The sequence below is a fragment of the Hyaena hyaena genome, unplaced genomic scaffold (assembly GCF_003009895.1).
Source record: "Hyaena hyaena isolate Hyena2069 unplaced genomic scaffold, ASM300989v1 scaffold_77, whole genome shotgun sequence".
In the NCBI taxonomy this organism is placed as follows: Eukaryota; Metazoa; Chordata; class Mammalia; order Carnivora; family Hyaenidae; genus Hyaena; species Hyaena hyaena.
In genome coordinates, this window is record NW_024080708.1 from 506,231 (window position 1) to 628,126 (window position 121,896).

The 121,896-nt window shown below is 38.6% G+C and overlaps 1 protein-coding gene across 2 annotated transcripts; it reads left to right on the forward strand.

Annotated features, from left to right (window-relative positions):
• The first annotated feature begins 13,080 nt into the window (after positions 1–13,080).
• On the forward strand, positions 13,081–121,106 carry AMMECR1 (AMMECR nuclear protein 1). 2 transcript variants are annotated; one of them, XM_039233495.1, is made up of 6 exons: positions 13,081–13,933; positions 66,178–66,288; positions 101,437–101,551; positions 115,581–115,671; positions 117,088–117,184; positions 119,527–121,106. In XM_039233495.1, exons 1-6 carry the CDS (start codon positions 13,179–13,181, stop codon positions 119,639–119,641), a joined length of 1,284 nt encoding a protein of 427 aa, XP_039089426.1. In that variant the 5' UTR covers positions 13,081–13,178; the 3' UTR covers positions 119,642–121,106. The 2 variants fall into 2 exon arrangements, with proteins under 2 accessions (XP_039089426.1, XP_039089428.1); XM_039233497.1 differs by lacking the exons at positions 115,581–115,671; positions 117,088–117,184; positions 119,527–121,106 and adding an exon at positions 103,204–103,511.
• The last annotated feature ends 790 nt before the right edge of the window (positions 121,107–121,896 follow it).

The window sequence follows — 121,896 nt, forward strand, 5'->3', positions numbered from 1 at the left end:
CATTCACCAAAATTGACCATATACTGAATCATAAAACAGAGGTTTAAAATAATAGAAATGACATTTTATGATCACAGTGCAATTAAGCCATAAATCAACAACAAAATGACAACTAGAAAAAAAACGTTTGAAAATTTAAAAACATACTTTTTATCTTTTTAATGTTTATTTGTTTTGAAAGAGAGAGAGCCAGGGAGGGGCTGAGAAAGAGAGAGAGAGAGAGAGAGAGAGAGAGAGAGAATCCCAAGCAGGCTTCATGATGTCACCGCAGAGCCCTATGCAGGACTCATTCCCATGAACCATGAGATCATGACCTGAGCTGAAATCAAGAATCAGACACTTAACCAACTGAGCCACCCAGGTGCCTCTAAAAACATACTTTTAAATAAACTATGGGTCAAAGAAGAAATCATATTGGAAATTGTAAAATATTTTGAACTGACCCAAAATGAAAATATTATCTATCAAAACTTGTGGGATGCAACTAAAGTACTACTTAGAGGAAAAGCTATAGCCTGAAATACATTTGAAAAGTAATAAAGGTTGAAAATGAAAGACCTAGGCATGTCTCTTAAGGAGCTAGAAAAATAACAACAAAATAAACCCAAAGAAAATACAAGAAAAAGAAACATATGGTGAAGTTGATCCTGGATTAAAGGTCAGCAGAGCAGATGTTGAAGGCAATAAAAATGAGAGAATTGTGGAAGCTAGTGAAAGTATGGTAAGAAATTACTGGTAATGGGAATCAAGCTGAGCAGAAAAGGAGGTGAGTGAAGGTGGAGAGAGGAGGAAATGTAAGGAAGATTGGAGAACAGATATGGATCCAGGGACATGAGGTCACAAAGCCATGAAATCCTAAAGCAATTCAGGGGGAATAAGGAAGTGACAGGTGATTGCATAGGAGTTTTTGATTAACATGGACATTTAAAGTTAAAGATTTTATATGTAAAACATTTCTAAATGAAGAAAATATTCAGCCTGTGGCCATGTAAGTGGGGTCACTGAAATGAAGTAGAGTACTCTTAATTATCCATTTATGAGTCTTTCTCTTACTCTCCCTGGTTTGTAAGACCTTACAGGACAGGAAACCACTTTACTCGTCTACATCCCTATTACAGGGTCTGGACCAAAGGGGATGTTCAACCAATGCTTGTCTACACTAATGCATATAGACACTATGCTAAACATTTTACCCACATTCTTTCATTTTATCCTTAGGACAATTCTATGCGGTATGTACTAATATACAATTTAAGATATAGGGAAAGTAAAGTTAAGTAACTTGCTCAAAGTTGTACAATGAATGAACAGGTACTGTGTTAAAGGCCTGGGAGTAGATGTTTACTATGGCCCTGGACAAGTTATGCCCAAAGCAATCACTAGGCCCTTTTGTTTGTGTTTTGGAGAGCAAAATCTTGCTGAAGAAATAAAAACATCACTGCATGAAAATTTTCACTGAAACCCCATAGCTGGTGTATAAAATACATATTCTCCTCTTTGCCTCTCAAATGTCGACTTCTCTCACCCCATCATTCTTCAACCACCACCAATACCCGGCATTCTATTGCCTATTTTCTCCCTGTGCTTACCATTTCTGCCCAGCTCAGTCTTCTCTCTTCTCTGCCTGATCCTATCTTCTCAATATCCCTACTTATGAGACTGGAAAAAAATAATAATTGATGCTTTGAGATTTCAGTACTCAGTATTTGTACTTTTCAAGATAGAAGTATATCTGGGTTAATTCATCATCCAAGAATTGCTTATAGGTATACTTCAATGAAAATGTTGTGATGATGTCCATCAAAGAAATATTGCTACTAATGATAAGAATAACAAGTACTTATAATAGCTCTACAAGCTATCCATAATTTTTTAAGCCCCCCTTTGACCCAACATTCCTCCCTCTCATTTTTCTGATTGTCTTTGGAGCCAAATGTTTCAATCGGGTTGTCTGTATACACTATCTGCAGTTCCTCACCTCCGTATTCACCTTTTGACCTACTTTACTCTGGCTTCTGGCCCCTCCACTCCAATGAAACTACTCCTGTTATTGTAACAGGTTACCTCCATATAGCGAAATCCAAGAGACACTTCTCTATCCTCGTCTTACTTGAAACTCCTGCAGTATTTGCCACTGAACAATTCCCTGAATCTTAAATGTTCTTTTTTAATTTTTAAATATTTATTTATTTATTTTTGAGAGAGAGAGAGAGAGAGAGAGCTCGTGCAGGGGAGGGGCAGAGAGAGAGGGAGACAGAATCCAAAGCAGGCTCCAGGCTCTGAGCTGTCGCACAGAGCCTGACGCGGGGCTCGAACTCACCAACTGTGAGGTCATGACCTCAGCGGAAGTTGGATGCTTAACCAACTGAGCCACCCAGGCACCTTCCCACCAACCCCCCCGCCCCCAGCATCTTAAAACATTTTCTTCTGTGGATATTGTAACATGACACTGCTGGTTTTCCTCCCTACCTCACTGACTGCTCTTGTTTAGTCTCCTTTACAGATTTCTCCTAATATTGTGATACTTCAGAACTTGACCCTTTTTCTTTATATCCCTTCTCTAAGTCATCTCATCCAGACAGGATGTCTAATACCATCTATATGCTGATAACTCTCAAATTTGTTTCACTAGTCAATATACTCATCTGATCTCATGACATGTAGATTTGACAATCTACTTGCCATCTCCCCTTCGGATACCTTAAACTTCTTATGCCACAGACTCTTGTTCCCTCCTCCAAACCAGCTTCTGTCCCTATCCATCCCCTCCATCTCAGTATGTCACCACCACTTATTTAGCTACTTGAACAAGAAATTGAAGCATCATCTGTAATTTCTTTCTTTACCTCACCTCAGTAAAATATCTATATTAGCCTTATTGACTCTACCTCTAAAATTTATGTAGAATACCCCCCTTCATTCCATCTTAAGTGCTACCACCTATGTCCAGTGGGGCCTAACCTGGATTATGACATTTCTTGACTGATCTCCTTACCTTCTCTCTGTTTTCCTCTAATACATTCTCCACACAGAAGCAAAACTGATCTTGTTGAATCTTTCAGTGGCTTTTCATTTGGCTCTTTGCATAAAAGCCAAATTCTTTACTATGGATATGCACGATCTACTCTTGCACCTAAATAAGTAAAAAGAAGACTAAACAACACTATACACTAACTAAACCTAACATACATCTATAGAACATTCCACTCAATAATAGCAGAATACATAATCTGCTCAAGTGCATATGAAACATTCTCCAAGATAGACTATATTCTAGGCCATAAAACCTCAAACGTTGAAAATGATCTAAATCATACAAAGTATATTCTCTGGCCCAAAAGAATAAAATTAGAAATAAATAAAGAGATTTGGGGAGTTCACAAATATGTGGAAATAACGCACTCCCAAATAACAAATGGGGCAAAGAAAAAAAACCCACAAGGGAAATTAGAAAATATTTTGAGATTAAAGAAAGCAAAATCACAACATACCAAAATTTATGTGATACAGCTAAAGCAGTGGTTAGAGGGAAATTTATAGCTGCAAAACCTTTATTTAAAAAGAGGAGGGGCGGGGCGCCTGGGTGGCTTAGTCGGTTAAGCGTCCGACTTTCGCTTAGGTCATGATCTCGCGGTTTGTGGGTTCGAGCCCCTCGTTGGGCTCTGTGCTGACTGCCAGCTCAGAGCCTGGAGCCTATTTCGGTCTGTGACTCCCTCTCTCTCTGACCCTCCCCTGCTCACGCTGTCTCTCTCTCTCTCTCTCCTAGAAATAAAGAAAACATTAAAAAAAATAATAAAAAGAGGAGGGGCTCCTGGCTCAGTCAGTTAAGCATCTGACTCTTGATTTCAGTGCAGGTCATGATCTCATGATTTATGGGTTCAAGCCCTGCATGGGGCTCTGCACTGGCAGTGTGGAGCCTGCTTGGGATTCTCTCTCTCTCTCTCTCTCTCTCTCTCTCCCCCTTCTCTGCTCGTGGTCTCTCTCTCCTCTCTCTCTCTCAAAAAATAAATAAATAAATAAACATAAAAAGAAGAAATATCTCAATCAATAATCTAGCTTTCAGCCTTAAGAAATTAGAACAGAAAGACATTCAAACACGAAAAAAAAGACAGTAGGATAAAAAATAGAAACAATGGATCTACAATACAATGAGAAAACAATTAGCAAAATGCTGTTAGGAAGTCCTTAACTAGCAATTCAATGTAAATGGATTAAATTATTCAATCAAAGACATAGAATTGCCAAATGTATTGAAAAAATCCAATAATATGCTACCTACAAGAAACTCATTTTGGCTTTAAAGACACACATTAACTGAGAGCAAACGAATAGAAAAAGTCATTTCAAGCAAATGGTAACCAAAAAAAGCAGAGGTAGCTATATTTAAATCAGACAAAGTAGACTTTATTTTTTAAAAAAGATTTTGTTTTCAAGTAATCTCTACACCCAATGTGGGGCTTGAACCTACAACACAAGATAAAGAGTTGCAAGCTCTAGTGACTGAGCCAGCCAAGAACCCTCAAAGTAAAAATAGACTTTAAACTAAAAATGGTAATAAAAAACAAAGGTCATTACATAGTGATAAAGGGGTCAGTTCGTTTAGAAGATACAATTGTCAGTATTTATGCACCCAAAGTTAAGCACCTAAATATATAAAGCAAAAACTAACAGAGCTAAAAGGAGAAATAAACAGTAATACAATAATATTTGGGAACTTTAACACACTTCTCTCCACTATGGATAGATCATCTAGACAGAGAATCAATAAGAAAACAGTGTATTTGAACAACACTTTACACCAAGTGGAACTGATGGACATATACAGAACATTCTATCCAACAATAGTAAAATACAAATTTTTCTCAAGAGCACATGGAATATTTTCTAAGAAACTAGATTGGAAGAACAAATTAAACCAAGAAAACATAGGAAAGAAAGTAATAAAGATTAGAACAGAGACAAATGAAATAGAGAATTAAAAAAATGGAAAAAATTAACAAAATTTGGTTCTTCGAAAAGACCAGCAAAATTGACAAGACTTCTATTATACCGACCAAGAAAGAAAGAAGATTCAAACTACTAAAATCAGAAAGAGGAGACATCAATACAGACCTTACAGAAATAAAAAAGATTATAATAGAATATTATGAACAATTTTATCTCAAAAATTAGCCTAGAAAAATTTTTAGAAACTACTGAAACTGACTCCAAAAGAAATTGAAAATCTTGATAGACGTATAGGAAGTTATAAGACTGAGTCATTAAAACAAAACAAAACAAATCCCAAAAAAGAAAACCCCAGACCAGATGGCTGGTCCAGATGGGCAGAGAGAGAAGAGAGAATCCCAAGCAGACTCCATGCTGTCAGTGCAGAGCTCAACGTGCGGCTTGATCTCACAAACTGTGAGATTATGACCTGAGACAAAATTAAGAGTTGGACACTTAACTAACTGAGCCACCTAGGTGCCCTGAACTCAACTGCATTTTTCAAGAAGAATTAACACCAATTCCTCTCGAACTCACATAAAAACTAGAAGAAACCTCCTGGCTTATTCTATGAGGGCAATTTTATCCTGATACCAAAGCCAGGAAAAGATGTCACAGTAAAGTTCAGACCAATATTTCTAATGAATATAGATGTAAAAATCCTCAACAAAACACTAGCAAATTGACCCAGCAACATAAAAATGGGTTATACACTGTGACCAAACAGGATTAATCTCAGTATTTGGAGGTTGGTTTAATATTCAAAAACCAATTAATGTAATACACCATATCAACAGAATAAAGGAGAAAAACCACATGATCCTTTCATTAGAAAATCATTAGGTCAAATCCAACCTTTCAGGATAAAAAGACATTCAACAAACTAGAAATATAAAGGAACTTCCTCAATCTTACAAAGGGTAGCATTAAAAATCCACAGTTAACATCATACTTAATGGTAAAAGACTGAAAGCTTTCCTCCTAAGATCAGAAATAGGACAGGGATGTTTGCTCTCACCAATTCTTCTTGACATTCTACTGGAGGTTCTGGCCAAAGCAATTAGGTAAGTAAAAGGAAAAAAAGATATTCAGATTAGAAAGGAAGAAGTAAAATATCTGTTTGCAGAAGATATGATCTTGTATATAGAAAATCCTAAGGAATCCAATTAAAAAAACTGTTAGAACTAATAAACTAGTTCAGCTAGGTTGTAGGATACAAGATCAATATATAAAAACCAGTTGTGTTTCTATACAACAAATAATCCAAAACTGAAATTAACAAAACAATATGATATACAATAATATCAAAAAGAGTAAAATACTTACGAATGAATTTAACAAAAAAGTGCAAAATTGTATCCTGAAAACAATAAAATATTGTTGAAAGAAATTAAAGAAGACCTTAATAAATGGAAGAAAATCCTATGTTCATAACCTGGAAGCCTTAAAATTGTTAAAGTGTTGATATTTCTCAAGTTTACCTACATGTAATGCAACCTTTATCAAAATCCCAGCTGGCACCATTTCAGAAATTGACAAGATGATCCTGAAATTAATATGGAAAGGGTCCCTGAACACCCAATACAATTTTGAAAGAGAAGAACAAATTTAGATAGATCATACCTCCAACTTTCAAAATTTGTTACAAAGTTACAGTAATCAAGACAGTGTGGTTTTGGCACAAGGATAGACATAGATCAGTGGAATAGAATTGAGGGTCCAGAAATAAATCTTTTTATTATATTTTAATTTATTTTTGACAAGGATGACAAGACCTTCAACAGTGTAGGTCAACAGGGAAGAAGTCTTTTAAACAAATATTTCTTGGATGACTGGATATCTACATGTGAGAGCATGAATCTGGACCCCTTTCTCATAATATATACAAAAGCTAACTGAAAATAGATCAAGGACCAACATATATGAGCTAAAATTGTGAAATCTTAAAAGGTAACAGGTGAAAATATTCCATGTGGCAATGCTTTTTTAGATATAATATCAAAAGTATAAGAACAAAATGATAAATGGATTACATCAAAATTAAAAACTTGGCTTCAAAGGACAACATTAATAAAGTAAAAAGACAAGCCACAAAATGAAGAAAATATTTGAAAATGATAGGCCCAATAAGGGATTGGCATCCAAAATATAAAAAGAATTCTTACAACTCAATAATATAATGAATAATTTAACTTAAAAATGGGCAAAGGAGGGGCATCCAGCTGGCTCAGCCTCTAGATCATGTGCCTTGGAATCTCAGGGCCGTGTGTTCAGGTCCCATGTTGGGCGTGGAGCCTACTTTAAAAAATGGGCAAAATATTTTAATAAATATTTCTCCAAAAAAGATACAAAATTGGGTGCTAAACACACAAAAAGATGTTTGACATTGTTAGCCATTAGAGAAATGCATATCAAGACTACATTGAGATACCACTTCACACCCACTAGGATGGCTATAATAATACATTTAAAAAAACCAAAACTAGTATTGACAAGAATGTGAACAAATTGGAAGCTTCATACACTGAAGGTGGATTTTTAAATGGTACAGTCAGTTTGGAAACAGTCTGGCAGTTCCTCAAAATGTTAACTATGGAGTCACCATAACCCAGCCCTCCCACCACTAGGCATATATACGCAAGAGAAATGAAAACACACATCCACACAAAAACTCATACACGAGTGTTCATTGCAGCATTATTCATGATAGTCAAAAAGTATAAACAACTAAAATGTCAATTGATGAATGAATAAACAAAATGTAGTATATCCATTTCATGGAATATTATTCAGCCATAAGGAAGAATGAAGTACTGGGGCACCTGTGTGGCTCAGTCAGTTAAGCGTCTGACTCTTGATGTTGGCTCAGGTAATGATCTCATGGTCGTGAGATCAAGTCTCGTGACGGGCACGGAGCCTGCTTAGGAGTCTCTCTCCCTCTCCCCTTCCCTCACTCACGCTCTCTCTCTAAAAAAATAAATAAAGAACAAAGTACTGATATATGTTGTGACAAGGAGGAAACTTGAAAACGTTATGCTAAGTAAACTTAGGACAGCCACAAAAGGACAAATATTGTCTGACTCCATTTTTATGAAATGCTTAGAATAGGCCAATCTGTGAAAACAGAAAGTGGACTATTGGGTTCTCAGGGCTCATGGGAGTGGGAGGAAATGGGAAGTGACTACTAATGGGTATGTAGTTTTTTGGGGGATGATGACATTATTCCAGTAGGTAAGAAGTGATGGCTGAATATCTGCCACAATCATTGTGCATTGCCCATGCTGAGAGAATAAACTGTAAATTATGAACATTTCAGTCATGGATAGAGTGGGGTGCAATGAGGTACACTTCAACCAGGATCTAGTCAAGGTTATGGGGCTCAGATTTCCCCCTCCTTACTACCATGAGTGAGCCTTAACTTTAAATCAAATATTTGCACAGAAGGGACTTTTAATTTAGAACAAATTTAAAAATATATATATATATATGTTTATTTTGGAGAACGAGAGAGACAGAGCACTAAGGGCAGAGAGAGAGGGAGACATGGAATCAGAAGCAGGCTCTGGGCTCCGCGCTGTCAGCAGAGAGCCCGAAGCAGGGCTCAAACTCACTAAGCGTGAGACATCACCTGAGCTGGAGTCAGATACTTAACTGATTGAGCCACCCAGGTGCCCCCAAATATATGTTTATATTTTAATTGACAACATTACTCCTTACCCATCCATAACTCTGCTCCCAGGCAACTGGAATAAGGTGTTCCAGAACATGATGAGTGCAGTTATAGCAAAGTAACTATATGTTTATGATTGAATTTAGAGGTGGGGCACAGTTGTGGTATATACATTTTCATACCCCATTATATGCCTAAAGAAGAGTAGATAATTGGGGCGCCTGGATGGCTCAGTAGTTTAAGCGTCCAACTTTGACCTAGGTCATGGTCTCGCTGTTTCCGAGTTCGAGCCTCACATTGGACTCTGTGCTGACAGCTCAGAGCCTAGAGCCTGCTTCAGATTCTGTGTTTCCTTCTCTCTCTACCCCTTCCCCATTCTCTCTACCCCTTCCCCATTCTCTCTCTCAAAAATAAACATTAAAAAAAAGAAGAGTAGATGAAGTCTTTAAGGAGGAGAGAAAAGAGAGTCACACAAAGATTGTCCAAACTATGGTCAACACCTTCATGTTTTAGTTGCACATGACTCCTCTCACTGCCCAAATATTACTCTTTTTGATTACATCCTCCCTAAAAAGCTTCCCTCTTGAATCTACAACTAGCTAGTATTGTTGTATCATTGAATCCTTCCATATCAGTGTAGATACTAGCATATCTAAATCTCATTAAGGAGTTTAAATAACTTTGTCTCAAGGAAATATTTAGCAAAACAACATTCAACAAGGTTGCACTCCAGTTAAGATAGAAGATACAAATGAAACAACTAGAAACTAGTCCGAAGTAGATCCTAGTCCTTTCGGTCATTAAGGTGTTCATTGGATAAAGAAAGGATCTGGGAGGGAAGATGGGTTTTGTCATGAAGAAAACAAAATGGGATTTATCTACTTGAATTGAAAAGCAGGTAAAGAATCCCAGTATTTATTCACATATTCACTCAACTATAAAAGGGAACTAATCACCACCTCCACCACCACAACCATGTGTTACATGTGTACAAGGTTAGATCAAAGTGGTAGCTAATAATATTACATTCTGCAGTTGTTCAAGGATGACAGTTGAGAAAGTTTGATGACAGAGGATAAAAATAACACTTGTTTGGGCATAAATGGAAGGTTTTTTTTTTTTTCATTGAACCATGGGAACATTCTTTGTTCCACCCACATCTCCAGAAATCTAAGAAAATAACTTTGTGACACTAACCAGTATTTACTATCTCATCAAATTATAATGACTGCCTATTTTCTGAAATAAAATATGACTGTATTGGTAAACATATGGATACATTGAGGTAATGATAACATAATCAGTAATTATTGGGTTAAATTCAATTTTGAGTTTTCCCACATAGCAAATAATGTGCATAACCTTTGTTCAAGCAGTTTTTCACCCTCGTATAATAAAACATTTGACAAGAGTTAGCTAATAGCAATTTAGAGGCAAATGTAGGGGCAGAAATGCTTATAGTTTGAATGTGCTTTGTTGACAAAGAGATGATGGCCTATTTATTTATTTTTTTATTTAAAAGAAACATGAAATCTTTACCTCCAGCTCGACAGGTTGTAACAAAAAGCAGAAGGCACCTTAACGTTTCTTTTGGAGGGTATTATCACTTTGCTCCAGTATCAGTGGTGGGTAGAAACACATGTGCTCTATCACACTTTGACCTTTACACTTGAAGTCAAGAGAATCCTGAGCAAGGTCAGTTTTTCCATCTAGTGTGCACTTTGCTTAGATGTAGAAAAAACCAAACGAACAAGAAAGCAACCAAAAAACCATTTTCACAGAATTTGATCTGTAGATTTCATTTATGGTTGAATGAAATATCTTTGTTTCTATGCTGGTGACTTTGCAAGAAAACAAGGCCAGGAGAGGCATTTCCTCAAAGGCTAAAAGGAGGCATTACCACCACCACCACTACTTGCCAGGGGATTTGCAAAGCATGTTGAGGCTCAAGGTTAGCATGGGAGCTGAGCCAGGCTGACGAGAAGTTAACACAGAGAAAGGTTAGAGTGGTCCCCCGCTCCCCCCCCCACCTTACGACAAAGTACTTCAGATAGTAACTCCCAGTGGTCAGATAATGGTGTATTTTCTCCAACGATCAGGTTTGGGATTGTCTATTTTCTTTATGCTTGTGAAGTTTGAAATTGGCATTTCAAATCCTTGGGGGGAAAGCTATTTTTGTAATTCAGCTGGGATGTTCTTGTCTTAGGGTTTCCCATTGCATCAGTCCCTTAGCCTGGTACTATAGCCATGAGAGTGCTGTGTCTTTTAGATAAAATGCAGAAATAAGGACATGATTATGGTGCTTATTAAAGATTCCTTGCTATTTTTCACAAGAGTAGGGGCGTTAGACTCTTGTCTACTGGCCAGATTCTAAATTGGGAGATTACATTCTGCTTTCCTAAATCCCCCTAGCAGAAGCAGCCATCCATGGTATCCTACTTTGCCTCCTTTGCTAAACTGTTGTGTGATCTCATTGAATGGTGTTGGTTTTCTACTCTAGAAGTGGTCACTTCTTAGTGGAGTGCTGAGGAAATCAGTACATATTGTCTGATATTGTATTTGACCCAGTTGCAGACAAGTTAAAAAGCAGGCTCTGAGAGTTAAAGATAAAGTACAAAACAAAACACCTTAACAGTGTAGCAGTGGTTGTGGAGCATTTTTTAAAAAAACAATCTGCTTTCTCTTCTACAACATAGACCAAAAAAAAAAAAAATCAATCCTTTTTTTTTTTTTTTTTTTAACTCCACTAGTAGTGGACAAAGAATTGTCATTTGCCTCAAACAGGAAGATCATTCTAACAGTGATGATGAGGTTTGAGAGGATGAGCTCACATACCACAAACCAGTTAACCCATCTCTTTTGTCCTTGGGCTGCTTTTAACCATTCTAGACAGCTGATCTATCTCATAAAGTCTCTTTTTAAGGAGGTTTTTCATCTTTCCTTGGTGATATATTTTAGTGTTCCTGAACACTATGAATAAGACAATGAAGTTCTCATTTTTGTTTAAACTCCATTCCACCCACTGTCATTTAATGTCACCATCTTTTATCCATTGCTAACCCTGCTATTGTGTCATGGTTTTGAGACGCACTATAGCACAATGGCATGGTTTTTGAAATCAGACATTTAAATCCTTGCTCTATCACTTTCTAGGTGTGTGATGTTGAGTGATTTACTTCAAGGTTCAATTTCCTCATCGCTAAATGAGCAATCTCAGGGGGTTACAGTGAAGATCAAATGAGAGGATATATTATTTTGAAGGGTTATGGGGTAAGGTGAGGTATAGTACTTGGCACCCAAAATATAGTGCTCAATAAAGAGTAGTTATTTATTGGATTGTGTGCACAGATTTGACTTAATTCATAAACTCTTTGAGAGTGGGAAGCCTACTTCCTGGTTTTCTACATAGTACAGTGTTGTGCACGTAGTATGGTGCAGGGGATCAGTATTTATTGCATGAATGAACTCTTTTTTTCCTGTGTGGAATAAACAGCCCTGAGCTATTTGCAAGATCCCATTTATCTCAAAGGTGACAAGATAAATCAATACTCTGATATCTCCAAATCTACTGACACCTGACTTTGTCTAGATGCTTTGGCATGTTGTAGACACAACGCAAATAACTTACACTTTCTGTTTCTATCAGGCTAATTTCTATGAATTTTAACATTTCAGTTGTCTTAGGTGCCCAGAATGGGACTGATTCAATCATACGCCTGCTCATTCATCCAAGCATTCTTTGAGAATTTTTTTAATGAATACTAAGAACCATCTAATTATATACCTGAACAAAACCTTCCAACTTGTGACTAAGTACACTACCTGCCCTATTTACCTGTGAGATCTGTGCTAACTACAGATATATTTCTAATTGCTTTGCACCCAAGCCGAAAAACTAAAACCCCACAAAACAAGCACCCACCGCCGCAAGTTTCTGAGCACAATCAACATCCTTAAACAACGGAGGCATTGGTTAGGACTTTATTTTTTGCTTTTAAACATTTGCACGGCGCTAGGAGGGAAAGTTGGGGGAACAAGGGAGGGGTACATAGATTCGACTAGGCTTGAATACCTGTCAATAAGGAGTATTGCTCTTCGCCATAATCTTGGAAAACCCCTGGTGCGTGCTTAGATGGACATTAAAGCGACTGCAGTGTGGCCATTTCCCTGATGGCTTTGTACATACTTTATAGGGGCGGTCTCAGGTGTGGAGCTCCAAGCACCTGCTTGCTCAACTCCCGAAGTTCAGAAACCAGCGTATTTGAGGCCGGTGGCTCAGGTTTCAAGTAACTCGGCTCAAGTGTCCCTAACACTATGTGCAGTGCGGGTCATCGAGCTGTGTTTTGGAACTTGGATATTTAACTTCGGACTTTCTTCTTCCTTCCCCCTCCGCCCTCCCGCCCACTAGTTTTCCTTTCCCTTCTTCCTCTCATGGAGTGCCCACCTCCTTCCTTTGCTTCCACTCTCTGCTTTCTCGTTCTCGTTTCCTTCTCCTTTCTCTCTCCTGGGCTTCCCGTCTTTCATGCATCCTCTGAGGGCCACCAGTGCTTCAGGCTGTGCGGCTCAGAGAAGGCGCGAGTCCTCGCGGGACAGGCGCGAGGTGCAGAGCAGCGAAAGCGCGGGGCGCGCACAGGGGCGCGCGCCGGGCAGCCGCGTGGCCGGGCGGCCGGCTGGGAAGCGGCGCGCGCGCGCCCCGCGAGCCCCTGGCGCGCCCCCGGCGGCCGGGGCCGCAGCGTGCTCGCCCCCGCCGCCAGCTCGCCTCACTTATGGGTCGGAAGCGCTGCGTGGGGGAGACTGTTCCAAGATGGCGGCGGGTTGCTGCGGGGTGAAGAAGCAGAAACTGTCCAGTTCGCCCCCCTCTGGCTCGGGTGGCGGTGGTGGCGCCTCCTCCTCCTCCCACTGCAGCGGAGAGAGCCAGTGCCGAGCTGGGGAGCTGGGACTAGGAGGCGCCGGCACGCGGCTCAACGGGCTGGGAGGTCTAGCCGGAGGAGGTAGCGGCGGCGGCTGTAACCTCTCTCCCCCCCAGGGCTGCGGCGGCGGCGGCGGGGGGATTTCCCTGTCGCCACCTCCGAGCTGCGGAGTGGGGACCCTACTTTCTACCCCGGCCGCCGCCACCTCTTCCTCGCCCTCCTTGTCGTCCGCCGCTTCGTCCTCATCGCCCGGCTCCCGGAAGATGGTGGTGTCAGCGGAGATGTGCTGCTTTTGCTTCGATGTGCTCTACTGTCACCTGTACGGATACCAGCAGCCCCGGACCCCCCGGTTCACCAACGAGCCCTAGTGAGTACCGTGCCCTCGGTCTCCCTTCTCTTGCGCTCGGGATGGGGCTCAGAGTTGAAGCAAAGTATGAGTCCGCCTGCCCGCCGGCGGTGGCCCCTGCCCCTCTCTTTGCCCGGTCCCCGGAGCCACTCGACCTAAGTAAGGCAAGGCATCCCGCACTTTCTGCCCTCCAAGGCAAGCACCCCTCACTTGGAGCAGGGTGCTGCAACAAGAGATGGCTTACTGGTTCCCAAAGGTGTTCGCTTTCTCTTTTCGATAACTTCGAGGAGTTTTGACCCTTTCCTGCTCTCCTTCGCCACCCCGCGTCCCCACTGCCCTGGTTTTGGAGATCTGGATTACTCAAGGTGTTGACCTCTCCTCACTTTGGTTTCCATTTACCCCACGTGAAAGCCCCGCCAGTATTCCCGCCCCGTGTAGCTTGCACAAGGAGAGTTACTATCCCATTGCAGGGTGAAAGCAACTATCCAACTTCTGTTCTGCTAGTGATGGAACTTAGCTCCTGAGCTTATGAGGTTACCCGTCTTTTCCTTCGGGTTTCCTTGTGTCCTGGGGACGGAGGAGGTTTTTTTTTTGAAAAACATATTTTCCCTTCCTACCTATTTTTATCCGAACATACCCATTAAAATGTGTTTCTAGTGAAGCGCACCGCCAGCTCTCTCACATTTTAAAAGTGAGACTTTTTTTTTTTTTTTGTCAATTCCACCGTCTGGGTAATAGCTCATTCAAAGAGAACTATACAGTCACTGTCAGTTTGTACATTAAGCGTGCATTCGCTTTTGTTAATTTCACTTGTAAGAAATCTAAGTTAGCTTCCACGACTTGAGAGAGAGTTAAACAATCCCAACAGTAAGTGTGTAGGAATTTTTATGCTTTCTTTTGGCTTGTGTACTTTCAGTTATTTTACCCTTCAAGTGTGTGGTTGAAATTGTTTAAAATAGCACTGTTACAGCTAAAAGCAGGTTAATTCTAATCCCCATCCATTTGGATGTGTGGGAGATGGGGCATATGGTTTTTTTTTTAATGTGTAAACTGAGTGTAAACTGACTTTTTGAGTTAAATGCTAGACAGAATGTAAAGCCCGAGAAAGAGCAGAATGACAAAGAGGGCAATTGTTTTTATTATGAGTTCTTAGCATCATCAACAACAAAAATAATAGAGAAAAATTTCTGTGAAACTTCTACTGAAAACCATCAACCCTTTTCCTAGCTAAGACAAATGCCCTTTGTCCCCATATCATAAATACCTGAATTGATGTTCTTTTCAAACTGCTTCTTTTCATTTTGTGAGATTAGGGGATTAGACTACTACTGGATGAGTATAAACACTTCTGCCTAGACTAAAAATATTAAATTAATATGTAAAGTGCAAATTGCAATAAAGTGTCCTGGAAATTGTAATTTTGTATCATTTGTTTTCTTTGGCTTAATACTTTAAATGTATTTAAATTTGTATTTTTTGCCACTGCTCTGTGGTCTGTGCATTTTCATTCAGACTTGGTTCATCTTTGGGCATTTATTCATAAAAAGCATGAAAGAGCAATCCCGACTGACACTTAGCCCAATAAATTAAATGTTTTGAAATTTTCATAGTTTTAATTCTAGGAGTGTAAATCCGAAACCCACACCTTTACTTAGCTAATTTGTTTTTTGGTTAAGAAGTCAGATTCATTTTAATGAAACTGCCATGTAAAAAAAAAATCTATGAAATATTTATTAGCTTGAGTCACTTATTTGTGACTTTTCTGCCTTCTCTTGGATGTCTATGATGTATTAAAGCCAGTCGTGGGATGATACATAGGTTGGCTCTGAAAAGTCATAGGGCTGCAAAAATTCACTCCTGTTTAGTTACATGAGTTTGGCAAAGGCTGTTTTACTATTCACGCTCCATTGCTCCAAAGCATAGGAGAACACACTTTCAGGACGTGCTATTTTCACACATTTTCAAGTGAGTTTGGGTTAACTGAATGACTATCACGAGAAGTTTAAAAGGAAAGTGAGCTTGACCAGTTCACATGGAAAATGCTTTTGACACTGTCATTTTAACAGCGGCCACTTTGCACATGTTTTTAAGATATTGCTTGTCTTCGAATACCCCATCCCCTGGATTTCTTTTTCATGGAATTAAACATATAAGGCACACTTCTGACACTGCAGATATGTTGGAACAGTGGTGAAAGAATCATAACCATTACCATCTAGCAGGCCTTGAATGTGTCATGTGTTCAACAAAACAACTAATTTAGAAGAGACACTGATCACGACCAAGGGGAGAACAAACGTTTACTTAAGGGGAAAGAGGACTGCGTCTTATTTTCATTTATCTTAAAGTCAGTTTTGAGGTGTACTGTGGAAAATTCAAGAAAATTTCCTAAAAGCAGTGTTTGATTGTGGGGGTGAAATAACTAATCACTTGACAGCGCCTTCATAACCACCACATATTTTCTGTTTTACATGTAACATTTAATAGCATCGTGTACTTACCAGTGGCTTTGTGCTGGGAGGGGGGGCATAAGCTGTAAATAGACATACTGCTTCCCCCCACCCCTCCGCCGAGTTATTAGGATCATGTCATGAGCAGCAGTGTTTGAGGTCTTGTGTCTGTCCACCAGAAGACATGCTTTCAACAACTCACATTCTCATGTGTAAAAGCACACCGCTTTTACCCCTTCCCAGGGCCTTTCTGTTACAATGTCTGTTACAGTGTCTGAAATCTGCCTTTTATAGGTATAGAAGTTCTAGATTAAGTTACCCTTCCATTCTGAAAGATTATTAGAAATTTCTTCTATGTGTTTCAGGCTTGGGGAAAGGATGTTAATATATGAACAAGCTGTGTGGATAAAAATTCTTCACTGTTGGCTGCTGTTTCTTGGAGTACCTACTCACTGCACAGAGGTGGCACTAGCTCCAGCTTGGGAGGGTAGAGAAAACTTGCTTAATGGAAGACAGATAACATTCATGTTAAAAGTTAGGGATGCATTGCTAAATCCTTGGTCTCCATTGTACAGGTCCATTTGCCGACAGAAACAAGGTTTAAGACATGATTTTAAACGGGACTTTAGTTGCATTGTACTATTGAAAATACAAGCTCTTGGATTCATTCATATGTGGGAACCCAGACAGGCATGTTCTAGGAAACCATTTCCTACAATAAAGGGGTCCACTGTGCCAGGTGTTGAGCCGCTTAGACTCAGAGCAGCGGTTCTCAACTTTGGCCGCACATTGGAATCCCTAGGGAATTATTGAACCTATTGATACCTGCCCCCCAACCCCAGAGATTCGGATTGAGTTGGTCCTAGATGGGGCCTGGACATCAGGATTATTAAAAGCTCCTCAGGTGATTTTACTGTGCAGCTGAGGCAGAGAACCACCCGTTTTACAATAGTCAGCTGGCCCTTTCTCCCGAAATTCAGATGAACTTGGTCTGGGGCGGTGCCTGGGAACCCGTATTTTATAAGCAGCCCGGGATATTTTTGGTAAACAACTGGTTTCAAAAACACTTGCAGTGTGGCCTGCTGAAGACTTGACCTGGGAGCTTGTATGAAGTGGAGGCTCCCAGGTCGCATCTCAGACTTGCTGGATTCGAATCTACATTTGAACAAGCTCCCCAGGTGATTCGTCTGCACGTTAAAGTTTGAAGGGGAGTGGTTCTCCAGCTTTAAAACACATCAGAATCTCCTGTAGTGCTTGTTAAAACACAAATTGCTGGGCCCCATTCCCAGAGTTTCTGATTCAGTCTGCCTGGGGTGGGGCCTTGAATTTGCATCTCTAACCAGCTCCCGGGTGAAGCCACTCCTACGGTTCCCAGGACCACACAGTTGAGACCCACTGGGTTATAGAGTGGTGGGGACCTAGGAAAGTTGTGGAGCAACTATAAAGGGAAGGGCAGTTTTCACTGCCAGTTTCCAGTGTAGCACTTCCTGCTTCCATGTCACCATCCTTTGTCACGTTTTTTCTAACTTAGCACCAGGGAGATTGAACGCTGCCAAGATCATAGTTAGAGTCCCAGGTTCTTGGGACGGTTTCAGTCTGCAGTAGGGGGGAGAGGTGACTCTTAGAAACTGGTGGTATGATTTTTGGCCTTCCCCCCTGCCCCCCCAGAAATGTTAAACGTGACAGGCACATTTTAGGGGTTAAAAACAGCACAAATATGATACCTTAAAGTGAGTTGTATTGATTCTGATAAGTAAAGACCCCTTTTGTTGCCATAAAAAATGCTTTGATGATTAGTTCACTAAATAACACGTTGTGATAAGATTTTAAAAGCTTTTCCTTACACGTATCCTTGCCAGATTGGATTTTAAGAATTTCCCTCATTAACAAAGAAATATAAAAAGATCCTGCCAAGGCACTGGGGTTGTTCAGTCTTACATCTTGAATGCTGTGTTGCATGTCACGTCCCATGAACTATTTGTTTTAATCTCCTTACCACCTTTGAAGTTAATGCAGTGCTACATTGTGTATAGACCATGGCTCATAAAAGATACTTTATTATTAACATAAATACTATGGTTTTCCATTGCAATGAATGAAATATTTTTAAAAAATCCACCCCTGGATGTGCAGTTCCTGAGAGACTCTGATCAGGTGTTTGAACAGTTAACTCTTTCTTGTCTTGTCACAGTAGTCAAATTGCCATTTTCCAGCATACTTGGGAGGAATTGGGTGGTTTTAGAAAGGCGAAGTAGGTACTGTGTTTCACCAGAATAGTAACAGTCCTGTGACATGTTAATTAAAAAGGTGGTTGGACAATGCAGCTCAGGTCAAAATGATATTAACATAGTATTTTAAACACAAGCTATTATATTTCTATTGTATCTTTTTTTTAATGAAGACTGACCAGAAGAGCCAGAAGGTTTATCTGTCTATTGCAGATGATGCTACTGGACCAGTACAGATTTCCCTACCCATGTTGGCATAGTGGTTGGCATAATTTTTCTTCAAAAAAAAAAAAAAACAACCCACATCTTGCCTGGAAAATTGTTAACCACTTTTGAAGGTATTATACAGGTTGTTCTTCAACAATGTTGATTTCCATTGGAAGGCGATCTAGTGTCATGTCTTACAGAAAAGAAAGCAGGCACGCCCCCAGTTTGTCATTTATTCTGTAAAAAACAGCCAGTGACTGAAATGGAAGGATGTAGAAATATATGTTACAAAATTATTTTTTATATCCATGCATAAAGGTGTATGTAGGACAAGGTATATTTAGTTAAAAAGAAAAACTCAAAGCTTATTTTACCTTCTCCCCCATATGGCCAAAGGGAGTGATCATCTAGCTCATAACTTTGCTTGCTTAGGAATTGTGTTTGCACTGCATTCAGGTCCCATTTAGTGGGTGGCAACCAAGTATGGATCTTTGCTGGGCTATCTCAGTCCAATAGGAAGAAAGACCACTACTGAGAAAGTGACAAATGCTCCATTAGCCCATGTGCATGAGTTGTTGCTTTTTTCCCTAAGTATGTGTTTCTCAGAGACACACTAATGTTCACATTGCTGTCTTTAAAAGTATGCACTTTTTGAAATTGTATTTGTGTCGAAACACTGCACCTTATTATTGTAAAGGATTATAATTTTGAAGTCAGTTGGGCTTCCCATTTAGAGACCATCCTACTTTTTGAGAATGTGTATGTGTGAAACACTAAAACTTGTGCAATGAGATTAGTCAAAGTTCCCTGTTTCAATAGGCGTTATTCTCTTCTCTTGATGTCACACATGCTTGCCTGTTTTAAAGCTGCACAATGACCAGGGCTTTTTACATTTAAATTTTTTTCAATAGTCTTTTTTTTTTTTCTTTTCGAACTTGTGTAATAATGTCTCTTTTTGATACTGTTCTGAATCAATTAAGCTAAGTAAGTGAGGACCAGCAGTAAAAGCCAGGGGCTGCCAAGAATGGACTCTCAATGCGTAAGCTGTCTTTCCACAATCAGTAATTGGGCAGTTGCTCACAGGACACTGGAGACAGTGTGGGAAGCCAGCGGTTATGTAGGTGGGAAGAGTAGATTCCCCAACAGTAAACTTAGAGGTGAGCTTCTGTAGTTACAGTGCTGCTAAGAGCAAAAATGAGCCACAAGCTTACATAGTAGAAATAAAAGAGCCCAAAGGAAGAAGCATGGTGTAATAGCGTAGTTGGTTGGGTGGAGCATAGTTTATGTTTGGTCCAACGATAAGTGGCATCTTTTCTATCTAGTGTGGGTGTATTTTCTGCAGCTCTTAATGTACCCTACTTGCAAACTTGCTCAACCTTAAGAATGTTAGTTTTGAAAAGCTGCGTGGAAATTTTATGTCACTGGGAAAATTAGGAAAAAAAAAATCCTGTTATTTCTTTTAGCATATACATTAGGCTGAGTTCCATGGTTGGAAAGCAAAGAAACAGTTCTATCCTCACAGAGCTTACAGTCTTGTTCTAGGTATGGTACAGACATCAAAGTCACTTCAGATGCTGACACTGCAATATATACATGATTGTATATGAATTTTAAGAAATGGAAAACACTGTATGTAAGGATGGTGATGTCATGGAATAAAGGAGTAATTACGAAGAAGGCTTTGGGGAGAGGATGACTCCTGAGCCAAGTTGTGAAATGGCAAAGGTACAGAGATCACTGGGGAAGAGTCTGGTATGACCAGAAGATCTTGAAGTCTTACTGGCGGTTCTTAAACTCATTGGTCACCACCACACCTCTTGCCACAATACATGGGGATTCCCAACAGCTGTCTTCAGCTGGCAGCTTGCACCCTCAGCACTCCCCTTGCTCCACTCTCAAAGATCAGAAAACTTCAAGGAAACTCCAGGTAGGCTTTTGTCCTGGGAACCCTCTGGGAAGGCTGGATAAGCGATTACTGGATCTGGTTGTAGTTTCTCGTGTTAGGAAGAGAGCAGTACTGACAGAAGAGCCCTCCAGGAATGTAAGATGAATTGGAAGGAGAAGAGTCTCATGATAGGGGAGACTAGCTAGGCTAGGTTCTGAGGGTACTAGGAAAACTGGCATTGGAAAAGTGGGGAAGCCACCCCAGGGGCAGAGTTCCTGTATATAGGAATGCTGCAAAAGCAAGGCATGGAAGAAGGTATCAGCATATGCAGGGACTCGCACTCCAGGGCCAGGTTTTGTGTGGGAGTGGAAAGACTGCAGCTCACCTGTTTTTTGGCTGCCATCCTTGCCTCTTCTTTCTTGGCTCTGTGCCTAGCTATTCTTGTGCTCAGGAAAAGTTTGTTCAACAGCTTAGTTGGAATGGCTATGAAATTTGATCACAAGTGTAAGAACCTCCCCTCCCCCCTTCATCTATTCCCAGTTGTATCTAAATTTGAGAGAAAGGAGAGGAAGACACGTTGGTTTATAGAATTTGGATCAAGCGTAAAGATCCCGGAGATAGCTTTTGGGTGAGGACCTGAAATTAAGTGACTGCATGTAAGTAAAGGGGCATTTCAGAAAAAAATTCTACCAAATTCCCATTGCTGGGGGAAGTAAAACAGGGAGAGGCTTTGGACATAATTCAGAGTTGACAAGCCTGAGGAAGCAGGAAGATGGTGGTCCCATTAAAAACATGGAGCTGAAGGTATGGGAAAAAACAAATAGTTGGTCAGGTGAAATCAGATTTCTCATTACGTGTTTTTTGAGTGTTGACAGTTATCAAATGTCATTTCTTTTTCAATGAACAAAACCACAGAGCAGCAACAGAGCTATTGAGGGTTTGGTTAGTCTTTTGGATCCCTCCCCTGCCCCAGTTGTGACTTTGAATTCTCAGATGGGTAGAGGTCAGGGATACTTTTCAGCTTTGTGTTCCTAGTAAAAATACCTGACAGAATGTTGGGTTTCCTTAATGTAGCTTTATATATTATATGTATTATATATTATCTATTTGTAGAGCAGTCAGCGATTCTTATATTTCCTTATGTGACTATCATAGCACAGCATTAAGCAAAAGTAGAGCCTCATGGAGGATCATCTCAAGAATTTGTAGTTTCAGACCTTGGATTAAAGGAAATTTCTGAAGGACTAGAAGTACTGCCTAGTACTAGATTCTAGGTCCTGTGTCCTCAGGCTTAGCAAGTAAGAAATCAAGCTGGATCAAATTTGCAGCTTTGCTCACAGTGAATTATATATGCTATCAGTGGATAGGACCAGTCATATTGCTTCACTATCATTGTGATCATCAGAGGATGGGCAAATGTGAAAAGCTCTGCTTGAGTACAGGCCTACTAATATTAGTTTTTTTTAAAAAATAAGGTCTGTGATAGTCTTGATGATTCTTGCCTTTCCCCTATCTGTTTCGTTTTACAGATAATCCACACTGTGACCCAAAGCCACATGCAATGCTGGGAGAGCACAGTTGACTGTATTATGCAATATCCTGCCAGAAGATGCTGACCAGCTCTCTAGTAATGGAAAGTAGTGAGATTGACTTAACAGCCTATGTAGCTTGCCTGGCCATTCTGTATATTTTCTGTAAGCATATGACACACAATTCTAGTAACGTACCTAGTGTTGAGATTTTGGATTGCAGCAAGGTGTCAACACCAAATTTTCTGCTTTGCTTCAGGCATTAGTGTATCTCTGAGTCATTCTCATTGAATGGAATCTATGAAAAATTGGTTTTTGTGCTTTCAGCCTCTAGGCCCCACAGCACCTTAACTGCCTCAAAGAGATGCTTGTGTGTTAGTCACACTAGTGTGCTTCTCTGCAACATTATCATGGCTTATGTAGCCTAACAACCATACAGGCATAGGTGGTTTGGGGTGCAAGTAAGTCATATAGCTGGTAAAACTTGGGCCTCAGTACAAACCTCATTGTAGTAAGAGAAATACCTTTTGTATGCTGGTTTTGAACAACAGTGAGGTAAGTGTTTAGATGATCTGTGCTTTTTTATATCCTTTTCAAATCATTATTTGGTAAGTGGAAGCTGGTATTGGTGATTCTGTCACTAAAGGAGAATCTCATGAAATCTTCTGGCCTTTTTCCATGTTAGAGTATTGCTCTCAATACATTCTATGAAGTTTCCCATGATTAAAACAAATTGACAACTCTCCGCGCTTTCTTGGTACTCCAAACCCAAAACTTGCCATCAGCATCGCGTACTTGATTTCGTAGAGTAGCTCTTTGATGTTAGGACTAGGTGCCAGGTAGTCATTGGGTAAAGTTTTTTGCATCTACCCCACACTCTTGTTAGTTCAAAAAACCCTCACAAGAACAAATGGGAATGCTACCGTTTCTTTCTGACACTAATAAGGCGATGATGTGTGGTTTGTGGTGCATTTTACCCCACAGACTCCTGGTTAAACCATTGCCCTGTTTGGCAAGTCATTTTGCAGAAGTCTACTCGTTCACCCTGCGAAAGCATTAGGTCTGTGGAGAAAGAGTCACATAGGGCCCGAGGCAGGAATGGAGGGTACATGGGAGCCAGGAAGGGAGAAAAATGTGGTTATTGTCAAGTCAGGTAAAGCCTGGATTCAGGGAAGAAAAAGAAGACTGAGTGCCTGGTTTGGAGTAGGGCTGCTCTGAGAGGCATATTTTGCAATATTACAAACCCGTGTGTACCTCCTTTAGAAACAGTGGCCATGAGAAAAAAAAATCCTATGAGAAACAGATGCACAGCATAAAGTGTAGTAATGCTAGAAGACTTGCATATGCACCCTCTAAGTACTTCCAAGAGAAGGTGTTGAAATGAGAATGAGGCCTCTGGGCAAGTTAGGAGGCCTTGAGACAGAAAGTTTAAGTATAACCCAAACAGATAAAATGTAGCCACTCTCTGATCATCATTGTTTCTTTTTTTCTTGGCTTGTCTGGGAACATAGTTCTAAATCCTCAGGTGTTCAGATGTATCTTATATTTAGGTCTGTGTATTTCAGTGGTAAGAGATGTATGAAGTTTCATTTATATAGCTTGCGTACAGTTATTCTCCATAACCAAGATTATGGAGCAGATAATATTAAAGGATAGACCCAGCTATAATTTCTGATTGCAGAACACAGTCATGCATAGGAAGGTATTCTGTTGACCAGACTCCTGTCTTCTGTACCTTTTCTCCAGTGTCTCTCAACAGGACATACTATGGTCCATCTAATTTGCCAGCTACATTCTCACAGATAACTGGAGGGTCAGCTATTTTTAGTTAATCAGTTTCTCTTTAGTCATATAGATGTATGCTGCTTTTAGAAAATTAATGTCTATTAATTCGTGGTTAAAAAAACGCATAACTGAGACCAACCCTCTTTCCAGATTTTTAAGTGTACAGTATAATACTGGTAACTATAAGAGCCATGTTTAGCTTATTTTTTTTTAAATGTTTTTTATTTATTTCTAGGAGAGAGAGAGAGAGAGAGAGAGACAGCGTGAGCAGGGGAGGGTCAGAGAGGGAGTCACAGACTGAAACAGGCTCCAGGCTCTGAGCTGGCAGTCAGCACAGAGCCCGACGCGGGGCTCGAACCCACGAACCGCGAGATCATGACCTAAGCGAAAGTCGGACGCTTAACCGACTAAGCCACCCAGGCGCCCCAATTTTTTTTTAAAGATAAGGTTTTTAAGGTTTATTTATTTGCTGCGAGAGAGAGAGCGAGAAAGAGCATGCATGCACAAGCTGGGGAGGGGCAGGGAGAAGGAGAGAGAGGGAGAAGGAGAGAGAAACCCAGGCAGGCTCCATGCTCAGCTTAGTGTAGAGCAGGACACAGGGCTCAATCTTAACCACCAACCAGGGGATCATGACCTGAGCTGATATCAAGAATCTGACGCTTACCTGACTGAACCACCCAGGCACCCCTAGCTTATGTTTTAAAGATTACATGGTAGTGGCTCTACCTAAAGCCACTAATGTTTCATAAGAATTTGGGGAATCTCTTAAAACCTAATCTTGCAAACACGTATTAGAGATGTACAGAGCTTATTGATGGGGGGAGCCTAATTGAGGCTTTGAAGTATTTATTTTTCCAAACTTACTGTACAATATGAGCAAACTAGATTAAAGGCATTAGAGTCAGAAATAACCATTAAAAATGTTTCAATGGCAATGAGAAAGAATGAAATCTGGCCATGTGTAGCAACATGGATGCAACTTGAGGGTGTTATGCTGAGCGAATAAGTCAGGCAAAGAAGGACAGATACCATATGTTTGCACGATTAGGAGGAATGTAATGGAGGACCTTGTGGGAGAAGAAGGGGAAAAATAGTTGGGGAGAGGGAGGGAGGCAAACCATGAGAGACTCTTGAATGCTGAGAACAAACTGAGGGCTGATGGGGGTGGGGGAGATGGGAAGGGGGGTAATGGGCATGGAGGAGGGCACTTGTTGGGATGAGCACTGGGTGTTATATGGAAACCAACTTGACAATAAACTAGGAAAAAAATAAAATTCCCCAAATTATGTTTCAAAAAATGAAGCACAAAAAGTAAAAAAAAAGTTTCAAACTAGTAGCATGTCAGTATTTGATGTGGCATTTATCATTTACTTTATTAGTATACCTAATACCATCTATCTGTATTTGAATAGAGCTTGATTTTCTAGCTCTCTTTTTAAGTTATTTTCATCCTCTGTTCTTTATGGCTTTCTAATGAATTTGCTAATGATAATATAAGGAAACAACTTTGAAACATCTTTGACAGGTAGGAACTTTGCCATTGCTTACTAACTCTTAATGGTGGAAGGACCAAGGGCCAAGGCATTACATGGAGAACATTAGTTTTGATGGCTGAACCTGATATTTCTGAGGAAATGTATTTTCTAGAGAGATGGAAAATTGGAAAACATGTTGCCTAATGGGATACCATAAGTAAGGCCTTTTAAGTCCATATGTGTATATATAAACCACTTTCGTTAAGCACTTCTTGAAATTGCTCCTTTTTTGCCTTAATGAAAAGCTCAGATATAAAGGCAGTAGTGGAGTACTCACTTTGGGAGCACGTATACTAAGTATGGTAGTGGAATCTGAAACAATAGATATGGTCAAGTCATGGGTCTTGAAAGTTGTTTATTTGCCTCATTGTCTACACAACCAATGTGAGATTCTTTAGCAAAGGTACAGACATTTTTTAGTATTATCCTTGAATTGTGATGCATTAATTTGGATTGTGGAGCAGTTTCTTACTTCTTCCATTTAGAGATGGCTTTGCAGCTTTAGAGAAGAAAGTAGAATTTCCACTATGATTATCCCTTTGTTTACAGACCTTTTAAAATGAATAAATATTTAAGCTTTAAGATTTATTTTCCAGCATTATCTTAAGACAGTGTATTTTATATCAAAACCTGTCATTCACAGCTGGTACTGCTCTTCATATTGTAAATTCTCATATTTCAGTTCAACAAGTCATATAGTGCTTATGGGTGGAACACCATGGGTGTAGGGGAGAGGTCTGTAAAATAGGAATAAGCCATGCTTCCTGCCCTTGAAAAGCTTGCAGTCATGTTGAGGAGATTCATGAAACAGATAATGAGGTCACTTGATTTAACAGCTGAATAAATGATGGAGACAATGAGGTCTGTAAGAGTTTAGACAAAGACTAATGTGGGCTGGGATTATACAGGAGGGCTTCATGGACAAAGTAGGATTCAGGCTGGGTAGGCCTTTCACAGATGGATAAAAAATTCTAGACAGGGAGACAACTTAAAGACACAGGTCAGAATGAGCATTATACAGTAGTCAGTGGGTACTAATCAAAGGTATATTGAAGTGGGGGAGATCGTAGCAAGAAAAGGGACTCATCAGGAGATTGCTGTAATTCAAGCATTGGGAAATGAAGGTCTGCCAGTTGACAATTTTAAACTATTAATGGCCTGTGAATTGCCTCTTTCTTGGTAAAGTTTCCCTTTTGTCCAGTTAATTATGCCTCAGCAGCTCCTTTAATGTCATGAATGTCATCTAGCTTGGACAAGAGACTTGGAAATAACACAAGCAGGAGTCTGCTGTGTAGACAAAGTGCTTTCATTTATCAATAGACATTCAGCATAAGTCAGTTAGATTAACATTGGTTACATCACCCTTTGCCTAAGTGCCTTCTACACTCAGTGTTCTTTTTTTTTCTAACCTTCGGTGTCTCAAACGTGAAGTTGAGAAAGTTGAGTACCAACAAAGATTATGTGATTTAAAAAATAAGCTGCCCTAATGATTATAGAAAGAATTAAATGGCTTTAAACCACTTTTTTTCCCCTTAAACGAATGAAGAAATTTTACTTGATTGTTACAGTTGTAACTCACATAAGGTAGGTACTTGAAAACTGTAATTATAGGAGAATTGTGTGCTAATTCTTGAATGATGTTATCAATTTAGCTTCAACATAGTCTAATGGGTATGTTCCTTATGGTTACTAACATGCCCTATTCAAGAATGCTACAACTCTAAAACACAAACCAGATAAACAAAATCTATAAAAGTTTTGTAGTGTTACTCAGCAACAAAATTCTAAAATGGTTTCCCGAATTACAGTGAAACAGCATATTTTTATACTGAACAATATTTACCCGTTGAAGAAGAAAGAACAGATTCTTAGTCTTTTTGTTGATGATTTGTCTTTAAATTATGTAAGTTTAGGATCTAAACCTTCTTTTTCAGTGATCACTGTAAAATTTCATTTCCTTTCATTTTATTTTAGTAACTCTCTTCTTTTTTTCCCTCCTGACTATGTTTCAGAATAGAAGAAAATTATTTCCTAACTGTTAGACTGATCTCTGACAGGATCTAGCCACATAACCATGAACGTTGTGCCAACGTACTCAGGAAGGAAAAAACAACACTGGCACAGTGCTTATTAGCAATGTTCTCTGCCTAGTCAGTTCAGGGTTTTTTGTTTTGTTTTGTTTTTTAATATATAAGTAATCAAGCTCTCCCTCCTGTTGTAGCCTTGAAGTATGAATAATCCGTAATTTGAATTACATATTACTACAGTGAGGTAAAGGCATGCCAGATGTTAAAAGAGTGGTAGTGAAATATTTTTCCGTCCAAGCTTTTGAAGCAGACATTGAGTTTGACCTAGGGATGCCATCGTAGACCTCTGCCACATAATGGGGTAGGAGGTCAAATGGAATCCAGTGGTTCTTAGGACGGACCACACGGAGGTCCGTGATTACTCTCAATATGCTTAAAATCTTTATTAATAAAGGTGAGCATTATCATCAGGGGAGGGAGAGGTGATTTTGTTTATACAGGGTTGCACCAGTTAGGTGCCAGCTTCACTTTTCACAGGCTTCAAACAATAGGCATGTTAAATGGGCAGTGGCCTCCATAGTGTGGAGCACAATCAAGGAACAAAAAAAGGCAGTGGTTTTCCGTTTTGGCTATGGCAAGAGAACAAGCAAATCCTATTTTAAAGTGAAAAAATGGGTGTGGGTTCAAAGGGTCCTTGTTCTTGTCTCCATTGGCTGCTCTTAGAACCTTTGCTGTGTTTATTTCAGTTCAGTCTAGAGAAATTCAAGTCAGTTTTTACAGAAGAGGAGCATTTCAGTCTTGAAGCATTATTTCATTTCTGTGAAGAGTATAATTATTCACCATCCCATAATAACCATTTGTTAACCCTTTGCTAACTTATTTGAGTATTTTTGACACCTTATCTCTGCCACCCCAGAACTGAAGTATAAATCTAGGAATATCCTTCTCTTCCTCTTCCTCAACGTAATTTATCTTTGGAGCTTTGTCACTTTTGAAAGCATCAGTCTTGAATATCTGAAGACTTTGTAGCAGCTGCATTAAATAATTTTTGCCACTTAAATTCTCACAGTGTTTATCACTTTGCATTATCTAGAAAGCTTACCGGTTCTGCTAGTCTTCCAATTTGGGGAAGTGATGGAGTGATGAGGAATAAGAGGTTGTAAATTCATGACTTCCAAGTTTTTTCAAATAGTGGATTTGAATATCTAAAGGAGTGTGTTTAACTGGACTGATTTTGAATTTGGGGCATCTCTAGAACTCAAAGATTTCTGGTAGTTTCTCTAGGAGTGTTTTAAAGCAGAGAATAAGAGATGTTACATTGGGTTCCTTCCTATATCTTACCTGAATGTGAGGATCTTTGTGTCTGTGTGCATAACTGACACCAAAAGATCTTTGTGGATTTATTTGATATTGTTTACTATTTGGAGACTGACCTGGCTATATGTAGTTATACCCAGGAGGGATGTGTGTTTATGATTCTTAAAGGTATAGCATTAAGCACCTGCTTATTTTTTACTCTATGATTCCATTCATATCAAACGTTGGCTATTTGGTACTATTTATTTTCTGGTATTTTTATTTGGTACAATTTTCTGGTGTTTAGTTTTAAATTATAGGTTCCCATATGTTTAGATAAATGCTTCTTTCCTAATATTTCTGCAGTCAGGAACTTTTCATCTAATGCCTAAGAATGGATTTTAGGGGGTCAGCAAATCACAGTGAATATCCTACATTTGGTGGAGAAAAAAGGAATACCCTTGTTTTTATGGAAATTCTTGATGTGTCTGTTCTCGCATTAGTATAATTTAGATGAAGGAAAACAGATTTGAAGAAGCCTGACCCAAGGGATTTTAAGTTATCCTGAAAGCACAAATAATATTTGAGCATGTAATTTCCATCATAAAATGTTTTATGGCAAACTTGTTTATGGCATAGTTCTGAGTCAAAGCTGAATTCAACACATTAGTCTTAAACTTATCCAAAATTAATATCTTCTGGCTAAGAACCAACACTGCTTCATGACTCTTAAACCATTTCCTTACATTAATCACCAACTGTAGAAATGTGCTTTATTTGGGGGGGCATTTAAAAAAAGAAAATGAAAAATTTTTTTTCACTTCCTGAGTTACTGCATAGTTTACAATGCAAACAAAACATCCAAATGTAGTTGGACAGCAGGATAGTTACTAGCTTAGCAACTTATTCACCCATTTTAGCCTTAAAGTATACAAGATACAGATTATTTCAATTACAGTCCCAGCAAAATAAAGAATTATTTAATCAAGGACTTTAATGGTTGCTCATAAATTCCTGAAATAGCAGATTTTAAATTCATGAATTCTAAAGCTACATGGTAGTAAAAACTTACCATGTTATATACCTTCCTTGTATGCTGATGCTGTTTTAAAAAAATATGTATGCAATAGGACGGAAACTGAATGATAGCATCCTAAGTGTCACTGAGACTACTGTTGATTTGTCTGAGTGATGTGCTCTGTATTAAGGATCTGCTCAATTTAAATTAGTTTTCTTAGAAAAGATTTAATGGCTTTGTAATCACTCTTATAGTGTTTCAAACATTAGTGAGTGATTCTCAACACTTTTCTTCCTGCAACATGACTCTGTGCCCTGCAACATAATTCCCAAACCCAGAATTTTGTGTACAATTCCAGATGGTACTTTAAGAGGGGCAGGTCACTTTGAAAGTATTATGTATTTGTTCTCATTCTTCTCCCCACTTCTCAAACATACACACACAAAAGTATGAGCAGGTTGTTTTAATATCATACTTGCAACTAATTTATTCAGGACCCCCAGAAATACCCAAATAAAGAACCACTTATCATATATTTGACTTGAAATCTAATTTAGTATTAGGATAATGCTACCATCGAGGTCAAACTTTTTCATAACTTAGAGTTTGGTTGGCAACATTATAATGAATCATCAATTGTGTGTGGGTAAAATAGTAAATGTTCTGTTAAAATGAGTATTAAAATGTTTATGATTCTTTATAGAGTTCAAGACTTAGCGCTTTATAATCTACCGCATTTCATCTCAGGAATACATTGAGACCTTTTCTTAGTAATGTTTCATGTATTATGACTCTAGGCATTGAACTAGATTCTATGATTTCAGTCTCACCATGACTCAGATAAGTCACTGTCTCTCATGTTCTTTTATTCAAAATTAATGTATGTGAATCGTCAAAAAGAAGTAACATTTAAAAAACACTGAAAATGCAGGGCACCTGGGTGGCTTAGTTGGTTAAGCGTCCGACCTTCGCTTAGGTCATGATCTCGCGGTTCATGGGTTTGAGCCCCGCGTCAGGCTCTGTTCTGACTGCCAGCTCAGAGCCTGGAGCCTGTTTCGGAATCTGTGACTCCCTCTCTCTCTGACCCTCCCCTGCTCACACTGTCTCTCTCTCTCTCTCCTAGAAATAAATAAAACATTAAAAAAAAAACACTGAAAATGCAGCCAAATGTTGATAACAATAAATGCCTTTTTATCACATCTCTTATCAAAAAACACATTTATTTCCTGCTAGTCACCAAAGGTAAAATGGAATGTAAATCTAGGTTGATCACATTTTCTCTCTTCTAATTTTATAGATGTTCATGAATACTTCAACCTAGCAATTTTTGTGTAGATATCACCAAGGACCCCACCTATTTTTCTGGGTACTTTTAATAGCTGAAGGTTACAGTCTTTTTAGAAGACACCAGTCTCAGAATGATTTTCAAACTCAAGAGAGGATTTTCAGAATATAGGAGTAAGGATCTCAGAAAATGGACTCTGGCAGAAATTTTCAAAACCAACTTTTTCAGAATTCTTGAAATTAACGAAAGACTTCCAACAACCTGAGGAGCATTTACTCATTAAAAACAGCTGATTTCCATAAGAACCGTGAGCTTTGTTGTGTTTTAATTTACCCTAATCCTGTTTCCCTTTGCCCAGTTGCACTGGGAAACCAGCAGCCTTGCAACCACAGTAGCTGTGAAAGCCAGTGGCCACTGGAGGGGTCAAGCTCCCCAAATTTTGGTATCACCAAGAATTATCACTATTTGACCTCCCTAGCAGCTCCTGGAAAGGCTCCATTTACAAGGCTTGTCATTATTTGACCTGACTCATCCTTGCTCAGTGGAAAAGCATTATCTTCAAGGCACTTGTTGAAAACAGGCAAGGGCAATTGTTTAACCTCGCATCTGCCTGAGCTAGTGATACCAGGGGAGGACAAAGAAGAGGCTGGCCCAAAAACTTAAAAGGAGGATCTGGTCATGAGATAGGGGGCTTTAGCAAGCTCCTGGATATTCCTGAGTATCTAGAAGGCCACACACATGGGTAGGGCTGTGTATATGCCCAGAAAAAACTTGAGGAGGCCCTATTTGCTCACCTCTGGTTGACCTTGAGAAACTACGGAACCAGCAAATGAAGGCTAAAATAGTTGTGAACTGCTGGAACATTGAAGGCATGCCCCAACACACACACACACACACACACACACGGGGTCACTTGACCTAGGATGAAAGATCTACTGGTTCAAGACATTTTAGAAAATCTCTTTCCAATCATTAGCTGACCCCTAAGCTAACTGAGCAGAGACTTCAAGTGGCCATACATGACAGGGAACACAGATTTGACAGACTTAGTCCAGGAAAGTCACTAAACAAACAACAAGAACAAACCTTGGGAAAGGATCTGATTTCCAAACTTGCTATGTTACGTTATTTAAAATGTCCTCTTTTCAACAAAAAAAATAAAATACAATCAAAGACATAGGAAAGTATGACAGATACAGGGAGCTGAGCAGTCAATAGAAACTGTCCCTGAGGAAACCCAGATGTTGTGCTTATTAGTCAAAACTTTAAATGAGCTATTATAAATCTATTAAAAGGAAATCATGTCTCAAGAATTAAAAGAAAGTATGTGAATGTCTCATCAAGTAAAGAATATCAATAAAGAGATAGAAATTATTTTAGAAAGAACCAAATGGAAAATTTGGAGTTGAAAATTTCAGTAACTGAAGTGAAAAATTTACTAAAGTGGTTCAACAGCAGATGTGAATGGCAGAGTTAAGAATCAGCAAACTTGAAGATAGATTAATTGAGATTATACCCTCCGAGGACCAAGAAGAATGAAGAAAAATGAGCAGAACCTAAGAGACCTATAGAACACCAGCAACTATACCAATGTACATAATAGTGGGAGTCCCAGAAGGAGAAGGTGAGACAGCAGAAAGAGTATTTGAAGGAATAATGGCTGAAAATGTCCCAAATTTGTTAAAAAAAAAAAAAATGATCTGTACCATCCAAGGAACTCAGCTCAAAGTAGGATAAACTCAGAAAGATTCATACCTAGACATATGATAGTCAAGTTGTTGAAAGACAAAAACAAAGAGAATCTTGAATGCAGCAGGGAGAAGGGACTCACCATAGACAGGTAATTCTCAATAAGATTAACAGCTGATTTCTCATCAGAAAGCATGGAGGCCAGAAGGGCAGTGGGATAAAATATTCAAAGTGCTGAAATAAATGGATCGTCAACTAAGAATCCTATATCTAGCAAGACTGTCCTTCAGAAATGAAGGAAAAATTAGGACATTTCCAGATAAATGAAAACTGAGAGAATTTATTGCTATAGATCTGCTCTACAAGGAATACTGAAGAGAGTCCTTCAGGCTGAAATGAAAGGAGACTAGATAGTAACTTGAATGTACACAAAGAAATAAAGAGCACTAGTAAAGGTGATTACATACATAAATATAAAAGATGGCGTAAAGGTCTACTTGTTTGTAACTTTTCTTCTCTCTGATTTAAAAACCAGCTGAGGGGTGCCTGAGTAGCTCAGTCAGTTAAACACCGAACTCTTGATTTCGACTCAGGTCATGATCTCATAGTTATGAGATAGAGCCCTGTATCAGGCTCCACGTCAGGCATGGATCCTACTTAAGATTCTCTCTTTCCCTCTCCCTCTGCCCCTTCCCTGCTCGAACTCTCGTTCTCTCTCTCTCTCTCTCTCTCTCTCTCACACACACACACACACATACATACATACATACATAAAAATAAACAGCTGAGTGAAGTAATAATTATAAAACTGTTGATTGCCATATCATGTACAAAGAGGGAGTTTTAATGATGATAGTAGCTTTAAAGAAGCAGGGTAGAGGACAGAGCTACAATGGAAGAGAGATTTTGTACACTGTTGACATAGGTCTCTATTAATCTGAACTAGATTTTTTTAAGTGAGATGTTAATTATAACCCCCAAGGCAACCATTGAGAAAATGGCTCAAACTAGAGTAAAGAATTGGTAGTTAGCTTTAGAAATCTCATTGTGTTGGCATGCAGGTTAGATTCTGAGAGTGAGATTATAGATTACTTATTTTCAAAGTGAAATTTTATTTGAAAGCTTTTCATATGCTGTAAACAGGTTGAAGTGTATTGCCTACAAAGCACATTTTGGGCTCTTTCCAGGTAAACCTTAATAAAATACTAAGAAAATTTCATACTTAACCAATTCTCAGAACAATCTCATGAACTAAGTTTGTTCTTACCCAGTTTTTAAGATGGGAAAAGTATAGCAAAGAGAATTTAAGCCTTGCCTGTTTCTTCTTAGTAGGATTTCTAACATTGTGCAAGTTGTAATACTCAAGCATTGGTTTCATAACTTAGCCCTCCCCTCTCCTAAAAGTGGTTAATGGCACATATTTATCCTTTGATATAAAATGATTATGATTCAGGGGCACCTGGGTGGCTCAGTCAGGCATTTGGCTTCAGCTCCGGTTGTGATCTCATGGTTTGTGAGGTTGAGCCTGCTGTTGGGCTCTCAGCTCTCAGTACAAAGGCCATGTCAGATCCTCTGTCCCCCTGTCTCTCTGTCCCTCCTGTGCTCACGTTCCCTTTCTCTCTTACTCTATCAAAAATAAAAATAAACATTTAAAATTAATATTTTTAAGGGGGACCTGGGTGGCTCAGTCTGTTACATGTCTGACTCTTCATTTTGGCTCATGTCATGATCTTGTGCTTTGGTTCTTCAAGCCCTGAATTAGGCTCTGTGCTGACTGCATGGAGCCTGCTTGGGGTTCTCTGTCTCCCTCTCTCTGCTCCTCTCCCTCTTGCACTGTCTCTGTCTCTCTCAAAATAAATAAATAAATAAATGTAAAAAAATTAATATGTTTAAGAATTTTATGACACCTCTCAAGGAACTGAAGGCAGGTTAAAAATCTCTCCCTGAGCTTTTGTAGGTAGAACTAATTCAAAGAGACTGTCAGTCTAATGTGTAGCATCTGTCACAAAATTATATATCTATTACCAAGAAAGTTGTTTTTAGGGGCGCCTGGGTGGCTAAGTCATTTAAGTGGCTGGTTTCGGCTCATGTCGTGATCTCATGGTTCATGAGATCGAGCCCTGTATCCGGCTCTTTGCTGACAGCTCAGAGCCTAGAGCCTGCTTCAGATTCTGTGTCTCCCTTTCTCTCTGCCCCTCCCCCACTCACACTGTCTCTCTGAAAAATAAATGAACATTAAAAATTTTTAAAGAAAGTGCTTTTTAGCTCAGGTGGACACCTTAAGACACTGTGGGAAAAGATTTTTTCTTTTCTGAAATAAGTATGGCACATCAATTAAAAAAATGTTGAATTGTTTTTACAGAAATTTTTGAATGTTAGAAATGAATCTTCTGTCAGTGTGCAGATTAAATGCATCCTTGAAGAAGTTAATGCAAATAAGTATTTTTAAAGAATTTACTCTGACCAAGGCATTGCAGGTGATTAAAAGATAGATAAGATGTGTTTCTTGCCCTTAACAAGGCTTATTATTAAGGACAAGTGTGAAGTGTTGTAATATTTAATTAATTTTTATTAATTCTGACTTTAAAAACAATAAAGAAGAATTGTAGAGTTGTAGTATAACCTAACCTTTTGGAATGTACGTAACCTAAATAATGAAGCACAGAATGGACTAACAGTTCTAGATCATAAATTCCATTACAACCTACATTATAATACTGGTGATTTGTTCTTATGGGGAGAAAAATCAGCTGTAACTTTGACTTGCTTTTAGTTCTGTTTGTTTGAGGAAGAAGTAATGTGGCAAACACAATGATTAAAAGCCCCGAACAGTTTTGAATGGATCTGGAAGCAGCTGCAAGTAGCAGGAAACAAGAAGTGCACTGCTTCTGGGGGCTGGCTGTCAGGAGCTGGGGTGTCCAGCAGCCAAAGTGGGATTCTTTGTAAGCAGGAAGCTGTTGAACTGGTGTTCTCAGAAGGGACTACCATCTTCTTCTCTCCCCCCACCCCACCCCAAGGGATCTTAGTCTCCTTATTTAGCATGTGTTTACCAAGCTTAAAGAGAGTAGCTTAGCAATTTTGTAGTAAGTTTCGGCTTAGCAGCAAGCTGTACTTGGTTGAGGAAGGGAGAAAGGATGCAGTTCCAGTATATAGGTAAAGAAGGTGCTGGTGTTACCTCCACGAGGCCAAAGCAACACCCTCAAGCCATGCAAATGATTAGTTTATGATAACACAATCCCTGTCTATAATATACTTGTAACAGTCTTTTATTTGCCCTCACAACAAATCCACTGTGCTATTTAAGCAAATTAGTTCAGTTATAAATTAAATGATTTTTTAAGTTATTTAATTTTTAAATTGGCAAGTCTTAATGAACTGTCCAAAGATGATTGACCTAGTCATTAGTTACTTTGGGAATAATGAGAGAGATACAGCTTCCCTGTCCTTATGAAGTTTATACTCTAGTAAAAGAGCAAAGTTATCCACTGAGAAAACTGTAATACAAATAAATAAACACCTTATAGAAGGACAAAGAGAACCTACAGAGGTTAGAGAGTGAGAAGCGTGGATGGAAGAGTTTGGCTAAGATGACTGAAGAGTCATCTGGTTCACAGACATACAGAGGTAAAAAGAAAAAGGAAATTTACAGACCACCTATATTCCCATGAAATGTCTTGCCTTTAATAGAATAAGCCTGCATCTTTTTTAGCATGGCTGTCTGGGGATAGGCAGTCTTCATCTTGGAGTGGCTCATGCTAATGAGAAGTTAATTTTCTAAACATCATGCCAGGGCAGGGGCATAATCAATGGTGAAGTATCCTTCTGGGTCTGGGGTTTTAAGAGTAGGTCAAAAGGGACAAGTAATAGGTCAGATTAACTCAAAGACCATCTGTGTCCCTAGATATGTCAGACATTATACCAGGTACAGCTAATGGTATGGTCCCTTGCTCTCGAGTAGCTAGCTCTCTGTCTGGCAGGAGAACGCAGAATGCTGGATCACTGGAAGAACCTATTCCTAAATCCCACTCCATAATCCCTTGGCCTTCTAAACTGGGTGGAGGGGAATAAATATATCAGATAGAAGGGATACTTTATTTTTTATTTTTTTTTTTTTTACAAATAGTTTATTGTCAAATTAGTTTCTACATAACACTCAGTGCTCATCCCCAAAGTGCCCTCCTTCATGCCCATCCCCCCCTCCCCCCCACATCCATCAGTCCTCAGTTTTTGTCAGCATTCAAGAGTCTCTCATGGTTTGCCTCTCTCCCTTTCCCCCACCATTTCCGCCCTTCTTCTCCCCCTTGGTCCTCCGTCAAGTTCCTCCTAATCCTCCTATACGTGCAAACATATGGTATTTGTCCTTCTCTGCCTGACTTATTTCGCTCAGCATAACACCCTCAAGGTCCATCCATGTTGCTACACATGGCCAGATTTCATTGTTTCTCATTGCCATGTAGTATTCCATGGTATAGATAAACCACATCTTCTTGATCCATTCATCTGTTGATGGACACTTAGGCTCTTTCCATGTTTTAGCTATTGTGGAGAGTGCTGCTATGAACATTGGGGTACATGTGCTCCTATGCCTCAGCATTTCTGTAGAAGGGATACTTTAAAACTTTCTGGTCAGAAAACTGTGCCCCCAGGATGAACCTTTTTTGAAGAAGTGGTATATACATATGGTATGAAATTCAGATATCACAAGGGGACAATGACATGGAGCTCTCCCTCCCACCGCTGTCTCCCACTTCCCAGTTCCCCACCCCTGAGGCAATCATTGCTGCCACCAGTTTCTTGTATATCTTCACAGAGATAGCCTGTGCATGGACTAGCATCCACGCATATATACATACCCTTTTGTGTTGCACAAAGGGTAGCATACTATACATACTTTTCTACATCTTTCTTGCAGTTAAGAGTCAATCTTGGACATATTTCTATTATCAGCACACCTAGAAATGCCTAGTTTTTCTATTTTTTTATTTAACTTTTTATTTTGAAATAATTGTAGACTCGCAGGCTGTTATAAAAATAGTACAGAGAGCGGCACCTGGGTGACTCAGTCCATTGAGCATCTGACTTTAGCTTAGGTCATGATCTCATGATTCATGGGTTTGAGTCCCCCGTTGGGCTCTGTGCTGACAGCTCAGAGCCTGGAGTCTGCTTTGGATTCTGTGTCTCCCTCTCTCTCTGCCCCTTCCTTGCTTATGCTCAATTGCTCTCAAAAATAAACATTTAAAAAAATAGTACAGATTCCAATGTACCTATCACCAGCTTCCCCCACTAATGATATATAACTTTAGTATATTATCAATACCAAAAAACTGATTGCCACAATATAAATAGACTACAGTGCCTCTTTTTTTTTAATGCCTGTACGATATTTCATTGTATGGATGTACCATTTAACCATTGCCTTATTGATGGATGTGTAGATTATGGCATTGCTGGTATAAAGACAGAAAACAAGAAATATTCATGTATTCAGGGCCACTGCTAGCACATACATTGCCTGTGTGTGAATTGCATGTCTCTCTCCCACATTGTATGGTAAGCTACTTTGATAGCAGAGACCTCCTATTTCCATCTTTGTATCTTCTTTCCCTTCCCCTCCTCACTCCACTATTATCCACCTGGATAGAATATTGTTTTATATAAAAGTGTTGAGCAACTTTTTGTTTAAAAATCATCTTAAGCCAAGGAAGTTAAGAGGTGATTTTTTAATCTGCCTCTTGATACTTCAAAAGGTGTCATAAAAGTTTTAAACCAAAATAATTTTGAATTAAAATACCCACACATCCCACATTTGTAGGAGAGAAAAAGAGTGTGTCATGAAGTCAGCCAACTAATAATGGGGTACTGCAATTTCAAAAACATTAAGGCGTTATAATATTGAAAGAAAGAAAATAGAGTAGCTGAACTCCTTGAGAAATTGTAAGCAGGTTATTAGGTTCTGTCTGGTTCCACTGAATATTAAAAAATAGCAATGAGAATAATCCCTGATAATGGCTTTTTAAAGAACTCATAATAGTTACAAAAGAAATATATGCTGTTGTAGATAAAAGAATTCATTTTTAAGCTCTCTTCACAAAGAACCTATTTTATATGCCTATGTTTAGTGTGTACAATTTTGAGAAGTTGCATAAACCTTATGCCGTAAAAATACCTAAATTTCATCAGGTCTTAACTTTGTATGCCATGGATTTAGAATGAAAATTGTCCGTTTTCACCACTGGCCTTTTCATTACCGTTAAGCACCAGAAAACTTTCAGGCAATGTTAGTTACATTAATATTTCATTAAAACTTCTATCATTGGATATGGGTATACATCAGCACTTCTATGAACACACAAAAAAGAATGGAAATGTATTTTTTAATGCATCTTCTATTGTGTAGACTTTATATAAACAGTGTAACTAAATAAAATTAGCAGACCAGCCATACAAACTAATTGGCATTAACCTTCAACAAGTAACAAGTTAAAGTAGAGAATGGTAGTTGCAGAATAGCTGGATTCTGAAGATTATGTCCCTGGCATAGGTAATAAATGGATTTGACATCCATTGTAGTTATGTTTTCTTACGTATAAAATTTAAGGAGGTAAGCATTGAGGGTATGCCAAATAAAACTGGGGGGGAATCTCTTCAGGTCTGAAGTTCACAGTGAATTATCAACTGAGAGATCTGTCAACTGAGAGAATTTTCAGCTGCTTTGCCAGCAGCACATAAATATTTTTTCATCACAGGGAGTGACTGTTACTGGAAGAGAATTGAAGAAAACACTTGTTTTCCTTGATTATTTGCTGTAAATAAGTTTTTTGTAACTAAATCCACAAACTACTGTGAGTTTGTTATGAGAAAGAGCATTGTTATTTACAGGCTCTATTATCCTGATGTTAACCATACTGGATTTTTACCTGTATTCCAGGAAATAAAGCAAGTTGGATTGATTCCAGTAGGTTTTAATTTTCAGCTTTAGTGCTAAAATCAGATTGTGTGCAACTCTGAATCATGGTTCTATAAATTCTTGGCTATACTAAGTAAATTACAGTATATCTTCCAGTACAATTATAAGAATGCTGTAACAGTCAGGATCCTTTTCTTGAGTGTTTTTATGATTAAAGACTAATTTCCTACTGCACATGGCTGGATAGGTTCTCATTCAGCTAGTATTGAAGATCACTGTCAGCTACCACTTGAGTGCCATCTGTGTATTTGACAATTTACTGTAGACTAATAGGAGTATAAAGAATAGCTTGGTTTGGCAAGATTTCTTACAGGGATGAATAAGATGGGCACATTTATCTTGTAAGTATGTGTGTTTATGTGCACACACATTTCATATTAATCTTGGTCTATAAACTTATAGTATACTTAGAATAATTTACCACCTTGCTTTTCCCCAGGACATACATAAGTAAACCATCTTTTCTACTTAATTAAGCAGGTGACTATTTCTGTGGCTAGGGGGTGTATTTCAATTTTTAATACAAATTTATGTAATTACATTTTACATATATATGTCATCACCCCTCATTATCCCTGCTCCTGGAAGGGACCTTAATGCAAATAGTGCAAAATAATGACTTCCTTGCCTCTTTTTCTTGACTTTTTCCTACATTCTGTAAGCTGTCTATATGTCTCTTTCCTGTTGTGCTCCATCTAGCACATTTACCGGAGTGGGCATACCCCAAGCCAGTATGTGAAAAGAGGGGAAATGGCCACATGTGGATGTTGGGGAGTTGGGTATTCATGATTAAACATGAGAACGGTGGGGGCATATTAGTCATATTAAAGTTGTTGGACTGACTTATTAGGGAAGGATTTTGAATTCACAGAAGATTTTTTTTTAAGGAGGCTCCACTCCCAACGTGGGGCTTGAACTCACGACCCTGAGATCAAGAGTCAGATGCTGTACCGACTGAGCCATTCAGGCACCCCTAATTCATAGAAGATTTTGAATTATGTTTGAAATCATAGGGATTTGATTTGGGGGGAGTGGACTATGTATTCCAATCAGTGAAGATCATAAACAGAGTTGATTGAGTAGTTTTTTATTTAAAAAATTTTTTAATGTTTTATTTATTTATTTTTACTTAATTTTTTTTACAAATAGTTTATTGTCAAATTGGTTTCCATATAACACCCAGTGCTCATCCCCACAAGTGCCCCCCTCCATGCCCATCTCCCCCCTCCCCCCAACATCCATCAGTCCTCAGTTTGTTTCTCAGCATTCAAGAGTCTCTCACGGTTTGTCTCTCTCCCTTTCCCCCACCATTTCCCCCCTTCTTCTCCCCCATGGTCCTCAGTTAAGTTCCTCCTAATCCTCCTATACGTGCAAACATGTGATATTTGTCCTTCTTTGCCTGACTTACTTCACTCTGGAAAACAGTGTGGAGGTTCCTCAGGAAAATAACACTAGAACTCCCCTATGACCCAGCAATAGCACTGCTAGGAATTTACCCAAGGGATACAGAAATGCTGATGCATAGGAGCACATGTACCCCAATGTTCATAGCAGCACTCTCAACAATAGCTAAAACATGGAAAGAGCCTAAGTGTCCATCAGCGGACCAATGGATCAAGATGTTTTATTTATTTCTGAGAGAGAGAGAGAGGCAGTGTGAGCAGGGGAGGGTCAGAGAGAAAGGGGGACAAAGAATCCTAAGCAGGCTTCAGGCTCCGAGCTAGCTGTCACCACAGAGCCCGAAGTGGGGCTCGAACCCACGACTGTGACATCATGACCTGAGCTGAAGTCGGACGCTTAACCGACTGAGCCACCCAGGCGCCCCTTGATTGAGTAGTTTCGTTCTGGGAGCTGTCAGGAAATGAGGATATTTGAGAATTCTTGAATCATGGGTAGGTGGGTGGGGGGAAGCTTGGAATTAAAGCATCTGTTCATTCATTTTGACTTGACTTTTTGACCTATGGGGAAATACAGGCATAGGAGTTGTGTGGTTGAATCAGAGTGAGAGAGTGGTCACACTTGAAAACAGAGTCATTATTGAAGAGAATATTGGAGTAGGTTAGCTTAGAGAGGACTCTGGTTTACATAAGGATTAGCTGTAAAGTTAGGTTTGAGATGAAAGAGTAGGTACAAATAGTAGTGCAGGAAAGAAATGATATAGGTTGGTATTTTACCAATTAATGTGGGTGGTGGTCTAGAGGTTCATGTTAGGCTCACACTATTCATCCAGAAAAAGGGGCTATACCAATCTGATTCCTGAAATTCTGTTAGTGCTTGTGAGAAAAAATCAAGAACAGTGATGTTTGCTGGGCATTTCTGTGGCGGACACCCTGCTGAGTGTTTTACACCCACTCTTCTTTCCTGTTTCTCCACCAAATCAAATATTTTGTAAGGGTATACATGCAGATGGATGAGTGAGTGGACATTGTGCGAGAGAAGTCTCCACCCTGTCAGAGCCTTAGTCACCTAAAGAAGTCCAAAAGAAGTGGTGCTCATTCAGCTCCAACGAGAAGCTTTCTAGCCTTCTCCCTTCCTTTTACTCTACCTTTGATGTTATACTATCTGGTGGCTACAAGCCACAGATCTTGAGCTAAAGTAATGTCCCTAGTCATGGTCCAATACTTTCTTGTTTCCCTGAACTCCCACATTAAGTGGCCTTCTTCTATATGCCATCACTTCTCATTACTAGCAATTTTCTTATCATTTACTGTTTTATATTAAGTTCTATCTATGTGTTTCTCTCCTTCACTTACTACATTATAAGCTCCTGATGAATAGGGTTGGTCTTTTTCATTTCCGATCCCTAGTGCATAGCATTTAGTTGAGAAGGTGCTTTGTAATGGTTTGTTGCACTAAATTGACCGTAACAAGTGTAGTTTGGCTTCTTATCTTGTTTCTCCCTGTGGAATGGCCCCCACCTTCTACTGAAAAAGAATGGGGCAAGGAAAACCTCTTAGCTTTCTTTGTAGTCTTAACCCAGACAACCATGTGCCCCAAAAGCCTAGTTATGACTTGCCTCCAGATAACAGACTCTGTTCTCCAAGGGCATAGTATATCCAGCTCTAACATGTACTACACAGTGTCTGCTAGACTAGTAACTTGGAAGATCAAGACACAAGAACTGGTTGAGGGGAAGAATTCTGAGCAGCAGTATACATGCTAATTTCTTCCACAGAAGGATGGTACTCAGGAAACCAGGGAGCCCTGGGTTACCTAAGGAGGTGTAAATGGCTCCAGATTGAAATTAGATCAAGTACTGCTAATTGATGGTCATTTGTGTTCTCTCCAACTCCCAACAAAAAGGTGGCCTCCCTTTTCCAGGGTTGGAGAAAAAACCAGAATGATTTGAAATTCTTACTCAGGTAGGTCCAGAGACATAGCCATTTTGTCGAAGGGGAAGATCCTCTGATACAAGGCCTTCTCAGTCTCAGGCACATTTGATGCCTGCATGGTTAGGGTGTCCCTGCATTTTGATTTCTATTTGGGAAGAGCATTCCCAGAAGGAAAATTAACAGAACAGGAAGGGGTGGTTTATCCTTCATCATCCCCTCTCTTTTGACATCCTACTCGTAAATTCTAGTAGATAGAATTATTTTATCTTTCTTAAACTTGCTACTTTCACAAGAAGATAAATTGTTCCAACTCACCTACCTGGGACTGACTTGACAGCAGCAGGTCTCATAATTGAGAGAATCACTGGCAGTAAGATCCTTGACTTTTCTAACCAGCCCTCTTTTTATAACCAGCGGTTCTAAAATTCTGCTTGCCTATCCATTTGGATCTCAAGAAATTGCTAACTCACAAACATGATTCAGTATTGAAGGGCCTTGTATCCCTCTTTGCCACCAAAGACAATGAAATTCCAAAAAAGAACTCTTGAACTGATATTAAAATGCACTAGTAGCTCTTCTAGGATACTTGAGATAAACCTGATGATCTTTTACTAAGGTCTCCACATTTGGGCCAATGAGTTTATAAAACCAAAAGGATCTGGTACAATGGGAAGAAGGAGAAGATGACCCTTAGTAACTTCTCATACATGCTCTAAGGTCTTAGGGGTCACATGCCCATACAGCCCTCATCATTCAAGTTGAGTCATAACCAGAGACTGTATGAGGGTATTGTGAAATTCTGTGCAGTTCTTGAGCCATATGGGTGTTGGGTTCTTTTAAAAATAGACCATTTCCAGACAGTTAACTATATATTCTGGATTTCCCGGGGCAGCCCTGATCTCAGTTTGGCCCATTGCATCCGTAAGTATGGTCATATTCATTAGACTGTACCAATTTTTGGCGTGAAAAATATAGATGCCAGACATATAAGGACTTCCTTTTTGCTAAATGAGAAGAGTCCATCACAGCATAAGCTGTTTCTTTCAGCTCTATCATTTTTACTGCCATCAATTCTTACCCACTGCTAGCAGTTGCTAGTACTGTTCCCATCATGTTTCCTCCCCTTACTTGAACCCTTCAGGAGTTGATTGATTATCTCTTTCCCTTTGGACTCTCTTTGCTCTGGAGTTTTCAGCAACTGGTGTATCCTTACACTCTCATGAAGCTACTTGTATCATAGCATTTGGGTGCTACTCTTTTGGAAAATAGCACGCTTTTCATTCTTTCCAGGGGATTCTTGGAGATTGAAAAGTGTGCCTGGGAGATGCTCATCTTCACAGGCCTCCAAAACAGATTCAATAAAAAGCAGCACCACTACCATTTCTTGAATGTTTACTGTGTACTAGATCTTGGATATTTTTTTTTTAAATCTCACTTAATCCTTACAACCTGTGAGGCTGGCATTAATTCTTCCTCACAGATAAGGAAACAGGCTTAGAGAGGTTAAGTAAGCTGTCCAAGGTCTCTACTTAATAGCCTCTATTTGGAAATCCTTGCTACATTCCAGATAAAACATTAGTTGTGTGCATATCAGACTCACAATTGTGGATGACCTGGCCAAGCATTCCAACCCCATATTAGAAAAGAACCTCTACTTTCATACTTCCCACTACCAGAAAATATATTTCTGTACACTTGATAGTTGAATTTTTATACATCCTTCTTATATACCAGTGGTCCTCAAACTTGAGCATGCACAAAAATCACCTGGATGGCTTGTTAAAATGCAGATTGCTGGCCCCACTCCCAGAGTTTCTGATTCAGTAAGTCTGGGGTGGGGCCTGAGAATTTGAACCTCCATTGAGCTCCCAGGTGACCTCAATGTTGGAGGTCCATGGAGCACACTTAGAGGATCATTGTGTTAGACTTTTTTTTTAAATTAAATTATTATTTGGCACTTACTCTGTCCTAGGCACTGTGCTAAGCACTGGGGATATAACAATAAAAATGGCAGACAGGGTCTTTGTTCTCATTAGGCTTATAGTCTAGTGGGGGAAACATGACTAAACTAATTTTATTGGGGGTAAGTAAACAGGGATCAACACAGACAGTAACAGAGTTGCTATTCTCTACTTTATATAACGTAAGAGAAAGTCATTCTGAGGAAGTGCTATTTAGTCTGAGACTTAAAGGATGTGAAGAGCTCATTACGGCTTTCAGTATTGGTTTTCTCAGCTCCAACCTCTGTTGCTGGCACTGCTGATGACCACCTTGGGAGAACACCACGAATTCCAGAGTGACCTCTGGGCAGTGCATTCCTTGGGCACTTTCTGTGGCCTTGGTGAGGCTTGATTCCATACTTGCTCTATGACTGTTTCCTCCTCTCCACCTCAGACTTCCCTCACCAACACCCAATAAAGATACAGGGGTCAGGGGAATTTGAAGGGTAGGCTAATTTTGTCTTCTGGCTCCACCTAGGTCACATTCCTTGGTATCCGATGGCTTGGGAAGAATATATACCAAGGATTGGGCCTGTGAACCTACCATTCATGGTCACTGCCTTCACCTTGTAATGATTAGTGACATTTTAAGATTCTGCCTTATTTGCCAGTTGGCAGATTTGATCGGAAAGGAGTGGCAGTATAGGAATCCACACAACTCCCTAGCTACCCCAATGTTGGGTTTCTTTAAAGAGAACTCCCAGATTCTTGTGGTCTAAGAGGATGCTTTCTGTTTTCCAAAAGGCTAGCAGAGCAACACAAAACCAAACCTTGCTTCTAGTTGTTGACCAAACCTGGAAAAATTCTAGGCATTTGACCGTGACTATGCTCCAGCTCTCCTTATCTTTTGCTCTCGAGTTTTAGCGCTGAAATTGGATGATTTACTTTGTTTTGTTTTTTGTGTACGTGTGTGTGTGTGTGTGTGTGTGTGTGTTTGGTTTTGTTTTTTGCTCTGGATATGCCGTGTCAATATTTAACTAGCTTTTTAAAAAAATGTTTTTATTTATTTTTGAGGGAGGGAGGAAAGAGAAAGAGGGAGGGAGGGTGTAGGGAGGGGCAGAGAGAGAGGGAGACACAGAATCGGAAGCAGGCTCCAGGCTCTGAGCTGGCAGCACAGAGCCCAGTGTGGGGCTTGAACCCACTAACGCAAGATCATGACCTGAGCCAAAGTCAGATGCTTAACTGACAGAGCCACCCAAGTGCCCTTAACTAGCTTCTGCTTAGAACCTTCTGCCTCTGAAACCATTTCCTTGATGTCCAGTTTTGCTCTGTTTTGATTAAACATTTTCTCTGGTATTCTGTTCCTGTAGAAGTAAATGGACTCTTACCAGGTATTTCTCTGCATATTTAAAGGGAGAGCATTTCTTCTGGGGATAACAGACTTCCTTAGTCACCTCTCTATAAAATCCCTGAACCCGAGGTTGTTTATCATATGTGGGATACTGGAAATTGGCTTTTCTGGTTGCTGAGGATATCCTGAGTTTACTTAAGAAATCTTTTAAACACTCATCTGGTTCAGGGATACCCACCTGCACCTAGGGGCCAGATTTAACTATTTCTCCCCAGACTGACAATCATCCTTTCCCTGCGTATTCAGACTTTTCTGTTTATCTGGTCCCTGATGGTATAGAGTGGAACACCATTTTTTTGTTAGCCCATATATCAGCCACAAGAATGACTGAAATAACACAAAAGGAAATGGTGCATAAGCTCACTTTTATCTGAAGAGGATAAACCTTTTCTGTGGCTTTGGAGTCAGATAGCCCTGGGTGATAATGTCAGGTCTGCCCCATGCTAGCAGTGTCTTAGGCTTAAGCAAAGCAGCATTTCTGCTTGTTTTCTCATCTGTAAATGCCTTTTGAAAATAGTGTCATTGTGAAGAGTAAAATGCATGTGAAAGCACCTATTCCTATTTGGCCCCTAGTATGCTTCTCACTACATGTTGACTCTTACTTTCCTCCTAAATGTTCTTAAAGTCCTAAACCACTTGATTTAGCAAGGTACGATCTCTCATGGTGTACCTGTCAGCACCAGAATCTCACACTTCCCCAGATATGGAATCCATTCATGAGCTACCTGTGAAATTATAATACTTACTATAGCAAATTGCAGTACTAAATTATAATTCTCAAGTATCCCTGCTTCTCCTTGGTATCCAGGGAAGGGATTTAACAGTTATTGAGGGGCTGCTTAATAGAAGTCTCATTGGCCAAAATGATAACAATAATTATATCTTTACTGTTATAGTATTATCATACTTGGCAGCTTCAGAACCTTTCAAAGGTCTAGTATCCTTGGATTCCTGTGGTAGTCCACCAAGCAGACAGTGCACTCATGCCCATGTTGCATATCCTTGTATAAAGCTGAAGGGAATTGGATGAGTCCTTCAAGGCCTTTAGATTAATGGGTGCTGGAGTTGAGCCTCAGGCCTGTGTCTTCAGACATCCCATCCCTCTTTCTATGCCCTCCCCACCCTATTCCAGCACTTTTATCCTACTATACCACATTAATTGGAACTCTGAGGTCCTAGTATAGGATTTATCCAGTAACTAGAATTCTAAGAACAAAACATGTCTTAGGTTTTCCCCTGATTTTGTCCCTGAGACATTTATCTCCCTAAGATTTACCTCTAAGTGTGAGTTTTAGACTCTATGTAGAGGCCCAGGAAAGCGTTCATGCCTTTGATACAAATTCTGTGTGCCATGGTTAGATGCCCTTGACATACTTAAAACAATATTTGTTGGGCCCAAACTCGCCACAGCAGTCCCTTTTAGTGTGATCCTCATGAGATCTTTCAAATTATTTCATTCATTCACCAAACATATATTTAGCCCTTACTGTATGCCAAGGGCTAGGAATATAGCCACACAAAAGACAAACTGCCCGCTTGGAGCTTACAGTCTAGTAGTTTGACAGGAATCAAATAGTGACATGCACTGTGAAGAAAATGTAAAAGTTTTGCTCAGACCAAGACCATGAGATTGTTTGGTCAGTTACCAGTGACCCCCAGTAGACTGTCTAAAAGAATCAGTTATTTGGAACATGGCCTCAGAAAGGAATATTGCCTCTGACACCCCTTAGTAGTTTCTCTTTTTCATTCTTTGGACTAAGACCTTGCTTTTGTGTATGGTTGTGAGTAACCCTGGTGAATTGGACTATAAGCACATGGCCAAGTACTTAAAGTCAGATGGTAGAGGAAGGCCATTGAGATATAAAACACCCTTGGAGAAGCAGTCTCACAACAAACACTTTGAGAGTTGTTCATCTTTTATTTTTTAAATGTAATATTATGCCTTTATAGTATGTTACATGAAAAACATTGAAAATAGATTTTTATTTTTTTAATATATTTTTTAGTGTTTTATTTATTTCTGAGAGAGAGAGAGACAGACAGACAGACACAGACAGCGTGAGGAGGCGAGGTTCAGAGAGAGAGGGAGATACAGAATCTGAAGCAGGCTCCAGGCTCTGAGCTAGCTGTCAGCACAGAGCCTGATGCAGGGCTCGAACCCACGAACCATGAGATCATGACCTGAGCCGAAGTTGGACGCCTAACCGACTGAGCCACCCAGGCGCCCCGAAAATAGATAGATTTTTAAATGTTTTTCAATTATGCTCTGTTTAAGAAAACACAGTATAGGGTCGCCTGGGTGGCTCAGTCAATTAAGCATCTGATTTCAGCTCAGATCACGATCTCACAGTTTTAGTTTGAGCCCTGCATCAGGCTTTGTGCTGACAACTCAGAGCCCGGAGCCTGCTTTGGATTCTGGGCCTTCCTATATCTCCCCTTCCCTGTCTTGTGCTCTGTCTGTCTCTCTCTCTCTCTTTCTCAAAAATAAATAAACATTAAAAAAAAGAAAACTATACAAAAGCAGCCTCCTTAGATGCTTCTTGTTTTATGCTGTGAGACCATAGAGTAAGTTTTTTTTTTTTTTTCTTGACATAAGTGTTTCAAAAGTTTTGAAGAACAGGGAGTTTGCAAGTTGGAAGGAAGCCATTCTTACCATGAGGCAAATATACTTGAGTTTAATTTTTAAACTATAACTGCCGTTTGACCTTAAATCAAGACAGTCTGTTTCCATTGTGGTGTTTTACTGGTTTAACAATGAGAACATTTAAAGCAGCTGCCACCGATTAAAATGATTAATAAATGCTGGTTGTAAATAAATATTCGTGAAGTTTTAACTCAATGAAGTCAATTTTTTTTTTAAGTGGTACTGTCTTTTCTGGAAAGCAATTTGGTAAAATGCATCAAGAGCTTTAAAAAATGTTCATACACTTTGATCCAGTAATTATGTTCCTAAAAAACTTTATCCTTAGAAAATAAGTCTGAGATCTGGATAAACTTTAATGCACAGAGATGTTCCCCACAGTTTTAACAAGAAGGAAATGGTTGTCTAGATTATGGTACACCCATATGATGAAATATCATGGAGCCATGAAAATATTTTTGAAGAATCTTAAGCATGTAAGGTAATATTTATGTAATTCCATTGAAAAACAAACTATATGAAAATATACAGTATGACATTAGCTATGTGGACACATTCCATAGAAAATGACTATTAGAAAATATAAATTTTTATTTGGGTTCAATATTATGTGTGATTTTTATTTTCTCCTTTCTACTTTTCCGTATGTTCCAACAGTTTTTATAGTCAGCGTGCCTCACATTTATAGTAATTAAAAAATGTTATAGAAGTGTTTTGATTCTTTCAGTGGGATGCTTTTTATTAATACCCAGTCCATTTATATTATCTTGCCAAAATTTTTTTGCAGATTTTCCTCTCTACAGCACTTCTTCTTTCAGGTGTTTTGTTTTAACCTTCTGTTTCTTTTAATTTTTATGATATAAACAGTGTCGGCAATTTTATTTATGCTTGTGCGAATTTACAGGTGTTCTTTGTTAAAGCCAATAATTCAGTTCCCAATTGGAATACTATTTTTCAGGTGGTTTATATAAAATAATACACATTCATAGAATGTGATACACAGAGGTGGCCCTGGGCCCACACCACAATGCCAAGCTCCAAATCCTGACCCCACCACTTAGTAGCTACGGAACCACTGACAAGTTAATTGCCCCCTCTGATCCCCAGTTTATCTGTAAAATGGAGGCAATAATACTGTATTCCCCATAGGGTTGTGGTAGGGATTTAAAAGAGTTCTTACATGTAAACACTTGAGAAAGGCCTGCCACATAATAAATGCTCAGTAAAAGTTAGCTACTTTTTAGTTGTGTGTGTGTGTGTGTGTGTGTGTGTGTGTGTATAACCATATACATACTGTCACAGTCATTTACAAAATGCTCCTTTTTATCTGGCTTTTATTCCTTTATACAGTTGTAATTTAAAAATTTTAATCTAACTAGATAGTCAGAGTTCGTTTTCCTGTTATGCTTTGAAATTATTTTTTGTAAAGATTGTGTTTATTTCTTTTTCTTTCATAGTTTATTGTCAAGTTGGTTTCCATATAATACCCAGTGCTCATCCCCACAAGTGCCCTCCTCCATGCCCATCACCCCCATCACCCCCTTCCCCTCTCCCCCATACCCATCAGTCCTCAGTTTGTTCTCAGCATTCAAGAGTCTCTCATGGTTTGCCTCCCTCCCTCTCCCCAACTATTTTTCCCCTTCTCCTCCCCCATGGTCCTCTGTTAAGTTTCTCCTGATCCACTTCTAAGTGAAAACATATGGTATCTGTCTTTCTCTGCCTGACTTATTTCGCTCAGCATAAAACCCTCAAGGTCCATCCATGTTGCTACACATGGCTAGATTTCAGTCTTTCTCATTGCCATGTAGTATTCCATTGTATAGATAAACCACATCCTCTTGATCCATTCATCAGTTGATGGACATTTAGGCTGTTTCCATGATTTGGCTATTGTTGAGAGTGCTGCTATGAACATTGGGGTACATGTGCCCCTATGCATCAGCATTCCTGTATCCCTTGGGTAAGGGGAGTTCTATTTTAATTTTTTGAGGAACTTCCACACTGTTTTCCAGAGAGGCTGCACCAGTTTACGTTCCCACCAACAGTGTAGGAGGGTGCCCATTTTTCCACATCCTCGCCAGCATCTATAGTCTCCTGATTTATTCATTTTAGCCACTCTGACCGACGTGAGGTGGTATCTCAGTATGGTTTTGATCTGTGAAATTATTTTTAAAAGCTCCCATATTTTCAGCAACAGAAATCTTACTGATTTGTCTTCCAATCATATTTTCCTTTTCCATATTTGGAATTGATGATCATTCATGTGGACTGGATGGCATGAAGGTTGGCTTTGTTCTAGGTATAGAAGAACTTCCATGTACAGAGATAGTTGATTTATTCATTAACAGTTACTCTCATCAGTTGAATTATTTACCTTCCTTAGTAAACACCACCTTAGACAAGAAGGAGGGGATGGGCAGTTAAGTAGGAGTATACCCAAAAGTAATAAAACTACGTTTGTTTCATTGTAAACTCTGTAATCCAGATGTCTCTAATTCAAATTTATCTTCTCAGATTTGGGGAGAAAAGAGAGCTGCCTTTTAGGGAATCATGCATTGGGCTAGACACATATATTATGTAATTTTGTAGTCCCTATGAGAACTATTTTATTATAAGTAGAACAGTCATTTGGCAATATTGCTGCCATATGTTACAAAACGAGAAATGTGTTCCTATAGAAAACAACTTGGATTTAACGGATTACTTGTTCCTTGTAGCTAATTACAATAATGTTGCCATTGCTCGGTTTCATTTCTTTAAAGAAAAGGTGCTTCTGTGGTATGTTTACATTGGCAGAATAAGGAAAGATGCTCGGCAAGTTTGAAAGCATTAAGCTGGTCACTGAAGAACTCTGTTCAAATAAAAAGATTTGTCATCAATATAGCGGTAATTAGTGGAGACATGTAGAGTCAGAGATCTACATCTTTAACTGGAAATTTGGTTAGAATTTAATGTCAAGAAGGGGTGGGAGAGGTAAGCCCAAGGAGAAATTACATTTTCCCTAGTCTTTGGTTCTACAACTATATAGAAACACTGGATTGAGCATGAGGTTCCATAGGTGATTTTTACATCTGGAAGTAGAGACAGCTCGAGTTTCAAATAAAATACTTTTTATCTGTCATATTTATCAGAAAAGCAAAGGCTTGGGGTATTTTTGCTGGTTTTAAAGAAGAGGACTAGGTAGGCTTGAGGGGAAAAAATTAGCTTTCAGAGATGAGCATGTTCAGTGGCTCACCCTGGTGGCAGATCTTTCTTTCTTGTAGTGCTGTAATGAGGCTGAGCAGGTCACCATCATTTCCAGACCCTGTGCACCACCTTTGGCTAATCTGTAGTCGTCGATGTACCTAGAAGTTCAGCTGGAGGCTTTTTAAACCAGGGTATTTAAATATACAGAGGAAGTTGTTGTGCTGGTGCTTGTTGGTAGGGCTGCTTGCTGTGTTCTTTCTTATCTTCCCAGGGAGTTTGGTCCCTTTGTTTAGCTTCTGTTTCATTTGTTTACAAAGTTATAGGCTTTGAAGTAGGCAGTTCTATAGGACTACCTAAAGACAAGTGTAAAGCAAGAAGGTCAACAATTATCCTTCTCATTTCACTACCTTATTACCTCAGTTTCTCAGCCAGTGCGACTCATAAATTTTGCTTTTTTTTTATAGGCTCTGCCCTGGCTCTTGTACTGCTATCCTAGTTTTCTGTGAAAACTTCTGTTGTTCTGCGCCTCCCAGACTAGAAGCTGGCTCAATTTCCTTTCTGAACATTGAACTATCATGGTGTTGCCTGATGTGATGGTGGGAGATGTTTTAAAATAAATTTTTATATAATTTCATGGCACACACCACATGATTTTTCTGTTTGCTTCATCATAAAAGAACTTGGCATATTTGATTTCCTTGTTCTTAGGTGACTGCCCTTCTATTGATATGGCATTGTGATTGCAAGAGTTGTACTGTTAAGACTATGATAAACTTGATGTTATCTAGTACAGCAGTGAGGTAAATAGCTGTGCCATAAGATTGTTTACATCATCATAGTTGAAAAAATAGCGCTGTGAAAATAGCAATAACAAAACAAACATATCAGACATCATTCATGATTATTAATAACTTCCTCAAGATTTTTGAGGTGTTGTAAATAAGGCTGTTCAAATTGCATTTACCTTTTTTTTTCCATTTAAGCTTGTATGGAGGGAGAATAAGAGGAGCCAGCTATTTTTGGCATCGACTTAGAAATATCAGTGCAACTGTTAACTGACACTTTCGTCAAGTTCAGTTTCAACCTGACTGCTTTGATTTTTTTTTTTTTTCATTACTTCAGATTTTAGAGTTCTTGAGTTGATATTTTTTAAGATTGACATATCTAACCTTTTGGTTCTGAGCAGTGCATTGCCCCTGAAATTGGTTGAGTCACTTCATATTCTTCTAAGAGTTCACCACCTGTCAAAGCTGAAGAGATCTGTCCCTTTTACTTTCTGCTTCCCAATCCATTTTCATGTCCACTGTGGTCTTTATTTATGGGAGGCTTTTTTCCACATTTAATATGTGAAACCTATCACAGAGTTTGACCCTTAAAATGATTCAGTTTTAAAAGTCTTCTGAGGTGACCGGGTGGCTCAGTCAGTTAGTTATCGGACTTCAACTCAGGTCATGATCTCATGGTCTGTGAGTTCGAGCCCCACATTGGGCTCTCTGCTATCAGCATGGAGCCTGCTTTGGATCTTCTGTCTGTCTCTCTCTCTGCCCTTCCCCTGCTCGCATGCTCATGCGCACACACTCTCATAAATAAACATTATTAAAAGATATAAAAAATAAATAAAAGGCTTTGGGACTTCCACTTCAGTGCAAGAAGTTGTAACTGGTATAAGACTTGTTCCCTTCTGTCTCATGTACCCTGTAAATTACTAGGAACTGGACAGAAGATATTAAACAACTGTTTGCAGATGTTGGGCAACAGGTACCACAAAACTGAGAAAAAGGGAACAAATGAAATGAACCCTACAGTCACTCTGGCTTTATGCCTACAGGCAGTTTCTGGACCATAGCATTGTGAGAGGGAACCCAAGCAGAGACTGCCATGTTATTGAATTGATGAGACAGAGATAGGAACTACAAGAAATATTAAGGGAGGTTCTCCTGGCTGAAGGAAAGTGATTACGGATGGTAGTCTGGATCTCTACAGAGTAATAAAGAGTGCCAGATAAGTGCATTAAGTGTGGGGTAACTATATTCTTCATTTTAAAATTTCTTTAAAAATGGAGGCGGGCACTTGTTGGGATGAGCACTGGGTGTTATATGTAAACCAACTTGACAGTAAACTATTTAAGGAAAAAAAAAAGTTTAGTGATTGTTTAAAACAAAATTAATAATCTATTGTGGAATTTACTTATAAGGTATATAGATCTAAAAGATATAATAATAGCCCCAAGGGATGGAAGGAATGAAATGGAAGTATGCTGCTAAGGTCCTTATGTTATATGTATAGTGGTGTAATATTACTTGAAGATAGATTGTAATAAGCTAAAGATGTATCATATACAACCTGAAACAACCCCCAGAAAGGGCATAACTAATAAGCTAATAATGATGTTAAAAATGAATACAAAAATGTACTCATTTAATCCAAAACAAGACAAACAAGAGCAATGAAAATATGAGAAATGTAGAAACAAAAATATAAAGATGGTAGACATAAACACATCATATTAAAGTTACGTTAAATGTAAGTAGTTCAAATACTGTGATGAAGGGGCTACATAAAAGTAAATGCAAGACCCAACTATGTACTATCTATAAGAAACTAACTTTAAGAATAAAGACACAGGGTGCCTGGGTGGCTCAGTTGGTTGTGCGTCCAACTTCAGGTCAGGTCATGATCTCGTGGTTCACAAGTTTGAGCCCCTCGTTGGGTTCTGTGTTGACAGCTCAGAGCCTGGATCATGCGTCAGATTCTATGTCTCCCTCTCTCTCTGCCTCTACCCCACTTGTTCTCTCTCTCAGAAATAAATAAACATTAAAAAAAATAAAGACACAGGATAAAAATAAACAGATGGAGAAAAGATACACAAACACTAATCATAATAAAGTTATATGAGACAAATTAGACCTCAGGACAAGCAGTATTACCGGGGAGAAGGAGGGACATTTCATCATGGTAAAGGGGTTAGTTTATCAAGAACACAAAACAATACTAAATATGTGTGCTCCTAACAAAGCTTAGAAATACATGAAGGAAAAAAAAACAACCTGATACAACTGAAAGTATAAATAGACAAATCTACAATTAGATTTGGATATTTCAGTGCCCTTAACTTAGTAATTGATAGAATAAGTAGACCAAAAAAAAAAAAAAAAAATCAGTGAGAGTTTAGAAAATCTCACCAACACAACTATACCTAATCGACTGTACTTAATTGACATTTATGAAATACTGGAGCTAAAACTACCAGAATACATTTTCTTTTCAGATTCACCTAGTGCATTCACTAAAATAGACAACAGTCTGGGCCATAAAACAAGCTTCAGTCTATTCAGAGGAATCAAACTAATACAAAGTATACTTTCTGACCAAAATGGAATTAAATGAGAAGTCACTACCAAAAGGATACCTGGGAAATTCTTAAATATTAGGAAATTTCACAGTATACCCTAAGTAAACCATGAATCAAGGAAGAAATTATAAAATATTTTGAGCTGAATGATAATGAAAACACAACATTAAAATTTGTAGGATGTAGCTTGCACAGTGCTCATTGAGAAATATATAGCTTTAAAATAAAGAAGAGCTAAAATCAATAATCTAACAGTCCACCTTGAGAAGCAAGAAAATGAAGAGCAAATTAAACCATAAAAGGAATAAAATATTAGAAGAGTAGAAATCATTAAATAAAAAAATTAACAATAGAGAAAAATCAGTGAAACCAATAGCTAGCTCTTTGAAAAGATTGATAAAATTGATAAACTTAGAGCTAGACTGATACAGACGAAAAAAAGATAAAAATTAGCACAAATTAATATCAGGAAGGGAAGAATGGACATCACTATAGATCCTAAGGACTTGAAAAGGATAAAGGAATGTTGTGAATAAGTTTATGACAATAAAGTCTACAACTTATATGAAATGGAAGATTTCCTTAAAGGATACCATTTACCAAAATTGACTCAAAAAGAACTAGAAAATCTGAATAGCCTTATATTTATTAAAGAAATTGAGTTTGTAATAAAAAATCATCCAATAATTAGAATCTAAGCTCCAATGACTTTAGTATGAATTCTATCAGATATTTAAGGAACAAATCAAACTTGTAGAAAATAGAGGACAAAATTCTTCCCAACTCATTCTATGAAGTTGGCATCACGATGATATCAAAATCTAAGAAAGCTATTATAAGAAAAGAAAACCACAGACCAATATTCCTTATGTTTATACACACAAATATCCACCATCAAATATTAACAAATTTAAAAAATGAACCTCACAGTATACACAAAAAAATAACTCCTAATGGATCATAAACCTAAATGTAAAAGCTAAAATTATGAGACTTCTAGAAGAGAATAAGATAAAATCTCCATGACCTTTTGATAAAGATTCCTTTATCAGCCACAAAACATGAACCAATAAACAAAAATCCATTAAATTAAACTTAATCAAAATTGTGTGCTCTTCAAAAGATACCATTAAGAAAATTAAAAGGCAAACCACAGACCAGGAAAATATGTTTGTAATAGACATTTGTGATAAAGTTTGGTATCCAGAGCATACTTTTTAAAAAGCCTACAACTCCTGTTAAAAGAAGACAAACAATCCAGTTTAATTTAAAAATGAGTCAGGAGTGTCTGAGTGGCTCAGTCAGTCAAGCATCTGACTTCAGTCCAGGTCATGATCTCATGGTTCGTGAGTTCGAGCTTTGTGTCGGGCTCTGTGCTGACAGCTCAGAGCCTGGAGCCTGCTTTGGATTCTGTATCTCCCTCTCTCTCTCAAAAAATAAATAAACATTAGAAAACTTTTAATGAGTCAGTGAGTTGAACAAGCACTTCCCAAAAGAAAATATGTGAATGATTATTAAGCACTTGAAGAGGTGTTCAGTACCCTTAGTTGTCAGAGAATTGCAAATTAAAACCACAATGCAATGTCCCCTAACACATTAACTTGAATTAAAAAAAATAACAAGTGTTAATAAGGATGTGTAGCAACTGGCACACTCAGAATGCTGGTAGGAAATGTAGTAGGTATGGCCACTGGAAATTGGTACAGCCACTTGGAAAATAGTTTGGTGGTTTCTTATAAAGGTAAAGCATACACCTACTCATAGCCAACAATTCTCTTTATAGGTAGTTACCTGAGAGGAATGAAAACTTATGTTCCCACAAAAGTTTGAATGTAGATATTATCATAGAAGCTGTATATATGATTGCCCAAACTGTAAGCAATCCAAGTATCCATCAGCAGGTGATATTTAAATAAACAAGTTGTGGTATATCTACTCCATGGAATACTACTCAACAATAAAAAAGACCAAACACATGCATGAATGTCAAAAGCATTACTTTAAGTGAAAGAAGCTAGACACAAAAGACCACATATTGGATGATTCCATTTATATGAAATTCTGGAAAAGGCAAAGCTATAGGGACTGAAAGCAGGTTAGTGTTTGCCAGAGTCCAGGAGTGTGGAGAGGGAATTTATTGCAAAGAGGCACAAGGGAACTTTTTGGGGTGATGGAAATGTTCTGTAATTTAATTGTGCTTTAGGTTATGTGTATGTACACATTTGTCAAAATTCATTGACTTTTACACTTGAACTGGGTGCTTTTATAGTATAGAAGTTCTACTTTGGTGGGAAGTAGAAATAAAGGTGATTTTTAGAAAGCACTTTGGAGGTGAGGATGTCAATTCCATGTTAAAAAAAAAAAAAAAAACCCTCACCCTCTTTGGCATTTCAAAATAGAGGTTCTTGCAAGGTTGAACTGTTTTCTACAAGGTAAAAGAGGGGTGGGGGCGGGGGGCATTAAAGGCAACATAAGCAGCCCTGATACAAAATACGGTCTCAGTTGAGTGCTTGCCCCTAGATCCTGCCTTTCTTCTAACCCCTAAAATGAGAAGGGCTTGCGGAATTCTTGCTAAAATAAGCTGAGTCTGTCCAGCTCCTTTCTCTCAAAGGAGCAAGTAATCCAATTCAAAGATCTTGAAATCATAACAGTTAACCTTTCAAAACCCAGAAAACTTCATAAACAACTACATCACAGATTTATTGCAGGTCTTATGAACCTGACAGGTTACATTGGATATTAGAATGGGAAATAAGATGGAAATCTAGAATGAAGAAGCTAGATTACTTTACAGCCCTTTTTATATTAGTGTTTAAATCTTTCAGCCTATTTATTTCCTATCTATTCCTGGTAATTGAGTGGGTTATGAATATAAAACAAGATGGTAGAAAAGATAGATCATTAGCTGGGGAGTTAAGATACAGGTGAAGAACAAACAAAACAAAAGAAAACACCTTTAGTGGTTTTCATTGTTTGAAGTGTTAAGTATTCCCTAACCACCCACCATATGAGTTGTCAAATGGAACCAAACATTTGGTACCAAACACAGTTCCATAAAAGTTTTCAATCGGCATAAAAAAAGTAAAAGTTACTGTATCAAAGCATTCTAAGACCCTGAATCTAGTTTTCCTAGCTCTCTGAGTTTTGCTTATATTGAGTTTAGAATACTTAAGACTTCAGTAGAAGGTCTTTTTTTGCCTGATCTGTTTTATATTAAAATAATTCTTTTCATGGTAAAGGTGGAGTCTCAACCTTTAAAGCCCTTTGAGCAAATTGCTTCAGAACAGGATTTCTGAATGTAAATTATTTCATTTTGGAAATCTATAGCAATTTGTCATTTAAAGTTTATCTTATGAGTTTAGGAGCCTCATCCTCAAGATGCTACCTATTTTAAATTTAATACTCACTTCAGTATAAACTAAGACTAGAAAATATGTGCAAATACAGTATTTTTTCCCATGCAGGCAAGCCTTCTCATCTAATTCAGGGCTCTAAAAAATAAAATATGATAGGCTATCTCATTGTATCAAGTCTGAGACTGAAATTTTTTTAAGTTTATTGAAAATCATTGTTTTGTCTTGCTGAAAGGAAGAAATGGTTCTTTCAGGTAGGAATTCAGCAGAAACAATCTAATCCCTTGTGATTTGGATGGTTATATGTTGGTGATTATTACACTTGATTTATAAGACACACACGCACGCACACACACACACACAAACACACCATTTAACCTTCCTAGTCATTTCTAAGATTTCAGACTGTCTCTCTTCCTCTGGCATTTGCCAGTTAAATTAGCACTATAAAAATGAGAGAGGGATATAATGCTGCCACAATAGAATTTCTGGGATACCAGGCAAAGAAAAATACTGAAAGATTGGTAATTCCTGATTTCCACTTTCAGATATTTGTGGTCTTCTCTACTAACCAATGCTGTGTGTTTATGTAGGGTCTCCTTATTCTTTTGACCCCCACGGGATACAGGCTATTTACAAAAGTTGGAGGGAGAGGTGTGTTGTATAAGGCTATAATGGTGATTTGGTGTATTTTCCTTATCTGCAGTAAAAGATTGGTGTGGAGGAGAAAAGTGTAAGATGTATTGGAACCTTACCTTCTACCCACACCCTCCCTCCATTTACAGCCTCCTACTGTTCTTTCAGGGTTTCTTAATTTGAATTTCAGATTATCTGGAAGAGTTAGGCCTCATTCATCCATTAATGATTCATTCATTCATTTAAAAGCCTTATTAAGTAATATGAATTAAACAGATCAATACGTAGCTAAATAGCTGCCAACCAATGGTAAATGGAAATTTTCATTTGGCGGGAATTTTGACTTGGCAGAAATTTGTAGATATTAGAACACTTGAGTTTGATGCAGGCTGGCTAGACAGTGGGGAAAAAAGTGAAGGAAGAAGGTTGAGAGGGAGTCAGAAAGGGTGTTGGGAGACCCTCAAAGATAAAATGGTAGGTTTTGCCATGGCTTCTAATGGGAATAGTATAGAAGCTTGTGAATTGTGTCTAGTGTTTCTGGGCTGATCCAGCATTTCTAGTTTGTCCTGATATCTTCTCACCTAATCTCTCCTCTCCTGGGAGGAGGAGAATGAGATTTGTGCTTACATTTACCTCTGTTGTATTGATAAGAATGTCCTATTCTCCAGTATCTTAGAAGACATGTAGCTTTGCTATTCACAGTTCTGTTTTCCTGCACTAGTAAGAAAATTTGGCGAACTAGCCAGCCTTTACCACTAACCAGGAAGGTGACTCTACACTTACTCTCCCTGGATCGATTTTTAGTTTTCACTTGTAAAATGAAGAGGAAATGGGCAATCTCTTAAAATTTCTTTCAGCTAAGAACTGTAGACAATTATGTAAACTTTGAACTATGTGCACCTGCTCTTATTAGGGATTTACTATGGACTGAATTGTGGCCCTGCAAAATCCCTAACCTCCACTGTGATGGTGTTTGGAGATAGGGCCTATAATGAGACAATTAGGGTTAAATGAAGTCATAAGGGTGGGCCCTGGATCCAATAGGGGTAGTGTCTTTATAAGAAGAGAGGCTAATTCTCTCTCCTTCTGAATGCTCAGAGAAAAGGCCAAGTGAGTACAAAACAGTCCTCTGCAGGCCAGCAAGAGCTCTCACCAGAAACAGAACCCTACTGGAACCTCGATCTTGTACTTTCCAGTCCCTAGAACCGTGAGAAAATAAATTTCTCAAGTTTAAGCTGCCTGGTCTGTGGTAGTTTGTTACGGCAGCCCAAGTAGACTAATACAATATTTGACCACATTGAGTGCATTTTTACAAATTGAATCTGTAGTTCATGTGACTTATAAATGAGATATGTAACTTCCCTGTACTGAAACCGGAAGTGAAATGTTTTAACCTGGTGGTAGAGAGAGGACTCCACCATTTCTGTTTTTCCCTGAGCTCCTAGATTCTGGGAAATTATGGTATTGAGTTGGATGTTATGAATATTTCAGTTGGATTACTGAACTGCTTAACAGAACCTGAGCATAGTTGAGAAGTAAGCATTCTTTGATGGCAAAAGAAAAGAACCATGACGAGGTAGCTTCTCTTTTCCCATATCTATGTATAATATGAATAACTTTGTTGAATACCCGATTGTAGTCATTAGCATGAGACTGGTGGGGATTGATATCAGATTGTTAATGTTTCCACCTAAAAATCTCATTCTAGGGAAGAGCAAATTGCCAGATCAGGGACTTGCAAATATCTAAGGGTATTTTTTTCACCTGTTTCTGCCTTGGTATGGAGGAGATCTATGGTAAAACATTGTTAGGTGAATATACCTTTTTCATCATTGTACCTCTCCCGCAGAAATATGTCTAATCTGTTCTGGTCTGCCTCAGTGGTCTCAAAAGAGGGATGTGGGAAGTGGCATACACCTTGGACTGTGAAGATCCTGTTCCGATTTACCTTGCTTTTCCGTACTTTTGCTTATTCCATGCAACTACATTTCCCGGAGAGCTACTACTATTGACCTGATGGTATTATTGGCTGCCAGTTGGCAGAGAGAATTCATGTAGATTAGGTGGTTACTTCCTGTACCTGTCTGCAGACGTGGAAAAATGGACAGAGTTTACTTTCCTTCAAAAGGTTTCTCAGAATGTAGTGGTACAAAATGTTCACAAGTAGGAAAATTCCTTAAAAAAAAACATGTCTGGTTACTCTCAGATAAACATTTCCATTAATATTTCATTTCATTTTGAGCCCCTTTCTAGTTTGTAGTATTTTTTTTCAGTGTATGTAGGTGGCTTCAAACCATATGGTAAAACTATTTTCCAAAAACATTCAGTCTTTGTCTTACTCTGAACTGTTTTCCTTATTTCCTTGTCACCAAGCAGCTCCTCTCCATAGGCTCAAATCCCTTTTTCTACATTGATCTAACTCTGATTATGCTGATGTGGTACGTCCTTTTGGGAACTCATACATGTTTAAATAACACATTTAAGAATGAAATTGCCTATATCTTCCCTCTGTGCATTGGGAAAAGAAAAATTTTTGTTCCTATTTTTAGGTAATAAGGATTGAATGTTCCCATCGTCACTGCCCTGTACAAAGTCGTTATCACACACAAGATGCAATCTCTTGTGTTCAGTGATGTTTATTCTGTTTCCATCTACTTTAAAATGCTTCATTTCTCTAGTTCTTTCTCCCATTAGATGTTGTGTGTAGGCATTTTGGTTCATTTTAATTTTATGTATATGTTATTTTAAAAAATCCTCTCGTTGAAGAATAGTCAACATACAATACTGTGTTAGTTTCATATATACAACCTAGTAATTTCAGTATTTATAGACATTATGAAATGGTCACCACGAAAAGCCCAGTTACCATCTATCACCATACACAGTTATTACAATATTATTGACCATATTCCCTATGCTGTACATAAGATAGCCTTGTACCCCATAACCCCCTTCACCTGCTTCATTCATCTCCCTCCCTCCACCCCTTCTAACAGCCATCAGTTTGTCCTCTGTATCTATGGGTCTGTTTCTGTTTTGTTTTGCTTGAACATGTACATGATCTTTATAAAGTACACCGGATAAGCATTTGTAAATGAGGAATTACAGCCCATGATTTTGAAGGCATAGTTTGCTTCTGCCTACCCAAAGTCTGGTTTTTTCCATCTTCAGGCATCTGTCCTAAACACAGTGTGGTTGTAAAGTAGGAACGTCTGCCATCCTTGACACATACACTCACCCGCAATACCAGCCCCCAAAGTGGATGTTGCCTGGGGCAGGTAAGGAACAGGGGGTGTGCAGACAGCTCTGCGTCTGCTTTACCTGTTATGAGGTAAAGAGGGCTCTTGAGAACAAATAGTAAGCAGTGCCTAAAATGCATAAAATGCTAAATCTGAAAGAGACCACAGCACGTTATTGAGATTAGCAGACCACTTTCTGTGTTCCGAAAGTGCTATGCTTTATTACATCTCCATGCCCTTGCTGATGATGGAAAGAGGTACCTTTTCTCCCAGGCCACCTAGTAAAATGCAGCTTACCTTCCCGCACTCCTACCCCTTGAATTCAGTGATACCATAGTGTTATAAGAAACCGTATATAACTTTTCTACTATGTGTCTTGAATGCCCTCCAATGTAGTTCATTATATAGTGGTTAATTTGTATTTTTCTTCTGTTTACCCTTCAAATTTTGATTGTTTGCTGGAGTAGATGAGGATTATAGTAAGAGTGATGTGCATATATATATTTTAGTGGGATAAATAAGATAATTGAAGGGAAAGCACTTTTAAATATATTTTTAAGTTTATTTCTTTATTTTGAGAGAAAGAGAGTGTGTTGTGTGAGCAGGGTAGGGCCAGAGAGAGAGCGAGAGTGAGAGAGAGAGAGAGAGTGGGATTTCCATGCAAGCTCTGTGCTGTCAGCTCAGAGCCCAGGGTGGAGCTCAATCCCATGAACTGCAAGATCATGACCTGAGCCAAAATCAAGAGTAGGTTGCTTAACTGACTGAGCCACCCAGGTGCCCTGAACATAAAGCACTTTTAGATGACTTTCATTTCTCAGGTTTTTGATACGGAATGAATTCACCCACACTTTTAGGTTTCTCAAGTCACTGAGGAAGAGACTGTACCACTTAGTTCTATGTCATTGAGAAGCCATCATTGGTATTTTAAAGACATGTTGGTGTATGTGTTACAGTGTGATTCACTTGGTTCTCAATCTGCCAAGGGACGTGTTATGTAGAGATGATTTGCGTAGGTGCTGTTATGGGAGAAGATTGGTATCTTACTGTCCGTGTAATGGTTGCTGACAGTGACTCTACCAATTACAAAGTGAGAAGTAAAGAGATGAAATTCACCTGTAAAGAAAATATATGGATTTTAGGATAGTAGTATTCGTATGAGTTAAACATCCAATTCTCATCTTCCTGATAATTCTTAGTCAAGAGCAGGTAGAGAAATGGTCCCACTGGAGCATCAGTATCTTAGGTTATTAGATGTTTAGGTACATATGATGTGGAAATAGAAAACGTGGAATCTTCTGTTTGCCTTTTATCTTACTACCTTTAATGTAGGTCATCCAACACTTGAATACTAACATTGACAATAATTTGGTCTTATACTTAAGTCATTTTTTTAAATGCCTCTTGGCGTTTGGGTCTTAGAAGAAGGTAGTTCTTAGTACTGCTCCCTGCTTTGTATACATTGCTTATTTGGGAACCTGTCTGCCTTTGTGGCTACCTGTCAGAATTCATCATTATTTAAATGTTTGAGATAAGTGACTGAAGTACTTGAACAGGATCTTTTCACCCAACTGCTGATGAGAGAGTACTTTAATTTTTTAATTTTTTTTAAAGTTAATCTTTATTTTTAAGAGAAAGAGAGTGTGAGCAGGGAGGGGCAGAGAGAGGAAGACACAGAATTCAAAGCAGTCTCTAGGCTCTGAGCTGTCAGCACAGAACTCTACGTGGGGCTTGAACCCATGAACTGTGAGATCATGATCTGAGCCGAAGTCAGATGCTTAACCGACTGAGCCACCCAGGCGCCCCTAGAGAGTACTTTAAAAACAGAATGTGTTCTCTAACTCGACAGCATATTATTAGAAATATATGACATATGGTGTGTTCCCCTAAAATTTAAATTTTCAGAAAGCAGAAATATATTGTACCAATACTACTGTAAATACTCATATTAACATGAACCAACCCTCAACTATAGGGTGTTTCTCTCTTTACACAGTATGCTAAAATGTATAAATTAACTTATTTCATAAAAACTGACATACAGAGTTGCTTCTAACCAGAAAACAACTGTTTTTACACTTAACCATTAATTGAGGCTGTCACTGGTTTGTTGCAGGATCCAAATATCTACTGTATTAAACTTCATTTAAAACTACATTACTTTCTTGATGCCATTGTATTCAATGCTTGAGAGATTGTATTTGTTGGCAGTAATTTTATCTAAAAATTAATTTTTTTTTTGTTTCGGAGTATTACTTTATTAATGTTTGCTCTACCGTTTAACTCTCCAAATTCTACTAATTTTTCTAGACCAAGCTGAAGATAATCAAACTTGATGAAATTTTTTTCTGTCCCCATAGCCTAATCTATGGCATTTTGGGCATAGTTTATAATACTTATTTTCTTTTGCCTTGTGTCAGTTAGCTGTGAACATGCCTGCCTTCTGTACTGGCTCCTACAAGTATGCTTTAGGCAACTTTGTATTTCCCATAGCTCCTTTCGCAATACGTTGCCCTGATATATTCAGTATTTGTTGAAGTTTGGGTGGTTTGGTTTGGTTTCTTTAAACTAGACTTAACGAGGACCGCCTGGGTGGCTCAGTTGGTTGGGTGGCTGACTTTGGCTCAGGTCATGATCTCACTGTTCTCAAGTTGGAGCCCCACGTCGGGCTCTCTGCTGACAGTTCAGACAGCCTGGAGGATGCTTCGGATTCTGTGTGTCTCTCTCTCTCTGCCCCTTCCCCGCTCGTGATTTCTCTCTCTCTGTCTCTGTCTCTGTCTCTCTGTCTCTCAAAAATAAATTAAAAAACATTTAAAAAAATTATTAAAAAAAAATAAACTAGACTTAACGAATCAATTAGTAACTTGAGGTTTAAATGAGGACTCAAGTAGTCAGCCATGCTGGCAAAGGCTTTGTAGCCAGGATTGCCCAGGTTGATGTTCCTATTTCATTATGTATTAACTGTGGGACTGCTTCATCTATAAAATAGGAATAATGGTAATAGCATTACTCAGTGTCTTAGAGTTGTTGATGAGGAATAACACAGATAATTTGTTTAAAGCATTTATTGTGCCGCCTAACATATAGGATACACTCAATACATTCTAGCTATAATTATTGTTAAATAGGAGTCCCATTGGGTGAGACCCTGCACTTTGGGGGCCTTTCCTGGGGTCTTCATATCTCAGTCCCCTAACCCTGCATATAGTAAATATTCAATAAATAACTTGGTTGAGTTGAATTGATTGATTGACCCTATTTTTATCTTCCATTACAGCCCACTGTTTGTAACGTGGAAGATCGGTCGAGACAAAAGATTGCGTGGATGCATAGGTACTTTTTCTGCCATGAATTTGCATTCAGGACTCAGGGAGTACACACTTACCAGGTGAAGACCAATTTTTGTTACCTCTGCTTCTACATAAAAAAGAAAAAAAACAACTTATGAAACTTGAACTCGATGCTTTAACTTTTTTGCCTGTACTAAATTGTCAACATTCTTGACTCCTTTCATATCAGATTTTTTTCTTCTCTTCAACCATTTGCCTTATCTCTGGTGAAATGTTATTGCTACATATTTTCATAATATAAAATACTGTGATTACATGTGTTCTGCCATAAATGTTTTGAAGTGTTTACCTTCAAAGGCCAGCTTTATTTTGTATAACTTAAAACCAATGGCCAAATTTCAACTGGCTTATCAAAATGTATTTTTTCCACAATAACACTGTGTCTTCTCTCTTAGACTCTTTAAAAATTGTTGATGTCTATTTCAACTTATATATGTTGTTAAACCTTTATGTACTTTTGAAATGAAAGAGAGGACCTAGGAAGAAAGTGATTCCACAGCCTGGTAGCCCTAATCATTCACCTCACCCAGAATTAATTGTAGCTTCCTTATTTTTGTTTTTTCTAACACAAGGACAGGGTAATGAATGCCTCATTGCAGTTGCTAAGACTTTGTCTTTAATTTCCAAAGTCATAAAAAACTACCGAGCATGCCATCTGATATTTGGGGGTTCAAGTTTATATTTCTAACAAATTATGTTTCAAAATTATTGCAAAAGGGAAAACTCCTTAAATAATAAGCTATTAGTAAAGGAATTTCCTGTTTTTTGTTCACATTTCAGGGTGATTATCTGATAGTTTCTATAGTTATAATATTGCACATGTATTTGTCCAACAGGAAATTGGTCTCTGCTGACTATTGGTACTTAGGGTATATTGCTTAACCTCCAATAGATAATGTAGTAATTACAGTATTTTGTTCTATCTACTTCCTAGGGAGGTTAAGGAGGTGTCAGGGGAATGAAGTAATATTTAATCACTGCTTTGCTTCTGGATTAACATTGTGGGACATTCATTATTTTATTACAGAATTGCATAAATGTAGCTCATAGTACCAGTTCATAAAATGCTGGTAACTGAGTTTAGTATTCTTATATTTAAAGGTGTAGCTCACAACTATACTGATTTCTTAGCTTACAGTGGAGCCCAGAAAGAAAAGCATAGGCTTAGAGGGTCACCTTCATTTTTAGATTGACACAGGTATTAGACTTGAGTGTTTGGAGTTGATTAAAAACCTACAGGTAGCAAAGGGGTCAAACACACATTCTGGAAATGACTCGAACTTGGTGAAGATAGTGTAAATGCCAGACAAAGCAAGTTGGATATTTTTTTTTTCCTGACCAGAAATACCATGGACTCATTTTGGGACTTTAGCAAATTCTGCCAGTGACTGCTTCTTTGGGACAGGTACATACAAAATTACTCTTTTAATAGCTAATCAGAGGCACTTTATTATACCTTTCCAAAAATAAGTTGTTATTAGGAGCCCTGATTCCTTGGTTATTGCTTGAATAAAAGGATTCTATGGCCAAATTAAGTTTGGGGAACACTGGCTAAACAAATTTAAGCTGTGCTCACTGCAGGACTTCTCAGAACCTTTTGTGTTAATAGTGTTGTGGATCTCTAGGAGTGAGATCTAGAATGTTGCATTTCCCAGACTTCAACTTTTTTGACCACAGAGCCCTTTTATTCTCCCACTCCATTCATTATCTTATTGCCATAAGTAAGTATCCCAAAGAACACATTTTTAGAAATATAAGTCTGTCATAAAATTACCATTTTCTTTCTAGTTGGGGAGTCTGAGTGGAGAGTTTAGAAAGCCTTTGTACTTTCTAATGAAATTGTGGCAGAAATCCTAGTATCAAATATTATGTACTTTAGAAATCCTTAGTAGCAGTAACTGTAGTAGCAGTTTGTTTTTGTTTAAAGAAAATACAAAATTCTTTTGCCTCCATTGATAAGAAGGGATGAAAATATTCAGCTTCTCCAGACTTGTGGATCTGTCTCCTAGGGGTATTACCAGAAGAATTATAGTGTATTTTTCGGACAACAAAGTGATTCTGAGTGAATCAGTCAAATAGTTGAACCTGGAAATTTGCCTACATTTGTATATGTGGCTACCTTCATTGCAGTCTGTGGCTCTTCCTGTTTACTTTTCACCTTTTTTCTCATGTTTTTATACAACTTCCTGAAATAGCATATGGCACACTAGATGTGCGTGTTTCTGTGTGTATACACATATACATACCCAGTCTTTTCATTTTTGTCTGGCTCCATTCCTTTTGCTTACATGACCATAAGAATGAAGTTATTTGGAAGAGGGGAACAGAAGAAAACAACTCTTACAATATACAATTGCTCTTTTTTTCTAGATTCATCTTAGAGTCAAAACTGTGGGGTCATTGAGAAAAGCTACAGTATAATGTCTTTTGGTCCAATAGGGGGCACTTATCATTTCTACAAGCTGCTGTTGATGGCATTATTAATAATAGCTGCCATTTATTAAAGCTTGCTACATGTTGATACTGCACAGGGGCTTTATATGGATGCCAGTCCCAACTAATAACCATGTTTTACAAATGAGGAAACCGAGATGTACAGAATTAAGTACTTATCCACTCCCACATCTGATAAGTGGTGGAATCAGGATTCAAAATTAGGCCACTCAACTGCAAAATCCAAGCTTTTTACCATGACATTTAAGAGAAGACAAAATAAATTGTTCTGAGAAATTATGTTTTGCAGCTTTGTCATGAAAATAATGAACTTGAAGGAGAATTACTATAAAATGTATAAATCATAGATTGATAATTCTTCACTAATTCTAGATAGGAGTTAAGATTGAAATTTTGGAACAGTATTTCAAATGCCAGAAAATCCATAGATGGGATTATAAAAAGTATGTAACACAGGGTTGTATAGACTAATTGGAAGAAAACTAACTTGGATTAATACTGTAGAAAAGGACAATGCTTATTACAAAAGTATACTTCTGTATGATATAAAATTTTACTCTCTGGCCAAATGTAAATAATAGACTAGACTTTGGGAAGAATACATTTTTTAAAAATGTAACAATTGGTCTTAGAGTTTGTTCTTTGATCTTTTTTTAATTTTTTTTTTTTGTTTTTAATGTTTTACTTACTTCTGAGAGACAGCATGAGCAGGGGAGGGTCAGAGAGAGAGGGAGACACAGAATCTGAAACAGGCTCCAGGCTCTGAGCTGGCTGTCAGCACAGAGCCTGACATGGGGCTCGAACCCACGAACCGCGAGATCATGACCTAAGCGAAAGTCAGACGCTCAACCGACTAAACCACCCAGGCGCCCCGTGTGGTTCCTTAATCTCTAAAACCTAAATCTGAAAAGGGACCGGATACTTTTTAAATGAAATGCCTATCCTAGATTAAGTATTTATAAACATACAGTTTTAAAATTGAAACACCTGTCATCAAGTTTTATGTTCTCCTCATTGAAACTTTGATTTTGGACTGAACTAAAAACTAATAAATAGGTTAATTTCCTCCCAGTTGTAAAAGTGCATGATTTCTGTATAGAGAGCAAAATGACTTTGTGGAAACAAACCATTAAATAGACTATTCCTTCCTTGCCCTTGGTGACTGAGTAAAAGCAGGAAAGATTAGTGCAAATAGGAAGCAGGATGAAGAGCTCAAAATTATTGATAGAAGTTTATCCATGATGACATACTAAAGCCCACAAATTACTATATTTATTAGTGGTCAGATCTTCAAAGTAGAAATATTCCTTGTCCCAGCTGAAGAAGAACACTGTCTAGTATTTGCCAAGCTACTTGCATTTATGGCTATTACATGTTAGAAAGCAGAGGCAAATTTATTTCTTCTCTTTTAGTACTTAGAGTTCATGCTTATATATGGAAGAGAATCATGACTAATACAGATGAACACAAATGTCTCAGACAAAGAAGATTCATTAACATTTTGGCCATTAAGTTGCCCAGTAAAGGGTAGGTCTATTTTTTATGTAAATTTGAGTTGGTGGTAATTATTCTAGAACATATAGGTGATTAATAGATGTGTTCTTATTTCATAAAACAGAAATGTGGTCTACCATTCAAGCTTAAACAGTGATCTTTCTTTTTGTTTACTTTGTTGAATTTAGACCTCTTAGCAGTGAAATAATAATGCAGGTGTGTGGGCAGTATCTGGAGCTTGATTCTTAACTATGCTACTTTGTTACATTACTTAATTCTGAGAAATTAGCCATGGAGGTTTATTCTTTTCTAAGGAACATGGTGACCACATAAAAGGTGATGTGTTTTATTTAGGAGTTTGTTTTGTGTGAGTGAGGTGTGGATGCATGCATGCATGTGTTTGTGTGTGTGTGTGTGTGTGTGTGTGAGAGAGAGAGAGAGAGAGAGGAGAGAGATTGACTGCATGTTACAAACATTCATTTTTCTATTAGGATTTTTGTTATGTTAGAAATAGCTAACAGACCTACTTTATTACTTTCAAAGGTCCTGGCTAGATTGTGTTCTTCTGGGTGACTAGATTTGTTGTAAACCAAATTTGCTTTTGTATTTAGTGTTATAATCTGTCATTTTTCTAAAGCAGTATGAGTTTAAAACTACTGTAAGCAGCATAATTATATTTTTCCTCTCAGAGTGGACTATTTTGTGATCATTCTTATTCTTGATTATTTTAGGTAACTGGACTTGGCTTATGGAGAATAATTAGTTTAAACAAGCCCCCACTCATTTAAGATTAGTCCTCATGTTGGCATCACTCAGATTGATTTTTCTTATTAAAAGAAAAGCTGTACATGAGTCACTTCTAACTGCACTATTGTCATGGAAGCTTATTCTGGAGATGCTAAGGCCAGACTATTTTTGGCAAGTGTCTGTGGCAAGACTCCTGGCTAAAATATACTTTTTCGAGAAATAAATTAGATGTATCAAAAACACTATGCAAAATAATTAGCTCAATTTCCAGCCTACATTTTGGTGCCTGTTTACAAAAGGCAGGTTGGCCTGACTTCTAAAAACTTGTACCTAATTTGTTAGCTTCAGTGTATAAATTACTAAATGAGAAATTAAGTGTTTCTCAGATTTTATAAGCATTTAAGGTGTAGTTTAGAACCTATATTGTTGTATACCCTCTACTTGAAATTATTCATAAGATAACATGGCTAAATATAATCTGTGGAAATCTGGAATCCTCTTTCTAACCGCTAGTTTAATGCCCTCTATCATCATTCCATAGTTGTGCTAATGCACAGAGATGTGGCCAGCAGAATGTAGAAGAAACTAAAGAATGAGAACCATTCCCAGTATGGGTAATGGCTCCTGAATTAGAGAGAACTATCTGAATTCATAAAGCACCTACTGCCACAGAAATTGAGTGTAGTGAGTATGTCAGATTCCCAATACCTTATCACATCTTTCAGATCTTCAGTCTCCAGTTGGAACCCCAGCGTTGCTTTAAAGAGCCACAGACACAATGCCTTTGAGTAGAAAAGCAGAAAAACCATCTGTAAAAAGCTGAAGGTGTCAGAGCAGCTGAAAATAGGCTTTTGTGATGTCAGAGCTCTTGGTTCTTGGCATTTCATAAGAAAAGGGGAAACTACAAGAAATTGATCCTATTCTTACATCTATCTATAAACTTGACTGCTTTGCCCTGGGAGGCTGATATTTCCCCATTAATCATGTTTAAACAGTTCATTCTGCAAATCTGATCTAAATTTTGCCTTAGGAATTTATAATATAGTAGGAAAGATAAGATATATAAATAATTATAGTCTGAGATAGAAAGTGAAGTTTGCCAAAGAGTCAGAGGTGGCACTGGATAAACAGATACTCTGCATCTGTAATAAAAGTAGAAATGTATTTAAAGCAATTTATGAAATCGTTTTATTTGACCCATCCCTTGTCCACTTTGAGCAACAGCAAAACACTTTATACCATTTTTTGGTTTGTTTTTATCCTATATGGACAAAGAAGTCCAAATTCCAGGGATGTGTGTAAATTGTTAATATCAAAGTACCATATACAAGGTATTAAGTTATTTTGAGAGACTAATAACACATATTTTGAAGAGAAAAATGAACTTACTATGGAAAAATTTGAAACCTCAGACATAGAGCACACTGAAAAGAGTGTGTGTGTGTGTGTGTGTGTCTTTGTGTCTGTGTGTGTGTCTGTGTCCACACACTCACACACACAGTTCACCAAAGTCTAACTACAACCAGTTGGGTTATAACACTGGTGCTTGGCAAATGAAGCAAATTAAAACTTAATAGTTTAGATTCCATTTCTCTCTTGTCCCATGAAAATGAATTCATGTTTTGTTTCAGTACAGTAAATTGATATCTATCTCCTTTCCTGAGTATCATTGCTTGGGATATTCTCCATTTCTTTCAGATGAAAAACTGAAGTGGTAGAGATAAATTAGAACATAAATGTTGCAGGAAATCATTATTATATTAGATGCAGTCTGAAATCACACTGTAGGCATTTAACAATATATTTACTTTTGTCTGAACATTTACAAAATATTGAGTCTCCTTATAAGTATCCAAAGTATTTGAATCATGAGGACCTGAATGAACAAGAGAACAGATTTGTATTTTAGTGTCTTAGAAGAATAAGATGCTTACACCAATATATACTCAAGGCGATTACTCCCATCTAGAGTATCATACAGATAATAAGTTCTTACCATTTGTAGAGGACAATGTTGCTAGTAATTTGAGTACTTGAAAATAATTGAATGTTTAGAAGTTATGTGGCAAATAATATTAAATTTTTAGTTGCTATTTTATAGGCATGAGAAAGTACTTTTTCAAAGATTTCCTTAAAAGGAAAAGAAAACAAAGCCCTCGTCCATGATCTGTACCCTTCTCTCAAAGTTGAAACTACCTCAAATGTGGATATCCCAAATAGTGGCCTTTGGAAAACTTTCCTTATCATTGATAACAATTTTATGTTCTTTAAGTGCCAAACACTTGTTAGCTCTTTTATCTTGTGTTATAAATATATTTGTTATAGAAACAACTTCCAGATTTTTTTTTACATCTTCTTTCACTTTTTAAAAAATTTTTAAATGTTTATTTTTGAGAGAGAGAGACAGAGAAAGAGACAGAGAGAGAGACAGAGTGTGAGTGAGGAAGGGGCAGAGAGAGAGGGAGACACAGAATCTGAAGCAGCTCCAGGCTCTGAGCTGTCAGCACAGAGCCCAACGCGGGGCTCAATTCACGAACCGCGAGATCATGACCTGAGCCGAAGTCAGACGTTACGACTGAACCACTCAGGCGCTCCTCTTTCACTTTTTAAATAAAGAGTAAACATTTGCTATAAAAGGCTTTTCCTAAAGGGTTGCATTCTCTGAGCTGCTTCTTAGCAAAACAAATTTAAGAACTCATATTATATTAAAAAATGGGCGTGGACAAATGGAGACTTTTTAAAAAGTTCTACTGGAGCAGGAGTTTCATGCTCTAAGAATTGTTCAAGATGGAAAATAGTATTTAATCCATTCTATTGAGAATGAGTATCACATTTGCCCCTTCCATATGTTTAAAATTTTAAAGTGAAGAAAATGCCTTAGAGTCATAAAGCATAGATTGATAATTTGTCTCCTGTTCAGAAAACCCATTTTTATTAATTTTATACTATTTACTTCAAGTCCCAAAATTATCCTGTAAATACACATGTTAGAACTGTAGGTTTCATCATTCAATTTGGATCAGCAGGATAGCATTCCCATTTTGAACCCTCCTTTTTAAATTCATACATTGAAATGCCAACTTTTATGTCCTTCCTAGTAGTGAAAGAAAATATTAGAAAAAGCCACCAAAATAAATTCTACAGAAGCTTTAATTAAAGGGATTGCCCAGAACTCAACTTCCTATTGCTATACCCAGCAACTTTCAGGACTGCTTCATATGCTACACAAAGCTGATATAAAAGGTTCTAACTATTGCTATTTTAGTGAGGATAGGAGGAAAGAGAATCTCTTTTAAATTCTTCAGGCTGCTGGGTGGATGTATGGATGTATTAAATGACCATATCATGCACCTGAAGCTAGTATATGTAACTGTATGGTAACTAACTGAAATTGAAATAAAAACTTTAAAAAAATTCTCAGGCTGCTTTAAACCTAAGCCATTCTTCTAAGATGACCTTCTGTTGCTCCCTAGTGAAGGGGGGTTGATTTGCTTACCTAGGTCTGGAGAAGTCTGCTAAGCCTTTGAAACGAGTGGAGCATTTGGCTGATAAAACTTATGCCGCTAATGAGGTCGTAGGTTCAATCCCCATTTGAGCCAGTTCCCTTTGTTTAGCTGAACACACACTGCACCCAGTTACAAGGGGGCTCCGACAAGAGTATGTGGATGACTCAGTACCACACCCAAAACTTCAGCCTCATGTCAGCATATGAAACATGCTGCATTTGGAACACCCAACACTGAGCTTTCTCACAAATAGTTCATTCTAATAATAATTGCTTTGAATCTAAAAGAAAATTACGAGAATATTTTTTTAAATGTTAATATCTTTTCAAAGGCCTCTGGAAACAGCCAACGCGACATTGGGGGCCAGGCAGGGGGGGATACTCTTTGGAGTGGCAGGTGGAACTGAGAACACAGGTTGGGTTTTAGTGGGCCTGGAAATGTTCTGGACTGAAGGGGAGATTTCTGGTTGAGTCCCTGGCTTCACAGAAGGATTTGTTTATTCATTCCTCTTTTCTGAGGTTCAACTTCTAATTGAGAGCAGTGACTAGAAACGGGAATTGTTGCAAATAATAGTGGATTTCAGCTTGAAGCCATTCTTTTTTTTAAAATTACTTTGAGAGAGAGCACAAGGAGGGGAGGGGCAGAGAGAAAGAGAGACAGAATCCAAGCTGGCTCTGTGCCATCAGCGCAGAGCCCCATGTGGGGCTCGAACCCACAAACTCTGAGGTGGTCACCTGAGCCGAGACCAAGAGTCGGTTGCACAACTGACTGAGCCAACCCAGGCAGCCCAGCTTGAAGCCACTCTGAAGTCCTTCCACAGTGGAAGGAATGTGTTAATTTCACAGATGTGTAGGTGCATGTTATAAGATATAACTGCTCTTTCCAAAAGCACATGTTTTTATAAAAGGCTGCATTGTCAAGTTGTTACCCGTGGTGTACGGAAATGCTCCTGTGCCTCACGTATCAGCTCACTAAGGTGTGTGTCTGTTGTCTAAGCATATGTGCACCCCCTCTCCTGCCATTGTAGGTGCCTCTTCAGGGCTTTCATTATTGTGCGGAGCAGCACACTTAACCCCAGTCACCTTACTGGGCATGAGGACACTCATGGGCATGACTAAACTCTCCTCAGTTACTGTTAATCCTTATGCCTGAGACAAGAAGTCCCCCTATGTCTGCTCATCTTGCCCCAGAGTAAACACCAAAGTCATTCCAAACACTCTGTTTCACTTAAAGTTAGGGCTCTACAGTGCCATCATGCTGTCTGCCCCTACCTCTCCCTCCATCTTCTGCATGGCCTTCAAGGCCTTAACCTCACACTGCAGCCATGCACAATTATTCACCACTCCCCAAGTGCATGTCTTTCATGTCTCTCTGGCTTTGAATATTTTTCCCCCTCTGCCAACCACGCCTCTCTCCATTTCTAGCCAGTCACCTCCTACTCACCCATCAAGATGCAGCTTGCTCATTACTTCCTCTATGAAATTTCCTTGACACTCCCACAGCAAACTTGGCCAGTCTCTGCATTCACACGGCACTTTGCTCAGACCTCTATGATGACACCCAGCACACTGGTTTGTGATGATTAGCTTTACGTGTTTGTCTCTCCCTTTTGAAATTATCCTCAGCAGCAGTTTACCAAGCCACATCAAAGCAAATAAATAGAAAACAAGCTAATCACTGTAGCAACTTGATCCTGATTTTTACTCTCTTCTTCTGTCTGCTCCTGTTGGCTTAGGTTTGTCCCTTTTCCCTGCTGCTACTGTACCTGAGCTATTAGAAGTTTCTTATTCTGATTGGTAATGAGAGGGATCGCTTAAGGCCAGTTGGAGTTAGACTGATCCACAGGATAGGGATCCTTATCCAGAACACTTTACAAAGCAAGTTAACATAAGATTGATCTCTTGTTATGGGCACTGAGCGTGACTAAAGAAGCACAATGTGAGTTGCTGCTCACCACGGAACCACAGAGCTGGAAGGAATCCTTATAAGTCCTCTAGTCCAACCCTTATCAGATATTTTAATCTCTCTTAAAACCTCCCCAAAAAATGGGCATCCAGCTACTGTCTGAGTGTCTCTACTGAGTCGGAACTCCGTACCATTAAGTAACCATTTTCTTTTCAAACACCTCTAAACCCACTGCTATAACACTGGTTACCACATAGCTTTAGTTGAAACACCAGAAGTCAAAGATTGCCTATATTTAGCACTTTATTCTTTATCTATATTTAGCACTTTATTCTTTATAGAAAGCCACATTAACCAGCAGTGGTTAAACTTACCCTCTGCATAATATGTGAGGCTTTGGAAGTTGAGGAGTGGTAAGATACATGGCTTTACAAACTGACCCCCATCCACCCACCCATAACAATTTTATCTGGCCCCTTATTACTAAAACCTTTGAAGCTGTTGCTGCCATGGCTTCCCTCACTGCCTTTGTTAGATTTCTGGAACTGGCTGGGCCAGAGAGTCCATAGATTCTGAGATGGAACCAGTAGTAGACCTTTTAGCACCTTCAGACATTTCACAGTACCAAGTTAGAACTAGGGTTAGAACACAGGTCTTCTGACTTTGCCTGGGACTGTCACTAAAATTTTCACAACAGAAGGGCTCTGTAAAAGTATGGAATGGATTTAGATTAGTTTCCTTTTAAGAAGCATAAGCCATGTGTAGCAACATGGATGGACCTTGAGGGTGTTATGCTGAGCGAAATAAGTCAGGCAGAGAAGGACAAATATCATATGTTTGCACATATAGGAGGATTAGGAGGAACTTGACGGAGGAACAAGGGGGAGAAGAAGGGGGGAAATGGTGGGGGAAAGGGAGAGAGGCAAACCATGAGAGACTCTTGAATGCTGACAAAAACTGAGGACTGATGGATGAGGGGGGGAGGGGGGAATGGGCATAGAGGAGGACACTTATGGGGATGAGCACTGAGTGTTATGTGGAAACTAATTTGACAATAAACTATTTGTAAAAAAAAATAATAAAAAAAAAAAAAAAAAAAAGCATAAGCATAAGAAGCATTCCAGGAGGCCCTGTATTGAAACAGTAATTCCGTAAGGTAAAGTCTCAATCTCATGTTAATCTGCCTTGTGTTAAGTTTTTGGCATATTTCCACAAAATGAAGACTATCTGGAGTTAGCTATTCAACCAAAACTACAAGAGTAACAGAATCTGTTACACAGACCCAAAGCAGAACCCAAAGCACATATATGCATGCACACACATATACATATTCATATATGTATACATATAAAGTTGATCCTTCTTGTAGATTTCCCTTTTCCTCATACATGGCCTCCAATATACTACAGTTATATTTCACAATCACAATAGTCACTAATAACTTGCTTTACAATTTTTTAATGTTTTTTATTTATTTGGAGAGAGAGAACATGCAAGCAGAGGAGGGGCAGAGAGAGAGGGAGAGAAAATCTGAAGCAGGCTCTGCATCAGCTACAGAGCCCTACATGGGGCTCAAACTCACAAACATGAGATCATGACCTGAGCTGAAGTCAACAGATGCTTAACCGACTGAGGCACCCAGGCACCTCACTAATAATTTCTATTTGTGTGTTTGTGTTGGACCTGTCCGAGGTATTTTCTGTAAGTTATTTCATTTAATCTTTTCAATCATTATGTGATGTTGAAGGTATTTCACTTATATTACAGGTAGTGAAAAACAGGGCTTAGGTTAAGTACCTTGCTGAATAACAGCGAGTTCATGACCTCACCTGAATTTGCTCCTGACTGTCTAACTCTAAAGTCTGTTTTCCCAACCACTATGTGGACTGCTCTCCTCCAGTAACCTCACTCCCTCTTCTGTGAAAGCTTCTTAGAGCCAATTGCTCTACTAACTCGTATCCCTGGCCTCCACACACAGGAAAAACAAACAAACAAACATTGGGTAACTTTTCCCTTCATTTAGGGACTCAGTTACTTAACCCAGTACTCCAAAATCTCTCATACCTGCAGTCTGTAAATTCCACTCTTACTCAGCTTCTCCTGGATCCTCTTTCCTTTTAGAATCCTGCGACACACGATCTCCCTCACATGCTCCTTTTCTTCCCACTCCCGTTTGGTATTCTGAACCCCCTGAGTCCCATAGAATGGCTCATTTACTCGGGGACACCCTCCCCCCCCAGCTTTGATTGTTTTTGTGTGTGCCACACCTGCACTTAACCCCAGAAAGTTTACATAGAATACTAGTTCAGCCTTCAGGTTTCTGGTGAGGCATAACCCTCTGAAATCTAGTAGGCCTTTTGCAAGGGCTCAAGGAAAGCTTCACCACAAAGGATTAAAGGCCCTGGCCCTACCCTTCTCTATAGCGGATCAAAAGGGAGACATTTCAGGGGTAAGAAGTTAGTCTGTTCCTTAGAAATTGTCATTAAGGAAACAAATTCCAAATTTCTAGGTAATTTAGATAGAATTTATTGCTGTAGTTTTCATTTTTGCAACAGAATGTTCCTCGGGGCAACTTCCCATAAGATAAGAAACAGCTATATAAATGGAGGACAAGTATGTCCATGATGATATTGTTCTCATAAAAATGAAAACGGGATTTTAAGAAGGAACTGTTATGTATTTGGGCATGGGTTCTATTTTCCCCTTCTTTGATTTCTTAAAATCATAAGGCTTTTTAAAAATAATAATAAAAATGGTCCAGATTGTGTCTCTTTCTTACTGCATTTGTGATTTGGGGATCTGAGTATTTGAAAAGCAAGGTAGATTTTTTAATGTATTTTCTTTTTTTTTTACTGTATACAGGTGTTTAATGGGCACATTAGTCTCTTTAAAATTTTGAGGCAAGCAGTAATGAAAACTAGAACCTTGAGCATTGTGAGTTTCTTGGTTTTTTGTTTTTTGTTTTTGTTTTTGCCCTCAATCCAATTTAAATCTTCTTTATCTGAAACAAATAGTACATCATCAGAAGTCTGTTTCCAGGATAGGTATTTTAAATTTTGACAGGAAAATACCTTCCAATTTTTTAATTCACATACTGCCTGTTAATGATTATAAAATGAATAGCAATGTTGCTGGATACATTGTCCATGCCTCATGTTTCCTAATAGGATTTCAAAGAATTGTGCCAGCACAAGAAGCTGTCACCTCCGCTGCATTCAGGTCGCACATACCAGAGGCTCATCACGGCAACCATGGCAAATTAACAATGCAGCGAAAGAGAAACCAGCAAATGGCTGGAGGTGTTTGCCCAGAAATGAGCAACATTTTTTAGTCTCTGGGATGTCAGAGAGGCTAAACAGTGCCCTTAAGGGTCATTTGTAGGCTTATGTCATAGGCCAAAGAAATGAGAGGAAAGAGTGATTAGGCCTACTAGAGCAGAAACCGCCAAACATTTGACTATCTCTTGCCCAGGGAGGATCCCATTTTAAGTTCAAGACTCAGGAAACCTTTCAGAAAGAACATTTTAGATTTCCAAAGCAAAGAAGTTAGTAAAATACTCATGGCTCTATAGTTCCACAGTGCAGATTTCTTCTATTTCCCAAAGGACACACCCAGGGTTTTCCTCAGACCCCCAGAGTTACTGCTTCTTCCTTTGTGTGCTCATTACACACTGCTAGTACCTCTGTGACAGCACTTTATTTATCCTGCCTTGCAGCACACTTAATTTTGGACGTGATTTTTCTCCCTTACTTACACTGGTAGTCCCTTAAGGACCTGAGCTAAATTTTTCACATCTTTGCATCCCTTCTGTGGCTGTGGGGGATTAGGCATAGATCAAAATACGTGTTTGGGTAAGAGAGTGAGTTCCTTTAGCATGCCAAAATATTTCTTTACTAGGTGGGTAAGGTAATTAAAGTATTAGCCACAGCCTATGCAAAAGAAGTTAGAAATGAAGGATAAAGATCTCTGAAAATGGAAACCATTGGAAAATACAATTAATTTTCAAAAGCAATGTAGTTTTTTAGGAACCTAGACATAGCATAAAGTGAGACACACCTGTATTTTGTTTTCTATTTACAAATGTAGATCAAGGAACTTTTTGCTCATGATTTGCCTTATATCTGCATCTGCTGTCATTTGATAAAGGATAGGAGCACTCAATTCCTACGAGAGACTTGAGGTAGACAGAATGTTTAAGGTATTCTAGTTGTAGTTGTGAAGGTTTGCTGTTATTAAAAAGCAAAACTATGAAAAGTTTAAAATGTGCTCCCCTAGAAAAACTTATATATACTAATTCAAATGAGATGAAGAACAGAAATAGCCTAGGACCCTGTGTAATACTTGTAGTACACAGTTGCAACTTTCAAGCATCTGGTGCCAGAAGGCTGCCTACTGGAATTGTTTCGTGAAGGACACTTTATTCACAGTGGCACTAGTGTCCATGTGTTTTTTGTTTGTTTACTGCTCATAAAACAGAGATGACTATTTCTGTGAAGCTTTACAGTTCCTAGTCTTAAAAAGGTTGGGTGAGTGAGTGATGGGTTGTCAGCAACAATCTTCCTGTGATGACTGAATGCCTCGGGCAAGGGGGACCTAAGTTTCAGGTAAGCAATCCCAGCTCATGTCTCTGCGTCGTGCCACTTGTTAATATCTAGTTAATTATGCTTAATAATTCTTTTAATTAAACCACGCAGAGAGGCTGTGTTGACACAGAAATAAAACTTGAATTCAACAAACACGGCAGTACCTCCTCCACAGTGTTCCCAAGGAAGAAGCTTTGGGCTAGGGATGGTGACAACATTTGGATCCTTCTATTTAGCGAGTTTCAAAAAGTGCTTTTGAGGGATGGGGCCTCTAGCAGCTCCTGTCCTCAATTATCAACTGTGGGAATATTCGCTCCTGAATGGATCCCACCCTATTCTGAGACTTTCCTTGTCATTCCCCCTGCCATACACACTGTGCAATGAACTGTCTGCGTAATGAATAAACCGTTTGGGGATTAAATCGAATGCTCCATATAATAAAGCCCACTTGCACTGGAAAACAAGAAGCGATGTTGATAAGCATTTGATAGGAATGTGTTAATTTCAACAGAACATCTGGTATAAAAAAAGAAAGTTGCGAATGTAGGACCTTTGTGAGGGGGTTAGGGAAGGAGAAGGGATTTACTGTGCTTAACAATTGCCAGTAGTTAAGCCACTTCCAAGTTGTGATTTTGTCAGACTTGGAAATTAAGTGGGATCAAGTCGACTTGGCCCTTCAGTGGGAGAAGATCCAGATCCATCTGGAGCAAGGAGCAGTTACTGATTGAGAACTAAGGCTCTACCCAGTGTCTCCTAGCTAGTTTTCGTTAACATGCTTAATATTGCCCTTTTTATATTCCGGTTGGAAAAAAAAAAAAAAGGCTGTGTTTGTGGTCTATTGGCTGAACTTGTACAGCTGAATCTACTGTAAAAGGCCTTTTTATATTGCCATTATTTTACTACAGATTTCAGTGTTCTTGCTGTTCAACTTCTTTTCTTAATAAGGTAATTCAAACTTAGAATAGTTACTGTAGTTTCAAAGCTTGATTGAAAGATGCATTCAGTATTTTCTCTAAATAAGCAGCAATTATAACAACACAGCTGTAGTTAAAGATAGAATTTATTATAAATACTGACAGTCTTGCTTCTCAGTTACATCAGGCTGAAATAAGGTCTGTTCAGTTCAATTCTACATTTATGGTGCCCATAACTCTGAACGAGGTACTGTACCAGGTACTGCTGAAGTACAAGGATGAACAATGTGTGCTATCTCCCTTCAGTGAGCTTGTAGTCTTGTAAGAGAGACGGACAATGTGCACAAAAGAACGACAAAGCAGAGTGTAGTAAGTGCTACCTTGGACGTGTACACAACATGACTGGAAAGTGAGAGAAATCAGCTCTGGTTGGACATACTGGGGAAGGTTTTACAGAACTGACATTGAAGCTGAATCTCTGTGGACATTTAAGACTCCATTTCCACATTCAAAAGTGAGGACGTGGAGAAGGTATTCATTATGTGTCCAGAAAGTTTCTAAGCCAAATACAAGGAGATAGAACAGTGTATGTTGTTGAGAGGAGAGCTGTAACCCTGTGTGGCTGGAGCTCTCATGAGGAGAGTGGGAGATACAGTGGTAGCCTGGGGCTGGATTTTTTTTCCCCTAAAGGCAAAAGATTGGCATTGGAAGCTTTTCAGCCAAGGACTAATGTCATTCAGGGATGACTCTGGCTGCTTCTACATACAGGGTGGAATGGAAAGCATAGGGATGAGAGACAGAACAGGAGGCTCATTTTAAATATTCCACATGAGAGATGCTACAGATGTGAATTCGATTAGTAGCAGGAAGGATGTAAGGAGACATAGAACAGAGACAATGTAGTGCCAGAACAAGGGGAGACTGTATGTGGGGAGTGAGGTAAAGGGACGAGTTAAAGACAGCTTCAAAGGCTCCTTCTTCCATGATGGGGAGATGACACCATTGATAGGCAGCCCAGAAAGAGGCATACCTTTCACACCTTTGCTTGCAGAAGAGTCATTTTTAACATCAGAGTAATTGTGGCTTTCGTCTTAGGGTCACTTTTTTTCTCCATTTGAGCACTGAAGAGTTTTCTAAATTGAGAATTTATTGAAAACTGCTTCCTTTCAGCATACAGTAGTGAGAGAGGAGCCTATGATTTAATACATTATTATATGATATAGTATTACTATTTAGTATTTTATGTAAAAGTGTAATAAAGAAAATAAAGGAACAAGACCCTTGATACTGTTCTTTTTTTTTTTTTTTTGCCCATGCCACAAAGCAAAGCTTAGAAAATAAAAACTAATTTTTATAGGGCTGCCACTTGCTTGAAGGAATAACGACATTATAACATTTGTTAAAGTACAGCTGAACCTTCAGAATTCCTCCTTGTAACCAAATATACATTTTGTGGAAGAGAAATCTATAAAGAAATAAATGTTTGTAAACACTGGGCGGTTGTTATGGAATTTAAATATCTGTACTTATTACCTAAGAATGTTCGGGTTTCGAGGCTGAGTTAAAATAGATTCCAGGCTTCCTTAAAGGTAAACAGCACGTCTGTTGATTTGTCCAGGACAATGCAAACTGAATTTTTTACTATGATAAAAGTCAGCATCTTCTCTTCCATCTATTTAGCAATACTTCTGGGTAATCATTTCTCCTGTGGGGAGCTTCCCAGATGTTTTGTGAATATGATTCCAATTTAGAAGAGTTGTTTTTATAATGTAGCTGAATGATGTTCTAACTCAAACTCTTAGACTGCTGTTTTTCTAGCCAAAGGGTCCTCTGAAATGCATGTAGGAGTGCCCTATGACACTTTGGCTTTCTTGACTTGCCTAGATTCTCAAAGCTGCCTGTGGGGGCAGTTTCCTGCAGTGAAAGAATCCAGCCCCTATGGCAGTAATTTCCATTAACAAAGAAAATAACATTTCCAGGTAGCAGCCAGGGTCACTATATTGGGAGCGATGTTCATGTAGTGCAGTGAAAATGAGCAGTTAGCGCCGCAAGATGATTTCAGTTGTTCCCTAGGTACAGATGTCGACTTGTCTTTTCTGAATGGAAGAGAAGCCCTGAAATTTAGTGAAAATGACAGTGTGGTTGCTGTTATGCACATAGTTTAAAAAAATCTTGAAATAAAAAATTGCAAACTTTTAAAAATGTCAGTGTATTATAGTCCTCTAGCATGAAGTAGCGAAACTTTAGACAAGTGACCAATGTGTGTTATGACTACATTTGTTTCTTAATATTTATTTAGCAAATTCATGATCAGTGTTTAGTTTTATCCAGGTGTGGATTATGCCATTGATGATCTTCCATAGAAAAACCCTCCCAAACCAGAACAGCCTTGAGCTGCCTCACCCTGCCCAGCAGTTGGTTTGTGCCCTGTGTTTGCTGACTACCTTCAATTTTTGCTCAAGCCAAGCATAATTTAAAAAGTAAAATCTTGGGGCGCCTGGGTGGCTCAGTTGGTTAAGCGTCCGACTTCGGCTCAGGTCATGATCTCACGGTTCATGGGTTCGAGCCCCGTGTCGGGCTCTGTGCTGACAGCTAGCTCAGAGCCTGGAGCCTGTTTCATATTTTGTATCTCCCTCTCTCTCTGACCCTTCCCTGTTCATGTTGTCTCTCTCTCTCTCTCAGAAGTAAATTTAAAAAAATTAAAAAAATAAAAATCTCTCATTTAAAAACAGTCACAAGCTTATGGTGTCCAGTTGTAGATGATTTCTGGACAGTGGACCTTCTCACCCCTCTCAGTTAACACTGACGATACACTTATGACACAGGTGATCAACCCAGTAGGTGAAGAGCCCTGTGTTGTAAAAGATAGCACAGACTTTCTTGCCCCAAATGGTTTATTTTTAAGACAGATTGCAGGTTGGGGAGGGGCAGAGAGGGGGGTACAGAGGATCCAAAGCAGGCTCTGAGCTGACAGTGGGAGATCATGATCTGAGCCAAAGTTGGACTCTCAACCCACTGAGCCACCGAGGGGCCCCGCCCAAGACCAGTTTGAAGAGTTTTTTCCCTATAAAATTTACTGGCTAGCATTTTACTTTGGAACATTGACCTATGATTATTTTATTCAGCATTCTTGTGGGATCCCTATCAATTTTAGTGTCCCAAATTTTCTTAAGCAAACACATTTGGTTGTTCTGGTTATTTTCTGGAAATCTTGGAGCCTTTTTTTTTTTTTTTTTGCTCTGATTTACAGTTCTGTATATGAAAAGAGGGAGTCTTATCACCCCAAACGAAGTGAAATTAGTAGAATACCCATCCATGATGTGCTAGTTCTGTGTGTTGTGCTTAAGGGAAATCTGTCCAAATCCAGGAGTGTACAATATAATCTGAATGGTCAGACATGTCCTTGTGTGTGACAAAGTAATTGGGCCTCTAAGGCAGTGAGCCATGCTCACAGAGTAAAATGAGAGACAATATGGAGGTGTGAGGAGTAACAGTGTCTAAGGATGTTCCCTTTAGACAGTGATGCTACTTTGTTGGGCTTTCAGTTGATATTGGTTTAACTGACTGAGCCACCCAGGCGCCCTCAATTGATATTGGTTTCATAATGATTGACTATTTAGTACTTATATATTTCCAAGGAACTTTGTTGCTTTGCCTCGCATTTTGTTTGTTCTGGTGTGTCGGTCTATAACCTCAGGGATATAAGCATTTTTCCCCCTTCCATTTTACACCTAGATGTAACCCAAGGTATTAAAGCTTTGTAATTTCTTTAGTTTAGACAGGAAGTGGCTGAATTCAGTCAGGAGGCCTGGGCCATATTTCTGATTCAGTTATTAACGACACACCAGGAGACTTGTACTTCCAGATCTTTGAGCATGACTATGACTGTAGGCGAGGAACTAGCAACACCAAAGTGGACATGAAAGCTCCCTAATTCAAAATAATTGCAGGAAGTCCAGGATGATCAATAAAGAATGAATGAAATGTTTGTTTTTAAAATAGTTGTGCTTGTTCTAATGACACAGAGAACTTGAAATTTGCTAGCAGAGTACTATCAAATAGATGTCTTCAGAGAGCTGGTTTTTCATCTACACAAAAGGTTCCTAATTATGATGTTACAGCGCACAGAGATGGCTAATTCCTTAGTCCTGAAAATAGTTTCTCTTTCAGCAAGTCCTGTACTTCTCTCATAATCTTAATTACAAAGTTGATTTGTTTAGTGTAGCAGACCCTTCTTTTCCAGTCAGCCTAGGTCTGTTTGAATTAGCACAAATTTTGACTCAGTGGAGCCCAAATTAATGACGTTTTATTCTGTTACGAACAGTTTGTTTTCCATCACTGAAAATTATTTCCAGGAAAGTTAAGTCCACAGAAAATATTCTCTCAGTTTCCTTAATGTTGTTTACCAAAGTCTAAGAAGTGAGTTTTAGTTCCATGGGGGAGGGAGAAGACATGGCAGCGGCAAAGGAAAATGAGGTGCTGTCACCTGGTCTCTCAGATTTGTGGAGCGGGCTCTGGGCAGCATTCTAAACCAATATTATTCCTTGTAAAAGGCAAACCAGACCTGGGAATTTACAAGTCTAATGTGATTGAGAGAATGCGTGCTGGTGCATACTAATCCTTTAACCCCTATCAGCCTGGTAAGTTGTAGAACCGGCTTAGTTGATAAACATTCTGATAGCCCTACCAGAGAGGTCTATTGGTCTTCTCTGGAGTCAGCCCTTCTCCCACTAGATCATTCTCATGGCTCCAGAGCGTTGATTTCCATCAAGTCCCCCTTTCCCTTTGGATGCTTACTCACCTGAAATCCCATAGAGAGCCTGGAGAGTGGGCAGAGGAATCTTTCAAAAGATTTTGTGTGTGTGTGTGTGTGTGTGTGTGTGTGTGTGTGTGTGAGTGAACTGATGGCTGAGTTTCTTTAGGCCTGTGTTCTTTGAGAGACTGTTATCTTGTGCTTCTTTTCTCTGAGCCTGCCCTTGTGACTTGTGATTCATCTAGCTTATAAGATGTTCCTTTATCCAAAGGTGTGAAAGGCATAAAAACAGTCCAGGAATATGGGTTCCTATATGTTTCAAACTACAACAAAATAGTAATAATCACCCCAGAAACATAAGAGGCCATTGAGCTCCTTTGGGATGCGAGGCATCTGTGTTTTCCTTGGGGGAAAAGGCCTGTGAGATCAAAGCAAGCCTGTAACTCTGTCATGGAGGTGGATCGTTATCTGTCTGCAGAGAGTTTTAGATAGAAAAATGTTGCCAAACCTTGCTGCACTCTGGATGCAAAACAATTTAACTGAAGACTAAAAAGAGTGACTGCCTAAGTGAACAGCATTTAATAGACACGAGACAGGGGAAAACACATCTTAGTGTGGACAGTTTTTAAGTTGATAAATAAAAGGATATTTAGCATATAGGGTGATGTTTGCTATTTAATACCATACAGGCAGTATGGCCATTTTAGTGTTATTATATTACCAACACATGTTTACTAAATCTGGGACACCTTCCTATATTCTGTCTTTTACTCTTTCAGTATCTTCTCCTCAGCAGCTACTGAATGCCAGGCGCTGGGTATACAGTGGTGAGCAAAAATGAGCACAGCAGCCCCACTCATGGAGTTTATGGCCTAATGATGTTATACGTATAACACATATGTGGGTATGGAGGAGTCAGAAACTTAGTTCCTGAATTTCCACAGGGTCTTGCTAATCCTGGTAGATTTTCTACAAACAGGTTAGCATCCATAAAGTGAAAAGTCATAAGGCCTTGCGAATTTAGGTACTTTCCTGTTTTGGGGCTGTTTTTTGTTTATTTGCTTTACGTGTCTAAAATGTGACTCCATTTATGAGATTTGTACTTATCCTTAGGTGTTCTGAGTTGCTTATATAAATGCCGGTCATGTTAAGGTAGAGTAGTAAGACTTCTGTGAAGTAAGGTGTTCCACAAAACTATAATTGAGCAGTGCTGTTCCTCTGGCTGTATACCTGTGCTTGGCACATAGCAGGCTCTGAATAAATATTTGCTGAATTTATTAACTCGCATTCATAGATACTCCCTCCCAACAGTAATCACCGGGGCTGCCACTTATCCATGGCAGGTTTTGCTGTGGGGGACATAACTTTTTGTCACATGACTGTAACTTAAATTGCATGGCTTTTATCCATTGCATTTTTTCCATCCCTAAATGGTGCTGTTTCCTTTTAGTATCTATTGTGGTTTTCCTAATACGTACTGTAGAACAGGATCAGCAATTGTCATGATTTTAGCAGCATTTTGCAGAGCTTTTCCAACGTATTTTATTACCCCATGTGCTTGTCTCAGGGAAACACAATCAGACTAAGGACCTTTTTCAATGGGAGAATGAAGTAATTTTTAATGGCAGTAGAATGGAAAACTATACAAGTGAAAGTTTTCTTGGCCTTTGAAAATTGGGTTTATCAAGATAGGACCAAACAAGAGATGAAGAGCTAAAATACCCTCGTCCGTTGGATCTGGCTCACTTTAAACATATCCATTGAAAGGAATAAAGCCAAATATGTTCCAAGATTGGAAGGTAGGTTGGATTAAAATCCAAAAGCCTTACAGTACTAGAGCCACATATTCCCCTCTTGCTCAATGTGCGCATGGCATTGTGATATTTACTTGAAAATGGGCGTTGAGGTTATCTTGCCCTGACTGGCTTAAAAATTTGACTTATTTATACACACACAACCAGAACATACAGTGGCATTTACAACAGGGACAGAATCTCTAGTTGTTAGAGCTGGAGAAAAGGGCATTAAATATGCTATTTTTAAAAAATGCATAACTTTTCCGCTGAATGTTCCTTCTCTGCAGCTCAGCAACTATGGAGAACTGATGGGACTGAATAGATGAACTGCAAGAGCAGAAAGAGCAAAGAAAAAGCACATTGAGGAAAATGCAACACCTAGTGTGTGAGAACAAAGCAAGATGAGGAAGGGGGTGAGTTAGAAACACAAAGGAGGGGAATAGTGAAGAACTTATTTGAATTTTGCCACCCTCACTCCCCCATCCTTATCTGTTCAGTTTCTAGACTCTGCATGGCTTCAGCATTCTGACAAGTGCCAGGTGCCTGGCAGAGTTGGGTGATGTTGGGAAGCTCACTGCTTTATTCTAGCTGTTCCCTGATGCCTTTGGCATCATTTTCTCTTTGCTCCTTGAATGTCCGTTCTGGAATGTTATTGGATTAAGATAGAGTCGGTCAACAAATATGTGAGAGGTCAGTGGATAGGGAACGATGGAAGTCAGGAGATGAGGCGTAGAGTTACTTTCTGCTCTAGTTCCCTCAAACGTCAAATGAAGAGTGCAAACTGGATGATCTCTGAGTGCTTGTAGCTTTGACACTGGATGGCTCTATGACTGTAGGGGGCCTAGTTTTTGAAGGACATCTATTATGGTTTCTAATGTAATGTAGCATTCTCTTTGTCTACTTCATGGGGCTGTTTTGAAGGTCATATAGGTGAAGACCCTTTGGAAACTCTGAAGAATCATATAAAACGAAGATGATAGGAATGATTGAAACTCTCCCTCAAAGTTACCACAGAGTGATACAAATTAGAATAGTTGCATTTCAGTCAGTGTAAGGCAAGTGACAGAAGCCTTAACAACAGACACGTAGTTCTGCTTCATCATAGAGAAATCTGCCATTGGAAAGTACGAATCAAGGAACTGATTCTATACCCATTGCCTGTTTAAGTGCTGAGGGGGCCAAGGCCCTTGACTTTTCTTCCCAACTCCCTTTCTCCTTTTCAAGGTAACCTTTAAGACCCTAGAGAGGAACAGGCAGTACTGTTCTCTGTCACTGTCACCCGGCTACTCGCCAAAGGCTGAAATACAACCTCCAAACCAGTACTGAAGGGAATGGGTCATCTTGACCCCATAGCAGAACATAAGAACCTGGGGTTGCCTTGCACCCTGGCCTGTTACAGTGTCCGGTGGGGGCAGCAGCTCTATGCCTTTGTCTTAGTGTTATCCCTCCCCCACCCCCATTCTTTTTTTTCCATCTCCTTTTTAAGACATGTTCTTTTTCTGTCCTCCTTACCTTACTAGAGTACAAAGAGGAAAGAGCAGAGGAAAACATCTAGAAAGTGGGGGGAGGGGGAAGAAGAGAAGGAAACTAAAGATGAAAGACATCTCAGTGAGGCAGTGGGAAGGGCTGGATTCCTTCTCTCTCTCTTCCTCAACCATGACTGAGTTGATAAGTTTACCTCATACCTCCTCTTTAAGGCCGACTACACTCTTCTCCTTTGTTACTTTAAGTCCCCCATCAGTGACATCTAAGAAGATGACAGGCCCCACAAGAAGAACTCGCCTGCCCGCTCTCAGCAGGCCTGTAGCATCTAGGACTGGCAAAAGTTTTAGAGAGGACAGGTGGCCGGCGGGTAAGGCCAAACTACCCTAACATGGCACACAGGTTGCAGTGACAACATATATTTTGCAGCTTCGGGTTTAATTTATAGATCTGATTACCATGGAAAGACAGGAGCAAAGAAATTGCATGACTCTTGTGGTGAGCATGACAGAGCTTTTTCATTCAGGTTGGAAAAGCAAAGTTAAAAATCAGAAACAGGCCCATCGGCCTAGATATGTCCAAAACTAGTTCTTTGGTAACGCTATTATGACTTCCAGCAGATTAAATTTCAAATTATGGAATGGCTTCAGAGTAGGGGAAGGCTTAGTGTCTCACTAATAGGGCTTATTAAATTTAGATAAAACATGTTTTTCAATGACAGCAGCTCTGAATCACCAAGATCAAAATGGAGAAAATGAGAAGAAAAACAAGCTAATACTTTGACTAAAAAAGTACCATTTATGTTAGTTTCAGAACCTGCTCACACTTATAACCTAAAGTGTCCAGTTAAACTCCAGGGGAAGCAGCATTAATTGGGGAAAATTTCCTTAAAACTGATTAAATGTGTATGTATACATTTATGTTGATTTGCTGACATTCTAGAAGTGGTACCATGCAAAGAGAATGGGCTTTAGAAACAGGCATGCCTAAAGAGTTCAGATGTCAACTCTGTGACCTTGTTTTTATGATCTTCAACAAGTTGCTTAATCTCAGTGAACCTCAGTTTCCTCATCTACAAAATGGGGTTGTTTTGAGGACTCCAACAAGGTAATACATTAATAGTATCTGGCTTACAGTAGCTACTCAGCTGATATTGGCTCTTTTGTATTTAAGGCTGTCTTTGCTTATAGTATCATGTATCTAAGTATATTAGAACAAGTCTCCTAGAATTTGATTAGAAGCTTTAGATTCGCAGTCCCCAGAGAAGGGTGCACCTGGACCATCTACTGTGGGGTGAGAAGAAAAAAAATTAGAAATTCTATTTTTGATCTTTTTGTCTAAACTGTAAGAAAGTACTTAACCTGCACTAACATTTAATGCATAGATTGCCCCTGGTCCCCTCATTTTGTCTATACCTGAAGGTCACTGTCACACACTTTAAATGAAGAATCTTGGAATGTACGAGATCCATGATTTGATAGAAATTGATAGTGGTATACTCCTTTCATTCACCTTCAGCATATAGCAATATTTCAATTTACATGCACCTGGTTAAGTGAATTCATGGTTCTTAGTATTGTCTTTGACCGGTGGTTTCTTTGTAGGAGTCTTCTGAAGCCATAGGTTAGCTAACATTAGATAAACTAACCCATGCAGGATGGACAAGTAGCTTAAGACGATTCCTACAAGGGAACAATGGATTGGTGATAATAGTAACAATATAAGCACAAGGTAAAGACAAGAAAATGGTGGAGCTAGCTAACCCTTCTCCAAGTTACCTTATGACTTGGCTGGACAAGTCCTAAAGTAAGAATGAAGATATCCTAACAAGATGTCAGTCTCAAAATAAGAAAAAAATGATCAAGAATGTTATTTAAAATATGTATTTATTCATGCTGTCTTTAACAACAAAGCTTACTCAAGTATATATGGGACTTTGGATATATTATCTAGTGATAGTAACACATGAATATACTTTATAAATAAATAAATATATATATTGGGGGTATGTGATCAAACTTTTCTTACTGATAAGAATCAAAACATTTAAGCCAGGTGTTTAGAAAGGAAAGCACATCTCATTCTGTGCCTGCTGCTCAGAGAGTGTTTTGTTTTGTTCCTAAAAATTTTGATGTAGCATAACCAGTATGGTAGATGATAATATATTTAAATCCATTGAAGATAAATTGATCACAGTTCAGGGAACTGCATTTCTTGGTAAACTATTCCTGTATGGAAGTAAAAGACTGATCCCTGCTCTGGAGATTTTTAAAAATCTAGTTCAGGAAAACTAAAAGTCACAAAGCAATATTTGAATACATGCCTGCAGGATAATAGAAATTCTTAATGAAGAAGCATATTACTTGATGTAGCAAATTTGTTAACTAGAAAAAAAGTATGTATACACTTCATTTCTGTAAATTTACCTGTAATTCTGGGTCACTTGGTAACCAGTAAACCAGTAGCACAGAGTGTAAGACAGATCCTTCCAGAAAAGAAATGAACCTTGTCTGATCATTCCTTCCAGCATTCCTAATGCATATGATTTTGATAAATTTTTTACATATACCCATATATTGTTTTCTAATCTACTATTCTTATATACTCTTGGCTCTTCACATAATAAAAGGAGTGTAACAGGTGCTTAATAAGTATTTTGAAAATGAAAGAAAATGAAATTAAGGCTTCTCAAAAATACCATGCCTGGAAAAGTAGTCCCTATTCCTTGAGATGGCCACATTTAAATCCTAGAGAAGATAACGTTTAGATTCCCCTGTATCAAGGTTGAAGGGTCATTCTTATTCTTGGGGCTCCCTTCTTTTCACCCAAGCCATGATATGGGACAGTCCTGTGAGCATAAACTTGTGAAAGTTCTTTGACAGCCACTACTTATTGAGCACCTAGTGGATGCAAGCCACTTACGCAGGTATTGTTATTTTATTGACTTGTCACTGTAGTTCTGTGATGTAGGTACTATTATTATCACCGTTCTATAGATGAGGAAATTGAGGCTCATGCAAGTTAAGAGACTTGCCCAGGTGCCACACAGCTAGTAAGTAATGCCGCCAGAATCCACAGGCAGGTATATCTGACTCCAGGATACAAGGTCTTGACCATTCTATGAAAATAGAAATACAACATACCAAAATCTATGAAATGTAGCAAAAGAAATTCTAAAAGGGACGTTTATAGCAATACAGGCCTACCTCAACCAATAAGAGAAATCTCAACTTTACACCTAAAGTAACTAGAAAAAGAGAAACAAATGAAACCCAAAGTTAGTAGAAGGAAGGAAATAATAAAGATCAGAGCAGAAATGAATGAAATAGACACAGAAAGACAATAGAAAAGATCAGTGAAACTAAGAGCTGTTTCTTTGAAAAAACAAAATTGACAAAACTTTTAGCTAGACTCACCAAGAAAAAAGGGGGGCTCAAATAAATAAAATCAGAAATAAAGGAGAAGTTACAACTGATACAACCAGAACACAAAGGATCACAAGAGACTGCTATGAACAAGTATACACCAATAAATTAGACAATCTAGAAGACATGGATGAATTCCTAGAAATTTACAGTCTTCCAGGATAGAATCATGAATAAATAGGAGATCTGATTAGACTGATTACTAGATCACTAGAAAAAGGAGATTAAATCAGTAATCAAAAACCTGCCAACAAATAAAGTCCAGGACCAGGCAGCTTCACTGGTGAATGCTACCAAACATTAGAAGATTTAATACCTATCCTTCTCAAACTCCTCCAAAGATTGAAGAGGAGGGAATGCTTCCAAACTCATGAGGCCAGGATTACCCTGATACCACAACCAGACAAGGACACCACAAAAAAAAAAAAAAAAAAAAAAAAAGAGGCTAATATCCCTGATGAACATGACGTAAAAATCCTCAACAAAATATGAGCAAACTGAATCCAGCAGTACATTGAAAGACTCCTATACCATAACCAAATGGGATTTATTCCAATTCAACATCCGCAAATCAATCAATGTAATACACCACATTAACAAAGTGAAAGATTAAAATCATATGATCATCTAAAGAGATGGAGAAAAAGCATTTAACAAAGTTCAACATCCATTTATGATAAAACCTCTCCACAAAGTGGGTGTGGAGGAAACATACCCTCAACATAATAAAGTCCATATGTGACAAACCCTCAATTAATATAATACTCATTGGTGAAAAGCTGAAAGATTTTCCTCTAAGACCTCTAAGGCAAGGATGCCTACTCTAGCCATTTTTAGTAACACAGTATTGGAAGCCTTGGCAAAGCTATTAGGCAAAAGAAAGAAAGAAAAGGCATGCAAGTTAGACAAGAATAACTAACCAATAACATTGGTGCAGCTGCTATGGAAAACAGTATGTAAGTTTCTCAAAAAATTAAAGGTAGAACTACCATGCAATCCAGGAATTCTACCGGGTATCGGGTATCGGAGGAAAATGGAAACACTGATTCAAAGAGATACATGCAGCCCTGTGTTCATTGCAGCATTACTTACAGTAGCCAAGATATGGAAACAACCTAAGTCTACATTGATGCATGAATGAATGAAGAAGATGTAATACACGCACACACACCCACATAGGATGAATTCATTCCTCTGCCATAAAAAAGAATGAAATCTTGCCATTTGTGACAACATGAATGAAACTTAAGGGCATTATGCTACTATAGAGAGATACAAATACCATTTGATTTCATATATGTGGAATCTAAAAAACAAAACGAAAACGAACAAAACAAAACCCAGATTCATAGATGCAGAGAACAGAATGGTGGTTGCTAGAGGGGAGTTGTGAGTTGAGCAGTGGTGAAATGAGTGGAGAGGATCAAGAAGTACAAACTTCCAGTTATACAGTGAGTCATGGGATGTCATGTACAGCATGGGGAATATAGTAAATAATATTGTAGTAACTTTGTATGGTGACAGATGGTAACCAGATTTACTATGGTGATCCTTTCACAGTGCATACACATGTCAAATCACTATGTTGTATACCTGAAACTAATATATTGTATGTCAACTAAAGCTCAATTAAAAAAAGGTGAACCTGGGTCATAAATTATGTTCATTATACTCAATAGATTTTCATCAGAAAAAAAAAAAATGAAACAAAAACGGTTCCTAGTGGTTCATTTCTAAAAACAGGATAGAGTAAATCCAGAAAGTCTGCAGATAGCATTAGGTGGACATTATACTGAAGGAAATGAGGAACACCTGCCATCCACACTAAACACGTGGCCATCTGTTTCTTTTTGTATCTTGTGTTTTCCAGTTGTAGTTCTGCTCCAGTAAGTAAGACTCAACCCAGTCTCCTCACTTAAAGGTGAGGTGAGGAACTTCTGGTGAGGGAGGCCGATTCTTGACAGTATTGCTGTGGTTATCACAGCATGCAGCTCAGAGAGTATTTTTCCCTCCCGGTGGGCAGCTGTAGCTATCTCAGAGAGTAAAGGCTTTTAAGAACTTGAGATTAGAGCAATTCAAGAAGTTCACACTAATCATGGGGTGCCTGGGTGGCTTGGTTGGTTAGGCGTCTTGACTCTTGATTTCAGCTCAGGGAATGAGCTCATGATTCGTGAGTTTGAGCCCCCTGTCAGGCTCTGTGCTGACCGTGCGGAACCTGCTTGGGATTCTCTCTCTTTCTCTCTCTCTCTCTCTCTCTCTCTCTCTCTCTCTCTGTGCCCCTCCCCTGCTCGCTCTCCCTCCCCCTCTCTCTCTCTGAAAATAAATGAGTAAACTTAAAAAAAAAAAAAGTTTACACTAATCAGAGGGCAATGGATGATAACACTCTAAAGCCTAAGTGAATCCTATAGGATAGGAACCAAATAACTTATATGAAAACCTGTAGGACCCATTGCACTTTCCTTCTCTCTCCCTTCTACATTCCACTCTTCCTTGCTTTCTCTGTTTGTCTTTTTGTGTGTATGTCTCTCTCTGTTTTTTTTTTTTTTTACCTTTTTTGCCTCCCACTTCCTTTTCCTATTTCTTGTTTTCCTCTCCATCTTTACTTTTCTGTCCCTCCTTTCTTTCCCTTACTTTCGTTCCATCCCTTAGTTGTTTCCTCCATTTCCGACAAATTACCCATCATATCACATTTTGAAATATATGTTAAAATCAATACATTTTAACATTAATATGCATTGAGCCCTAAGTAGGTTGTATTTAGTAGTCTGAAGGGGAAAAGCATCCCCCAATGAAGTAACACTTTACCTGTGGCTTACAATTGAAAATTTCCTTTTGGATCACTGGCCTGTCTCACTCACCAAAAGAGGGTTCCCTTCTTCCTTATCCATAATCCTGTCCTCTTTTCCTCTTCTGCTCTTCTCTACTCTTAGGTTTGATGCATGGTCACTTTTTTGCATTCTCTTTTACATCTGTTTTTTTTTTTTTTTTTTTTTTTTTTTTTTTTTTTTTTTTTTTTTTTTTTTTTTTTTTTTTTTTTTTAATGGGAAGCTAAAATTCCTACTTAATGTGAAGGAGAGCTTATGGATAATTTTTCAGATTTGGGTTTAGGATTCTAGCATTCTAAGTTTCTGGAATTCAGACATGCCACACGTGTTCCAGGATCTCTGATGAGGAATGGCAGAATTTCCAGATGATCGAAACCTCTCATGAAAAAAACTTGTTTTTTTCTTAAATTTTAGACTAATGCATGCTTGACTTGCTTTTCTTCACCTATCCAAACAGAGATTGTTAATTTGGGTTTTAATTGTTTTTCCTTGTCCTGAAAAATGATGGCCTGTAATATGAAGCACTTCTGAGTTTGGTAACTTTCTACTGGTTAGCTGATTAAAGTCCTCAAAGCTTTAGAAAGTGAAGGAATGAAGGAATGAGTGAGTAAATGGCTAGCTAGCTAGTTTCACTTAAATCATTTCGGCTGCATGCTATATCATTTATGATGAGCCTTGTAATATCTAAGGTACTGTCTCTTTTCAGCTGTTTTCCCCCCTCATAGTTTCCAGGCACTGTCACAAACTTTGATTCTTTGATAGCTAAACTCTTAATTCCTTTTTTTAAATGTTCGTTTTCATTAAAGTGCTATTTAACATTAGATATTAACTTTGACAGATGTTAATGCTGCTGCTCAATTAGGTAAAATATATTCTTGGTAAGGTGCCAATTTGAATTGAATATATTTGAATTTGGTATGTGAATTAAACTGTTGTTTAACCTTACCCATCCATCACATGGGTGATGGAGCAGCCAGCTGGTTTTGTGTATAAGTGGGGTTTTCTTTTCGCCTAGCAATATTTAAACATGAGAAAATGGCTTCCTATTGTAGCAAAGAGAACTTCATATGAATTTACTACAAGATCTCCTTGTTTGTCAGTTTCTTAGACTGCCTAGAATTTAAATTGGCAGACACTACGCTGGTATAAAATGTTTTCCATGGACGATATTAATATTTTACATTCCTTTTTGCTCCTGCAGATTTCTAGTAGACAGGAAGTCTGACTGTATTTACCCTTTGGCTACTAATGAATGCTATTAAATTATTATTTATCTTCTTTAGGCAGAGGCAGTACAGGTATGAGATCAGAATTGCCGAGTAAGGCAAGCATTTAATTTTAAAATTACAGAAAATACTAATTCATTCACAGGTGGCAACTAAAGTATGGATACTAGAGAGTATTTTGGACTTGAGTCAGATATTTGGGGTTGTATTTCACCTGTGTCACTAGCTTGCTGGGTCGCCTCGAGCAAGTCCCTGCCCAACTCGAGACAGCATATCCCCTCCATAGTTTTAGTTGTACATTGCACGTTCTATCTGCTAAAGAGAGCAGGGCTGAGGGAGGCGAATCCTCTTGTTTATCAGCTGTCCACACCAGCCTAGCAGCTCTGACTGAGGTCAGTCTCCAGCTGCATTTTTCATCTTTTTTATAATCCCTTAAACCCTGGCTAGGCTTTCATTGCTAGTTCTTTTCCCTAGGAATTTGCATTTAGAAATACTGAGGGCTTCCTACCTTTTGGAATTTTTCTATGCTCATGAATTTAATGAAAAGTTAGAGTTCCAAAAAAAAAAAAAAGGTGCCAGAATAAAAGTCTTGTTTGAATGACTGTTTTGGTAAAATCAGACTGTTTCTATCATGACTAATGTACCTTCACTATTTCAGTTTTGAAGTTAATATATTTGAGTCCTGGTATGGTGAGGCATGACTGTGAGTTTCTCTTATTAGCCATGCTACCAGTATTCTCTCACTTACTCATTGTTCTAATCTTTTTTTTCCCCCCAGAATGATTGAGCAACAAGCTCCATATCATGGGAGTTACATTTTAGGTTCTTGAAAATTTCATTGACTTGAAATAGTTTGAATTGCATTACTAAAATTTACCTTTCGTTGGTTTTCTAGGAAATAAACAAAATGACTTGCTTCACAGTGTTGAGAAGTTAACAGTATGGCGACTTCAGGAGGTGTCTTGTTTTAAAAGCTAGAGATAGATTTTTAAAAACCTCTTCATTAAAGGAGATCTAGCACTATTACTTAAAAAGGCAGGCAGTAACAAGTGTTGGTAGGGATAGGGGGAAATTGGAACCCTCATACATTGCTGGTGGCAATGTAGAATGGTAGCACCGCTGTGGGAAACAGTTTGCTGGTTCCTTAAAAAGTTAAATGTAAGAGGGGCGCCTCGGTGGCTTAGTCTGTTAAGTGCCCAACTTTGGCTCAGGTCATGATCTCACATTCATGAGTTCAAGCCCTGCATCAGGCTCTGTGCTGACGACTCAGCCTGCTTCAGATTCTCTTTCTCCATGTCTCCCTCTCTGCCCCTCCCCTGCTTATGCATGCACTCTCTTTCTCTCTCAAAAAAAGTAAACATTTAAAAAAGTTAAACACAGAATCACCATATGACCCGAAAAACGAAAACATGTCCACACAGAAACTCATACATTCATGTTTACAGCAGCATTATTCCTAGTAGCCAAAAAGTGGAAACAGCCCAAATGCTTTTCACCAGATAAAAAGATCACAAAATGTGTTATGGCCACACAATTGAATATTTTTAGGCAATTAAAAGATGAAGTTCTGATACATGGTCTAGAGCATGGATGAAACCTCTGAAACATTATACTAAAAAACCAGACACAAAAGTCCCCATATTGTATGACTCCACTTACATGACAATCTAGAATGGGCAAATCCATAGACAGAAATTAGATTAATGCTTGCCAGGAGCTGGGGGCAGGGACGAATGGAGACTGACCGCTAACAGGTATGTAGCTTCTTTTTGGTGTGACAAAATGCCTTAAAATTAGATAGTGGCGATGGTTGAATAACTCTGTGAATAAACTAAAACTCATTTAATTGTATACAGTAATGGATAAATTTTATGGTATGTGAATTATATCTCCATAAGCTGTTATATTTCAAAAAAACATTAATGACTCTATTACTATAATTACTTGAAATTATAAAAGTATGTTTAATTTACATTTTTGCCAAGGGCTGGAAGGAAGGAGGAGTTCATATTGGATGGATACTGTGTTTCAGTTGGGCAAGATGATAAAAGTTAATAGAGATGGATGGTGATGATGGTTGTACAACACTGTGAACATACTTAATCGCGCAGAACTACACACTTAAAAATAGTTAAAACCGTCAAGTTTATGTTATGTATATTTTACCATGAGGAAAAAATCTATAATCCTAAAAAATTACATTTTCTAGCATTCTAATGTATAAGGCTTTTTCCCCTCTCTGTTTTTCTCTTTTTAATAGGAAGACAAAATACGGTTGGCCTTTTTGTTTTTATTCATGGAATTCTTCTATGTTTTAGAACTTCTGTTCAGTATGTGTGTTTGTTAGGGGAGAGGGTATTGGTTATACACACATACACGTCTTTATCTTGGTTTTGGATGAGAACCTGAAAATGTTTTTGTTTTTTAAATTTTATCTGCCAATGGGAAAGTAAAAGAGGCCAAACTGTGGAAAATGTATATTGTTAAATTATAAAATAGTGAATTGCTGTTCTCAGAGTATAAATTATCACAGATTTCCTGATTTCCTTGGCTCATCTTGGATCCTTGAATGGGAAAACACCTTTATACTTTATGTAGAACATATATTTCTATAAGCATTTTCCTTTGTATAGTAGGATAGAACGGGCACTAAAATGCAATAAGGGGCACCAGCAGGGTGGGGTGAGGAGGCGCAGTCAATTTGTTGTTTCTGACTCTTAGTTTTGGCTCAGGTCATGATCTCACGGCTCGTGGGTTCAAGACCCATATTGGACTCCATGCTGATGGTGCAGAGCCTGCTTGGGATTCTCTCTCTCCCTCTCTCTCTGCCCCTCCCCTCCTCATGGTCTATCTCACTCTCTCAAAATAAATAAGCATTAAAAAAATACAAACATAGGGGTTATATTTGTACAATACAGTAAATGAGTTTCAGAATGCAAAGGAAGGGATGGAAAAATGAAAAAAAAAAATCCAGCAATGAGGAAGTCCCTGAAAAAAGAATTAAGTTTTTTCTAAAGGCCACGGAACTTTGTTATAACCAATGCAGTTTGTAGGCTCTAAGTTCGAACTTCTAGGGATTAATCTATGAAAACATTTTCTAAGTCTGGCTGCTAATATAGGACATTTGGATTTGAAGATTTGAAGATCAATGGTACAAATGCCAGCAGTGCCATTAACATAAAGTGTAATCAGAGGTGTGTTTGTTTTTCTTGACCAGGAAGTAGTTTCTTTTAAAAGTATAAGAAACATATGGTGTCACTGTGTGTGTGCATATCTGTGTATTTTCTGTCTTTTCTTCTATTGCAGGAAGAATTATGGTCTTCCAACATCTTTGTCCTTTACAGTAGGGGTTTTTCTAGAATTTGGCACTGTAGTATATTACCCTTGATTACAGGATCCAATCAGAGTTGATGTACTCAGAAATCCATTGATGTGATTAATGGTCTCCTAATCATACTTTTATTTCCTAGATTAGCCCAATTTCCTGTAGTTTCACAATTTTTGAGTCATATCTTGAATTACCCTTTATAGGGGGCCTGAAAGCCTTGTATTTTTAGTCAGTAATTTGCATGATTATTTTAATTTTCTTTGATTTCTTTTGCTTGAAGAAAATGAAATTTTGATGTTTTTTGAACTCTGAGTGCTGTTCTATGGTAACTGGCCAACCTAGTGTGAGCTTTTTTTTTTTTTAACCATATATATTTTTTTCTACCAGCCCTAGATCTAGAAATCTTCCCCCAAATGTCCACTGGTCTGGTTTTTATTCTTCTCAAAAGTAAACTAAAATATTCTCATATTCTACAAGTAACAGGGAAGTGCAGAAAATGACTGTAAGGAAATGTAATTGATCATTCACTCTTTACAACTGGTCACAGGACTGGCTAATAAACAGTCTATTGAATGAAAAAAAAAAGACTTCTAAAATCTTTGAATATATTTGAAGATCACTGGCATTTTTGGCACCTTAAGGATATTTTTGTGTGTGTCTCTTACCTTTTTTAAATGATTGTCTGCATTTGAAATTAGGACTCTCTCATATGTAGTCATTACTTTAATATTTGCTTTGTTTTCAACAGTGCCCTTAAAGATAGCCGTTTTCCCCCAATGACAAGGGATGAGTTACCACGGCTCTTCTGCTCAGTCTCTCTGCTCACTAACTTTGAAGATGTCTGTGATTATTTGGACTGGGAGGTAAGACTGTAGAAATTTCTTAAGGAAACATGAAAGTAATTCCTGAGTAAATGTTAAAAATTAGGCCCCAAAACCAACTCTGTTGGCCCATTCTCTAGTGGGGTGGAGGTGGAGAGTCATGTGGACAAATAAACCTCACATCTGATCAATGAGATATCGGTGAAGGAGTTGTTGTTTTTTTTCTTTTTTTTTTTAAAGGCAAAGTGCCATGTGTTGTTTTAATCCCCAAACTGAAGTTGCTGTTTATTTCTATCCTATTACTCTAGCCACAGCACCTCATAAAAGCTGTTAATAAGTAGTAAGAAGGACTGATTGGAATTTAGTTTTCTTCTTTTTTCCATTCTGATATACTTTGGTTTTAACGGCCTCCAAGCAGCTAAGTGGTCACAGGATACACCTCAGAAGCAAGGAGCAAAACAGGGTAATAATACACCAGTTGGGGAAATCAATATGTGGATACAGACAAGGTTTTGGTTAACTACACTTAAATCATGTCAGTTCATTCTGGGCTACCTTAATTTATGCAGTTAAACATGCTGGGAAATAATGTTAAGGTCACATCTTGGGTATCTCTGAGCATTGTCATTATCGAAATAACCTACATCGAGCATATTTTTTATTCTTTAGTATGTGGGGTTGGCTTTTTAAGGAAGGTCAGAGGTTCTCACCACGATTTGGGAGGAGATAGCTGACTGTATGTCCATGAAATTTCACACACAAACATGGACACATTACTGAATGCCTACTGTATTCAAGGCACTGTGCTACATATACAAAAATCCTCAGATTTGGTCCTCACCACAAAGTATCTTATAGTCTAAGAGCAGAGGAAAGAAGTATACACAAAGCATAAAGAAATAAGTACTCCACGAATGAAAGAATGGGACTTCGGTGATATACTTAGCATTCTCATATACTTAGCATTCTCTCACATAAACACTCATATATGACATAGCTATATCTTTATGGTAGAACATGTTTTAATTCTATTGCCTTTTTAGAATGGCTACCCCCCCCATGGTAACTGAGGTATTTTTCCTTGTGGACAGACCACTATTTTGATAATTTATGGGATATGAATTTTATTTTTGGCTTTTCACTGATTCCTTGTGAGACTTGGGACAACTTATTCCACTGCCATTCAGTTTTCCACTTACAGAATACGCCATTTATAAAGTTCCTAATCTTCACTGGAAAAAAATCTCTATGATATAAATTGTTATACCTGAGCTGTTAAAAAACATTCTGCAGAGAGTAGAACAAGAGTTCCTTTTGAGTTTTGTAGTACATAGGGTTGTATTTTTTTTTGAAGTATTATCAGAATATGAAAACATTTGGGGATTTTTTGTAAAGGAAAAAATAAAACTAGTTGCTCGTGTTGATCGTAGCCAAGTTGGATTGTGTAAAACCTTTCACAGTATTAAAATGTCTTAATTGAATGTTTTCTATAAGTTCATTGTTCCTATTTGAATTTTTCTTTAAGAGAAGTCTACCAGTATCACAGGAGCACTCCCTAGTGTTTTATTTTTAAATAATCCCAAATTATATCCTTCACTTATTAACAAATATTAAATTTGGGTTTTTTTTTAATGTTTTAGGCTGCTGCTTCCTCTTTTCTAGCTAGAGTTTTGTTTCTGCTTTCTGAATTACAGAGTGCTGTGTGTATAGTGGTAGGGGTGGAAGCAATAACAAAGGGAGCAAGCCTGAAATCTAAGGGATGACCAAGCTACAAAACCATGCCTACTCTTACTTGCTACCACTGAGTTTGGAAGTACAGTTGTAGCATGTGGGGGTTTGCACATGTGCAGCTGTGTATGTGTGGCATGGACACGAATGTATATTGCATGAATATGCATGCATGTATTTTGGAGGGAAGGAAAAATGGGAGAGTCCAACAGTAGTTAAATAACTACGAGCAGGTTCAGAGAACACCATCTTCTTCTTTAGCCCATTTCAAGTACAGTCTACAGCTAAAGTTAACCTTCATACATTGTATATTGTATTTTTATTTTATTAAAAAAATTTTAATGTTTATTCATTTTTGAGAGACAGAGACAGAACCAGAGTGGGGGTAGGGCAGGGAGAGAGAGGAAGGCACAGAATGGGAAGCAGGCTCTGGGCTCTGAGCTGTCAGCACAGAGCCCGATGCAGGGCTCGAACCCAGGAGCTGTGAGAGCATGACCTGAGCCGAAGTCAGACGCTTAACAGACTGAGCCACCCAGGCGCCACTGTATATTGTATATTTAATGCATTCCTTAAGGCTTAAATATTGGCATCTATTTACTGATGCCTTCTGGTTAAAGTAATAACAACAAAAATACATATAGTTTTGTACTTTGAACATATAGGTATTTGAAAGTGAATTAGGGACTGTAAGAATGGCTATGCCAAGAGGAATACACTGTCATTTTCAGGTAGTTCATCATAGCTTGAAGTATTTAGCATAAGAGAAATTTGTTCCCAAAGAGTAAGCGTGAAAATTACATTTTTAAGTACGAGAATGATTTGGGCTTAAAAAAATATACCATAGTCGATAACTAAAAATGGAATGGTATTATTATGGGGATGATGTCATAAAGGTTACCCTTAATAATTCTGAAAAGGCATGGTTACTTGATTAAAAGCATTTTTAAAAAGGTATATGCCAAGCCATTTCCACTCCTAGGTATATACCGCCCCCCCCCAATGAAAACAGATGTTGAAACAAAAACGTGTACACAGATGTTTATAGCAGCACTATTCATAATAGCCAAAAGGTAGATACAACCCCAATGCATATCAACAGATAAATGGATAAACAATATGCTGTATATCCATCTAATGGAATATTAGCCATAAATAGAAATGAAGTAGTGCTACATGGAGGAACCTTGGATACGGTATGCTAAGGAAAAGAAGCTAAGTACAAAGGACCGCATACTGTGTGGTTCTAGTTATATGAAATATCCCGAATGGGCACCTCCAGAGAGATAGCACATTAGTGGGGGCCCTGGGTTGGGGGAGGGGCTGGCTGCTTTTAATGGGTACAGGGTTTCCATTAGGGGTGATGAAAAAATTATAGAACTGAATGCTGTACAACATTGTTAACGTACTTGATGCCACTGAATTGTACACTTAAGAGGGATGAAAATGATAAATTTCGTATTATGTGTATTTTACCAGAATAAAAAGGAATATATACCTATGCACGTATACATTTAAACTTTTTGTCCATAATAGTATAGTAATTCTAATTTACTGAAAAAGAAAACTGGAAGTTCCAAAAATATAAAGAAAGGCAAGCCATTTGTAATTATGCCATTCTGAGATAACTACTGTTAACATTTTGGAATATGTCTTTAAATTATTTTTCTGTGTCTTTGTATCAATAAATGTGCATTATTTGTTTATGTAATGAGACCATATTAAATATACAGTCATTATTAAAAAGGATTGTGGGAAAGCCTTTGTTTTATGGTTTATCTTTATATATAAAGTATTTGTATTGTAGATTTCCTTTATGAGAGGGTCAGTCTATATTATGAAAGCATATGTTTCACTTGGGGAAATTTCCCACTGTCAAATAGAAATATGCCTTTTCTTACAAGAATGAAATCTTGTATTCACCGTAAGTATCTAAATTTAACCTGAACTGCAAAGAGCTGCATATGTTTATGCCACAGGGGGAAACAGGAGATGATTACAGAATTTTAATAGAGAATTTTTAAGTCAAAGATCAGTAATGAGTATGTTTTATATAAGCAGAAGCCTCTAACATAGGGCTTTTCTGGTAGTAGGACAGTTGGAGAGTTGACCCCCACTGGTGAAGCATGTTACTGCAGTCGAATTCCCAATTAAAGGGGTGAAAATGCCCATATCAAAGCCAGAAGAGGGCAAAGTCTAGAGGTCCCAAAGCATAGAGGTGAGTAACTTCGGTAACAAGAGACATCCCTGTGGTCATGAAGATGAGGGACGTGACCAGTGGTAAGAGCCACCTAATTTTCAAATGATGAAACAAGTGAGCCACCACAGGGCCGGCTATTGTCCTCCTCTTTTTCTTCATCCATGGTTTTAAACTGAGCCTGTTTGGGACCTCTGTTTGGGTTACATGTCTCTAATTTTATGACGGAAGTTAGTAGAAAGGTAGGATTTACATCACTCAGACTTGGTTTTAGAGGCTGGAATGCTTCTCTTTGATACTGTGAAGGATGTTTGAAAAATGGTTTCATAAGTAGATGTAATTAACTTCAAGTCAGTGTTGAATTGGCAGAATGATCAGTGATATTTCCATGTAACATCTCTTCAAAATAATAATCATAACATGTAAAGTGAGTGTCTGTAGGTAGCCTGTCAAGGAATCCAGGTAGCAGTTTAAAAACACAACAAAACCATCCACAAAGACCATAAAGACAAATTGGAACACTGGCCCCACCCTTCTGAGAAATGCTCATTCTTGGCCCCATCCTGGTATACTTACTACCCTGGTAGGTATGAGGACAAAGAGTAAATTATATGGGGAAAAATTCATTAACTGATAAATTGAAATATCTATCTGCAAGGCTAATATAGCTGTTAAATGAGGAAAATTGCTCCCCTAGGGTGAAATCTAAAGTGATCTGCCTGGTGTTTGAACACAAAAACTTATTACTCTTGTTCTGTGTTCTTCAGTTGACAGCATTTTCTCAATTCTGAATGACAGGATGATGGACAGATATTGTGCTTCAGAAAGAAAGAAACGCTCAGGCAGTATGTTGGAGTCCTCTAAAATAAGATATAGACTAGCACATGTATAGTTATACCATTTGGGAGCCATGTTTGTTTTTCAAGATCTGAAAGGATATAAAACCAATGACATTACAATAGCTGGAATCTCACCTGAGGGGTGACTCTAAGTGTGTCATTTTCAAGATGATATAAATGAGTAAGCTTTTTTGCTTACAGGAGAACTTGTATAGCCGGTATATAACCAATGATCTTGCAGGAGCTCCTGTAGCAGTTTGCTGACAAAAGACAAAGTATATCCTAGATTATAGTCAAGCGTCTTTTATTTCTGTGCTTTAGAGACAAGACCATTTTGAAGGCATGAGGAAGAAATAATTTCTGTATTCTAAAGTAGACTATTAGATCATATTTCAATAGATTAGTAACATTTTCACAACCCATAAGGCACTTTTTGTTATATCTAGCTCCCTGGATCACTGATGTCTCAACTGTGTATACAGCTGTCACTTGGATCACGGGCTGTTCCTTTTTAGCATCCAACATTTACATGAAATCAACCCAGGCTGGGTGGGGCTGGCCAGCATGATTCTTGTGTGGTGCCAAAAACCTATCCCGGACTGTAGAGCGAGACCCCAAGCCCCTAGTCTCTCTCTGTCCCTAAAGTACCAAAACATCTGTCATTGTGCGTGAGCTTGTTAGACTCTCAGTACTCAGAGTGGTGTACTTCACTTTAAAAAGCACACCTTTTGAGCGATCACAGCTCCATTTCTGACGTGTTCATTTGCAGTTAATAATAGTATGCTTTTGTAATCATCTTTTACAAGCGTAAACAGATGAGATGAGTAAATTGGCTACCGTCATTATCTCTCATATATTTTAGAAGGTCACGATCTCCTTTTCACCCCCCCACCCCCCTTAAAGGTTTACATTTTTCTAGCTCCTCTCAATGTACTGCTGAAAACAGAGTTTCCATTCAGACACAGATGTTTAGCATGACTCATGTTGAGATGAAATGGCTTCTCGTTGGATATGTTCTGTCCACCCCCCCCCTTCGTTATTTTCCCCTAACTATGATATAACCAAGCTTTGCTTATCTTCTATATATATATGTTTGTATTTCTCAGGGACCTTGAGATTTTTGTATAAGATGCCACTATTGTTACAATAATTTAGTCTTTGTCCTGATGCTGTACTTGAAACATTTTTTCAAGTGCAGTGGAACATTGGGAAAGGAATGCTTCAAGGTTCCTGGCCATCTAGTAAGCATTTGCTATGAATCAACACTTCTGTGTATTAGAAATCCAGTGGGGAAGCAAGCTGAACAAAGTAAAGTAACTTCTAGAAGGTGGTTTGATGCATGCAAATTTCCTGTAGCTATTGGTACTGTCGGGGAAATGGGCTTTCATGGTCTGGTGTGTCATCAGGCCACTTCTACTTGCTTCCTGCTTTTCTCCCAGCATGTTGGTTAGTGGGGAGACATTTCCCTGCTTCTTCCCCAAAGCCACAGACCCTTCCAGACTTTTCCCTCCTAGTAGTTGCATTATAGTCTGCTCCTCCTTGGATCTCTGTTTCTTTACCAGGGTGCTGGAAAAGTTGGACTAAATAATACCTAAGGTCTCTCCAGAGGCTGACCTCAATTTGATGGTATGATCCCTCTCCCCTTTTCAAAATGGATCCTGTTTCATTTTACTCCCAGAGAATGAACTACCACTAGCCCCTTAGAAGTCATAAGAAAGCTCTAACTTTTAAAATGGCAAGGTAGCAACAAAGGTGAACAACAGTCCAGTTTTTGCAGCTGTACATTCTAGATTTCCTTTCCACCAAAGATTTCTCTTTAGGAAGAAAACTATTCTAAACAGCTAATGCCTCATTTTATTACTGCATCATCCTGTGTTTTAAGCCAACATTACATTTATAAATCTAAGCAACTATATTAGGAAGTGACTGTTCACTTGACAAAGATATTTTGCTTTGTAGAAGGACTCACTGTAGGGTTTTTTTACGGCCTTCCTGACCTTCAGGATTAATCCATTTACATCAATTCAACACAAATGTAACCTTTTAGGAACAAATCTCTTTTGTAGCCTGAGTAAAACTGTATTGAGTCCCATACTCCATGTACAATTCTAAACTGTGTAAGATTTTTCTGTCTCTTATCAGGCAAACAACACTATTTCATATTGAGTACGTTTGCCAAGAGGTGTTTTTCTCCCACAGCCTTTGAAAAGCAAACTGATTCACATGTCTGGATTTTAAGAAAATTTCTTGACTTGAGTTTTCTTTGTCTGTAAATTCACTCCCTTCCTCATCCCCTTAAAAATGGTAGGAATGCATTTTTCTAACGTTTGATGAAAAGCAGGCTTTTTATTTAAAGGTCACCTGTGTTGCCTGAACTTTCCATGGAAAGCTTCAGGATGTTCAATTTTTAAGGAATGCTCATTATAATTAATCATTATGGAGAATTGTTTTTTTCCCCCCTTAATTGTACACTGAGCTGTCACTGCATCCTTGCAAAACCTTAGAGCCTTAGAGTCAGAACAGTTTCTTTCATTGCACATGATCTATAAACATGTTTGGCTTCATAGCTTTTCAAAGCACCTCTTCATTAGCCATGCTTTATTTAAAATCTTAACTAATTCTTTAAAAGTTCACAGGGGTGATTAATAGCTAGTTCAGGTATTTTCGAGATGTGTGTCTGTTGTTAGTTAAAATAAATGTTATCAGATTGTTGTTCAGTGGCCTTTGTGAAATAAATTGGCAGGCTCGCATTCCTGATGGACAAGATGTCCAAGGCTCCTACATGAATCAAAATTGGCACTAATTGGTCCTTTGGTAAGCTCTGTGAAAGCCAAGAATTGAATAATTTCTAAAGCTAAAGATGACTAAATTGCAGGGATTTTAGAGAAAGCAGTACATATGCATTTTGGTCAAGGAGACCTTTGTGGTTGTTTTCACAAAACAAAGGCAAAAAAAAAATTCAGCTGAGGTTGACGATGAAGCAGAGTTTTCAGGATAGAATATATTAAAAGGTTAGTTGTGCCTGAATGATGGCTTTGCAGTTGGTTATCTTTTTTGACCAACTTTTCTACTATTTCTTCCATTTCTAAAAGCATCTTACTTAAAGTAGATTTGAAAACAAGGGCAGCTACAGACATAGGTCAGCTGATGGATTAAAAACACCCTAACAGGTTAGTATATATATACAATGGAGTATTACTTGTCAATCAAAAAGAATGAAATCTTGCCATTTGCAGCTATGTGGATGGAACTAGAGGGTGTTATGCTAAGCGAAATTAGTCAGAGAAAGACAAATATCATATGGCTTCACTCATATGAGAACTTAAGATACAAAACCGATGAACATAATGGAAGGGAAGCAAAAATAATATAAAAACAGGGAGGAGGACAAAACATAAGAGACTCTTAAATATAGAGAACAAACAGAGGGTTGCTGGAGGGGTTGTGGGAGGGGGATGGGCTAAATGGGTAAGGGGCATTAAGGAATCTACTCCTGAAATCATTGTTGCACTATATGCTAACTTGGATGTAAATTTAAAAATAATAAAAAATAACAAAAAATAGCCTAACAGGCTAGTCCATGGTGTTGTCTCAGTTGGTTCAGGACATTATTTTTCAAGTCACTGAGGCAAGAGATGTTTCTAGGCGGTCCTAGGATTGCAGAACATCTTTATTTTCTCTTTTGTGCCTTTCTAAAGAGATTCCCCGCCCCACCCCCACCCCCGTAATATGTGTGTACTCTTTCTATAAACAGGAAAAACAAACCCATGTTTATGACTGTTGAGGTTTACAAAAGTAAAACTTACTGAGTTAAAAAAATGATCTGCCACAATGCTATTTTTAAGATGTATGATTTGGCTAGATTCTGAAGTGTTAATTGCTGACAATTTTTAAGTGTTCATTATTAATCAGATGGGCACCTCTCAAATTTCGACGTACTTCTGAAATTGGTGGGTGGATTGAAGTGGTGCAGATTCACAACTCTGAGGATTTGATGGGCAAATCTGGACAATATGTCATGTACTTTTTTTTTTTTTTTTTTTTTTGCTGGGTTCTGGATTGAGGAAAGTGATTCATTAAGATCTGTACAAATCATCATCAGCCTTTATGATTAAAATCTTAATTTTTCTTGCCCCAGTGGGAATTATTCAAGAGGATACACATAAAATAGGCCCAAGAATATTGGAATATTTTCTTCCTCTTTTATGGTGAATTTGTTTTCATTTGGAGAAGGAAGAGTCACCATCTTCAGAAGGCTGAGCTGGGGGTGGCCAGAAGACTGTGGGGCTATGAGGGAAAGAGTGGAATATGTGGCATTGTGGCTTTGGGCTTTTAGGAGAAACACCACATATGGCTTTCTCTTCTCAAGAATATAAGAAACTCGAGACTCTGGGTCAGACTCATGGGCTGTCCAATGCAGTGTTTGTTTCTGTCCGTGGTACCATGGGCTGTTTTGTGAAAGAGCATGTGTGTCTTCTATGATGCCAGCCTCTAAAGGTTAGAGGGTGTGCCAAATATCCTGAGCTCCTCTCATTAGGAACAGAGTCCTTTTATTCAGTTCAATGGAACTGGCATATTGAGCCTGGCAGGTCAGTCTTATGTGAATGACTAGTGACTGGCTGCTTTGTTAATTGCAAAGCATGTTTTGCCAAATGATATCAAGAACAAAGACATGGTCAAAGCTCTTCCAATTCCTTGACTTCCTGACAAATAAATAAATATATATACATACACACATATATACATATATATATATACACACAAACACACATATACACATACTATGTATATATATGTATATATACATACCCACATATACATTTTTTTTTCTTTTAAATTCAAGTGAATCCACTAAAAACCAGTGGAGTAAGCTAGGGTCATATTGTTAAAAGGAAACCCAACATTTGGTTATGAAAACCCAACATTTGGGGCTAACTGTGGCATTTGTTAAGGCAGGATGAACCTGAGGAAGTGATTGGTTTTATTGGCCAGGATGTGTTCAGGGGGAGATTTAACTTTGAGGGTCAGGACTGTGAAGGTAATTGTGGATCCAAATGGTCCCAGGCTTTCATGGAGCCTACCCGATTTAGCCAGAGCATGTTTTATGCTCATTCATGCTTTTAGCCAGATGACTCCTTCTCGTGGTTTAGCATATCCAGATTGTTGGCTTGCTGATCGGCCTTGCAGGTACAAGTGAGGCCCTTTGGTAGTGCTGCTAGTGGGTTACACTTGCCTTACAGACATACTAGGGTATATCGAACTTTGACTATGCAGTTGTGAGGAACAGAATATGGACATGAATTATAATGGGGTAGGAGGGGGCACTTTCTAAGTGCTCCCGTGTTGAGAGTCACTGCATTAGAGGATAATACTTTTAAATGAAGCCACATTTCTAACAAGGGACCAGATAACAAGGATAAATGAAATCTGCAGACAGTCTAGGAGCTTCATTTTAGCCATTATTTATAATCTCTTCTCCTACGAAACCTTTTACCATGTAGCAAAATTGATTAATTTGCATGTATCTCTCTCTCTGGGCCCACATGCTTTCTGACACAGGAGTGAACAAACAGAGGAATGAACAAGGGAGGAAGGAGGATGGGGGCCAGGTGGGGTTGGGGATACATAATCCCCAAACTGAATAATCAGCTCTAGACTAATCAAGATACATTTTAGGATCCCAATGTTAATCTTGATATTTAATCATTCTGGGCGATGTTAAAAACGAAAGACTGTATAATGGCATTAATGAAAATCACTCACTATGGAATGGTTCTGAACAAATATGACTTTCTTTTTAGCATGAAATAGGAATCTGCTGAACTGGCCTTAATGTTCTCTCGGCACACGCAGATACAGCTCTGTTTAATTCCATATCCTCTTATCTATAAGTCCTACATTTAATTTACTACCATTCGAATTGATTTATAGCTTTGCTTAGCAAAAGTACAGTCTTGATTAAAAAGACATTATCACAGTTGATGGACCTTGAAAGCATTTTTTTTTCTCAGACCTTCTAATAATTTTGACAATGACCCCTAAGGCTGCATTTGCAAGTCCCCAGTTTTTGCCCACCTGGCTGTACTTTGGGCAGTGGCAGTTAGGTGTATGTTAGGGGTACTAGGGGTAACATTCATCCTTATTCATCCCTAGAAATGGAAGGTTAACTATGACACTGAGGTAGAGTTTTAGTTTGCTGTAGGGAATCTCAGTACCCTGGTTAGCAGATCTCTTCTCTAGCTGATCATTGCCACTATAGACTTTGTCTCTTGGGATGCTGCTAGGCCAAAGGATTCTCTAATCTAACAGAGGACTCAATTATCATATGAATATTATGTTCAATTATTACGATATGAGGTTGTATTTTGGAGTCATTGCTGGTGACACATTCCTCACTCAGAACAATATGGGATTAGTTTTCATGCTCACTTCAATGGAGAGGACTTAATTTGCAAAGCCGCTGATTTCCACAGATTGGCCACATTCGGTCATTCTCCACAGCAGGCCATGTTCCACTCCTCTCCTCTGTTTTGATTGCGCAGTATGACTATTTGGTGGCGTCTGTGGTTCTGGGAGTAAAGGAAAATGCTGTTGCTCAACAGGTGACAAAAAGCTATTATGTTTTGATTCTGGTCGGAACATTATTGCCATTCTCCTTGATTCCAGTGGTTGAAGAAATGAGTCACTGTGGTTTGGCTTTCTGTCACTCTGGAGTATGTATTTTTTTACCTATGAAATAGATTATTTCTCATCAAAGGTTCACTTTAAAATCACCATACTTACATTTCAATTTACAGGTACTTTCAACTGTTCAGAATCTAGGAACACAGAAAAGAACTAAAAATTGTAAATGTGGTACTAATTCTAAATGGGAGAATTTTGATCATTTTTTTGGTCACATTAAATTCCATGGTGGGGCCTTCTCAAAATACAAAAGTAAATGAATTTTATTTGTGAGTCATTTTTATTTTGGTCAGCATGTCCTTCCAGTTCAATCTTAACCTCTTTCACCTCTTTCTATTTACATATATATGTAAATATATATATATACATACATATATACATACATACACACATGCTTATATATATATTATATATATATATACACATATATGCTTTAGTGAGATACTATTCATATGCCATGCAGCTGGTCATAATCACTTTTAATTGTTAAATTACTAGGCTTCAAAATCTCTGAAATTTTTGTTAAAAAACACAATGCGCTCCTGTGAAGAAAGGATTTATGTGTCTAAATCACCTCCAATTTGCCTAAATCACTTTTTTTCAATACCCAGCCACAGTCTGTCAGAGCTAAACTGATTATTAGAGGCTTTCTTGTTAACCTGGAATAAAAATCACCTTCAGAGTTGCTCTTTTTCCAAACTATACTTCCTGAAGCATGAAACCTGGAATTCTGGTAAACTTCACAGCTCCCATTCCACCCTCCATACCAGTTAAATACTCCTGATTTTGTCTAACAGTCTCCTCTCACAAATAGGGGAACCTTCTTCCTCTCACAGTTTTGGTTAGACTCCTTAATAAGCACCAAAATTCTTTCCCATTTTAACATGACAGATTTTTGATAAATTGAGTCGAGGATTCACTGCAGTGAAGGATGGGAGAACAAACTATTTCTGCTGTATATTTTTAAAAACAAATTACGATGGAGCTGATCTTGTTGAAGGAAAGAAACTTCAAAGTCACAGATCAGAAAGCCTGTATACAGAAACTGTTGCAAATCTGTCATTGTCTCAGTACTGTGTCACGCACTGGGGAGATTAGTAGATGTCCTTTATCCTGGAAATGCCTGATAGCTAAGCACTCATATTTCTTCTCAGCTGTCCATAGTCGTTTCCCACAGATTATGGGAGGCCGTATTGTGTTAGTTTCTAAACAGCTGCCCTGAGTGCATTTTCAGGAGAAGGAGATTCATAAGAATACTGATATTAAATAGAAGAAATCGCCACACAGATAGGCTTTCATAAAATAAACTGCTCAGAAGATCTGACAGATTGTAATGTATGGATGTGTAAAGAGGACCTTGGGGAAGAACAAAACGGATTTTTTCAGAGGACTTCTGCTCCCCTGAGAAACTGGAAACTTTCAGGGTAAGGGCAAAAGAAGCAAAAGAAGTTTTCAAGGACTCCTGTTCCTCTTCTAGGCTTCGACGTGCATATAGATGGAAAGAGTCCAGGTCTGTGACTTCATTCACCTGCTCTGAAAAGAAGCCTCTTACTGGATAAACATGTTTTCATGCTCTTCCATCCTCCCTCCAGTCCAACCTTACACTCCACTTGGGGACTGCTGATCTAACGTGGCTGTAGATTTGGGAGAACTGGCTGGAGTTGTCATGCTTTTGAAATTCCATTTTTATTATCAGCATTTACAAAGAAGAAACTACTGTGATCCTCAGTTCTGTATACTAGTCTATGCGGGATATGAGAGGGAAAGACAGATTCCTTCTGATGAGATGCTAATTAGAGAAAAAGTATATTACTTTCATAAAATATTAGCAAGAGATTGCCCACACTCAGAGAACCCCCCACCCCTTGAGGTATCACCAAAAGTTTGCATGGTTCACATAAAGTTATAGTGGTCTCTGTGTTAATATATAAGACTGCAAAAAATGCCCTGCCCCAAAGCGATTTGAAATCCCTATCACTTGTAAATTTAGCAGTAGTGTGTGAGGGCAATGATGTAGACAGACAGTGAGGGCTTGCCACAGGCCCACTGTAAGCCACGACATATATTTTAGAGACATCATATGGAATGGGGTGATGGTGCCAGATCTGGTTGCTGTTGGCTTTTTTTTAACTCTTAACTGGGTTTGCTCATCTGCATATATTTCAAGAGACTCGACAGTTTGGGAAGGGAGTCAGCAGCCCCAGAAGTTTGAACTTAGTCTGAAGTGGCGACTGTACCTGAAAACGGGATGTGTGTTTGCTGTCTCTTTGGAGTCAGCTGCCTTGGTCTAGTTCCTTACTATCCTGAGCCACAGTTTGGGAGCAGTGGCAGGATTCTTGCCGTTGGCTGTCTCAGTCTACACACAGCCTTGGGACGGGTGTTCCGTTTCCAAACATAGTAGCATAGCCCAGCACATGTTGCCACATGTAAATCAGTGTTTTCTGTATCCATGGCCATCATCATGGCCCTCAAACCCAAAGTTAGTGCTTTGGAAAGAGAAAAATGATAGGCCCTTCTAAAAACAAGGGGAAAGGAAGAACTGCATTCTCTTGAAAGTTGAATTATAACTTTTTCTTTCTGTTTCTATGAAGAAGACTGTACTAATAAAACTGCCAATTTCTTTCAGGTGGGTGTACATGGCATTAGAATAGAATTCATCAATGAAAAAGGATCAAAACGCACCGCCACCTACCTACCGGAGGTTGCAAAGGAGCAAGGTCATTGTTGTACTTTATTTCATATGATCTGGTGAAGAATTTGAACAAATATACAAATTGCAATGCGATATGTGACCTTGCAGTTATGTCTGATAATTGATCAGTGTCAAATTATAAGAAGAGATTCTTCCATCACTGCCACTGCAATGTCTGTATGAAATCAGTGAATTCCTCACACAGAAGTTGAATCCCTGCACTAAAGTTTGATAGCAAAAACACACAACAGTGTACTTTAACAAAAGCAAAGATTTGTAAAAGTTGGGTTTTATTTTTAGGCTTGCTACGAATTTGAAGTGCCATTTTCCCATATTCCATTGTGCTGTAGCCTTTAGGCACAAACAAGCCTTTTGTTTGACAGTCAGCCACCCAGTTCATTGTCAGTATCAAATGTTTCATTCTTAGGTGGTTGCCTGTTACTCATCCATTACTATTAGGATTGTAGGTTTCCCATTAACATTTGGAGCACTGAGACTAAATGAAGTATTAGTGTCTGATATGCTTGGTCTGCCCTTCCTAATCAAACGTTTTTCTGTTTTTGCAGATGTAGCACAAATCTTTATGAACCACCACTGTAACACAAAATAACTCTTCACTCTGTAGTATCTTGTCCTTTCTAGCCACTAGTGAATTCCAATTTCATGTTAGTTGAAATGAATATTTCTTCTTTATCTTATGGAGCTTTTTTTCTTTTTCTCATCAGAAAGCATCTATCATTTGGTTTTCTCATGTTTTTTTCCATATAAATGTGAGATATATCACAGTAAAGTCTAATATCATTAGAACACCCCCCCATCCCCTAGACAGGAGAGTTAGATTTGAAAATGTCTTAATCCGTAGTTCCATTGGCTTTGTAAAGCTTACAGAAGAGAGAGGGCCTCGGCTATTAGTATACCATCCCATTTCAGAACCAATAAAAATGCCTTTGAATACTTCGCACAAATACACTTGACTGACCACCAAAGATACCATTAGGAACAGTAATTACCATGAGTTAGTGCGGGAAATACTACTGAGATGGCACAATGACATTTAGGCCTTTCCCTCCCTTTTAAAAGTGTCACTGTTAGAGGGGAGTACAGTGCCCGTGGTTTGCTACCTACACATGACTGAGCATTTACTGCCAGTCTCTTAGACTTCTGGTCTTTGAATGTGGTTGAGATTAAAAAAAAAAAAGAACAAACAGAAAAAACTAATGTTGTTGGCCATCATGGATAGCTAGAATTTAAGGTGTGTGATGGTAAACCTGCTTCCATCCAGGAGGAGACTGTAGCCCTCTGTGTGATCATTTTTAGGACCAAAGGAGTTGATGGCATTTGGTGACAGTGATAGCTGCCATCTACAAAGTCATTTTGTATTTAACTGAAAGTGCTTGTTCCGTGTGTTTGACTGGTATTTTATCTGGTCTACTCTCCACAGGATGGGACCATATTCAGACCATAGACTCCTTACTGAGGAAAGGAGGCTACAAAGCTCCAATTACTAATGAATTCAGGAAAACCATAAAACTGACCAGGTACAGAAGGCATTTTCTAGTGCAAGGCTAACTAGGACATTATGATGCGTATGTCTATGGCCCTTTGATTTCTTTGGTCTGTCTTACTTGCTTCTCTTTTCTGAAACAGAATGGAAACGAATGACAGGGCTGTACTGAGGGTAGATACAGTGAACTCTGGTAGGCAGTAGAGCCTGTAGGATGTATGAACCCATCCTTCCCATCTTTAGCTCTCTGTGATTACTCTGGCTTTACACAAGCAAGCCCTCTGAGCCTTTTTCAACTACATTCTAGAAGAAAGTCACCTGAATTCGCGATTGGCTAGCTTTTGACATGGCTTAGCAGGAGCCCTGGAGTCTGCTAAGCAGTCCTCAAATTTGAATTAAACCTTAGGATGTTGGCAGTGATAGAAGTCTACTGTGAAAGCTTACTAAAAATCACAATTGAGCTAGACTTACAAACATCAAATACATTTCGACAGGGATTATAGGGATACTTAAAAAAAAAAACCCAACATTTTAGGAAAATGGATTGCTGTTTCCATTTGTTTCAATTCCATAAAACCGCACTAAATGCCTATAGTCTAAAAATGGACTTTTCTCAGCTCTGAGGAGTTACAGATCTGAAAATGTCTCCCTCTCTGCCTTGCCTGGGTTTAGTCTAGGAGAATAGAAGGGCATGTACAAGAATAATTATTAATATCAGGCAGAATGTGATGGATAATGTCAAATCATACAGTAGGGAAAGAGGAATATTCCAGGACGGGTAGGGGATAACATAAAATTTCAGCGAGAGGTAGATTTGATGCTGGGCTTGAAGACTGGGTAGACTATTTGAGGGGGGGGGGGGAAGGGATTAATTTTGTGAGTCAAGGCAATGACTGAGCGAGGAATGTTCAACAGTCTGATGTGTCTGGCCTTTCAGTATAGATCTATAAGGAGGTGGTCATTAGAGCAAAACATGGCCCAGAAGGGGGGTTAGGTCATATGATGGAAGGTCTTGAGCTCCAGATGAAGAAGTTAAGACCTGATTCTACAAGCAGTTAGTAGCCATTGGAGGGTTTTAAGCAGACGGATTTGCAAAGGTGTAAGATTGGAATTGGCAACAGGAAAATTAGGAGGCGTTGCTGCTATCCAAGACTCTGTGGCAGCGATCCAAAGGGGGTGAAATGGAAGCCTGACTAAGAGCTGTGGTGGTAGGATGAGAAGAAAGGAGGAAACCAGTGAGAAAACACTGTGGAAGAAATGACGGGTCTTACTCATCATTCAGAAGTAGGGAACAGGACCAAGTCAAGGCTTTATCTAGATAAAAAGGACCAAGGCAATCCCTTTCACCAAGGGAGGGACCACAGGAGGAAAGTCCCGTTTCTCCACGGATTCTGGAGTCGAAGCACCTCCTGGGATATCTGTGTAGAAACGTCCAGTATGTCACTGAAAATGTACACATCCATAACTTGTGGCCAGAGGTGGTGATTTGGGATCATCTGTCAAGAGGTCATAGTTGAAGCTGTAAAGGTAGGGCTCACGGAGGGGGCACAGAGCATGGGGTCAAAAGAACTGAAGGTAGAAACAGCACAGTCTGACGAGGCATGAAGGAGCAGGAGGAGCAGTCTGAGAGACAGGGGGCCATGGGGAGAATCGAGGCAGTGTGGTGGTGTAGAACCCATTATAGGGGAGAGCTTCAGAAAGGCAGTGGTGGATGGTGTCATATTGGAAAGGTCAAGTAGAAGCAGGGGGGGCCTGCTGACAGAGCAGTTTCCGTGGAAGAGCGGCAGAAGCCAAGGAATGCCAGGTGGAGGAGTAGCAGGAGACGAAGGGCTGAAGGTAGGAAACACACGTGACTCTTCTGAGCAGTGCAGCAATGCAAAGAAAGCTAGAGATGGGGGAGAGAGAGGGTTTGGGATACCAGTGTTAGGTATTTTGGTTTTGTTGTTGCCGTTTTTATTGAGTGGCAAGACCTGCACAGATGTGTGGATGGAGGGAAAGGAATGGCGAAATTGGAAAGGTCCTGCAAGAAAAAGCAGTTGAGGAAATGAGATGCGTACATGATGGCAATAGTTAGGCTTTCCTCTGTTGCTTCCTGTTAGCAAACTGGGGTTAGGGGCTGGGGCAATAAAATTTCTAGAACAATTCAAACAAGGAGTAGTAGAGTAGAAAAGAGCACTGGACTCAGACTTTGGATTCCTGGGTTCTGATCTCAGCCTTGCTACTTGGTTGTGTGACATTGGGCAAGTCACTGCTTCTCTCTGTACCTCTGTTTCTCCCAAATCTGTGAGGTTATTTCTGAGATCCCTCCTAGCTCTGACTTTGGCATGTCATCTGTTTCTTGATGTTAACTTTTTATCTCTTCCCTGACTTTTTCAGGTACCGTAGTGAAAAGATGACCCTGAGCTATGCTGAATACCTTGCTCATCGCCAGCATCATCATTTCCAAAATGGCATTGGGCATCCCCTTCCACCATACAACCATTATTCCTGACACTGAGCCGCACAACCAGTCACTGGGCCTCTCTGCAGACCTCTTCCCAGGAGACCCTACCCCTTCTTGGTCTAGCTATCTCTTTTACTGTACCATTTTATGATGATAGTTTCCGTTGCCATGATGAAGCTTGGACATCGTCAGTTAAGATCATCATGGTAACGGGTAGGAAAATGACATTTGTTAAGAATTTTCTGTTTTATTATTTTAGGTCATTGATTTTTTTTTTTGCAGCATATATAACTTTTGGGGTTTTCTTTCCTCACAATATCATGTAGAATTTTGTTTTGCTCTCTAAATCAGGTTTCTGTCTTTCTGTCCTTCTTGCCTTCCTCCCTGTCTCGTTTCCTTCCTCCTTTCTGTCTTCTCTTCCCTCTTTCTTTCAACTGTGGATGGAAGAAATTGTGCAGTTTTTAAGGATTTTATTTAGGTTTTTCTTTAGTTTTCTTCAGTAAGATAGATAATTTTTGATAGGTGAGTTTGGGAGCAATTCATATCAAATTCAGGTATTTGCATATGACTCGAATTTGTCTAAAATTAAGTTTGCTGTGAGGGCTTAGTATGTGGATCTTCACTCCTTAGGTGTGTGTTTTTCCCATGGTTAAAATATATGAACTTTAGTTCTAGTATAGAACATTCGAAGGTCCACGATAGGGCTTGTCACAGAGAGTGAGAAACCATGTATGCCTATTTTGCTGGTTATCACTGAAGAGATGGCCTCATCACTTTATAGAACCAACTTACAAACGACAACACTGTTTTAAGAAAGTGCAAGCTACCTTTCAAATATGCTACAAAAATCATTTTGAAGAGCAGTAAATATGAGGAAGAGAGCAGATACAGAATTTAGTGCCTTTGAGAAGAATATACTTAAATTGAATGGAGAGAGGTTAGGGGGGAAAAGGCAATTTAGAGAAATAGTCTTATAAAATTTTATTGTTTCTATATGTGAAACAACAGATGAGACAAATTCCTTACTCCTAAGTATTTTTTTAAGGTGAAAAAAATTTATTTTGAGCAACTAACCAAAAAGAGACATTTGTCTATGATATATTAATTTAAATTCGTTAGCTTTAGGTTTCAAGAAATCATGATTGGTCAGAGATAATTCTAGCTACTATTTAAAGAAAATAGTAAAGAGAATCTAGTGAAACAAAAGTTCATATATTGCCATGATTTCAGATTATGTTTGTCATGGGGACAATACTGGAGTCTTTCTGCACTACATACTTTTGATAGAAACACCTTTACTGTGCTGGTAAGATGTTACGTTATGTTACACCTATAAAATTGGTATTTAGAGATGATATAGTTGTCAGAGCCCAGCCCATTGGCCGGTCTGGTCTTCTCCCCCTGGGCATGCAAAGAGAACTTCAGTAGGAAGTCTCTGTGGGTATCCCCAGGAAAAAATGACAGATGATTCTGGAGAAAGATTACCTTCATTTTACTATAAAACTGTGTGTGTGTGTGTGTGTGTGTGTGTGTGTGTGTGTGTGCGCGCGCGCGCGCGTGTGTATGTGTATGCACGCACGAGCGCGCACGCATGCACGCGTTTGGGTGTGCAATTTTTTTCAAACAGGAAGCCAGTATATCAAGTGAGGAACAGAAGTATGGTGCAGAATATATAGTCCAAAACTTAAAGATGTCACTGGATATCAAAATGGCAGAGCTTAGGTGACAAGCGACAGACTGCTAGTTCAGAAATCAAAAACTCTTTTCTAGTTTGCCAGAGAACTGCCAGAATTCCTTCTGCTTGCCACTGTGGCAAAGCAAACTGCTTTAGTTTTTGATGAGAGTACTTAGAAGTTGGTTGGTATTCCTTCATCCACAGCCCCCATTGTTGAAATAACCATTTTCAGTTGTGATGCCTTAACTAAGAAGCCAATTGTTAGCCTGAAATGCAATCTCGGTAGCTGGTTCCACTGAGACTCGAGATTAGTCAGAGAAAGCTAGCTGTTGGTCTCTCAAAAGGGATTTTGAGTCCTTTCGTTTCTACTTGGGAGCATTTTGGAGCAGATCAGTCTTTCAGTGTAAAACCAAGTGGCTACCTGATAGAGACTTTTTTCTTGCCCTTATAGGGAAACTGAGCACAAGCTGAATGCTATTGTCTGCTGCAAAAAAAAAAAAAAAGGGTAAATAAAACAAGCAAACTGACGAGAGACAAAATAGACCAATTTTGACCCATCCTATCCATCATCTCATCAATTCAACAAGGCTCCTCGTCTTAGGTGAGCTCATGGTTAGAAGTTGTGTTT

Coding starts and splice junctions, on each gene's coding strand:
- AMMECR1 (XM_039233495.1), top strand. CDS start 13,179: ATGCATCCTCTGAGGGCCACCAGTGCTTCAGGCTGTGCGGCTCAGAGA. Junction 13,934..66,177: donor CGGTTCACCAACGAGCCCTA/GTGAGTACCGTG, acceptor CTTCCATTACAG/CCCACTGTTTGTAACGTGGA. Junction 117,185..119,526: donor AAAACCATAAAACTGACCAG/GTACAGAAGGCA, acceptor TGACTTTTTCAG/GTACCGTAGTGAAAAGATGA.